Raw genomic sequence first — 125462 nt, forward strand, 5'->3', positions numbered from 1 at the left:
TTGAAAATTAAATAGGTTGTAACAGGAAATATTTTTCTAGTAAAAAGCTGCACAGAGGGCTAGAGAAAAGCAATCACCAAAATTCTTACTAGCTATTCCTATAAAATTCTTCACCCTTAGCCTCTGGTATATCCTGCAGTTAAACAATTTCCCCACCAAGCACTAGGTAAGTGCAGCAGTGTATGACAGCAGCAGAAGGGAAATAAAAGATGTCACAAATAAGGTCACTCAATGGTGTTGCCTACCTAGCTCAGCTAATGGAGTTCATGATTTCATGGGCAAAACATGGGAATCAGCAGCCCCAAGTTCTCCTCTAGCCTGGGACCCTCGGGTTACTAAGTGGCAAAACACATGTGAATTTTCAAATCCAGTGGCCAGTTTTGAGAGCCCAAGCCAATATGTCCAGCCCCATTTTCAGAGATGCTGAGTCTTTGCATTTCCTGCATATCTTCCTAACATGTAGATGCTCAGTTCTTTTGAAAGAAAGTTCCTACATAAGCTAAAAACGGCCACCCAGAAAAATAAAACAAGAAACAACAAAAAAAAACCCAGCACAGCATCATGGATGTCTTTTACTAATTTGAAAAAACGTATTTCATTTTTCCATTCATGTAACCTCACTGGAGCTTGTAAATTGTACAACTTCACATAAATGGAGGAGTTCATTTTATGTTTCCTGATCCGTGCTGCAAGTATATTATATTAATTAATCTCCTTTGTAATAGCCTTTAGAACTATGGATGATGATGAGTCTGAAACTGCTAATCTTCTTCATATGTGTTATGTAAGACACATTTTCCAGTAGCTCTGAACTGGCCGCATACTCAGATGCACAATCATCTTTTTTTCACAAGGACTCTGCCTGAAGCCACCCCACAGAAGCAGAAGGAACTCATTAGCATAAACAAGGTCTAATGATTTTGTTCCAGCAAAATTTCACTGCTGGGATCACTGGTAATTAATTTTTTTAGCAAGTAATTACCATTTTACTCATCAGAATATGGAAGACTAAAGCTGAAATAATGTATTCCTGGCCCAAGAATGCAGTGGTTCAGTGCAAGTTTTAAGGCTTAAATGAAACACATTAAAAAGGAATTCTAACAAGATCAACTGAATATGAAATTCCTCTTCATCAATTATTGTGCACAAGAATTGGCCTTTGGCTTTTACGGCTTATAAGACCATACTGATTATTATTTAACTCGGGATGCAAAACTTCCAACCAGCCACTAGGTGACACTTTAAATGAGAAATTCATATTGTAACATTTCCACAGTTACAAGCATTTCTGTTCTGCTGTTGAACAGCGTTAATATAAGAATGACAATATTTACGGTTTTGTATAAAATTGGTCTTTCTTGAGCAGTTTTTTTAATGAGAAAGAAAATGCAGAGAAATCAAGTACGTTGGCTGAGTCAGAGGTTAGGGATGGAGTGGGCTCTAGAGAAATGAGCCTTTTTAGCTACTCGTTTCGACTTTGCACTTGTGCGTGCAGCCACATCGGGTGACTGGGGGACCAGGGTGAAAGCTCCCAGTATGCTTGACAGCACCATGAAAGGCAGAAAGGTGAAGGACTTCTCCAAATTGCCCCAGAGCTCTCACCACTCCCCAAACACAGCTTCCACATATAGTTGTGGCCAAGAAAAGCAGTTAGTTGGGTACATGAAATAGCAATTTCAAAGAGCAAATCTTTTTGATAAACTACAGGAATTCAAGCAGTGTCCACATCGAGTCTCCTCAGCTACAAGCACTGTGAAACCAAATAAACTTCCAGCAGCAGAAGCGAGCACGGGAAGATGAGGGTACCTCGCTGAAAACACCCTGAGGCTTTTTAGCAAAACTAAAGAAGCACGACATAACAAGAAGAGCCGATTCCTGTCTATAAAGGACTTTATTTTTATGAGACTTTATAGACAAAACTAAATATTTTTGGCACTCAGCCAGTGCAGTGACTGATAAACAAGACAGAGGAGGAAGGGCAGGCAAGTGTGTGAGGGCAAGGGCAGCAAAAGGACAGCAAAGCCAGCCAGGGTCAGCAGTCTGATGACAAAAAGGGAGGAGAGGAGAGTAGGAATCAGTGCAGGAGGGTGATGACCTGCCATGAGCAGTCCCTCAGCTGAGGTCAGCCAAGGATCCAGGCTGCAGCCACCTACAAGAGCCCAGAAACATGACTGCACATCCTGCGTATGCAGGAAAAAACACCCAAGAGCTGCTGAAGGACAAGGGACCTGTATCTGCTCAGCTTGTAAAAGTACCACAGAAGCCCCAAAAACAGGGTCACTGAGAAGTCCTCTTTACCTGATGGAGGCAAAACACTACAGCAAGCAATAGATTTCAAACAGCTGGCAAGCTCGCTTAGAAACAAAAAAATTACAATCTGGTCATAAAGGGTAGGAGAGGACACAGATATTCACATGGATGCGTTCAGGTGGCAGGCAGGATATAGAAGAAGAGAAGTTATTAGCAGAGGCAAGGGTCAGACCATCCCTTCCTTGGGCTTTAGGACACGTTGTGAGAATTGCAGAAGCTTCCACAAGTATATATTTTTTTTCTTACACACATAAAAGCTGAATTTTGTCAAGGAGGTGATTCCCCTGGCAGAGTGCACAGGACTGACTGCTGAGGAGCTGCACCACCATGCCCACTGCTACCCCAATGAGACTGGGAAGACCCACAGACCAGGCTGTGCGCACGACAGTACACCCTCCTCACTGCAGTACCTCAGAGCACCACCTGACAGCACCTTGCACCTTGAGGAAGAGTCAGCAATTATCTGTCTGCCCATCAATGTCCTGAGGGGAAAGGTATGCAAACTATAGTGCCTGGTGCATCAGAGGAGCATGCTGAGGACAACTTTCTCAACCAGAAAGATCCATAAAGGGGTGCCAGAGCCTCAGGGATGATCTTGGACAAAGTAAAGTCTTTAAAATTGCAATTTGCAGCAGCTCAACCCCTAAGGCACCAAGTGCCTTAGGCACCTCTAGGCCATCAACATTTCTAAGCACCCTACATAACACCTGCAGGGTTCACAGTGCTGGGAGCCGAGTGTCTGAATCTGGCTTGAATCACACTGAGTACAGCCAGCAAAGCACGTCGCATTCCTCCTCATCTCACCCTTCTGTAAGTGCCCTCCCAGGACGGCTACCAAACCACGTCCTGCACAAAACATAGGTGTGTTGGGTGCACACCTGTCCAAAACTGAGCCTACGTGCTCTGCCTACCTACAGAAAGAAGAGGAACTGCCGGCCAAGGAAGTACCTGAGTCCCAGTCTCTCTGCTTCACTGATACAAAACGGTTACATACTCACTGGGACAAGGGCTGAAACCCCGCTGGGGATCCTGGTGAAAAAGGAGAGCATAATGCAGTACAGGTATAAATTGTCCCACACCCCACATAAGATATGGCAGCTTTGGTGGCGAAACGAGGGCTGTGGACTCGGCAAGGGCACTGCAGCTCCTGAAGCAGCCTCTGATGCCTGTGGAGGGGCTTAGCTCAAGTGCACCCTACACACACAAACACCGTTTGTGCCCACACACAAACAAAGCAAGGTTTATAAACGAGGTCACGTCTTTTATTAGAGCAGCTAGGTTACCTGAAGAAATAAGGCAAGTTTCCAGTGATCTGAAGGAAGCTTTGTGTACCTGAATGCCTGTGTCTCCCCTCCTAACAGTACTACAGCTAACAGACCAGCCACTCCAAATCAGGGTATTGCACCTCTCCCTGTGAACTGCATAACTGCATGTGTAACAGCATTAACGCTAGTCCAGCATATATACCTTCACCTTCAAATAAACTAACATTTTCTGGACAAAATTATTATTATGAAGCAGCACAAGTACTTCACTAAAATGCACTGAGTTCGGAACTATATTTCTTAAGATAATCATATATAAAAAAATCTAGCATGCTGCAGAATAAAAACTGTTCCATGATGAAAAATCACTTCTTCATGGAGCAGATGAATGAGTGAAACACGGAGCCTAAGGGCCTATATGAGTTTTTAGTGCAGCCTATATGAGGCTAAGTATGTCTTTAGGTCCTCATCCTTGCTTTCCACTGTCTGAGATGGTGACAGGCATCACAGGTGCCCATCAACAGCTTCACACCCATCTTCTTAAAAGAGCTGTAGACTTCAGTGGTGTGAAAATCACCCACCTACTCCCTAAGAGTAGTCTGTCAAGGGGTTTACATGGTACCTTCTGTGCCACACAAAATCACTGTTAATTTATTTGAATTTTACAAGAGATATAATCTATTCTGTCCCAGAGAAAACATAGCCCTTTAGAAACAACGAGTTAAAGAGAAAAAACAACAACAAAAAACACAAACAAAAACAACAGAACAAAGATGGGAAAGCCACTTAAAGATGCAATAAAGCAGGTCTTCTAGACTTCAAATCATGTTCCTAGTTTCTTTGTGTAACTTGTATGTACATCCTTTACCATGGTGGAACATTTGTCTGTAGAATATTAGCTTTGAATTTCCTGGGTCTATAAAACTTCTTGTGGGGACTTCTACAATAATCCTGTAACATATCTCTCATACTTAATCATATTTACCCTCAGCCCTCTCTATTTTGGCACACTTTTCAGGCTCAAGGCTTGGTTCTGATTAAAACATTTCCAAGTGCTAATCTCTTCCCTACAAGTAAAATGTGGATATAATTAATAGTGTTTTGTTTACTTTGAGTTTGTTTTCTTTGCCAAACAAGAATTTCTGTTTGTTTAAAATCTCTTTGTTTTTAATGTTTTTGGATCTTGGATCAAAAACGCATTTTAATTAATATTTTTCTTCACGCTAATCTAAAAAGACCACTGGTATTTTCTAAATAGCAAAACCCTATTTGATTTCAGTTTAAAGAGATATGTCACTAGCAATATTGTTCTCAACTTGCTCTGCAGCACTGATACTTCTGGGGAAAAAGCAAAGTGGGATCAGGCTGGAAGCAGAGGATTTCCCCACAACAAACAGGGACATGCCCTCACATGGGCCCATTTTCCTCCTGTTTCTCTGAGCAAGGAGCCATCTCAAGACTGAAGAATTGGCTGCTGTTATGGGGACCTCTAAGTGTATATACCTATGAAAGCTTTTTTTGGCACAGTAAATGAATGCATGAACATAGGACAGGCTGTGGCAGTGCTGCAGTTAGGACAAAAAAAGGCTGTGAGCCTTCTGGGGCTTGAAACTACTTCACATGAACACAAGTCCAGCACAAGTTTGGAGGACAGCAGAGAAGAGATGATCTCTGAAAAAGCAAAAAAACCCAATTGTTAAAAGCTGGATCAACTCCCTGATCTGATTCATTGAGTAGCCCCATGAACACTTATGTGGAAGAGGATACAACAGTAACTGCACAGGTTTCTGCCCAAAGGAAAATGCAGAAAGTGAGGACACACTTCACAGACTTAGTGTGAAGTCTGTCACACTAAGATGGGGCTAAGTCTGTGACAGACTTAGCCCCATCTGCAACCCCTTTTTGGAGGTACTAATTTATCTCATAGTTGAAAGACACATCTTTATAACTTACACAAGCTTAAGCTACCCCCAGCTGTTGAGAGGGGTTAGGTATTTGATTAACTTGGAAATATCTGGATTTTCTGCCTCTTTCCTACAGAACAGAAATAAAACCAGCAGGTAAAGCCCAGATACCAAGCATCTACCAGCAGCCTTGGCAGAATAGCTAGTCCTTGCCATCACTTCCACCCCCCTCATCCCAAACAGCCCTTCCTAAAGCCACACTGTGAGTCAAAAGAGGTTAATAAATTCCCTTCTTTTGACAGGTTTTGCAGTTGGATGAGTTCCCTGTTCTGGTCCTCAGCCCTGGAAGCTGTGTGCCTGTGAGATACAGTAAGCTGCAAGCTGCTACTGCTTCTGAACCCCAAGCCAGGTACTGTAAATGAGCAGCATCCTGTGGCCTGGGGAGCTGAGGGCAGGGCACAGACAAGCTCTTCTCGTCCCCCCCACTTGCTGCTGCTCCCAGGGGAGCAGTGTCACTGCAGCCTATGTTCAGCTCTCTGCATTACTTAACATGCATCTGCTGCTGCCGGTTGTAATGGCAAAGCACAAAAGCATAAAACAATTGCATATTACTTTTTAGGTAATTTCAGACAGGTGGGCTACTTTCCAAACATCACAAATTTTCCGAAGTTGAACCGTGTCACCACCACTTTAGATGAATGCCAGCTTTTTTTTTTTCTGATTACAGCCGAGTGCAAAGATGACAAATGTAAGTACAAAGGGAAAAACATCCTGTTGGAACAGTACTCCCTGTTTTCTCTGGGTAAGAAAAGTATAAGCGACATTTCAACAACAAAACAATGTGATCCATTGCCGGATTTTTTTTATTCCCATATCATAATGTGTAAGTGATTAAATTTCAAGATCTGCAGGAGCGCAATATAAACAAAAAAAATGAAGGAAAGTGCTAGAAATCAAAATTATGCAACTCTGCCCTAGCGTGGTTTTGCATAACGATTATCAGGGCTTTTTATTGCAAATACTTTTTTCAACTTTTCAGTATAAAACTTTGGAAAGGAATAAAGAATCATTTTGTTAATGGATTAAACAAGTAGACTGTAGGGAAACTCTGTCCATTTAAATATTAATAGGTTTCTTCAATATTTTAAAGCAAATAATCTTACTGAGTTAAGTTTTGTTCAACTCATCCTTTTTTTTCATTGAGCAATACATGATTTTCAGAAAGAATTGGTTCCTCGGTTTAATGGTTGCTGACTGCTGTAAAATAAAAGCAGCTCTGCTTTGCTCAGTTGTCACAGAAGGCTCCCCACCCCAGTAAATCTCTTTTTCACAGCAGACAAGACTAAAGTCAGCTTGAAATTATATTTGTTGAAGTTTCTCAGGGCAGAGACAGATGTTCTTGGGCATCCACAGAAAGCCTACAAAACAGCTGGGACTATTTAATTTAGCATCCTTTTACTGTCCATTGCTACCCCTTCTCCAAGACACAGCAACCAAACAACTTTGAAGGCAACATCTGAGCCAGCCCACGTAAAACAGACTTGAGTAAACAGTGGCTCTGGTGAGGGGAGGGGACACACCTCCTTTTCCAACAATAGTTTTGCCAGTTGAAGGAAAGGCATCCAGTGCCCTTAGTACTGAGCAGGTGTGCGAACTCAACATTTCATCCTTTCCAGTGAGGAGTTGCCCAGCCCGGCTGCTTCTGCCCCACCTCTACACCACACTGACCATGGGTGATCTGATTGGGTGATCTTACTCCAGCCTGGTTCTGAGGAACACTACAATTAAATCACCTAAGAAAAATAAACCAAAATAAAAAACCCAAAACAACACACTTCAGGTAAAGAAGCCAGGATGGATGATGGAATCAGGCAAGGAGCAGCACTATCTTCAGTTGACAGCTGAAGTCAGCAGAGGAGAAGCACCCCTACCCCTGGGGCAAACTGGGTTCACTTTGCACTAAGAGAAAGCAGGAGCACATCTAAGCTTCCTCTGTGGTAGCTTAAGTCGTGACAGCTGTTTTGAAAACGAGTATCGGACTATAACCTCATGTTCATACCCCTGCTTGTAGGCAGCCTGAGCCTGCTGAAACATCTGCTTCATCCCACAGATAATTCAGCATGGTTTTGGAAGGTATCAGATTAAAAATAACAACACTAGGAAAGCTTCTGCTTCCATTGCTTCCTACTCTGACACATTATAAATAAAACAATTAAGCCAACCTCAAAGCCCCATTCTATACGAGCAGGTGGAAATGCAGTCAGACAGCAGCGCTGTGTTAACAAGCCAGGACAGAGGGCACAGGACAGAGGCATGGGAGGCTTTTGGAGAGGCATCAGCTTCAGCAAATAAGTCAGGCCTGACGCTGCCAGCAGGAACTGCCAAAACAGCATGGTAGATGAAGAGGACCCAATATCCTATGACTGTCACATCCATGTTCTGCCATCCATGGGGAAACGCTGGGCTGGCTGGGCAGAGCAATGGAAGGGCAGAAAAAGACATCTTACAGCTGGGGGTGAAAAGAAACAGAATATGTTAGAAGAACAGAGCTTTGGAGATCCAAAAGGGTATCTTTCCTTCTTGCTCCCTCTGTTGTGGGGCTTGGTGGGGAGGAAACTATCCTTGTGGCCTCTGCTCCATTATTAATGCTCTGTTTCAGTCGTACTCTACAGCATGAGTCCAATATATATTAAGGGACATTTAAAAATTAGAACTTATTAAGTGCACTGAATTTATGTGGTCAAGCACAAATGACCTGAGTGATGAATCCTTTTGGTCTTGGCAGCAGCTGAGGTTAGGACCCTTCAGGTTGTTTCCTTTAAGAGAGAACTTAGATTGCGACATCAAGAGATTGGTACAATCCTGTCGTTTACAAAGAACGTACAAAAAAATGCTGTTTCCCTGCACAGAGAAAGGAATCCTATTGTTTTGGATATCCAAGAGGCATTTAAGGGCTTCTTACATTTATCCTGAATGAAGGGCCATCAGCTCCAAGGGCATTTCACCCAATTTTATAGCAGCGATCCCTTCCCTCAGCCTACCCCGAAGGGGTGACCTTGTCTGGGGTTTGCCAGGTGTCTTTGCTGCCACCTTAGCTGTGCAGCCTCAGCATGGAAAGAAAGGAAAGCAAGCATTTACAGGTGATAGAAACTTAATTATTAGAGTGTTGTTTCATCAGGACATTTTCTCCTCACCCTCTAGTAGGGGTCATATTTTCATCCATAGGATGCTTCTGATTGTCTCAGCCAAAATTCCTTTTGGGGGTGCAAAGAGAGCCTTTGAGGAATGCCCAAAATTACTGAGGAAGCCATAACTCTCCTGGGCTGAGCCATGTGCTTCCAATATCACCTGCTGCAGGTACCAGACTGCAGCCACAAACTCATACTCTTCCTCCTCCAAATATGGCTGAACCAACCCATATTTTCCCTTTTAACAGCCTATGAAGTCTTTAAGTATTGCACTCAACATCCTTCACCAATCCTGATACAGATGAGGGCTGGGCCACCTTTAGCGTGTTCCCACCATCCCACTCACATCTGAGGCCAATGCTGACATACCAACCACAGATTGGTGCAGCTGAAGGGGCAGCAATTTGTTACAGTCTCTGCAGTTGCAGTCAGAGTTTCTCTATCCCAGCTTTGGTAGCCTTGACACTGAATTTGGTGCACTGTGGATCCCCCAGTCCCTCTGCTGCTGCCACAAACATGGTTTTCTCACCACCATCCTGTCCCAGCTCCAGTAACCCACACCAGCCCATTCCCCAGTTCTCCTGCCATGGCCAGAAAACGTTTTCAAGCTGTCACATTCATCAACAGCACCAGGGACATACAGCTAATATGACTAAAAAGGTTCTTCTGCAAGGGGAAATACACAGCAATTTATGTGAGCAAATATCCTGTAGATAGTAACTTCTACCTTGATATTCATTCACTTTATTGTCTTTGCCCTTTTTACCGCTCTTTGTCAGGAGTGCTGGTGCATTCTGCTGCACCAAAATCTCCTTGAGGCAGTACTCTAAATACAGCAATTTGGAGCAATTCTGCAGAGCTGAGCTGCTGGAGTCAAGTAATTAAAACACAGGGGTGGGATGGGATGTCCCTAGGCTGTATTCCTCCCCTATGCTTTATGTTATTTGCAAAATACTGAGGGAAGTGTTCAAATCCTGTCCCAGGTTTGCACAGGGCACTCAATAAAACCTGGAGTGATTCCCTGGGGGGCCTGTTTAGAATCGTCCTGTCTGCACTGACTCTGACAGCTTTTGCTACAGCACAGACAGAGCAGTAAAATCATCCTTTCTTCAGGTCCACATGTCTCCCCCTTGCAAATTATCCATGTCTGGCAAAAGAATGACCTGGTGGGTTGGTTTGTGTGTAAACACAAATGTATGGACCTGCCTGGGAACATCTCCTCATAGGTTAGTGCTGGTTAAGCGTGCAGGTGGCCCAACAGCCGAGGAAGCACACCCTGCCATGTCCCTATAGCTACCTGCATTTCGGTATGTGCCAATACAAAGCCAGAAGCTTGAAATTTGGCATTAGATCAAAAAGCCTGTATGAACAACTTGGTATTACCCAGGACAGTTCATATATCCCAAATTCTTTGAGCACTACAGGGATGAGAGGAAGGACCTTGGATGAACATGCTATTTAACACCAAACAGCAAGAAATAAAGAGCTATGAAGAGAATAAAATGGGAAATTGCAGTAATAGGGATGGGATGTAACTGCTGTAGAAGAGAGGGTTTCAGGAGAAGAATATCGGGAACAACTCTGGCCACATTTCACAAATGATGTGCAGGTTTCTACACCAGATCATAGAATCGTAGAATCAAGGTTGGAAAAGACCTCTAGGATCATCAAGTCCAACCATCAGCCCAACACCACCCACCATGCCTGCTAAACCATGCCCTGAAGTGCCATGTCTACATGTTTTTTAACACCTCCAGGGATGGTGACTCCACCACCTCTCTGGGCAGCCTATTCCAGCGCCTGACCACTCTTTCAGTGAAGAAGTTTTCCCTATTATCCAATCTAAACTTCCCCTGGCACAACTTGAGGCCATTTCCTCTTGTTCTATCACTTGTTACTAGGGAGAAGAGACCAACACCCACCTCAATACAACCTCCTTTCAGGTAGCTGTAGAGAGCGATAAGGTCTCCCCTCAGCCTCCTCTTCTCCAGGCTAAACAACCCCAGTTCCCTCAGCCACTCCTCATAAGACTTGTTCTCTAGACCCAACACCAGCTTTGTTGCCCTTCTCTGGAAACGCTCTAGCACCTCAATGTCCTTCTTGTAGTGAGGGGTACAACACTGAACACAGTATTCAGGGTTTGGCCTCACCAGTGCCGAGTACAGGGGCACGATCACTGCCCTGCTCCTGCTGGCCACACTATTGCTGATACAAGCCAGGATGCCATTGGCCTTCTTGGCCACCTGGGCACACTGCTGGCTCATGTTCAGCTGGGTGTCAGCCCACGCCCCCAGGTCCCTCTCTGCCAGGCAGCTCTCCAGCCACTCCTCCCCAAGCCTGTAGTGTTGCATGGGGTTGTTACGACCAAAGTGCAGGACTTGGCACTTGGTCTTTTTGAACCTCACACAGTTGACCTCAGCCCACTGATCCAGCCTGTCCAGGTCCCCCTGCAGAGCCTTCCTTACCATTGAGCAGATTGACACTCCCGCCCAATTTGGTGTCATTTACTTGATCCCCTCATCCAGATGAAATGGGAGGAAAAATAAGGTTATGTTCAAGGATAAGTTCCCAAGAACTCATTTAAAAAAATAAAAAAATAAAAAAGGCCAGCCAAGAGGTGAGTGATAACAAAGCCAGAGATGTCTTCCAAAAGTAAAAGGCTTTCAGGTTAAAATTTTCAAATAGCCAAAAAACACATGGAAACAGATCAGATGTAAACTGTGCATTACTTTGTAGATACGAGGTCAAGATTTAAGGCTTCTGTATTGGGTGTTGGTGCCCAGGCACTGGCAGTGGGGGCTGCAGGGCAGCCCCTGTGAGGAGAGGCCGGGGCTGCCCCATGCCGGACATAGCCAGCTCCAACCAATCCATCACAGGGCATGGCTGAGCCCCTCAGCCAAGATGGTGGTGCCTCTGGGAAAATAGATTGAAGAAAGGGTAGTAAGTAGTGAGGGGGTAAAGTGTGAGAAACAGCCCTGCAGACACCATGGTCATGAAGAAGGAGGAGAGGAGGTGCTCCAGGCGCCAGAGCAGATGTTCCCTGTCAGCCCATGGAAAATACCTCAGTGAAATGGGTTTATCCTGAAGGACTGTGGCCCATGGAAAGGGTCCACAATGGGGCAGGGAGATGCGTGAGGAGAAAGGAGTAGCAGAGAGGAGCTGTTATGGTCTGATCACAGCCCCCCGTGCTGCCTGGGGTGTTGGGGAGGAGGTGGAGGAATCGGGAATAAAGGACTGGAGTTGAGCCTGGGAAAAGGGGAAAGAAAGCTGCTGTGTTAATTTTTGACTTTGCTTCTGACTATTTATATTTATTTTAATTGGCAATAAATTGAATTAATTTTCCCCAAGTCAAGTCTGTTTTGCCCATGATGCTAACTGGTAAGTGATCTCCCTACCTTTATCTCAATCCATGGCTTTTCCATCTTATTTTCTGCCCCTCCCCCATTGAGGAGGGGGAGTGAGAGAGTGGCTGGGTGGGCATCTTGCAGCCAGCCACAGTCAACCCATTATAGCTGTCTATTAAAAACCTCTACAAGATGTCATTAAACTAGATAAGCAAGGAAGAAAGCTTACAGATTAAACTTTTGAGGTACTTCACAAGAAAAAGAGTGGAAAGAGGGCATGAAGTCTCTCACAGAAATTAAAAGAGAGTGGCCGGACAGGAATTGTATTAGGAGAGAAGGCATCTGGAGACACAATTTCTGTCTCCATCACAGATGCAAGGAAGATCCATCTTCAATAGGAGAAAAGTTCTGGTTGGCTCCAACAGGGTGAGGAGACAGGAGCTGAGCATACTTGCTACCATTTTGTATTTTTAATTGATTTTAATCCAAATTTTCATGTACAGCAGTAGAGACTGGAACTTCTAAGCAGTTCCTCACTTCAATACTTTGAAATATGAAGCCTGCTAGGACAAAAGACCACTTACCATTAATCTTTCCCATGGAATTTAAACAGTACATAACAGCAAAATATCTCTCCAACGCCAATAGAGTCCACATGTATTTATTTCTATATTTACATTTCTTTGTGTACTGAAGTAACAGTGACCCTGTTCTCCTTTACTCTAAATGCATGGAGTGCACACAGTTTCATGGGCTTTGAGACAAAGAAAGCCTGTGAGATCATTTGATCTAACACCCTGCAAATATAGTCTTCATTTCACTAGGTGGTGTGCCCACGGGAGGGTGCATCCCAGATGGGCTGGCATGGGCAGCATGGGGAGAGCAGCACTGGAAGGTTCAAAAGACCCCATCCAGCAAGGTGCGGCAGAGGTCAAGGATGCCTCCAGCTTTGCAAGCACATGAAAACCAGTTTGTGTTACTGGTGTGTCAGCAATAGCAGATTTTGCTCTGTTTCTATAAGTGACCGATTAATTTGGTGAAGTGCCATAAATAAGCACTTACAATAGCGCATGGGAATTCAGACAAGGTGGTGCTAGCCCCAGCACTGCCAGGAGCAGTCTCATGCCGCCACCTTTCATTCGTCTCTCAGAAATATTCATTACTTCCACTTCCAGTTCAACTAATGTCAGAGGATTACATTTGGTGTCCCTAAGTAAAGGCAGCTTGCAAGTGCTGTTATTAACAACTACAGCTTTCAGGAAAGAGGCTAATATATCTTTAGCTATACAGCATTCAAATTCAGCTGGCATCCTTTAAGAATAATTGGAAACCTCCCCACTACAGTGACTTAAATTCGTAGTTTAACCATCACATGACATCTTCTAAAATAAGGCAAGATTTTGTAGAATAAATATTGCTATACAAATTGAGCACTTCTTTGTTTTCTTAACATCCTCTGCAGGCCTGCTAGGAGGAAATATTTCTACTGCCTTGGACTTCATGAGGAGCTCTTTCTTAATCTAAAAATGTCCATAGCTGTCTCTGAACAGTTCAGCTGGTCACCTGTGGGCAGCCACTGTTAGGGGCAGAGTCAGCCTCTTCTTTCTTTTAGGTACAGGCATCTCCCCGCTACCTCTCCCTACCCGCCAGGCCCTAGTCTGCCAGCCCCCAGCCCACCTTCCCACAGCACGTCCAGCGGGGAGGGCTGGAGCACTCGTGCAAGGTGCAGACAGAGCCTCGACACTGCTCTGGTGACGCAGTCTTTCAAACAAGGGGAGCAATATCTGCTTTGCAAGAGAAATGTTCTATTTTTGAATCTGAAAAGTCAGCACCCCACTTCGACTTGCAGAGCTCAGCATTTCCATCACGGAGGTGGTGGCAATAGGGAGTGGCCTGCACAGCACTGACGCATGCTGACAGGAAGCTTGCGTAGATCAGTAGAAATTAGAAGAAAATCACAATTAAACGCTAAGGAAATCAGAAGCAAAAGAGGATCAAAAGAGGGACCCGGTGATTAATACTTCAAAATCAGAGTAATCACAGCCATTATAAGCCCAACCATACCGAGGGGGACTACAAGGCGTGCACTGTTTTATTAACTCCTTATCAACTTGCCTCTCTAATCAGCACAGGGAGTTACATATCCTGGAGGTATTACTGCCTGATTAAAGGAATTAATATATTTCCTTTGGAGAAAAAGGCTTAGGTAGAGATGCCTGTAATAGGAACCTTATTTAAACAGATTGACTTTAAGACCAGGATTTTGCCAGTGAAGATCCAGACACTGGAAATTTTAATATAAATCAAAAGCCAAGTGATGTGGGAGTTTTAAACTCATAATTACATATTTGCATAATATTAATATTGTGGGAGGTAAATACAAACAAAAACCAAGATACCTTTCTTCTGTCCGTGCTGGTTGCCAATTTTAATATTGCTATAAGGTAACATATGAAAGGCAGTTTATTTTAAACATGTTAAAAGAGAAGGCATCTTCAGAAGGCAAAACAAGCTATAAGAGATTTACCATTATTTTAAAACTACATTTTCTTCTCTGTGCAGTAAATAATACTTTCTACTTTCATTATGAATCAGAGCACTTCCAATATTACCCCTGAACGCACATTGAAAGGAGTTCCAACTTGCCAAATCCCAATCCAAGTTGCACTTGGCAAAAACACATTCACGCTACTTCATAGCCTGACTTTGCTTGTAATTATATTTATTTAAGGCTACTTCAACAAGCCAGAAAAACACAGGGGATGGAAGGGGAAGGAAGATGCTCCTACCGTACCAGTGGGTCTTTTTTCTCCATGACTGAAGTTTGATGTGGAAACTTTGCTTTGCCCTGGCCCCAGCAGCAGCTCCCAGCAGATGTGCTTGCCCGGGCAGGTCATGGGCTGCCTTGGCCCTAGGCTGGCTCCCGGGGGGCTGCGTGGCCCCCCTGGGCCTGGGATCCCGAAGCTGTGCAACTGAAGTCAGGGTGCCAGCTGCCCTGGCAGGACAATGGCTCCATTGGGAGATAGCTGGGGGACAAAGGCACTGCTTTCAGGAAGGATTTTATATGCACACATGTGACCTTTGCCTGAAATGACTCTATGGAAAGCGTCCCTGTCCTGAAGATCTGCTTTCAAATGCAGCGGTCAGAGGCACATGCTTAATCTTTTTTTTTTCTTTTCTTTTTTATTTTTGGCCATGGATGCCTCAGGAGAGGTCATGTGCAGATAACAAGGTGGTGCCAAGCTCTTTCTGATCTTTTAACAGACCTATTCAGTAATGTATAGGATTATTTTCTTCACTTTTCAAAGTCTTTCACCAGAATCTACTAACTGGAGTGCTTTTATCTGCCTTTAGGAATTTAACTACAAAACCAGAGTACCCTAACATCGAATCCCGTGTCCTGAGACAGCCTGCGAGCCGCTTCCAAGCCCAGGCCACCTTTGCTAGAGTGCATATAGGTTTAAATTTGTGCATCCAGATAACAACAGCAGGGCCTTTGGTTTTTTAATGGATTGGAGTGTCTTATTTATTTATAATTCATTTGTTGTAACTTTGATTTTTAAGGGTTTTGAAGGCTTCCTACTTGGCTGGATATAAAATAGAAGCTGTCAATACATCACATACATGAAATCCAAATATCACTATAGCTAGGCTGGAGGTGGGGGGGGTGAAGGTGGAGTTTATCATCCTTACATTGGGATGTAAGGGGGAATGCTGGTGCTATGGCAGGTCAAAGGAAGGTCCCTCAGAGCAATTCTGTGTTAGGTTATAGGGAGGTGTGCCTCTTTAAGGTTAGCCAACATTTACCTTCGTAAGATCTTGATTTTTGCTGTTTATTGCTCTGATAAACTAACATTTGCACTGACCATTTCTGTGCTGGAAAGCGTGGGGGGTTTTAATCTATTTTTAATTTAAGGCAAAATATGCCAAGCATTTTTGAGATTAAAACAAAGGATGTATACTTTGCTATACTGATGCTAAACAAAATTCTCTGTCCTTTCTATAAACGGATCTCAGGCTTACATACCCTAGAGCAACAGATTGGATTTTCAGGGGCTAGGGAAGAATGGTCCTTGTTAATATGTTCATCCACCCCTACCAAATTTCAGCCAGATTTGGTGAAGTTATAAATCTTAAGAGATCTTTGTGTATGTGCAGCGCTGCGTGCTACTTACTCACACTTAATGGCTGAGCTCTCTGAAGATCATCTTCTCCAGGTGTCTTTGAGCCCCTTACAGACTATGGGTCACACTGTAGCTTTATTTCAAGGGAAAGGAGTTTTAAAAGGTGCTCACAGCCACTATGGGATCCAGGAGTGGGGTCATGTCCATCTGTCCATCATACACACCTCCCGACCCCCCAGCACCGCTGCATGCAAAGCCCACATCTCTCCTGTAAAAAGTGTGTGCTTGTGTGTGCTGGGGAAGGGGATTCCTTGTCCTGAAATAAATCCTGCCCCATCCACCAGACAAAATCAAACCCTACTGTGAAATCTCCCCATGGACCCCCTGTCCATCCTCCCTTCTCCCCACAGCCCCTTCCCTCATCATCAGTCCTTCAAAAGAAGGAATATTGAAAAGGTGGATAAAATCAAAGCTTTGAGGGGCTGCTGAATCCTGGTGGGTCCTGTCTTGTAAATGAAACAGGGATGCTGTTGGAAAGACAACACAGAGTACCTGGAAATGCACAGAGACCGTGGAAGTGGGCAGATTTCAAGAGTTTGATTTAGAAATTTTAAAATATGATGCCAGTACTTTTGTATGTCAGATCAAATAATTTAAATAAAAAATCCAGTTAGAGCTACATAACTGCTAAATGCAAGTAACTTTTTTTTTTTTTGTAAATAAATATTCTGGAATGTCTAGAAGCAAAATATCTGAGCATCTTAACACAAGGGAACAAAAAAATTCCAGAAGAAGAAACAAATTAGCACGCTCACAGAAGATGTCTCCACCTCATAGTAGGCTGTTCCCAGCATTGTGCTCCTGAATACTTGTTTGAATTCCATTTAGAAGATGATGCCTTTTACTCCCCTTAGAAGTTAATGTGCAGCCTGCAGTGCCGCTGACAATTATTTTATCCTTTGATCCCCATCTGACTTCAATATAATTTTTCATTCTCCTAATTTCAGCTTATCACTTCTAAATTGTTTGTTGCCCCAGAAAAATACACCAGTTCTAGACCAGAGGGGCTTAAACTCATCATTACAAGTGCTCTGGTGAATCAAAACATGTTTACGTAACAAACTCAACAATTTCTCCAAATCTACAGAGTTTATGTATTATCAGTGCTTGGAGACAAGCACAAGCTTCCCCACTTATTCTCCTTTCAGCACATTTGGCAGGAACTAGCATGATTTAGTATTTCCCAATATACTAATTGCAATTTAAAAATATTTTTGTAGATACTTACCCCTGTTTAACACCACAGCGTCCTTAGTCATATGGCTATCAACTTCTTTGAGTCACACTCAGTTAAAATAAATCTTGGTAAACTCTCATTCTGTATAAACAAACTCGGGCTATTTGACAAAACAGATGCTGCTGTATCTAGATGTCATGGGGAGTGGTGGTTCTTGCTTTAGATAATGCTTCGTCAGAATTAACGCACACTAACTAGCACAGTTCAAGCAGGGGCTGTGGCCAGGGCAGGGCACAGTCATAAGAGCACACAACACTGCAAGTGGAAGCCAGTGCCCATCCTTAAGGGCCCAAAAGGCACAGGAATGGCTTTAGGAATGGAATTCTACCCATAAACACATCCTTTTTCCTTATATGCATCTGAAGTGGTAGACCCCTAAGAGGGGGTCTGTGCAGTGCCATCACCACTCTTGTATTTTATCAAAAATCCTCTTCCTGTGAAGTATCCCCCGTGAGCTATGGGTCTGCTTTCTGGACTTGGCTTTAGGCAGCAGCAAGGCACAAGCCACTCAGATCAGGGCAGGGCTGGACGTGAAGAGGAATATAGCTGCTGCACTTAGGAAGTTTCCAGGTGTGGCAGGTAGCTACTTCCCGTTCGAAGGAGCAGCTCAGCTGGAGAGACAGTGAGTTGCAAGTCTCAGACAAGGAATTAAAAATCCACCAAAGTCTTACTTTGATCATGCAAAACACCCAGTCTAATGAAAACCAAAACAGCAAGTCTCCAGATACGCTAGGTTCAGAAATTGGTATTCAGGAATTTGATTTTACAACAAATGCACCAAGAAGAAGACTTACTGAGGGGCATGGTTTCATGCTTTCATATGTAGCACAGGCCAGGCTGTACTGGAAGGTTAATGAAAACAATAAAAAATATACTTTCTTTTTTTACAATTTTCAGAATTTAAGATGATAGTGGGTAAGACTGAAGCTCTGCAGCCAGATAGGAGAAAAGGTTATACAGGCTCAGCTTTAAAGCAGCGGTTCTCATCAGAATCAGAAATCTGAACATCTCTTGATCTTGTGCAATCAGAGGGAGTAGCTATATACTTAAAGCAGGCCACACGTTCAGCACCTATATATGGATTTCTGGAGCTAACATTAAGATCCTATTTTTAAAAGCTGTGTTTACAGATGCCTCAGCCTGCTAGAAATAAAGACGTTACTCTTTTTAATCCCTTCATTTTCTGCATTCATTTTTAAAGAGTATTGTTGCAAATAAATTAATCAGAAAATTATACTGGTGGTTAAATATGCTATGGCTAGTACAGCACTAATATCAACCATAAAAAATAGTGCTTAAAAAAAAATCACCCTGTAGATAGTCACGAATAAAAGATGACTGTGACTTACAAGAAATATACAACCCCTCCTCCTGTTAATCTGTTCCATATTTAATGATTAAGCATGAATTACAGTTGAAAAATATCCTGAGGGATTACTTAATATACCGCCTAATTCAACCATCCACCCCCTGCAAAGTACAGCCTCATGCGGTTTTGCTTCATTAGGAGTTTCTCTGCAGCTCCAATGTCCTGGCTCAGTTTCACCTCCTGCAAACAGGTCTGAGCATGAAGAAATGGCTTCTGCGGCCAGAACTGTGCAGAAATATGTAATTCTGTACAAACATAATTGCACGAGCTGAGCTAATGGAAAAAACATACTTTGTCCGGCTACCTTCTAGGCATGGCTGGAGTTACCCCTTCTGCAATCTGAATGGATGATGTGGTCTTGCATCTCTGGCTTTGCTTTGACATAGTTTCCTTTTCTTAACCCTTAGCTTATAGTATTTGGGCTGGATAACAGTTTTGCTCAAACTCCAAAAGTTTTCCACTTCTCCTATTCAATGACATTTTCTCTGCCATGAGAAGTTTTATTTCCAATAGACTTTGACGACCAGCAGGGGCGTTATGGTATCCTTTATCCTGAGTTTATGCAAAAATATATCTTCACTTTGAAAACTCATCAGAAGCAGAACTTTTAAAGAGCCTCTATCAAAGAACTAATCCTCCTCCTCTCTTGAGCTCTGCTAACCACAGCATACCAGGCTAAGAGCAGCTATAAGATAGCACAGCTTTACAAACCTGCACCAGCAGGATCCACCTCCTTGAGGGTATCTGCCACAGGGAGTTTGGGATGGAAGACAAATGGCCATAAATTGGATTTGTGGGTAAACGTGTGCAGGGAAACGAAGTGTGGATAAATGAAGAATCATAAAGATCTTAACTAAAGTTCAATTCTCCCTGACCAGCATGAAGAGGCTCTATATGGGCTCAAGGTTTCCACTGACAGAGCATGAACTTGCTGAGATAGCTTAAAGGTTTATCACTTGGGCCGTCATGCTCCAGGTCCTGGATGAGGGCCGAAAAGGGCCACTGGGGAGAGCAGCCTATTACCAGCATCACACAAGATCCTGTTCCTGGGCCTGAGGGTTGACACCATGACTCCTTCATCTACTTTCCATATCACTAAAACATTGCTTTCTACACCTCCTATACTTGTCTTCTCCTACTGATTTTCTTGCCCTAAGCCAATTCCTATGCCCTATCCCAGACAACATCTCTGTAATCTAACACAGAGAGAGGTCCACCTCATTTTGAAGTTCCTGGTCTTGTACAACACGTACAAGTTACGTCAAATTCAACATTCCGAAAAAGACGTACAAATTTCTTAAGTGAAACAGCCACTCACAAATTGTAACTAGGGACCAAGTTAATAAAATCCTTCAAGAAATTTGACATGCATATGCCCAAGAGGGAACACCACAAATTTCAAGGCTGTTCTTATCTGCTGGAGAAAATCAAGTGTTGAAAGTTAGCTGTAAAGGTTTGAAAAGAGGTATTTCACTAGGAATAAGGGATATGTACATAAAATTTTAAAAATTGATGAACCAATAGCATATCTACAAACTCCCCACAAACTGTACCCTTTTCACCAAAGAGCAACGCACCAGCTAACACCAATCCATAGGTGAGGGTAACCAACAAACACGGCCACACATACAGCCAACATACCCTAGAGAACTGAGAAGTCAGGAAACTCCAGAAAAGGCTCACAGAGGAAGGGGTGATGACTTCCAAGCGTCCCACTGCAGGACAGGGTTTGGACACACAGCTGGATTTGCAGGTCATACAATAAGACAAACCTTTAAAGTTGGGTGAGGAATTCTGACTACCCAGCAGCTGCTGTGCCAGCAAGAAGCTGTTGGTCCAACAGCCATGGCATGACTTGGGTTGTTCATGCAGCATTTGTAGTTCAAGACCAGCACGTTGGCCACCATGACTATAGTGCCTGTGTTTTCATCTTCCTGAAAAGAAAGTTGTAATCTGGAGACAACATAAACATTTCAGTCTTTTGGGAGTTGGGGAAAGTGGTTGATTTTTTTGGAAGGAAATGATAATAATAATTTCTTACTTGTTATCACCTATGGTTGGCGTATAAAAGACACTTTGAGTGAATGAACAACTCATCCTTGCATTTCCAAGCATTTTGAGTGAAGTCCATAGAAAGTCCACTGTGAAAGGAAGCTACAAGCCCAACTGCAACGTGGATTAGGGCCTTCTGAGTGGTAGACTGAGCAGATATCAGTCATGGTGACAGCTGTTCCTGCCTCAAAATGCACTCAGTTGTGGGGAAAAAACTGAAAGCAAACTGGCCTCTTTAGTATTGGATGCTGCAGAGAGGAGCCTTTGTGCAGTGAAGGTTTTGGGGCTACACAAATGATCTCTGACTTGAATTTTACATGTAACCACTTGAAACTTGTAAAACGACTCCAGCTTGTTCGCAAAGCTCAGTTTATATTCCTGCTTATAATTTATCTTCTGCTTTTGATTCCTCACAACATCTGTGTCCTTTTTCCAGACCCCCCTGCATGGTTTTATTCACTAAAGCTTTCAGAGTTTTGTTTTTGTTCTAACGTTTTTGCCTTCTAAGTTGTTTTTATTATGAAGAACACCACACTGAGTGCTCTGGCAGGCTGCAAGGGGTGTTTTCTAAGAAGAATAAATTATGGGCATTAATAAAGCACAGAGCTTTTGAACATTTGGTTTCAACGTGGAAGGATTCTCTTTCATATTAGAATCATGTTGAGGATTTATTTCTAGGGGGACTTTTTCTGTTATTAAGATCTAACAAAGCAGTATTTTACTGAAGGCTTTTTGTTTTTTCCTTGCCCAGTCTGTCATGGTTATTGTGAAGCTCTTCTGCTGTTTCTCATTTCCCTGCAAGGTACCTATGTGCATATGAAAGGTACACTGTGCAGAGTTTGCTTTCAAGTTTTCAGTTAAGTGGGGGGAGGGAGGTTTTGGAGCTTTTGTTTGAGCTTCTTTTGTGGAAGGGGATTAAGGTAAGGATACGGAAACCAGGGGCAAAGTAGTTCTTTAAAATAAGTCCAGATCTCCCCTCTGTAAACACATGGCAACCAAATATACAAATTGTGGCAAATTGGTTGGCTGTGTTCACAACTGGGTTAGTGCTAAAAAACAAGAGCGCTATAAGCATGAGTTACAACATTTATTTGGACCTCCTTGAAAACTCTTCCTTTCAGTAGGCTCAACCCTGCAACATAAGCAATTTACCTCTCATGAGTAGTCCCATTGACTAAAAGCAGGGCCTGGATTTACAGGGTCACCTAAACCAACAGAAGAGTTCTGAATGCAACATTTTCCCATAAGTCACTTCCCATTATACCCTTTTGCCACCTGGACTCCATCTCCTTAAATCTGCTTTATTGGTCCCATATGCCTTTATTCAGCAAAGTGCTCGAGCTTTGATGGAATGGAAGGGACGTAAGTGAGCACAGAACGGCTTTCCTGAACCAGTGCTGCAGCCATGCTCCTGATTAATGCCTCCTTTCATACAGCTTTGTCCCTGCGCTACACGCAGGGAACAGCCTCCCACTTGTAGTTCCCAAACATGTTGGCTTTCTCTTCCAAACCTGCTCGCAAAATCCACTGTGTCCCGTCTGCCTCCAGCTCACAGCTTTGCACTGTTGTCCTTCACACAAAGAAGACACCTTCTGCCAAGTACCGTTGAATGCTCAACACCACCGCGTGTTTAAATGCCCATGGGGTTCGGTACCTGCTGGTTCCCAGGAGCAGGGGTCTTGCCCACAGCCCAACAGGTCTGGGGCTGGCAGCCCTCAGCCGGCAGTGCTGCCCCCTCCTTGTGCCACCTCTGGCCCTCGCTTGGCTCCAGGGGATTTCATTTAGGTCCCCAAAAGGCACAAATCACTTTCCTCCCCCGGTTTTGGTTGGATATGGTTTCTGGCTATTTTGCAAGGTGGCTCATCCCATCAAGGTGAGCCTCTGGGCTGATGCACAGGAATCCCCAGAAGTGGAGCGGGAGGAGCACAGGAGGGCAGGACCACCACGTTCAGCGGTACTGGATTAACTAATTGTAGAATCATACCCCAATTAGGAAAGAGGCAGCAGCAGTTCCACATATCCTTCCCAAAGCATATCTCCATGCACCTTCTCCTTCCTGTCTGCATTTTACAACACAAAAAAGAGAAAATATTTTAGTGTAGATTTCCTGAAAAAAAATGGCAGTTTTTGCACCTGGACAGATTTTTAGCAGAATCTAAACATATTTCAAAGCTGGTATATGTTAGCTATACACCTACTTTTAAGTTAAAGATGCAAACAGTTTGATTACATCATACTCCAGATCAAGAAGGGGGGGGTGGGAACCATAAACTTTGCAATGTTTGACTTGAACTCAAGTGAAAACATCTGAAGGCTTTTATGGGTGTTTTTATTTCTCAGTGACAGGAATCAAGGTAAGTGTCTTGATTGTTTCTTTTTATCACTTTGCAGCCATGGTACAAAACCAGGAATCCATTAATTACTTCGGACGCTGATGGGGTCGGATTGGCAGCAACAGGGAGCTCTGAGCCTTTTCCTTGTAACTGCTTTCATGAAAAACTCCTGTTTCCTCCGTTGCCACATGTCTCACAAAGAGATTTACGGCTGTATTTTAACCACACCTCAATGAGACATTCAAGATTTACAGCAGCAAATTTGGAGACTTATCTGCAACAGAATTTTCCCACTGATAGGCCATAATTTATAATAAGTGCTTGCATATTTATTTAGCTGTATGATGAGGTGAAATATTACAGAACGGTGGCCTAAACGAAGGAGGCAAGTCAATGGTACTGTATCCCTTCCTAGGAGGCTGAAGAGTAAGCAGGACCTGAGGAATGAGATCAGATTTCTTAGTTGCACCACGCTGCTCACAAGCAGCAGCAAATAAGTGTATAGGAATACCAAGAAATGGATGTTTATTTGCATGTCCTGAGGTTTTGCTTTAGTTCTTGCAGGGTCTTTTACCATCAATGCTACTTCTGTCAATTTGTTTTCAACCGGACTCCCAAACTTCCCAGCAGAGACAAGGACATATACAGTGAATTTAAGCTTCTGATTGTGTTGACTTGTTTAGCCACCTTTTACTAAACAAAGGGTTTGACAGACATTTCTCCAGGTGTTTGGTTGCCTTTTTTTTTTTTTTTGCAGTCCATGTGCACAGGACAGGCCTCTCCGAGGCTGGAACGGGGGAGGCAATAGACTTCCAAGGGGATGCCAAGGAAGAAGCCTGGGCCAGGCGAGAGCTGAACACCCGTATTTTCTTTACATGACATCTCTTGTCTCTTGGAATGTGTCTTTTGACAGCTTTTGACCACTTCCATGACATGCATGCCAGGGAATGGGAGAGCACAGCAAGGAGCCCCTGCAGAAGGTCTAAGCAATACGAATTCCTGTTGCCAGAGATGTACTTTTTCCTCAGGTCTTCTCCCAGCTTATTACTGCTCAGCCAAAGAAAGCTCCAATCCGGCTAAGGGGGTGTCAGCTCCTCCCTCTTATTTTTTGGCATGTGCCCGGAGCATAATCTTCCTCCATGTTTCAAATATTAAACCTTTCATTAGGGCTTTGAGCATTTCCAGATGAAGTTGTTGTAACCTCTTCTGCAACATACCCAGGTAGCCAAAAGACCGTATACAACTCAGACACCACAGCAACTTGCCAAGTTGTGTTCAGCTGAGTTTCTCGCTTCCATTTGGAGTTTGTTCTACCAGATCACAATATTGAAATAAGCATAGTCAGACTTCTTTAGTTAAGAGCTGTTGAGCTGACTCAGAAAACTCCAAAAAGCTCTCTATCACAGCCTAATTTCAGGTTAGATTTCTTTGGTTCATCTCTAAGGGTCAGTAACTCCATTCCTCCAGATCCATTATTCTTAGTACCAGGGTTGATATCCTTTTGCCTCAAAGTGAAAACATCTCCTGCTATGCCTTTTATTATCATCCCACCCATAAATTCATTACTTCAAAGAGACAGAAGCATTTAATAGAACAAGCTTAGGGGAGCCTGAATGAAATTAACAGGTGACAGGACTCGTCCTTCTTCCATTTCCATATAATGCTTAGCATATAAACACCTTGGTGCAAAAAACACATTTTACCTTTTACAAAGTGCTCGTAGCACCTTCAGAAAACACGTAATTACTGCTGAAGTAGAATTTTGCTATTTGCGCTATCAGTCCTCACAAATCTTCCAGGGGACAAATATGAATTTCAAAAGTAAAAATACACACAAAATATACTTTAAAAGACAACTTTTTCAAGGTGCCTTCCTACATTTTGAAGGATTTACAGAGCACAGTCCCATCTTTTTTCCTTCTTAAGTTACCTGCAAGACACTCAGGAATTCTTAAAGCACAACAAAAAGCCAACTTATGTATAAACACAACACATGCATAACAGAAATAAAACAAGTAATCCATTTTTAAAACTAATTATTGAAGCATGTCCTCTCCAGCAGAGTTTCACCCCTCTATTAATTCAGCTCATTCTTTACAAATAGGAAAAAACAGCAGGATCAATGTGGAACTGTGAAAATAAATAAGAGAAATAACATAACTTGCAGAGGGTTCCAAGAAGGTGTTGCCTCTCTCTTGCAAAGCAACAGTCTTCTCTCTCTGTTCCCTTATGCTTTTGCCATTCATCTAAGGTTGGAAGACGAAATTGTTAAATCAGAGGCTGGGGAGTATGCCAGGCTTCCAAGTCCAGGCTGTGAAAGGTCCCCTCTGTCCAGTGCAGAGTTTTACAGAGACTGCAGACAGCAGATCTGAGACAGCCTTTCAGGCCTGTCTTTATCAGTCAGATCTCCTCTTGCGCTCTGGAGGAGTCCCCTGGAGAGGCTTCAGCCCCCCAAGCTGTACTGGGGTCGGGGGCTCGGTGGTGTGTACCCCCAGCCAGCCGGACATCCAGGCTGCCAAACTTTCCCTACATGCAGCCAGTTGGCTCTCAAGCAGCACCGGCCTCCCTCTGCTTTGCAGGACTTCTCTTTCTTACACCCTTTTTGATGGAAAAATAAGATATCTGTCAGGAGAAGAAATTATGCCCCTTTCAGTTTTATTACATTCTTTCAATTTAATAGGTAGGATGTTTCTTTCTAGTTTGCTTTGCAAAAGACATTATAATGATAATTAACCAGTGGAAAGAGTTTGCTTTTGATTCCTTTGGATGAATTGCCTTAGAGAGACTGTGTCTGAAGCAGAATAGATTAGTACTATATTTACTAACACACCACAGGCTCAGTGAGAGAAGGGGGAAAAATCCCTCAAAAAAAGGCTGTTTGTTATAAAACCCACCACAAGTAATCAATATACCCCAAAAGAGCAAAGGCAGCAATGGAGCAAAACCTTAATGTGAACCAGACCAAATAACATGAAACAATCAGCTTGATGGGTGAAGGAGTGAGTTGGCAAATGTTCTGACACTCCTTGCCATGGGATTTCCGGACAGTCATGGTGAAAGTAAGTAAACATGCTTCATCAGAAATAACATTAGCAACAGGCACAGCAGTAACGCACAGCTGGGCCGTTCATTCAGAAAAGGGATTCCTTCCTTTACCTGACACTAGATCTCACACTCCCCGCATGGTCCCACAAAGCAACTTGGATATGAACTTCATGTGGGGTTCACTTCCACCCAAATACTTTTGAGCTGGAGGTGCACCAATGTGATGGCAGAGTTTGCACTTCATGACAAAACTGAGAGGTTGCCTGAACGAACCCATATCCGTTATGAATGTTTCAGGAAACAACCCGGGAGCTGGCACTTTCTGGCTCCCAATCTCATGCTCTATCCATTACACAAAGAAATTCGGTGTTTCAGTGACAGGATTACCCAGGCCTTTCTGGAGAGCTTTAAGCCAAATCAATTTCCTCACCTGGAAAACAAGAGGGTTAAAACATGTAAAGGGTTTTAAACATTCCCAGTGAAAATACTAACAGCTATTCTCCATGTAGCAACCGAATCTTGATATTTTTTTTTTTGTTTATATTTCATTGAAGGAACCCCTCCCATCCCTGGGGAGCATGAACTGTACAGAATGGAGAGAAGCAGAAAAGGGATGTCTCATTTTGTCAAGAGAGGGGTTCAGTCCCTCCAGGAAAAGGAATATAATACATAAAATCACTTTATAAATCTTCAGCTCTAGAGCTTCTAATCCAGGGTTCCTTCAATGTTTTCAAACTCAGATGATTTCCTAACGCCCAGCCCTTCTCTCTGATTAGCTGTAAAGAGATGTAAGCTTTTTTGGTGACACCAAACTTGGGGGTAATTTGAGACAACCCCCTAGACTGGAAATCAACGGCAACAATTGTATACAAAGGTTTGGATTTTTGGATAAAACATCAGGGCCCATGGGGAACATTCCTGCATTAAAGTCAGCATTTGATTCCAAAATTTGACATCTCCAAGATGCTACAGAGCTTTCCGGAAAACAAGACCATCACTCAAAGTGTGACAGGGGCTTCTAACTCTTACAACATCATCTCCAACAGGCATTAACACTAGGCTTTAAACACTGAACACTGGGGTTTGATGCAGCTCCAGGAAAGTGCTTTGCTAAGCTTCAGAGAGGATGTGCTAAATTTGGAACTTCGTCCAAAGAGAAAACCAATTATTTTCACCAGAAGTCCATCTAATGTTTTGCAATGACCTTAAAGCAGGCAGATATAACAAGGGATGGCAAATAGCCACTGACATGAATTATATTTCACCCCAGCTCCAAGGTCGCTTGTCAAATACAAATAGTAATCAAATACTGAGAAGACACATGGTGTTCTGCATGCAGCACAAGGCTGAAGGGAGCTTGCAGTATGGCTGAGGGACAGCCTCCTACCTCCTACAGAAGGAGCTCCCAGCTAGTTATGTGTTTCTCTTCTACCGAGGACGCGATCAATACAGTGACCAATTTTGCATTGCAGAAGACACCACTGTAGGCCAACTTTTCTCCTGCACTTTTTAGTATATTCATATATCTGCAATAACCAGCTTTAGGATGCTTTTAGTGGTATCGTGTGGTCACCTAAATACAAAATACATCACCCAAAATGGACTTTGTCACTCAAACTAGGGTAGATTCCCTCTCCCAGTGGGTTCTGTCCTCTGGCAAGACACTGATTTATGGCTCTGCTGCTCCGACTCCAGTGCATCCTGTTTATTCAGGTGCTTTCTGCACAGGTCCCGGAGCTGTAGACCCTTGTTTCAAACTACAACATCCACAGAAACAAGGAGATGGTCTTACAGCACGCTTGCTCCATCTGCTTCCCCACATCAACGTCACATTGCAAACCAAGTCAGGGAGCCGCTTCCTGATCAGAGATTCTGAGCCAGCTTGCTCTCAGTCAGATCCGTGTTGCAATGCTAAATGCTGCCAAGAAGAAAGGGGCACAGTACCGTACCCTTGCTGTACGCTGCATAGCTGCACATTGGGGCTGCAGGACCAGCCCAATCTTCCAGGTGCTGCCAGTGATACCAACAGCAACACAGAGCAGCCCACCATGGTCACTGCATATGAATTCTTGACTTCTTTATTTATGGAGCATCATTCAAAACTGTTCTCTGGACAAGCTGATCAAGAGATGTTCTTGCAGTAGTGTCCAAGCAGTTTCCAAAATATTGTGACAACAGTCCTTTGAGGTAAAGACAGCATTATCGCTATTTTCAGATGATATTAACAAACTATTTCCACTATTTTTAAGAGCGTGCCTTAAGACTTCAAGTATACCAGTTTCTAGAATTCATAGCGCTATATAGCACTACTACTACAGTCTGTAATAGGCACTACCAGACACTTGCTGTACTGGATGTGTGCAGAACAGACCTCCGTTATCTCCAGCTGAAGCCACCTAGCCTCAGCAGCTCTCCTAATCAGAGATGCGTGTCTCAAGCTGAGTGCTGACCAGAGAAGGTAAAAATCACCTTTTCTGAAAATTATAGCTGAAACAGCCTGGCAGCATCCCATAAAAATTCTGGCTATGAAGACACAGGCACAGGATTCACCCCTGCAAAACAAGACTGAGCTGATCTGAGCATGGCCTGACTCCTCCTGCAACCTCATTCCCCACCCAAGGCACTGCTTCAAGATCGTCTCATCACACTTGGATGCCAAGGAGCTGAGTAAAGTTGCCGAGATGGTCTTAAGTCCACTTGAATTGTAACTTTAATCATATTCTCCAAAGATAATATTTTGTGTTATTTTTTCTTTTTCTTTAAAAGATTGAATTCAAAGCAGAGCAATATCTAGTGTTGATGATGTGATGCATGTTGACTCTTCTGAGGTTCAACAGCAGCACTAGAAAACATCAGGCTTGCATAAGGTAAGAGACTGGCAGCTAGGAGCTATTGTAGATTTCCATCCTTTTGGTAATCGATACCTACAGAGGAATAAAGTGTGCACTTCAGCAAATGTCTATGAAACTTGCTGCCCAGGAGCGCTGAGACTCCTGAACCTCTGGTTACAACCTAACTTCTGGAGCGGATTGTGGTTCAAAGGCATTTTGTCTTGTCGTTTCTGCCTGCTGTCTCTCAACACCCAGCTTCTCCTCCTTGTTGCTGTTCCATTTCAGATCTTCCTTTAACTTTATTCTCTGTCACAGGTTCCTTGTTCCCGTTCTTGATCCATTCACTTAGTTCGCTCATTCCCTGAGCTAGCTTAACTTTCTATTTCACGTTTGCCTCACCTTAATCAGAGGTCAGTCTGAACCACCAGACTTCACTCTGGAACGGCTGAGCCTGAAGTGCCCATTCCCTGCTTGCTGCCTTTGCCCTGGGGACAGCAATTTCATGAGCTGGTTTAGCCGTGTATCAAAGCGGTAAGTCTCACAGAAATTCACAGGGCTTCGATTTCGCCATGCTGGAGTGTCTTCTGGAAATCGGGCAAAGACTTTTAGATCACGTGGATGGTTTGGCCAATTCTATCTCTCATGTCTACTGAAAACTGCAAGTCTTTTCATTATTTCAGGCAGATGTTAGTGGATGATTCAGGGAGCAGATATACATAGTTGCCAGCCACTGAGCTGAGGAAGTCCAAGAGAGAGTCCAAGAGATGATAAAGTTGAGCAGAACTGAGAGCTATCCAAAGTTTGTAGCTCACACTCAGCTCCCCTGGGAACACACAACACACACTGAGCAATGGATTCCAAAATATTAAGAAATAAGCTAGCGTGTAAGAAAAATAAGGATCTCCTGTTGAATTAAGGAGTTAGGTCATTAATGCTTGTTCATATTACATTACTCACGCTTGAGAGACAAATAACTATCTGTTGCCTCACTAACCCACATATTTATTTGAACAAATATTTCCCAAGAAGTAGGGAGAGAGAACCATTTCAACAGAAAAGTTCTATATTATGGTCTTATCATAACAAGCCATTTCACAGTACGCTGATGTGTATCGTATACAAGCACCCATTGTAAAAAGCTATTAAGTGTATCTCATTTTACGGTGCTGACATGTTCGTTCATTCAGGGGTCATTAGCTCACAAGGGGGCCTCTCATTTCCATATGCCCTACTAAGGTTTTGCTGTATTTCAGCATCAAACCTTAATATAAGCATTATTAACTCCAAAGGACACGATCGGTGCTATATGAAGTCAATTTATACAAAATTCTGCAATCATCCAAAACAAATTCTATATAAAAAAATTTACAGTCTCTGAATGGAAAGGACATAGTACATGATTAGCTCAGCTTCACATGCTTAGTATGTTTAACAGAAGGCTAGCCTTTTAAAAAGAAAAGGAAAATAAATCCCAATCCGAAACAAAACTACCTTTTTTCCTTTAAGTTGAAAATGCTGCTCAGCTGCCTGTTCGCAGGCTGGCCGGTAAACGCAGTGCTGGATGGGAGCTGTGCGTGGAGGTGAATTGCTGCTTATGTTTTGATCAGACAAGACAGTTATTGCTGCTGGAGTGGCAGCGGGACCCTCAGCCCAGCAAGCAGAGCCGTGCCAGGCAGCAGCGCTGCCCCTCTCCCGACCCGCTCCACTGCACGGGAGCTGTGCCGGGCAGCCGAGGGCAGAATGCTCCATCCAAGCAGCAGAAAACACACAGGAGAAAGTCAAAACCTCTGAAAAAGTAAAGCAATGTGCTATGGGAGCAGGCAGCAGCTGCCTCACCTGCACACATGCACATACAGTTTTAACCATCCCTGTAATTGTCTCAAGGGCAGGAAAGACTATTTGGTGGCACATACTGCTACCTTCTGTATGGATATATTTCTATCTCCTGCTTCTGCTCCTCATCTGAGGTTTGAAAGCTTGACATCTTGAGCAGCTCCTCTCTGAGGCTGAAGAAAAAAAATAGCAGAGGAAAAGAAAATGGGGGGAAGGAAGAGGGGATACACAAGAGCAAGGGGAGGGGGGCATGAAGAAGGAGCCTGAGAACCGACAGGGTGCGAGGTGGCCCTTGTCTGTGCAGTGAATTCAGCTTGTGAGAGCTACACAATGGTTCATCTTCCAGTCTCTCCCTGTTCCACAGCCTGGCAAGGTGCTGGTACAGCATGAGTAGGCACACACAACGTCCCGAACAGTTCACCTACAGGAGACATGGCTGATGAGCAGATTGGTCATCATGCAGGAGGGGTCAGAGAAAAAGTCCTTATGGTTACTGCTGCAGCATGGGTGAGCTCAAGTATTTCTTGTCTATTTTACCCTGCCTCCCTGAAAGGGCAGAAAAGTCATCTGCATGCAAACAGAGACCTTGAGCTGTAATTTGAAGGAAGACAGGGATGTTGCCTTGACAGAGAGGAGCTCTGCAGATGCAGGAAAAAAAACCCAACCAAATCAGCCTGAATGATACTGGGATCCAAAAAGCTGGGATAGCATGTCCCTCCCATGAATGTCAAAGCCCCAAGAATGTTAGGTCCTAGACATGCAACAACTCACCACCTGGAGCTTCTTTGAACAGGATAGGGCATTATAGATGCCTTATACTAATTCATTTTTACTTTAAATAAGAGTTTCAAAAAATGCCACAAGATTTGCAGCTTCCCTGTTTTTCCACAGTAGACAGGTAACTGAAGGAGTTGCTTCAGGAGCCCAGCATGTGGAGCAGAATCATCCCAGGCTGAAAATCTGCCCAGACCAAATCTTCTCGTCATCCTTGGGTGAAGCCTCCATCATATTTAAGTACAAGAAAGGTAGACAAGGGAGAAAAACCAGCACTCAAACTGGGGAAGCTGAAAGGGCTCTCAGTGGCCTGGTAATATCTGCTCCAAGTGGTGACACTGATTACCTAAGATTGGCCCAGACTCTAGGGTCAGGTACGAGCCATTGGCTCAACTCAGAACCACGACCAGCAATACATATTGATAAAAAACATAGCTCCTCTGTGCACAAAGGCTGTCTCCCAACTGTATTTCTGCACAGCCCAAGTACACATTATATATGTAATTATAGAACAGGTAAATCAGGTTCAAAGTATATTTGATTTTTGTAAAATAACTATAAATCACATATTTAGAATCCTTCCCTATTCTTAATAGCATATATCATTAAAGGAAAATTAAAAGAGAAAATCCAAGCTCTTAGTTTCAGGTAGATGACAGGTATGCAGTCACGATAAATTGCTTGACTCTGGAATAAAAATGGAGCTCTTGTTAGGTTCTCTATTAGCACTAAGGAATACAGCACTCAAGGACAACAGTCAAAAGCTAAGCAGCTGTTATATGGTATACACATTTTCAGTGTCTTGTTTTCATTTTATAAACGCATTTTTCTCCCATCAAATTATTGAATTTTTATTGAAAAAATGAGTACCGTATTCAACTGTCCTCTCCATACTGTTTTATTTAGATTTTCATACCTCCCACATTACATCAGTAGTCAACAACCAATTCCTTGAAGTCCTTTACCAATTCTTTTATAACATAATTGCACTTCTCTCTTCCATGAAGAGACACACAAAAAAGCTTTGTTCTCTCTCCTCCTCTGTGTCTTGTCCTAGCTTGTAAGTGCTGAGTGTTTTATTAAGTACCTGGAAGATTTTCAGTGCTGTAAAAACAAATGTCTATTTTGAAAAATCTGAGTCTTAAAATTAAAGCAATTGAAAGCATTCAGTATTTTGAAATTAGTCAAGTACTCAGTAACAAACATATGAATTCCAATAATTTAAAATAACTGCATTCTTTGACAAAAGCATTTGAGATGGAGAAACATTTTCTATACTCCAAACACAAGAAGAAGAAAGAAAGATGCTTGCACAGACTCTGGAACTATAAGATGTTCACACAGGACAAAGAACATCTATGCCTGGAGGAGAAATAAGCTGTAGTAGCCTGCTGGGCACAGAGCTGGGAACAGACCATGAAAAACCAAGACAAGAGACGCAAACTGTCAGCGTAGGGCATCACCCTGCTCCAAAGCAGGTTAAACGCTCTGCTCTGGTGGATGTCTTTGAGTGATCTGCCTTTCTTGAAGCTTAGACACCTCTTGGATGACTATTACACCAGTAAACTGGAATAAGAATTGAAGGTAGAGAAATAATGGAGGAAAATAAGTGAAGATGGCAGCAGCTCCGTGGGTGAGTCCAAAATACCTAAGAGCTGTAGAAACTGCCTCAGGAAGGCAAGTGATACAACTGACACAACACCTTTAATCTCTTCAGGTTTCTCTTCACTGTGGTGACAGTTCATCTCAGTCCCTCCTCTTCCTTCTTCCCTACGTCCAGTTGTTCCTTCTTCTCTACCTCCAGTTTTTCGATGTACAGAAAAATTAGGAAATAAGTGACTAAAACTAACAAAACGATGCAGTCAGTAACTTTCATATCAACTTCAAAAGCTGTACTCAAATTTCCAGAACTCCTAAAAAACCTTCTTCCCACATATAATTCAACTCGACTCCTGGGTGAGAGCTGAGCTACCAAAAGACCAAAGTCTTTTCTATAATGCCAAAGTTTAAGGCATTAAAAAACTTGAAAGATCTGGCAAAATAAGTGACTAGAAGCTCAGCAGAACCAGCAGTGTAAAACACGTCCAGGGCTGCTTCTACATGGGCTGTAGCCGGGCGCTGAAGGAAGGCTGTGGCCACCTTTCCGTTGCCCTCACGGTGTCCCCTTGGGTCCCGCGCTGAAACCCGCCCAGGCAGACACAGCGAGGCTTGGCGCAGGCCGCCCCTGCACCCATGAGAAACAGAGGGTCACTCACAGAATTCAGCTTTTACATCATAAGTGAGTTTGAGTCATCCCTCCTTTTCCTGGAAAGGTGGGGAACTTCCAGAAGAGATTTTTCCCAAAGTAAGTTTTTGAGAAGGAGAAGAGTCAATCAGGTCTTGAAATGTGCTTTCATTTCTAATGTGCTTTCAAACGTTTTCCTTCTTTTTAGGGCATACTTTCATTTAGAAGTTTTATCAGTTACTTCTAGTTTACAGTATAATTTATTTATAAAATATAGGAACATTTAGACAATGAAAAGTGCATTTTCAGAATGAAATGCTTCATATTAACACTCTTCTGAAACTCAATTCTGTGGATGAAAGTAAAATGGAATAGAATAAAATATAATAATAATAAAACATTTTTTTTAAAAAAATACAAATAATTAAAAAAACCCCAACTATTTGACCTGAAATTACCTTTGGAGTAATTTTTGAAGGGAGTTTCTTTCACCCTTTATTGTTGAGGACATTCTTTTTTTATTTTTAACACAGCAAAGAAAAAAAATAACTGCCAGTCACGTAAGCTCATCTCAGTCCAGCCTTCCAAAATCTCCAAAATGAATCTGATTCAAAACATTCACTCAACCAATTCACAACAAAATTAAGACTCCCAAAGAGGCGCAGATGTAAAAACCTGAATTCACCCTATCGTACTGTTTTCTCGGGGTGAAGTCGCAAGGAGCCGCGGAGCCAAACGAACCGGCTGTTGCTGCCAAAGAGGGTTTTGTTCCTGCTCGCGCCTCCCTCCCTCCCTCTCTCCACTCCACCCTCGGCTCCACAAGCCGTGCCTCAGCCTCGCTGCCTCCTCAGCCTCTGCCCAAAACTTTCAGCTCGCTAATGCAGCAAGAATGAGCCCGATTTTGTTCGCAGGTTGGAGGGCTGTGTTTGGCCCCAGAAGAGCCGCCTTAGCACCCAGAAATCCAGCGTGGGACTGCGGGGTCAGGAGCTGGGGGGAGAAATAGCTCCTTGCTGCGGCGGTGGCAAGCTGTTAGATCAGCCCAAAGCATACCAACGCAGTTTCACTTTTACTCAGAAATGAAAAAAATCTAGCTAAATATGCTTTCAATTTTTGTTGTCACTTTATGACGTTCACCACAAAAATATTCATGCTCTCCTTCCTAAGCACCGTACTCGGTGAAGTGTGCTTCGATAAAATATGAAGTCTTTCCAATGAAACCATGAATTGTCTACATTAAGAAAGATAACTAACATAGTAGGTTTAGCTGGACAAAAACAATGAAAAAGAAAACCTTGGAAATGCATTTAGAAAAACTATATTTAACATACCAGGTGACTATGGAATAACACAGACTTTATATGTCAGCTGCCTGTATGCAAACACTCATATATTATTTCCGCCATTTAAATTATAAAAGCAGGAAACATCTATATTTTATGAATAATACATATTTTTATACACGTATATAAATATATGAAAGTAATTAAATCTCATGGAAAACTTTTCTATTTACCATGTATATTTTAAGGGCAATACCAGTGCAATACCAACGCTGCATTAAAGACCAGGTTGCTAATTTTCTGTGATGTAACTGCCTTAAGGAACTAAAAACATTGACATGACTAAAAATTCCTTGTATCAAAATTTACATAAATTATCAGATTTCTGCAAATATGAAATCAACTAAAACTAAACAGTGCTTATATCCTAAAAAGCCAAACGGTGTGAGGATACCTTGTGATCACTGGTACGGACCCCCCAGGCCAGTCGGGGCACATTACGGGACTGCACGATTTTTGATAGAAGGATGGTACCTGCTCACCCAGGAAGTCAAGTTGCATCCTGCTGTCCTTCCTCCAGCACCAGGACAGGCTGACAGGGCCTGGCAGCGAACAGATGAAAGCTGCATCGCATGCTTACTCAGACACCTGAGGAAAGAAGCTATATCCTAAACAGAGACTTGAGCATGTCTACAAATCTAAGAGATGCAGTTACTTTGTGGACATTTGATTCTATAATTATGCTGAGAAATAAAGAAAAAAATCAAGATAAATGAAAAGTCTACATTAAAAATGCACCTACATATTTTAATATTACATATTTTCCCTGTACTTATGAGCACTATGTTTATAATGAACAAAACAAAGGAATTCGTGTTATAAACTGAGCTGTCAAAATAAATTCTCCGGACTTTGACCTCTTTGTGCATTTTCAGGAACATAAGCATTTCTACTTTATATATACAGCGCGTATTCTTCCAGTATTTGGATACTACCCCACCTAAATCAAGTATTTCTCCTTTTGTTTCAAGGAGAGTGCACTATAAACCAGAAATTTTAACTGAAAATCAGAACCCAGACCAAAATCAACTGCACAGGTTGCAGCCAGCCTACGAGGTTTGAAGGTGGCAAGGGTAAAGGGCTTAGTCCACTGTCCAAATACAGAGCTTCAACCTGATGTCCGGTTATAACTTTGAAACAATCATTGATTTTTCAGTAGAAGAAAAGCCCAAGGTGAATGGCAGTCAGTAAGATCTTTGGCCGGCGAGGACCTCTGTGTCCTAAGCCTCCCGCAAGTGCCCATCACGTCCAGGGAGCCACCGCCAGAACTGCACCGACAAAAGCGGAAGATTGAAGAATCCATGAAAATGAACTACAGCAGCAAGATCCTCACACGGTGGCAGGGTGAAGCATCCCATACACATCCCCTGCAGATGTGTGCCTATCTGCTACTCAAAAACCTGCAGGAAATGAGCTTTTATATCATCATTAGGTGCCTGTTAGACTATCTTCCACCTTAACATTCAACAAAAAAAGTATTTTCTTGCAAATAAAGCTAATCCCTTCCTTCCCACAGGAAATACCAGGAACAACCGATAAATATTTTTCATTGTAACAATATTTTAGGTACTGGAAGGAAGAGTTCCTTCCTCAGACTTCTTTTATTCTAGACAGGGAATACTCAGTTCCCTTTATTTTTTTTCTTACAGGCAATGTTATCTATTGTTTCAATTTAAGGGCATTTGCCCACCTACTTCTTCAAATGCGTTGCCCAAAATCACTGGCACTTGATAGAATAACGGCTTTCATATTTTACATAAAAAATTTGTCCTAACCCATAAGCGAGTTTTGCTTTTTGCGATGGTATCAAGTTGCTATCCCTGTGCAACCAGATGCGTTTTTACCTCGCTGCCCCTTGCACGACGAGGGGAGCGGCTTGCTTTCACGCACTTCATTTTTGCTCAAGTTCAGTATTTCATTCATTCCTGCTGAATTTCAGCTTTCTGCTTTTGGATCACCTGCGCAATCTGCCTGATTGATTGACCTCTGAGCACACCTACTGATTTGTGAGCACTGCCTGTCCGCAGAGTAACCCCTGCAGACCCCAAACTTACTTCGTATTCCACCAAACACGTTAATGGTTATTCTGAACCAGGACCATGACATAACCTCAGAAATTGCACTGGAAAAGTCTTTTTAGATATTTCCCCCCCCGATTTTCTAGTAACGATGTCCTCACCTGATTTCCTTAGCATATATTCAGTAATTCACTTAAAGTCATACAGCCACACATGACACTAGAATTACTGTGTTACAGCTCTGCCTCAGTTCTGTGCCCGTATCACTGAACAATACGTTTCCCCTCAGTGTAAGAGTGTAAATCCATGTCTCCAGAAGCAGAAACCACACCAGCCTCAATTATCCATGACCTCATTTTTAAAACATAAATGCATCTGCCTTCGCTCTCCCAAACAATGCCAGCTTTCATTGCTTATTAGCCCACGTCTCCCACAAACACCTTTGGCACTGTTACCTCACTCCTTAGCCAAGGGAAAAACACCTAAAATTATTTCCATCGAGCTATTACTATAGCCCCCCAGCCTCTCCCTGTGATTCAACGTTCACGATGTTAACAAAACAGCTTGCTGGCTCAAAAGAGGTGGCAAGCTGAGCTGCCCGCACGGCTAGCCTACCGAGCAGACGCTCCGTACCTCACCCTACCCACGCTCGGGTGCCTTCCTGTCCCTGTCGCGCCTTTGGCTCATCTGAGCTTGCACGCATTGCTAGGGAGGAGACAAGTCACAGCAAGGCAGGCTTTGCTCGACACCAGGCGCTGCTGGCGTGGCAGCAGACGGCACCACGTCCCACAGGAGGGAGGCTGCAGTGCTGCCCAGGCCCATCACGTCCAAATCCAGCCCAAACATATCTTAACATGTGTTCCAAGCACAACGATTAGCACAACTATTCACGCAGCATTAAAGGGATTTGGTGTCTGAATATCAAAGTAAGTGTATGTGTATTACAAGCTACCTGAGTCCATAATCTTTCCATTCTACAGATAATTTGGAATTAGAAAAACTACAGGATTCAACAGCAGGTATATAATATAAAAGTATTTATTAACTTTCATGAAACAGAATATAGCTTTAAAAAGTCTTAGGTCCCTGATGAACTTTCTCACTTTGCCCTAAGAAGAATCAGTCTCTCAGAGGAATTTGGGAAAATTTTTTTGAAAAATACTTAACCCAGATAGAACCACCTTCTAGAAAGCCAAATGTGATGTGAACTCTGGGCAACAGATGTCAGCCAGTGCATGGCAATAAAGCCCCTGCCTCTACATACAAATAAAGAAAATACATAAAAAGTGGCAGAGATTATTTATCTCTATTATGAAAACTTTTAAAAATGTAAGTTTTTAAATAAAACATTTGCTGGGTGCAAAGAGTACACTGCATAAAACACAGCTAAGGAAATCTAAATGTATCCATCATGTAAAGTCCCAGGCCTAGCTTAATCTACTGATGTATTTCTCCTGTGGATTCTTGAGCTGATCATATAGCATGCTTCCAGAAAAACTACCCTGCAGCAGCAGGAAATATGTATTTTTTTTATTTTTAAGCTTTTCAAAATTACTTTTTTAATTTTAGCAAAGCCATCCTTCAAAATCATCTTCCAATGTCAAGCTTGAAGAAAAAATTCTGCCTCTGTCAAAATAATTTGCAAACTTTATTGGATTTTTAAAAGCCTGATTACAGGACAAAACATGCATTAAGCATTTTGCTAAAATTCCAAAAACATAATTGCAGAACGTCATTATATTCAAAGGGTCATGTCCATAATAAATACCTGCAGCTTAAAAGCAGCTTGGAATTTTTAAAGAGTTTTAGTACCTGAAAAAGGCAAATGTTCTATACACTGTTCTTAAAAGTCTGACATTACATTGCAATGGTTAAAGCAAGAAACAGCTCAACTGAAGACTACAGAAAATCCCTGCCTTCTCAGGAGGTCTACACTTGGTTATACAATACTACGCTGGAAACAGCACTTCACCAAAGGTCTCGCAATTGGCTTCTGCTTAAAACATACTTTGCCTCATAACATTCTTCAAAGGATTAAAACATAATTGGTTCTGGCAGTACACATGGCCAGCATGATGTGCAGGGGGTTGCCAGTGGACATGGGGCCCTTACATAAAGGGCTGTTTTCTTTGTTTAAAATGGAAAAAAGAGTGGGAGGTGTGGAGAACAGTGAAATACAAAAATGACTCAGAATCATAAAACATATTTTTTGAATCAGATTATTTCAAGAACCGCATATGCAAATAGAAGGCTTCAAATGAGGACGGTGGCAGAGCTTCTGAATTGCTAAGGCAATTCACATATTCTTATTTCCATAAAAAAAGATAAAGGCTATAGTTATATACATCCTTCTAAGTATTCAGGGAACATTGCAAGTTGAAATCCAGAGAAGCCATCAATATCAGTCTGAAAGTGACGGGGAACGGATTGATCGTGCACTGGCTGGACTGTTAGAGAAAGCAAAAGGATCCTTTTCCTTTTCTTTATTATCATGTTTATGTTTATGCTTATGCTTATGCTTGTGTTTCTTCTTCTTTTTCTTGTGCTCGTGGTGGTGATGGTGATGGTGATCACTATGCTTTGAGGAGTTTGATTCTTTACTAAACACAGACAGCGGAGCTGCTGAGACAGGGTGCATGTTCATCTCTCCCGAAGACTGTTCTTTACCTAAAAAAATGGATATAGTGGGATTAACAAATGTTGAACTTGCATTGTTTTCAAACATAAGAAATTCTGAAGTATCAGGTCAAACCTACATTATAATTTAAACACGCAAACACAGAATCTGTTACTATACTCGTCCCGTTAGCTTTTAGGTTTTTTCAGAAAAGGTTCTGAACATGCCATTAATGCTCCTGTACTACTACCAATTTTTTACAGAGGAACTCCTTCCGCCCTCAGAAGTACAAATGAATCCAGACAATTAGGAACTGTAAGAAGCTAAGCAAATGCAAGTTATACTAGCTTCCAGAAATTAATTTTTAAACAGAGTAGGAAGGCTACTGCACCATGACTAATGAAAATATAACTGCTTATGAAGACTGGCACACACTGAAGTGCAGTTCTGGGGATATGAACTCCTTTCAGTCAGGAGCAAAAGCTCCCTGCAAGAACATGAAATTTTTTTGATACTGAACAGAAGAATTGCAATTTCTTTACAGAAATTGCATCTTACAACCAATTTAGCCTATTTGAAAGATTACACAAACTTTTGTTCTTCAACAAAAAGCAAATTCCAAGAAGGGCAATTCCACCATTTTTATTAGTATATATCTCACAAATACACTGGAACTACTTATACATCGGGTAAGCCTGGTATCTGAATCTAAGGAGAGAAAATCTGATCCATGACCTCTGAATTCCTGATCCACTTTCTCGTTCTCTCTTTGACTCATTTAATATTTATTTTGCACAAACTGCAACAGTTTCAATAGTAGGGATTAAAAGGCAATAATCTAAGAATACCATTGTTAAGGAGGGGGAACCCTTGGAAGGTAGAAAAGCTCAAATTCCTTTAGGCAGAAGTTGAATCAAATCACTCACACTGCAAGAACATGCTTTAACCACTAGACAAAAGCAGAACAGCACCATCAGGTTTTTGAAGGCAACTACTCCATTAAAATGGATTTTCTTCCCAGCTGCTTTAAATGTTGGGTTCCCCCCTGCCGCGCTTCAGTTTTTGGTGAAAATATCCCTGTTAAATAACAAGGAATTATGTGATATACTTTGTAATTATCTTTTCCTGTATATTTGAAAATGGATTTTTTTCCCCCCAGCATATCTTTTTGTTTGGTTGGTTTGTTTTGTATCTTTCAAGGCCAGACTGATTTGTCTATGGTAACGACACGTGGAAGCCAGAAGAGCCAGCTCCTTGCAGTATAACAAACAAGCGTTAAGAAAGATTTCCGTGCAATCTTGCTAGCCTTATCCAAAAAGATTAAGAACTGATTCAATCAAGCATATATATAGGAAAGTTTCTAGACAGTACAGCTGTTCTGGTTTTTGTTTGTTTTTAAATATGGCTGGAAAAAAACAAAATCTACATCTGTAAGCAGTGTTTAGAAGTCAGAACAGAATTACAAAACATTTTACAGTGTGGATAATCAATGACTTACTATGGGACATGCTGGAATCTCTACTGCTTCGAGTCTTAACAGCAGAAATATGTTTGGGCTCTACCGCAAGATGTGAATATGGTGTAATATAAAATTCTGCTGATGTTATAAGGAGGGTAGACTAGAGTACAATAGTCTCCTATAGATTTAAAATCTCTAATATGCAAGTATTTTAAAAAACTTTATTGTTAGAACTCACAATGACTTATGTATATTATGGCAGAGAGAAGATAGGCACACAAATTCACACTTCCACTTGCTGACTTCAATGCACAGTTACTACAGCTTTTTTACACTGTTACACGGAGCGGCTCTCAACGAAGCAGACAGCATGCAAGTATACTGGATTTGATGCAAAAAGATACAAGATTGCTTCACGGTTTAACTATTTCTAATTATATTTCTCTTACTGAGAGCTCATTCCTCTGAAGCATACAGCTTTTAAACAAATAAGCAAATTTTCCTTAGCAGCTGCATGCATGCAAAACTAGCCATGAAACAGAAGACAGAGCAGCAGAAAAGGGAGCGTATCTGACTCAGGCCATTAGAAAAGGAATGGTTGGAGGCCATACTTCAGAGAACCAAGGCACACAATATTTGACACCATTAAAATAGGCTACAGTAGTCCAAAGTGAACTGTTGCAGTGACACAAACACAGCTTCTAGTAACACAGAAATAAAGGTTGTGGCAAAAAGCCTGAAGACCAATCACTGTTCATCCATAGAGGATGTACAAAAGATTATCCAAGGTACAGAACACATTCTTACAGGTTCTCAAGCTACCAGCACATGATGTGTTCAAATATACAAGGCAAACTGAAGCCAGCTTAAAAAACAAAAAACCCACACACATGACACAAACCCTTAAAAAACTTAACAGCTCCATTAGTTCCAAACTGTGAAGTTATTTTTCTATGGAAACTGAACCTGTAAGTCTAGGCCCTACAATTGTAACAACCTCAAACCAAAGCTAAGCCTCTGAGTTTTCACGGCTCTAACCCATATAAGCAGTATAAGGCCATGGGCTCAAGCCTGCAGGGGTGATGCAGCAGTAGCACCAAGCGCCTGTGAAGACCAGGGATGCAAATCAGACCCTCTGGGCTCTGTTGCACTACCTGCCACTTGCAAATTTCCTGCTGTTTACTGAACTACCAGCTCTGCTAAGGCAATAGTCCCCATTATCACTTCTTTACTTATTTTGGGTAGGTTATTAAAAAAATATATTATTTAAAGCAGTTAAACACCCTTGACTGAAGAACGTTGGAGAGCAAATGCCACAGTAGCTTAAGCCAACAGGACTGAAGGAGTAGGGATGAGCACCTGGAAACTGAAAAAGGCAGGAAGATCTTTAGGAAAGGGAGAAATGGGATCCAGCTGCAACTCATGGGCTACTGACACTGAAGGAGACAGCCAGCGTTGGTAATATGGCAATAAAAGGTCAATTAAAAAAAAAAGAACGTCATCACAAAAATCCACTTTTACAATTTCTTCACAGAGGTCAATGATAGCTATAATCCATTGGGACTCTAAATGCAAAAATACCAACTATCCAGAAAATTTCCTCCTACTGTTAGAGTGCTTTGAAATCAGGAATTAAATATATTGATCCCGGACGATGGCTCAGAAAGGATGTTCGCAGACTACCAAATTCAGCTGTCTGTAAAATGGACAGACCTGTAAAAGCTCTATAAAGTTTTACAGATTTGTGCCTGTAAAATTCACCATTAAAGTTGTAGAACACTTCTTCATTTTAATTTTTTTTAATTAATATCTACTTTAAGCCCATGCCAGGAATCTGCCAAACTAGGAAAGCAAGCTTAAACAGCAATTGCTTTACAGGGCATTAATATCATCCTCATATCAACGGGGGTAGCCGGACTGCTGCAAGGAGGCACGGAGCACTCCTCCCTGCAGGGAACCCGCTTCCTCCTGGCAGAGGGAGGAGGACTGGAACCTGGGTTTCTCAAATCACAGAAACACACAATAAGTGGAGGGGGAGTCCAGAAGCTCACTTCTGAAGTGGTTAGTAGCATTCCTTGGAAGAAAATGCACATACACGTGTCTATCCACTTGGATCTCCTTCTGTTTGGGATGTGGAGGTTCCAACGTAATTACTGGCTTTGCAGAGTTCCAGCTAGCTGGGTAGGTGTTTAAAATTAGACAGGATTACTATCCCTTGGGAGAAAGATCAGAAACTTTGTGCACAGCTTGTCACAGGGACCAATACAAACACTGTAGATATTGCGAGAGAGCATAAAGTATGAAAACACAGATCTCGTAGCTTGATTTTAAAACAAAAGGGGTTTAGATCTTGATTAAGGCCTAAAGTAACATTTTATGTGGTAACACAAATTGCTGTCAGCTGTTCATCAATTATCTAGGGTAAGTGCTTTTCTTTTTAAGAATCATTGGTGCATGAACATCGAACATTGTTGTTGGGTACAGTGTTTTACCTATTTTACTCTTATTTTGTTATTATTGAACCTTTACAATTTGGGAACGTGTAACTTGAGACTTTAAACATGCCAACAAGCTTTCATAAGGTCGTCCATATGGTCTCTCCTATATTCCTTATTTTGTGTGAAGAGGGTGGGACACCACAAACTTACAGTCTTTGTTTCTTTGCATGTACAATCTATTTAAAACAGCTGGCTTATGTAGGACTTTTCCAAACTGACACTTGTTAAAAATTACCCCATTTGCACCCTGATTTATTCAAATGTCAGAGAGGGAGAAACCAACTTCACAAATCACAGCAAAGGGTAAGGCCCGTGGGTCCAGTGTTTCAGCTGAGGACAGGCTGGTGCTCCAGAACCTGACACCGACGACCTCTGGGAAGAAGATGACATCAGCACAAGCACACAAGCACTTAATATCTCTCTCTCAGAACCCAAAGCAACCTTGCTGATGAGAAAAATAATGCACTCTCTTTGCCTAGCAGTTGAACTGCAGCTCTGGCCAGCATTTTCTCTGAAGGGAGAACACTAAAAAAGCTGAAAAGATCTTAAAAACTATTTTGACATTGCCCTATTTTTTCCTTATTTCTACTTTTCTTTTTTAGTATTGCCCTGGAAACATCCAAGACACACTATTTTTAAATTTAATTTTATGCATCTGTTGAACCATGAACAAAGCACATACAGAAAGTTACCAAGCATAAATAATTCCAAGCTTTCAGGATGCAAGAATGTCTTGTCATTTGTCTTAAGAAGCAGAATTTTCAAATTATACATCTCTGAAAATAAGTTATCAATTTTCTGTCTAGTAGAGTGTTCTTTTAAGGACCATATGATAAGATTTAAAGTTTGAGAGTGAGACATAAAGGGCTAGTTACTAAAAACACAAAACACTAAACCAAACCCAACCCAACCAAAAAAAAAAAAGCAAAAACCCCCAAAAGTTTTCTGAGGATGTGCTAAACCAATCAGTGGACTCCAACATAAAAATTCTAACTAGTTCCAATTTACAAATTCATTTGACTTCATATTTTTTAGTGGGATTTATATCCAGACAGATAATTCCTTATACCTATACAAAAGGACAGCCTCTGCTGAAGTAATGCATAGACAAGCTGGTGATTTAACTAAAATATACTTTTAACTGGTAACTAACCATTTTTTAAAATTTCCTCATTTGACTTTCATTTAACAACCATATTGATTTGTCCTTACATTAAAATAATAGCTTAACTGTGGTGTTATTTCTACTATATTTTGTTTAATAGCCTAGAAAATCTAGAGTATTCCCTACTCTAGAGAAAAAAAGTATTTAAATCAGTAAGTCAATTAAGAATACTTTTGTGCCTCTAAGAGTTTAGGTAGCCAACTTAAATATTTAGTAGTTAGCCTTATCCATCTTCTAGGTTTGAGAGTGATCAGTTGTTGTCTCAGAGACAGTCACAGCTATGGTATTATGTCGCTTTTATTAAATCAGGAGGTTGACACACTGCAGCCACACTCATGCAATTCTCATTTACGTTGCCACTTTATCTGCAGGGCTTATGTTTCTATTAAAGCTGCTTTCATGTACTTTAGGATAAAGCACTTGAAAACACCCTTCCTTGTAAAGTGTACAATTAACCACATACTATTCCGGTGAGACAAAATTAGCTACAGAACCTCAAAGCCTGTAAGTTACCAGTTTGAAAACAGTTATGTTTTAGGTAATAAAGTCAACATATGTGTAATGGATACTTTCAAACAGATACTACATTAATATTATATGTTATTAAAGGTAGTCTAACAGAACAGTTGCAACAGCTTTTCCCTCCTTAAAAAGTAAAGCAAAAATCCATCATTGTCAGTGGTGTCCTCATATCCAAAGTGTTCAGTAACCCTTTTTGGCAGGAAGCCACTAATGGCTGAACTTTGAGGTCCTGGTGCTCTTATAGCTAGTTTGGGTAACTGCTGCGCTGCAGAAGACCGGGCTTTTTGTACAGTTCAGACTGAATTTCTGGTAACTAGTGCATCCACACTTGAAATGTGGTAATTTGCTCCACAAGCTCAAATCTACTGTTGTAAATGTACTGTTTAAACGTAATGACTACAGTAGTTTCCCTCTACACTTTACTGCCGTATGTGCTATTTCCAGTTTCAAATCATTCCAGAAACAATTCAATCCAGCTAAATCATTATTTCCTGAAACTGCAGACAGTAACTGTGATAAACAAGACCACAATCCAATCAACACATATGACTGTAGCCTAGACCCTCAAAGTTGCGCGTACGTCTATGTGATAAACAGAGTGACCTACAAGGTCAGCAGTGGAAAGTTCCAGTTTGATTACCCTGGAAAACAGCAAAAGGATTACTAGAATGGGCAAAGGATTTTTCTGATCTGAGTTGGAATGCTCAGGTTGTGTCTTCAAAGCCCACTGCTCCTGAACGCAATCAGAAAAATGACTGCCAACACACAAATAGAACATCGCTGTATTTACTTTTTTTTTTTCTTTTGTAGAAATAAAGAAAAGAGTGAATTGCATACTGCTTTGTATCAACTATCAACCTACCAAAAATAGTTGGGAAAACTCTAATTAAAGTATTTATCAGTGATGACCTGTTGAGCTATAACGACATGTAACTTCACTGGTAGATCATGCAGGCTACAGCCAGGCATTTGTTTTGGAGCAGAAAAGAACAGGCCAATCAATAACCACTGACACATACAGCAGAACTTTTTCAAGGTTAATTTTGAAGTATTGTACTTTCAGATGAGGGAAATATTAAAGTAAATAAAGAAGTGTATCTTAATCTGATTTCACTGAAATCAACAATGCATTACAAGTCACCTTACAGTCTGAAATGAGAGTTTAAATCTACTGCTTACACAAAATCTGATCTTGAAATTCTTTTGATCTTAAGAGAAGAGTAAGGAGCATCACTACTATTCTTGATGAGTTAGTAGCAACTTCATTAGAAACATGACCTTGCACAGCTTTAGAGGCTCAAAGGAGGCTACCATGTTTCTAGTCCTTAGGGCAGATGAATAATCAGCACAACAGCATTCTTCAGATAGTTCACAACTGATGTTTATTTGTTTTAATAACTTCTTGAAAAATGCTCAAAATCCTTTAAAATTACCAGAGTCCACACTTTGTTATGGTAGACAGGATGCTTTAGTAGGATTTAAAACATTTTCTATATGAACAACTAGAAAAGGTGCTGTAATTATAGTACTGAAACCTGTAATCCTGCAAGAGTTGTAGTACCAGACTTCTTTTATTGCCCTTGCAGCGTGTTTTAACCCTAACCTTTCACATCCATGAGCTGAAGCATACAGCATACAGAAGAAAACCAAGCTTTTAAAGGAAAATAACATTTTCCTGGCTTTATGGGGTTACATCAACTTGAATAAATCCAAATTACCATTTGGGGTGGTGTGAGGAGTGTAAAAAAAAAAAAAAAACCAAACCAGAATACCTAGATATGGCAGGATTTAGACCCAACATGAACTTCCTCCTGGCAGCTGCTGCTTGCAGGCTGTGCTTGGCTGATGACCTAACACTTCATGTGACATGTGGGGACATAATCCACAGCTGTGAGAGGAAAACTGAGTATGGACTAAGAGCTTGCTGCCTTCCAAGTAAGAGTCACAGAACTGAGGCAGATACAAGATCTCACAGATTTATTAACAAGATACTGAGAGCATTTCAGAACCTGTTGTCAATCTATTTCACAATAATAACTCACTGAAGAGCACCCATCCTCCGTCATTGCTGCAAAAACTCAAAGGCCCTCAGGAAACATTATCTGCAATTCTTTTGTAAAACAGTACACTCCTATGTGTGAACAATTTCATTTACGTATGCTTTTATTTTTCCCCATCTGTTTGGCATTTCTTCTCAGAAGTATGCCGTTTCCTAAAGATTGAGCTGTCTTTATTTACTCAGTCTGAAATTCATACATCTCTGGTTCTAAGAAAAATGCTATGAATAAGAAACAGGTGAAATTTTAGAAACAAAGAATATCTGCAGTGGAATTGTTTCTAACCGCACAAACCAAAAGAAAATGAAATTAATCTGAAGTGTTTCAAAATAATGCTTTTCAAAGGCTTATTATTTAAAATTAATTCTGGGGCAAAACCCAGCATTTGTTTCATTTATTACCTAGAAAAGAAAATGTATTCCAGTGTGCTGAATGCTTAAGTGGCAGAGGTGAGAAGGTCATTCAGCACACAAGTGAAACTTGAAGTAGCTTTTGTCTGCTGTAGGTCTACAAAAGTAGCAGTCAGCTCGCCATTGCTCCATTCCTGACCAGACCTTACCCTTTCTGAACTCTAGTGCAAACTTAATATGCAACATCCTGCAGCACAGAGCTGGCGTACAGAGGGTCCCGTAAGTCCTATTTGTGAAGTATTTGGCAGAGTTTTGTTTATGACTTTATATTCTGTAGAGTGTGTAAATCTAGTAAAAAAAAAAAACTGTTGCAAAATATCATGTAAGAGTTATAAATACTAATCCTCAGTGGATCAGCTTTGCACTCGTGTGCCCTGGATGCGTCATTCTTTGCCTTAACAGAAAACGTAATGGCTGACCATAACACTGAGGACAAAATTCAAAGCAGCTCTGAGAATCTTAAAGTAAAGATTGTGTAGAATTAGGCTCCTAAGTTCATGAAAGCAACCTATATGCAGCCTTCCCATTTACTCTGCTGAAATGCCTATGATTTAGGCATGAAGTTGTGAGTTTTGCTACTCTGCAAATCCATCCTGGTGGAGCTGGCTGTACAGGCACATGTCATTAACCAAAGGCCATCTGGAATCCAGAAACCAGACCTCCCTGTGTTTTATGTCCCCATATGAACTTAATTTGTTAGCTGAGCAATGACAGCAGTCACCTTTTATAAAAAAAAAAAAAACCAAAACCCCTTAGTGGCTAGAGCATCTGCCAAGGAAGTAAAAACGTAAGTTCTAGGCCCTAAGGGAGTATGAGCCTACAGCTTCCACGCCCCCAGCCAGCACCAAGGCACCAGCCTCAGCAGGATACTCAGAGCAGAAATGTCCACCAGCCCCTCTCTTAAATGAGGCCACTAAATTGCCAGGTCATAGGGAAAGCAGATGAGGTCGCCTGTCAGCGTAGCTCAGGACCTAGGGCACTCGAGATGGAACCAACATTCAAGATCCTGCTGCTAAGGTCTACTTGTGTTTTACATTAGGCAACCACTGGATAAAAACTGGATAACAAGCAAGAGGGTAATTACTCTGAATCTTACTTCTGAGGCCAAATGCTTCTTTTACACACTGCAGCCCTGCAACCCTAAAACCTTCTTTTGGATGTGTACCAAAGATCTCTCAAAATGCTTGTTACATAGTCACACTACCTCAGCTTAGCTCCACTGGCACATTCTGGAACTAAACTTAAGAAATGTGTTTAAAATACTTTGAAAAAATGAGACTAACCACTGAATTTCTTTGCTAGTGACAGATAAGCAAAGAAGATGGAAGTTCATCAGTGAAGTTCAGCCTCCTTTAAGGTTTTTAAGAAAGATTATTGTTTGAAAAGTAATTTTGCCAAATATTTTATAGATACTAAAAGAAGTAAAAGATACTAAGTAAAAGATACTTAGTAAAAGATACTAAGAGAAGTAGTAAAAGAAAACAAGTGCTTGAAATGAAACTATTTTACTCATAGATGCAATCTTTTCAACTTTGAAAAGCCCTTCTAAACATCTTTGAGGCTTGCATGTTTTTTAACCACTGATGTTAAGTTATAAATCGTTAAGATTAGAGATTTTTTTACCTGAATAGTCTTGCCATTTTTTTATAGTTAATCTTCAAAATTATTAATTTTTAAATGACAACTATGGCAAAGTAAGTTTTACTTAATTGCTTATGGGGTTCCATTTCAGCTTTATGTTATTTTTTCCATTCCTCAGCTTTTCACTTTTATAAGCATGACACATACTTGTCTTATTTAGATATGTATGAAAATACAAATATACAGAGTTATCTATAAATACACTGGAAGCTAAGGAGATGTTCTTATGCACTCTTCACATACTTCCTTGAATTAAGTTAAATATTTAACACTTACCAGCACTGTGTTTATGGGAATAAACAGTAGCAAAAATAATAACAAATTCACAACTGAAATAGTTGAAAAATTCATACTACCATTTTGCCAGTAAATGTACTCATACCTGGTGTGGATGGTCTCTCCAACATATTCAAATGATGATAAATAAAGGCTTGACTGTCATGAACTGTGTCCATATCAATTTCCTCCTCTTCTTGAGAGTTTGAGAACTAAGATATCAGGAGAAAAATAAGCAGATGCTAATAATTCATAGGAATATCACTAAATAGAACTTAAAGTATTTTATTTTTGAGGTAAACTGAGGGTGAGAGGGAAAGGAAGTGATATCTACCACTGCAAAGGAATAAAAAAAAAAAAAAAAATCAATAAAATTAAAAAGGGTCAGTGTCTTTTCTTCTTTCTAATTTACCATGAAGCTGTGTGAACAAGAGCATGAACTGTCAACTTTAGTTCTTGCCAGCCAATAAAGAATCTGATGGGAAATGATTTTGCCAAAGTAAGCGTAACAACTACTGTACTCATACACACAACATGTCTTTTGTTTGAACACAGCTTTAAGGGAAGTCAGCAGAAGCCACTGCTGTTATTCTGAATACCCTACATATTGTGCAAGTTGAATTTCCATTTCTTACTCTGATTTTGAGTTTGACTTTACTGTCTTCATTCTTCTCTAGTATTTGCCCTGGCTCCAATGGAGACCCGAGTGGCATATCAGCCTTCCTCTTCACCCCCTGCTGATGACCAGAAATGCTGGATGCTGTTTCCTTAATAAGATGATCATCCTCCTGAAGCAGCATTAAAAGACCAAAATTAGAAGATAGCAAGAGCCATGTTTCAGCCTAAAAGAGACCTGATAGCTGAAAACACTTCTGAATAAAGTGTGTGATCTGAACAAAGTTTTCCCTGTAGTTCTGGCAAAAAGTATTTTCTAAAACCCTGTATGGATTTGTGCCAACCTCTCCTACAAACATAGTTTCTCTTTACTTCTATATCCCTGCTCCCTCTGCATATCTAGCATTGGCATCTTTTCTGTCCCTCCTCACAATCATGGTACTGTTGGTGTGCAACAACATTTGCTGCCTCTGAATAGCCTTTCTATAAATCTGTGCCTTGCAGACTCTCCTCAGTCCAAATCTCAGTTTAAAAACTGATAGCCTCTGATCTATACATGGGGCTTAGCTAAATCTTCTTTTAGTTAGCTTTAAAAGCAAATGCTTACTTTGTTGAATACAAACCATAATTAGCACTTATAACTTGGGGGGTTTTAATTTACAACAATATTTATTAAAAAGAGCTAAACTGTTTTGTAAATTACTGCTTAGATGATAAAAAAACCAGGATCAATGGAATATAAAAATAGCAGGAGAGTCTACTAAGTTACACATATAGTCATTCAAACAGGAGACAGGTGTTCCAACAAGTCCAATGCACAAAATATAGAAGGAAAAATAAAGTACCCACCACATAAGCAAACATAATTATAAGCCCACTAAAACCTAGATAAAAGCTGTATCACAGACTCTCAAGAGCATATGCTGTTCCACTGAACTGCTCTTCCTCTATCCTACACAGGGAACTCCAGCTCCACAAACTCTTGCCTTGAACAACTCAAATTCTGTTTTATGAAGTGGGTAATTTTTACCATCCTCAGCAAATTCAGTGTCGCATGTCTATCGGTACTGAGTTTAACGTGTTTATGCTCTCAGAATATACAGTCTGCTTTAAAGAATCTAGTTAATCTGATTTATTCTACCACCTGTTAGTTCTCCTTTCTGCTCAAATACATAATTCCCTTTTTTCATCCCTATTATTATCCCTGTTATTAAACCCAACAGTGTTGTTGTGAAACACTTTTGGATAAACTTTGGTGGATGTGAGAGGCAGCCTTTGTTTTATATTAGCGGTTTGGTGGGGTTTTTTGTGGTTTTGGGGGGTTTTATTTGTTTTGTTTGGGGTTTTGGGGGTTTTGTTGTTGGTTTGTTTTTGTTTGTTTTTTTTTTAATTACATGGAAAATCAGTTCCCTGAATTTTGGGGGAGTTACAGTGAAAATGGTAACCATATCAAGGCAAGGGGTAGGAGAATGGAGATAAGGCACAGGAAAAGATATGAGGGGATCAAGTGTGATGAGGCTTATACTGATGCTGTATTTTCAAGACTAGTGTATGCCAGTACTGCTGCTAAAAGAAGCAGCCTCTTCCCCTTCCTCACATGCTTCTGTCCTGGGCCGCCACAGCATTTGTAAAACTACATGATGAACTGGACCAGGAAGCTGACCCAGCAGGAAATATCTGCTCATAAAAAAGGTATTTTTCAACCAGATCCTCCCCATATCCAGCTCACTATGCAGCAACAACCACTGTGCTAGCACAAGCGAGAGGACAGAATAGGAAAAAGAAGAGTTAAGAGGAAATTTTTTGATTAAGATCGTCTGGCTGCTAAAAAAGTTTGGATGTTCACTGAAGTGCAGCCTAAAAGTCTGCCAACAAAATGCCTCCTGCTATTTAATTCTGATGTCTGTGCGCAGTAAATTAGGACTTATTATTTGTTCTGTAAATATGTAGGATAGTTCTAATGATATTTGACTCCATCATTATTTTCTCCCCCTACTGGAAACATCCTGCAAGGTACTGTGATAATTTGCACTCTCACTATACTTCTGAACAAAAACAATTTAGAAATTAACGGTGGGACTGATAAAGTTACAGTAAACTATCCCACTCCAAAGGGTGGAAAGAGTTTTAGACATGCTAACCACATGTTCACATTCTCTTTCAGGATGTACTCCTAAGCGGTTTCAATCAAATGTGGTCTTTGAAAATGTTAAGAAAATTACTCATTATTTCCATGTCTGTTAAGCTTCTTCCCCTCATTAATTAAATTTGTCCAACAAAAAGACTTAGTCTTGCAGCAGTGGCAGTTATTCTTAAGGAAAGTATGACTTGAATAGCTTGTAAGATCCATTTTCTAACTACGCAATGGATTATATGTTAGGACTGAAGCCTCCAAAGCCAGAAAGATATCAAACTTAATGTATGCGATTTTTCAGAAGTTGTTACAAATCCTTCAGAGCACAGTACTAAATAGTCAGGTTCGAGTGTTCAATGAAGATGTGTTAAATTTCCAAATTTCACATCTTTAAAAGTTGTTTAAAAAGAGGTATATCTATGTATTTTAAGATGTAATAAATTTACTGATAAAAAGTTTTGTTTTGGAAAATTGCATAACTTGCCTATAAGCAATATTCTTACTCTAATAAAAAAGTTTTCATCACAGCATCAAACATTTCTGTGAATCACTTCATGTCTCATAAGCAATATAGAGGAAGTAAAGTTTTATAAAGAACAGAAATGATGAAAATAGAAAAAAACAAGTAAAAAGCTTGCACACACTATGCAAAACAGTTAAAAAAAAGTTAAAAAGTTATGGTATATACCAGCTTTTCAAGTGGAACAAATAAAGAGTACCAAGGTACAAAGTTAGCTTTAGTAAGCATGAGAAGCTTGAACACAGCACAAAATTAAATCAGCAACCAGCGCCAGGACTCAGAGCCAGCTGAATGGGATGTATGCAGATGGTTTGTGCTTACGGTGTTCTGAAATCCTACTGACTGTCCGTGATTGTTAGTACTATTCACAGGTTCCTGATTATTCACAACTGATTCAGGGATAATCGTTGGATTAAGTACAGCCTTCTTTTCTTTCAGATTAAGAACAAGTCCAAGCTCTGGTAATGGTAAACAAGAAGGTCTGCTGAGGCCAAAAAGTGTGAAATAGAGGTCCACAGCACCACATCGTAATCTCCAGTCATGTGAAGTTCCTAAAATCCAAAAGAGATTCTTGTTAATGCAGAGATACAATCTTCTCCTCCCCCACAAATAAGACAGTTTAAGTGATCTGGATCCACTGGAGTGTGACATTTTCTGTGCTTAAGATACATGTCCCTCGTTATTCCTGACTCTTACTGACTCAAACTCACCTGCCACATCCTGTTTATAAGGAAGGCTTTAAGTCATTTGGTTTGTAAGTTGGATGTGTTTAGCAGAACAAGACTGGGAAACTAAGTGCTATAATAACATAACGAAAAATAAAAGGAAAATAATCACACCCATATGCTTTTATTTTTAAAGTTTCACTTTAGGTTTTACTATTGGACAATTAAGTAGAACACTTTGTTACTAAACTGGCTTCCCCTGTCAGTGGATTTGGTTGAACTGGCCTATGTGTTCCATGAAATGTAGCAGGAGCCGCAAGCATGACAGATCTGTACCCTCTGGAAACCGCACTGATAGAGAACACAAACCGGCAATGCATAAACACACTTTTTGATGTCACTACTATGTCACATACTTCACTGGATACTCAGTACTTTAATCTGTGTTCATACTGGAGATATGTATTCTTACTGCACAAAGCAATGCTTCACTAATTTTATTTTTCACTGCAAACTGTGTACTGCTTTCGTATCTTCATACAGAAATGGTCAAAGCACGTTTGGCACCAATCACAACAAAAAGACATCTAACATCTGGTGCAACTTTGCAAATAGTGATTCTGGTGTTAACTCAGCCCAGCTCTTGACTGATTACAAGTTTATTGAACATATTGTTCCACAGCAGGAATAGAACTATATCTGGTAAACAAGACACAGATGTGCCAGTTGCCATGTTAATGTAGCTGTGCAAGACTTAGCACAAAATAAACTTACAAGCTCTATCCCTGTAAATACTAAGTTTCATGGGGCTAAATAGTGTTTTGAGTAAGCTTAGCTGTACCTACACTTTCCCAGCTACAAGTAACTCTGATGAGTTTCATGAACAGCTGGGTAAGGAGAAAGTGATATGAATATTAATCTGGACATTTCTAACATGAAAATACTCTCCAGAGAATGACACAGTCACAATTATTATTTTTAAAACCATTCTAATATTTTAATGATAAATAATTTACTCAACTTCTTAATCTAGTACATCTTAAAGTGATTTGATGAATTTCCATCCAGTATCTCCTTTTCCGGTGGAACAGCTAAGCCTAAATACAATTGGTTGCTGAATTTCTCTGCAGTCTTTGGAACCGTGAGCATTATCAATTTAATTCAGATTAACATAGAAAAAAAAAAAAAAAAGATTCCATATCTCAGAGTCTGTTTTCTACTGCATGTGCTTACGTTAAAGGAAAGCAACTCATGATCCTACAATCATGCAGCTTTAAACCTGGCTACTAACTTGTCTCACATTAACAAACATTTTTTTCAAGGCACCCTGGAATGCTACAGTTATCCCTTACAGAAAATAAATTGAAACATTATGTCATCTTGATGCATAGAAACGTAAGTACTTAAAGCCCCACGAATCTTAAGAAGAATGTATAACCTATTTGTTACTTGCAAAAAGAGGTAATGGTTATAAGTAACACTGCACACACTCTTCTCTCAAGAAAAAGGAAAAACAAACTCGCTGATGGGAACATCAAAACTGTTTATTTTCTGTGCCTGATACTTGGCAAATCCTACAAAACTGAACTACTGGTAGTCTCCCCACTTCAACCCCTGGAGTGTAGCTGTAAACTTTTAAACACTAAAAATAATGATACACAGAGAGCAGACAGCCTTCAATGACCTAAAAAAGCTGTATAAACGTTTATATGTAATCTATGTAGTAACGTGCCAGATGTTAAAGGGCAGTTTGTCAGGACCGGATAAAACTGCTTCAGTAATGAAAAACAGGTCAATGGTAAAGATGCAAGCCCTTCTCTCATTAGGATCCTTCCTAATCACACAAGGCAAATTGAGTCTTAGGTTTATAGCAGACTCCTAGAAATCTTGTTTGAATTATCTATACAAACGTTATCCTCTCATATTCTCTCCGAGTTTAGTAAAAGAGGACAAAGAGAAACTATCTAATCTAACGCAAACTATAATGAAAAGGTAGCACGGACATCATCATTTGAGGAAAATTTTGCTTTGAATGTCTGGGTCAAAGAATCATTCCATGACAAAGCACAAAGCACATTACAGTAGTAGACAAAATAACGAAAAACAAAGAGGTTTGGTAGCCTGTGCCACTGAGAAAGCTCTGGAGGTACACACGTTACATTGAACTTCTGAGACTGAATTTTCCACTTCTAATTATCAAATCTAGGAGAGCTCTTGCCATTATCTGAAGCAAGTCTTTAACGCTTATTTCAAAAAACCTTAACAATAAAAAAATCAACCAAAAAACAAACAAACCAAAAACCAACCCGAATTCATCAGTTTCCAAAGTTGATCTACCAAAGCTTCGTTACATAAAGGGGACTCCATGTTCTTGGTAAAAGGTGGGTTCTTAGTCAGCATATCCAGAATCTTATGCCTGAAAAAGAAACAGAAAAAAAAAAAAAATCTTTATTAAATCCAAATTAATACACTAAGAATACAAAGTCTGTTGAGTTTGCAATATTCTTAAACTTATTCAAATACAGGATTTCTTCCAAAATTTTAACCAATCTTTTATGCTTTTAGCTCTTCCTTCTGTCCACAATAAGCACAGACACAGATTTACCATCAGCAACATAGCTTAAAGTTAAAAAGTAAGTTGCAAAGCAGCAGGATGTTATTAGACATAATTTTTAACAGTCAGATACATAATTGTAGGCTATATTGCGCTATTCTCTCTAGTAACAATCTTTTTTGCACACTGACTTGATAATTATAAAGAAGGAGCAACATTGGCTTATAAACTCCTTACATACTGACACCAAAGAGTTTTAAAATAACTTTAAATGTTTATGGCAGATACAAAATGACAGGTCCAAGACCAGTGACTCGCACATCCTTCTGGAAAGGAACACTGTCCTGGAAGGGAAGACTGTCACCTCTTAATTACACTGGTGTACAAAAATTCTGCACTTAACCATGTTTCCTTACAATTTACACACTGAGCTGAAAGTAGATACATTTGTCCCCATTTTCTTTCTTTAAACTTGGCCTTGAAAACATTTTATGAATGAGAGTAATTATTTGTTCCATTACTTATTATTTTAACTATTTTCCCTGTACAGCCAGCTTCCCCCTTGCTGTCTTACACATTTGGGACAAGAAAACTCTTACAGGTACTTCTTTTTACCCCCCTTTTCTTTAAGGGGTTTACATATAGCACTCAATTCAAAACTTAAACACCTCTTTAAAAAGATATAAATCAAATGAAATCGCCTTCCTAGACTGAGGCTAAACCTCCTCTAGCGAGTCTAACTGTATCTGCTTTCATTAGCAAGAACGATAGAAATACAATAGAGAATGACCTTGCGCTATGATTTTTGTAAGAAATCACCTACAGAGAAGAAAAGTAATATTATTAATCTTCAAAACTCAGTATATTAATGGTGGCCATAAGAAGAACGTGTTGGGGAAAAACAATGATTACGAACCTCTGTGTTCAAGGATTTATAATGAATGTGCTAAAGTATCCAATCACTCATTGGTGAAAACGAAGTTGCAACAGGCAATACTAAAAATCACACCATTTTTTCACATGTGATCCTTTCACCCCATCTACAGTCTAACAATTGCTTTACACTCCTTGCTGGCAAAACATTGTGTGCACCATATCTCAACCTTTGTCTTTACCAAATATCACAAAGTCTTTTTGCCATATGCAACATCAGATTCATATACTTTATTTATGATCAGGAAACGACCTCTACCTTCAGACTTCCACCACAGGCATAAAACAAAAGACAAAAATATTATAATGGATAATAAGAATATTTTTTTGAGGTGTGAACTGCTAAAACATCAAATCGCATTTCAATTTATATAAAATAACAATAAGAAAAAACAGATTTGTGAAGAAGTATTAAGCAGTTAAGTATTTGATCTATTCTAGCGATTCCAGAATTTACTGGCTCTTTATTAATGCACTAACCTTATGTAGGGTACAGGATCACTCTGAACCATAGTGAGCAGCCACTGTAGTTCTTCATAGCTCCTGTCAACTGCAAAGAAAAAAATAAAATAAAATGCCTACAAATATACATAAACTGGAAGGATTTTGATCAAGATAATCACAAGATCCTGAATTAGCACACAAAGAGCTTGAATCACTGTAACTAAAGAGGAATTATAATTATAGTGCAAATTCAAAGTAAATGGTGGTTTATTTTACACAGAAATAGAAACGTGCACGAAACTCATTCATGCCTCAGTTTTTCAATAACCGCCAATTGATTATTAGCAGGTAACTGTCACTCATGAGTGTTGATTGGGAAGATCACAGAGTAAATGGTCATCTTGATATTATGCGCTTCTTAAAATGAATGCATTCAAATATCCTTTCAACAATCAGAAGTGTAATATTTTCTATAGGGAATAGAGCATATATAACTCTCATACACAGGACTGTGTGAAAGACTGTTATCAGGATAGAAAGAGGAAGACTACAGGGCTTATACAAAACTGCAAGCATACTCCTCTCAGATTTTTAAATCAGTATACTCTGCAATTAAAATGTATTTTGAAACTTATCAGCACATGCTTCTAGATCTAAAATTGATGCCTGACATTGTGGGAAACAAAATCACCCTGTTAGACTAAAATTTAAATTACAATACAAAATTCCTTTAATGGTCAGAGTAACATTGCAAAATAGGAAACAGCACAGGATATCATCATCACCAGTTACACAAAAAAATAATTTTTATGTACTCTTTTCTCAGGTGCGTAATTGTAAGATTTTACAGCAGCATTCTCATTTCCTCACAACAATGAAGAGCTTGCTTAGGCTTTTCTTTACTTCAGAATTTGGGGTGTATTAATCATTCCTGTATAGACAGCTCCAAAAATTGCAAACTTGCAGAGTTCTGGATCATGCCAGAGCAACTTTGTTTCCATACAGACCAGAACTGCAATCTCAGATTTGCCTTAAAAAATCAGAGGAATCTTTGGAAAGCTATGCCTAGGACATACTTTTAAAGGATTAGTGGCTGCCTGTGCTCAACTCCATGCACAGCTGCTTTTCCTGGCAGCTACCTTGCTTGGGATACAAAGCAACTAGAACACTGCATACAAAAGTTGTTTTGCATGGAAGTAATATTGTATTACTGTAATAATGTTGTACGCAGCAAAGACTCACAACATGGCTAACATTAAGTCACAACCATAAGCAAGCTGCAATTACTTTGACTGCTAATAAAAGTGATTTTAAAATGGTTTTTGATTAGAAAATAAGTCTAGAAGATTAATCCTTTAGGCTGATAGTACTGGATAATAGAACCAAGAAACACCATACTTCTGTGGTTAGAAAAAATAATAGTCTTTTTTTGCTTTTTAAACTTATTTGTCCTTGAAATAAGTAAAATTTCCCTGCTATTTGCCTTATAGTGTAAACTAGGCCTGTGAGACTTCCAAAGCTTTGCTACTAATGCATTTAACCTGCTCTTGAAATTTATATAGCAACTATGAAACGTTTTGGGGAGCAATGACAAATTAAGCCTAACCTTGGGTAGAACAAATTTCTTAGCCAGAAGAACCACAGAATCATACAACAGCCCAGTTTGGAAGGGACCTCAGAAGATCATCTCGTCCAACCTTTCATGGAAAAGGCAGCAGAGATGAGATTATCTAGCACACTGTCCAACTGCATCTTGAAAACCTTCAGCGACGGGGACTCCACCACATCCCTGGGGAGGTTGTTCCACTGATTGATGGTTCTCACTGTAAAAAATTTCTTTCTTATATCAAGATGAGATTTCTCCTGGTGCAACTGGTTCCCTTATCCTCTCCGTGTGGCAACCTTGTGGAGAGCCTCCATCTTTTTTGTAGCTGCCCTTTAAGTACTGGAGTATCGCAGTGAGGTCCCCCTAAGCCTTCTCTCCTCCAGGGAGAGAAGACCTAACTCCTTCAGTCTTCCCTCAGGGGACAGGTTCTCCAGCCCTCTGATGATCTTTGTGGCGCTCCTTTGGGCCCTCTCCAGTCTGTCCACATCTTTCTTGAATTGTGGGGGCCAGAATTGGACACAGTGCTCCAGGTGTGGCTTGACAAGTGCTGAGTAGAGCAGGATATCAGTGGGATATCAGTGGGATAACTGCATCTCTATCTCTGCTAGGAATGCCCCTGCAGATGCAGCCCAGGAACCAATTGGTTTTTGTTACTGCAGCAGCACTGCTGCTGACTCATGGTCAGCTTGTTGTCCACTAGGACCCTTTCAGCAATGCTGCTCCCCAGCTACACACACCCTAGCGTGTACTGGGCTCTTTCGTTTTGTCCCTCCAGGTGCAGGACTTTGCATTTGTCTTTGTTGACTTTTACACAGTTTTTGCTAGCCCACTCTTCCAGCCCATCTGGTTATCCCTGTAATATGTTTGTCCCTTCTGACACGTCCATCTCACCACCCAGTTCAGTGTCACCAGCAACGCTGGTGAAGCTTCTTTAAGTGCTGCTGTCCAGATAATATATGAAGATGGTCCCTGCGGGACCCTACTTGTGACAGGCTGCCAGCCTGAGAAAAACTACTGACCACCATCCTCTGAATGCAGCCCATGATCCAATTTCCTACCCATCTCACAGACCACCCATCCTGTCTGTATCTTGCCAGTTTGTCTAGGAGAAGGCTGTGGGAAAAGAAAGATGTGTAGATTTTCATACTTCTGGCAGACACAAAAACAAGTGATTGCTTTCTGAAGGAAAAATCCTCTTGAGACTTTTTTCAATTTACAGAAGATGCTGTATCAGTTCCCCATTACAGCAGAGCATCTCTGAGACCCTAAACTTGAGATTAGACAATCATGGATATTTACTTAGAACGGTTTGTTGTTACCTCTTATAAATACGAAACTGCTTTGTTGTATATGTATACTACTAATAGTCATATAACTATCAGAAATAATTTTTAAAAGTTAATAAACTCTGTTCACTTCAGGCCAGTCTAGATCAATTGGCCAAGTCCTTATATGCTGCCTCGGGCATTTTACAGAGTTACTGTGTATCAAAAAAAGTCTGACTATTAACAGCAAGGAAAACAACTTACTCAGTTCCATGGAGAAATTATTTCTTTTAAAGTAACTTAAAAAAAAGACAGTGCTATACCTACCCTGAGATCTGATAGAAAAACATGGGAGTTCCACACTGCCCCAGAAAATACAGACTTTCCTTTTTATGGAAATTACAAACTCTCTCAGCTTCCTTTACAAGAACTGTTAAAAGCCAGCTTTGGCACAAGTAACAGGCATTTGATAGCTGTTGGTTTACATCCAGTATGAACTGGAAACCAGGTAACCGGGAACAACGAGAATCAGACCTCTTGGCAATAGACAGCCAATCATTCTCCTTCCAAAGCCAGGTTTAGGGCTTTGCAAGACAAGCACTGCAAACTTCTATACGGGCAGCTGAAGAAGTCAAGTTAGCACACTGAGCTTCCGGATCCACCAGATGCATTCACTCAAAGACTCCAATTGCCTTAGAACCTCCCATTGCCTATCTAGTTTGAGAAGTGTTCGGACAGAATGACAGCAGTAAGATTAAAGTAATAAAGCTCATATAAAAAAGAGAAAACAATTATTAATGCAAAAAAAAAAAAATTACCCCGAAGAAAACTCCCCATTACCCTGAAAATGAAACTACGACATTTGAGGGAGAATAATTAGCAGTCTAGAGTCACCAGTCTGCTCACAGAGGAAGAACTGAAGGATTTGGGACTTTGATAGGGACAACCCTTCAAACACAAGAACTGTCACAAATTTGCAGAACCAAGAAAGACTAACCCAAATAAATGAACAGGCCAATGTAATACTAAATTCATTTTATAAAACCATAATCTCTAGCTGCCTCTAGATAATCTGTCAGGATTGAATTTCAACTTCAAATGGCCTTTATAAGGACCTGCAACAGCCAATGAAGATAAAGACAATATTAAAAGAATGGAAACATCTCACAAACATAAGCTATGTATAAGCAATGGCAAAGCAGAATCAACCAGTAACCATTAAAATAATCTAAGTTTCCAAAATTTATAACCGTAAGATGCATGCAAAAAGCAAAATAAAGAGATTAGCAAGAAGATAAAGCAAACCCAACAACGTTGACTAGCAATTACGGCTGAACTCAAGTGAATCAAAGTCGTTGAAGATGAAGCGTGAAAAGAAATTACCAAAACCCCTTACCACTATTCATTGTGCTGTCTACTCATTATTTCAAAACTTAGGGATCTAATTCAGTTTGCAAGACAGTGAGAAACAATGCTCCCACACTTTCATAAACTTGCATTCTCTAGGAGAAAGCATCAATACCAATCTCAGCTTCTTATCGATATATCTGTCATCACACAAGTTCTTCTGTACAGTATTTCAACCTAATATTCATAAGGTAAGAAGTATTACACTTCTCTACCATATCAAAAGTGTTACAAGGTGTCAAGATACTTGAAAACGTACCTTTTGTGTAATCAACAACAGCCTCCAATGCTGCTATTCGGACATCTATGAAGTGCCCATATTCTGCATATGACTTGAAGAGAGCAGGATCACTTGGCACATGACCATTCTTCTGAAGCACTCGAATAGCTTTTAAACAGCTAGATGTGGTAGAAAGAGGAAATTTACATTAGGTTTCTGGAATGGCAGCCAAGAAGAATAAAATTAGTTTTTTCAAGATCAAGTACTGCAATTTTTCTAGAATTATATCCAAATTAACATGTTACAACTACTTTCACAGCATTAACACATAGCTGTCATTAACTCTGACTTACGCAGAAACACACACAAAATTCCCCACCATGTCAAATCCATTGTTTGGTTTCAGTAGAACTGTACTAACTTACAGAGAAAACACAGCTCAGATTATGTTGTGTACTCTACAGATATTGTTACAAGGCTACCTTTTGCAAAACTTTTGTAAATGCTCTTCTTAAAGAGGCACAAGTACAACCAACTTATGCCTGCTATTAAAAGTCTACATTGATAAAAATTAATGTTGAAAAATAAAGCAATCAAGACAAACCTGCACTATCAGCTTTTGAAAACTGGAAGAAATTTAACATTTAAGATTAAGACACGCAAGCTAAAATCTCAAATACTAACTACTGACGGATACATAAAACCCAAAAAAGTAGCATTAATGTGTCTGCTCTCTCCATGTGTACAGCAATTACCAAACCACACCTGACAGTAATGGTATGCCTGTAACTGGGAAGAAGCTTCTCCATGTTTAGGAAACGGGTAATTTCCTCAAGAATAAGTCGAACATCAGGATTTAAGTTATCCAATGTTCGAACTTCATTGTTCACACTGACTGCAGGAGTTACAGAGTTGGCTAGGGCATCAATCAGCTCAGCACGATAGTAGTTGTCTGAAAACTAGATAAAAACAGCATTTAAACACAAGCAAATATAACAATATAAATTCTTTAAAAGCTATGAGAAACAAAAGAAATGCTGAAGCACTGTTACAGACCAAGATCTTAAAACAAAAACCATGTGAGAAACTGCATGAGAAAGCAAAACAGGAATGAATTTGTTCTGAAAATGGATTTGAGAATGACTGAGCAAGCAGACATGCTATCAGTCATTTCTCTTCACTCTGTAATAAGATTATATTAATAGTAATATAAGCATATTAATAGCAATACATTGTTTTATAAAAATGGAAAAATAAGGCATTGAAAATTTTCCAGATATGGAAAATACAAGCTATTATGTCTAAAACCACCTGTCTGTTTCCTTGATAACCAGTACCAAGGTTACCGAGGTTAATGGGTGCTTAGCACCTCAGAAAATCAGACAGTTTATCTAGAGAGCAACTTCACAAGCTTCTGGGGTGAACTAATGGGCTCACTGCTGCTTAGAGAGGAAAATCTTGCTTCTTCATTCACTCCTTTTACATGGGCTCAGAGTTTCACCCACTCTGTTGTGCTGGTTGTTGCATTTGTTGCTCATGTTAATTTAGTAAGCAGCAAAAAGTATAAAAATTAAACTTAAAAAGCAGAAAATATACTGGATTTGAATACTAGTTAATTTTATCTAAACAAACCCAGTATCTGTCAGATCTGGTAGAAGATGTCAAACACATGCGTGGAAGGGACATGTGGAAGAGTGAGGCAGGGTCTCCCCTTTGGTGGTGGGGAGATGTTAGCACAACTCACCACATTCTGTGGCTACTGGTGCTTGCATTCACACGTCTAACACTCTACCTCTCCACTCTCTATCATCCTCTTAGTAATCTTGCAGCAAGTGTTTTGTTTCCTATGTGTTTCTACACATAAGAAAGTGAGGCTTAAGAAGCTTCAGATCCGTTCCACTTAACTTTGGGTACTTAATTGGGAAGATTATGCTAGGCTCCTAGCAGTTGTAGATTCCTCTGTAGCTGAGGAAATGGAATCTTGTATCATCTCAGGATCTTAAAGGTCATCTAATCTTCCTTCAGAGGTGGTCTGTGTGGGAAGGAACTTTAGATGACAACACTTGCAACTCAGATGCTTCAATTTCTTGATGGAACAATATTAACCTGGGTTTCAGCTGTTACTTAACTACATGAAGACAACTGAGTTCTGTGAGCTAGAGCTGACATTCAGAACCTACAATGCCAGAGTCCTGTATATAATTAAAAAAACCCAACTTATTTCCTTTGCTTATTCTTTCAAATGCTCTTCTCAAGGTGAAAAAAATCACAACAAACCAGTGCTTAGCTTCGCATGCTACATGTTAGCCTCATGCACATTTTCTCAGAACACATGGATCTTTTGAACGAAAGAGTAAAGCATGAAAAATGTGCGTGCAAATGAAGGCGGGCAGGTCCTTAGTAAGTCAAGAAGCACAAAGAGCTTTAAAACATCCAAGAAATTCTGCTATAGAAATGTCAGCTACAGAACATTCCGTAACATTTACTGTTCAGTTTAGCGTATCACCTTTTCATCAACTCTCCTAGCCAGATATCTACCGTTAGTGGCATAAAACATCATGCAGTATATTAACTAGGACTTTTTTCAACAAAAAAAGTGAGAGTTTAAAATAAATACATTTCTTACCTTGTTCTTTCTGTTATCGTTATACTTGATCAAATCCAAAATAAACATTAAAACCTCCTTAGGACAGAGGTTATGAACATCTCTCAGAAGGGCCATGGCAACAGGCATAGTCTGTGTAATAAAATTAATACTAAAGTCATTCTTATATCAGTGAAATGATAGTTATACCCTGAAATGTGCTACATCCTGAAAATGAGCAGTTAACAATTTTATAGTAGCAATCTCTGAAAAGTTGTATTTAAATGCTTTTTGAAAGTCACACCACATGCTTTATAATTTTCAGATCAAATAAACTATGTAGGTATTGCTCAATGATTAGTCATAGCGCAGGCATTTGAAAAAAACTATATACAAGAAGAGACTCAAGTCAAGGTACTATCATAAAGGTAACAAAAATAATAAAACACAGAAAATGATGATGGAACTAATTTAATTCTGAGACAGACACTGAATTTGGCTGCTTTCATGTGAACATGATGTCTAATCTTCCACTACCATTGAGAGGTATAGAACCAACACAGTCAGTGAAGCCTAAAAAATTATTAGCCAGACAGGTATTAGCCTGAATAGGTATTTATTTTAGAATGAGCTAAGCAGCTCTCTTAGGCTCCACTCACATAGATTTAGGAATCTTACTCTAGATGTATAAACTTGGGACATGCGATTTAAAGGGAGAAAAGTGTAAAATTTAGTGGGAAAGGATGAACAATGACAAAAAGAGCAAAAAGGTTCAAGAAAAAGACTGGTGGGGACACGGATGAAGCAGGTTTGGTCAGAATAAGAAAACAAAATTTGAGTTCTTCATAATCAGGAATATGAAACCTGTGAAATAAGAACTCAGTCATCCAATAATTATAAAGTGAACCTTGAGAGAAAATAACTGTCATCCATTTTATTATTCACTGTACAACTAGCAACTCTAGGTACCAGTGAAAAAAAACCTGCATTAACTTCAAAATAAGCTGCAGCAATACACGATGTTGGCAACTAATAGAAAGGAGAGGGCAAGAAGGATTACGCAGTGCCTTGAACTAAAAGCCCACCAATTAAAGATAAGATTTATGAGATTTTATTTGCAGTATGATGTCATTGCCATTAATGAATAAAGACAGCTACTGAATTCAACTAAATGATAAAATAAGTAGTTTTGTTACTGTGCAATAAATTCTATTTAAGAATGAGCTTGCAAATATTTACAAATAATTATTACATGTACTCCATCCTTTTGAAGAAACTGCTAATTTAACTTCAACTACTAAAATTTGTTAAATTTGTTGCTAAAATTTTGTTAACCAATTTTTCACTGAGCACGGAACAAACAGAAGCCACATAAGAACGAACTAGTTATTTGGGGATTTTTATGAGGGGGTAAAGCTGGACTGTGCTATCCATGTTTCTGTAGTTGTCAACCGTAGGAATACCTTTGTATTTTGCAATTTCTTTTAAAACATTCAGTGGGAAAAAAAAAACAAAACCAAACAACAACTTACCTTTTGCAGAAAGTAGCTTTGAAAGTTCATGAAGTTGTTGGTCTTCACAATGTTTGGGCAAGTCTTACAACAAAACATTCGGGTAAAGAGTGACTTCATGGCTGGTGGTCCTGTCCACGTACTGACCATGGAATTTGCAATCTGTATAATCAGGGGGGAAGGCAAACTGTATTACATCACCACTGCAAGTTTAGTTTGGCTGTAGAAAAATACACATTTCCCATAATCAAAGAGGATAATTGCCAAGAACATACTAACCTTCAAATAGATACATATTTTCATCGATGTATTATCTTATATTAGCTAAGTTTTCACGGCCAAAAAACTGCTTTTGTGCCTTCCTAACATCTTCGGTTTCATACATTTGCTATATGGAGCAATGAAAGCCTGCAGACAAGAATACCTATGCCTGATGACAGATTAAGCCTGACGACAGACTGCTACGTGTGTGTGTGCGCAAACAAATGGGGCCAGCGCACCCTACAGTGTAGCCAGAGCTTCCACTGTTACGGACCTACCACAAACTAAGGAAAAACCTAGTTTCACACAGAAGAAAATTAATTTGATGATTTACTTCTAAATTATTTAGCTTCTTTCAAAGGGTATGACATATGCAATAAGCAAAAGAAAAGCAAAAGGCTATCTGAAGATGGTACCAATCCATTTCACCACTGCTCTTATGTAAGATGGGTTTTTTATTACTGAAAAATATTTTCCAGCTAAGTCAGGCTTCAAAGGAAAGTCAAATAGAGAAAATACTCCAGTCAGACTAGGTGTTCCCTTTGCAATAACTGAAGTCTTCAACTAAAAGATGCAGGTATAGCTTTTTCTGTAAGCTACATAACAACTGCTCCTGCAAAGAAAGCCTAATCCCACAGACTGCTTAGAAACTGTGATGATGAACTTAAAACCACAAAAGTGCAATTTATTTAACAGTATAAAAGAAAACCCAACCCCACAAATACTAAAGGTTGCTATATTTACAAGATATTCACTATTCCAGTAATACTGGGGTGTCAATTTTTAAATATTTTTAACCTCTACTTAAGCATTTCATTTTGCAAAATCTATAGATGAGTAACAGTATTTTCAGATGAAATCAACAGCAGTTATGTCATCACTTTTTCAGTTTAACGTGCTCTGACTTATTTGAATTTCTCTGTAAATACTGACAGAATACAAGCTTTCTATTTATTCCACTGATACGCTGTACACTCTGAATTAAGTGTGTTTGCACATTCCCCACACCATAATGCAAGTAGCCTGTCTTGCATTATTTCTACTTAAAAAGACAGCAGGTACTCTGTTTCTGCATCCTTCAATTCAGTATAGCATAATAAACTGGCCTAAGATGTAACTGTCATGCACAGCTATGAAAACTCCTCAACGTTTGATGGGGTAGGGAGTTTTTGGTGGTGATGGTGTTGCTTTTTTACACCTTATAGCACATCAGCAACACAGCAATGGATCTGAAGGGAGAAAATAGCCTGCATACTCCGGGGAATTAATATTGTGACATTGTTTTCTCCTTTCTCCATAGGAATATTTGTCATGAACTACTCAAAGTGTGTGCATGTGCGCGCACACACACACCACCCCCACACCACCCCCATTAACTTCTTTGTTAATGAGGATTTAATATTACCTGGATACTTTATGCTTGAGAGACTGAAGTGCTGTTTTACAACGAAGTACACTGTACATTTAGAAAGTGAAGTTAATTCAGTTTTATAATTGCATTACCACCTATCATTTCTCTGTATCAGCTAGAGTATACCAAGAGCGTTTTTCAATAGTCACAACGATCCAGTTAGAAGTTGCAAATTAACAAAAGGAACCCTCCCCTTAATAAACATGAGGGACTTGGCTTTTTTTCAATAAAGAATACAAATCCTGAATATTTACAAGCTGTGAAAATTAAACTGAGTTAATGACAACAGGAAGTGATTCTTACTAACTCCCTGATTTTGGAACTAGTGATAGAATATATTACACTTTCCTTCTAGGTAACTTACATAAACCTATCTACAACTCTGTCCTGCCATTCTCCTTCACCTTGATTCAATGTCACAGCCATACTTCTTGCTTAGCTTTATAATCATTTTTCTGTGAGTCAACAACCTTACCTGTAGACCCAAGATTTTTCACACAATTACAACTGATCAAAACTGGTTATGATTATCTGCAGCCCAATTGCCTGAGAATTCAAAGTAAAGACAGAAAAAACTATTGCATATAAACATTGTAACTGCTCTTTTAATATTTACCTGTGGAATATACACTTGGAATATTCCAAGTGAATTCATAATGAAACGTGCATATACTGTGTCAGATACTGGCAGTACCAATACTAGCACGTATGCTGGCAGTATTACGTCAGTGTTTCATAATATTAAAATACTTTGCCACAAACATTTCTTGGATTTTCATTTTCAAAATACATCCAAAGAATTTATTTCTGTACAGGTACTGAATTATTCTGAACAGGTACACTGCAGAAGGCAAGCTATATGCCAATAATCTGAACTCTACAAATTGCCAATAAGTATGCCTTTATATCCATAAAAATATGTCAATAACATGCATTTTCAGAAATTCTTATTCTTCTGTTTCCACACAGTTGTTTAACAGGGTTCTCTAATTTTCATTCTTAATGCTAATTTTGTGTCCGAACAAAGATGATCTTCCCTTTTCAAGGCAATTCTTTGGGTTTTTAGTATTTAATTGCAGACCAACATGATGTTTATTTTGTGCCCCTATTCAACCTGGAACAGTATGGAGCAGCAATCTGGATTCGCATTAGATGTACAGATGAATTTCAACACTTCAGAGTTCTCAACAGACAGGCCAAGGAACTTCCCAGTAAAATAAAAAAAATACGTTTTGGCTCTGAAAAAAGATTAAACAAAGGTCTTTTATTTCTGCCACTTAATGAAATCTGGAAAAATCCCTTGTGGTTTTCATGTCTGACATCTCTATTTTGACAATTATGAAAGCCTTGTGCAGTCTCCATTTACAGACTAAAATAATACAGCTTTCCTTTCAAATCAGTCATGTTAAGAATACTTGGCAAACTCTCTCATGAGGCTAAATATTAAGCCAGTTTAAGAATTGTGATGAGTTTTGACCCATTTTCAAATGTTTACATCGTCTAGTGAATTTCTTCCCTTCCTCCCATCCACACCACCTCACCTTTGCAAGGCAGAAGCAGGCCATCATTCTCACTCGGTAGAAACATTGCTCTTGTTCTAGTATATCAGTCAGTGCAAGCCTTGACGCTGGAGTAGGGAACTTTTCCAATGCCAGAATGGCTTCTTCCTGGGCAACCACATCTCTCTCGTATCGAAGCTGATACTGCCACATGAAATCAGACTGTTCGAACTCTACTTTCCTCAATACTGACATATCAGGGTCTATTCTTATCCAGAGTAAAGGGGAATCAGCACTAAGACAGACATGAAAACATTAATAGCTTACAACATTTCAAGACTGTAAAAAGAACTCTCATTATGAGTTAGAACATCTTGTAAATTTCTAAATACTTTAGAGTCAAAGAACTATAAAAGAATCTAAGTTAGAGGGGACTTTTGAAAGTCACCTGGTCCAATCTCCTGCTTCTAGTATGGCAATTCTATAGCCTCCCAGGGCAATCTGTCCAAACCTCTAATATGTCAAAGTGAATACAGTGTTGTAGTATTTTTTATCCTACAGACCTGAGTTCATGGTAAATATATTTAATTCCACTTCCTCAGACATCATAACTTTCACAGGTGAGCAGCACTTTATCACCTTCTACAGTTTAAGACTATTAAAAAAAAATCCAAAGAAAATCTGGGGGTAAACACCCAGTTTTTTAATGTATTTTTTTAATCAATAGATACAAAAGTGCTTTACAAACATATGCATGCTATGATGTTGAAAGCTGACAAGGGTAACTGTGCAAATGCACAGAACTGCCAAGCCAAATGACAATAAAACTGAAAGTATCAGTAGTCAGGATTTAAGTTTTAGTCCCACAGACAAAATTACTCAGTTGTATTCCACCCAAAGAAGCATTTTATACTTTAGTATTCACACAGCACCATGACCACAGAAGTCATTTATGGGAGCAACAAGTACAACCTATATAAAGTCTCTTACTCAGTTTTCCACATAAAATTGATAACAGCAAAATACAGACATTTAATTAGGAGAGAGTTTGGAATGATGAAAAGACCATAATTATAAATACGATGTATATTTCTATGTTTGCAGATATGTAGAATTACTGTCAAGATAGTAGCTAGAGAAGAAAGGATAGTGAAAAGAACAGTGCATTCACAGGATTTAAGAGACTAGAAAAGAATGAACATTATCATGTGTGCCTGGAGCAAAGGAGTCCAAACTGGACAAAAGAATGACAGCACTGCAGATTAGAATGTTAGCAAGTTGAACAAAGCCTAAGTGACTTGCATAAAATCATATACGTGTTCAAAGGCAGTTCTAAGATCATTATGGTCTTAGCTCAGTGTAATGCAATAGCTACCTGAACATAACTGATCAGAACTCCACATAAATATTTATGTTAATTGCTCTTAAATACAACTTAAATAAAACTATTCATATGTCAACTATCATACAGAAATTACAATTACTTGCTCAATGAAAATATCCCATAAGAATTATTTCTCATCATATTTTAGATGAGGTTGAATTTATGAGAATCTCTAACACTTTTAAGGTGACAAGTGATCTATTTTTCAAAGAGACACCATCAATTTTCAAGAGCAGATTATTTACTCCCCTCAGACAGCGCAAGGTGCCAACACCTTCAGTATTTCTGAGAGCACTACTGGCTCCAACTCAAGGAGGGTAAAGCAGGTATTTATATTGAGCAATAATTTGATTCCAAAGAGCTAAACAGTTCCAACTGAAATCAATGCCAGTATGAATTTCAGTATGAAGCATTTCATCATTTATTTTCAATCTAAAAGGATTATTTTGGAATTACCCACAGATTTCAGGAATTTGTCTATCTTAGTGCTAGTTAAATGGTCTTCATTGAGGTCCAACAAAAATCGCTCTTACTCTGTTTCAAGCAAATTCTTGTTTACATTTTACCTATAAACTCACCTGAAATGTATCATCAGAAATGGGTAAGAAAAAAAATGGAGTAATTCATTCTATCATCTTATCATGCCTAAGACTTTTTAAAAAACTGATTATAGTAGATAACCCATACATTTCACACTTCAGCATTTTCCCAGCTACAGAAGAAAAGCCTCAAAGAAGGCAAAGAAATGTGGTACAGTCTTGAAATTTGTCAGTCTCATAATGAAGTACAACATTACTATCAAATGCTTCAAAATAGCATGCTTCAGACAAGGGGAAGACGGCTCTGTCTCACACTGAGAAGCTCCAACAAGCTAACTTACTCCATAGCAGAAAGGTCCATGTCCACCTCTTCTCCATTCATCAGTGGAATCTTTTTCTTCTTATTTCTATTAAATAGAGAAAGTAGGAAAAAATAGGTATTAAAAAAATTATTATACTAGCAAAGACATGTTTATAAATGGAGCTTAAGCCTGCAAAAGTACTCTGTGTACTTCACCACACCAAAAAACAATGCTCTCTCCAGCAAAAAAATATTCACAAAGTCACGCTGCACATTGGTTTTGTTCAAATAATAATCACCAATACCTTATATTGGTCTAAACTTGACTCCCACCATTTTGACAATTACACATAAGCATACAGCTTTCAGAAGCAGAGATCAAAGTAGTTATTAAAATGCATTAGGAAACTGAGAGAATCTACTGAGGAAGTATGTTACTTTCCTTGCTCATTAGGTTTAGTGAACAGCCCTGGCACTCTTAACAGAAAAGGAAAACTATGCAAGTGCTTCATTCATAGATCTTCACTTGAGGTAACCCCTCTGGCCTACATTTGTCTTTCCTCTAATTTGTCTTTCCCATTCAAAGGCATTTTGAATAATTTCATGAATTAGAGTCTTCATCCAACTTGTTCTATATAAATAAGCTCTTTATAAAAGTTTTATAAAATCTAAGACCTTTACTTACAATTAAAAACTGCATATAAATGTAAAGTTTCTTTCTGTCCATAAACAGTGGTAAATTCTATTTTCGCCCTTTACATCAGAAGTAAATTTTATTTAATAAGATTAACAAAAGTTAAACACAACATTTAAAAAGCATATATTTATCATCAATGCACTATGTTTTCACATATCAGTACTAAAATACTTGCAGATTGTACTTTAATTCTTACCTTCTGCTTTTAGAATGGCAAGGTATATCATGTTTGAGACTGTTTTCTTCAATCTGCAGTGTATGGTTGAATGATCCATCAAGTTCTTGCACAGTCACTTTAAGAGGACCCTTCAAGTTCACAAGATTTTGTTATTAATATTAACATTATTCTTATTAATGTACACATTGTACTTGTAGGTGCATGTAAAATATGGAAAATTGACCTTACCACATATTTCTGAGTCCCAGGAGATGTGTAGTCCTGTTTTATTTCCAATTCCAATACATTCCGTTTTCTATTGAATGCAAAGCTACCATAAAATTTTACCACTCCGCTCTGATCCCTAATAAGCAGTATAGGAATTCCAGTGCACAGTGTAGTAGGTATAAACAAACATACTTCTCAATGCTTTCACTCTTACACTTGCTTTATGTTTCTTTATTGCTAGAATTTCCTATCCTAAGAAATCAGGAAATGAAAACACTTATGCTTGTTCATGAACTTTTTAAAGACTTTTTTTCTTTAAACAGTTCTTTAATGTACAATCACGTACCTTGCGGAGAAAAACTGAAGTACAATGAAAATTATCTGGTAAGTAAACCTATATCAGACCCCACCACATCCAATGTCCTTGACATACTCTCAGAGAAAGTAATTAAGTAAGACTTCAGTAATTTCAATCTGATTTTGTTTACTATATATTTCAGTTAAATAAAACTTGGGAAAACGTAGACATTAGCTTCTGTTTTCTACCCAAGCTACATTTAACTCAATTATTTTATTGCATATTTTCAAACTGGGTCACTGTGAGCACTCACATGGGGGTTCACATGTACATGAAAGTATACAAAATGACTGATATAAAAGTTATGATCTCACTCTGCATTTTTATCCCACACAACTATTTCAAGTCAACTGTTCCTGTGAATAACTTCATCATTCATTATTTGTATGACTTCATTTCTAGTAAAACTGAAACATTAGAATGAAGCATTTTCATCTAGTGCATGCTCCCAGCAAGTCTCCAACAATATAAGACAAAAGCAGGGAAGCAAAACCTGTTCTTTCATGTCCTGACACTTAAGGGAGGAGCTGCCAGATTCAAAGAGGCTTCTTATCATACACAAATTATTAACTTTTCTCCCAAAATATGGTCATATGGCTAAATACCTCAGACTGGTTCTGTCATGGTAGCTGCCTTCATAAAGTACCTGTGACTTTGTCATCAGGTACAGCTTAAGGCATTCTTAGTGGTTTCTTCAGCACCAGGTTTAAACTGAGCATCAATACAGAACTCATTAATAGAATAAGATAGCGCTAGTTAATAGTAATAAGATATCCTCCCAAACAATACGAAGACCTGCTGCGGTCTTTCAAGGTGGAAAATCTACTATCACAGGTGCAACAGTGTTCGAAGCATGGTAGGGAGGTTGCAACCATAAGAATAAACACAAGTCACAGTCAACAGGATCAGCCTTGGGGCCAAAGACCAGGGAAGCTAAAAAATCTCCAAATCTGAGAGTTACTATTCTTCCTTGCTTACAGAACAGACGTAGTTAAGATTAAGACACAGAACACCTATATTCCTCAAGTGATTGGCACAGCTAAGTATAGAAACTAGAATAATGTGTATTTACACTTTATGAATACTTTTCATGCAGATAAAACACTAACTTCTCATATTACTCTATAAATATTAACTAAACTGTGTTTTTAGTGAGATATTAAGATGCATGAACATTATTAAATCAGCTCAAGTAAATAACATCTAAATATAAATCCCTACTTTTGTTTTCTGTTAGAGCAGTGTGGTATGGTTTTGCTGCAGTCATGTATGATTTTAGTCTGCTGTCATGTTAATTAAAATCACCAATTAAACCTGTTAAATGGAGCAAATTCAAATTTAACCCCATGTCAATCCAAAACAAGAAATCCAATTTCTTGACTAATATCACTGAAATTTGAAGAATCAACATACAGAGGTTTATTTTACCTGAAATTTTAGTATTAAGACAAGCTACCAAACTATTAAATGTTAGTATACTTTAAACTATCAATCTGCACTTTAGGTTACTTATTTCATGGTGATTTACTGGAAATCACATCTTAAAATGCACCAGACTATAGCATTTTCCATGTCAGACTTCAGCATATTTCTATGGGCAGTGTCCTCTGGAATCCCTTTAGTATAATTTGGCCTTAAATTCCAGCAAAGCTCTTGTGCTTCTTTCAAAGTAAAACTTAAAATCACGAAATCCCTTCTAGTAAAGAATACCCCAAAAAGCTAGCATACTCTAAATCACTGTGAAAGGAGTGTGAACCTGTGGCTCACATCTACTTCTAATTTAAAGAATAATGTACTTAACTTTTTTAAGCAAAGATATTTCATACCTTTCTTCACTTTCCTTTAATAGTGCCAATTAAAAAACATATTCATTCTCCATATTAACGATCCAGACCAAGAATAAAAAGGATACACCCACTGCTTTATTAAAGGTTGGATGTCTTTGCCAGAGACATTTGAGATAGATTTCAAAAACCCAGATGTGGAAACCAACATCTGACTCCACATGTGTGACTGGAACTTCTGAGACGAAGCAGTACTGGCCAGACTCAACAACTTGTTGAAAACCTAAAATGATAAAAAGTTATTACTTTCACTAAATACTCAATATATAAAATAAGCTTTTCTGTTTAGTTGCAGCTGAATTTCAAATAAAGGCCAATAAAATCATCCTCTGATAACTGACCTCAAAAAAAGTCTTTCAAAAGAAAGATATTTCAGAAAATTATTTGCTTGTCCATATCAGAAAATGTGCTTTGTAGACACAAATATATTTTTACTTAAGGCAAAACATCCATGATGCTGATAAAAGCTCTGAACCCCCAGCTTCTTAACATGAGAAATATTTAATGGTAACAAAATTCAACTAAAAATCTCTTCTTTTCTCATCACTGCTACAGGTACAACTTATCATGCAGCTTTTTAACAGAGTTGAATTCAAAGCGCAATACAGAAACACTTTTTGGCATCCATTTTCTACTTCTAAGCACCTCTATACTTCAAAACCATTTAATTTATGAGGTTAGTCACTGCAAGCAGGTGTGTGGCCTTTATTTACCAAATTATAATGCTGAGGGTAAGTGGTACATTTTTAATCAATTCTTTCCACCTGAGCTTTTCAAAGAACCAACTTCCTCAGAGTAACATACATTCACAAAATCCATTAAAAGACCATCAGCTTTCAAAAATTATCTACAATAAAACAGATCACTGACTATATCTGCCTTTTAGAAATAAAAGATTCATCAAGTTCTCTACTTTGCTATTTCTTTTTAAGAATTGCAAAGAATAATTAAAATTTATGCAAGGATATTTTCAACCTGACAACTGCTTATAATAGCTCTAGCACACTCACATACATGTTATCCTTCAAAAAACAAACAAAAAACCCAACCAAACAAAAACATCCAAAAACCTGAAGCTGACAGGAAAAGTTATCGCTCAGTTTCTGACTGGGTGTTTGTTTTTACGTCACAAAACATATTTAGTAAAGAAGAAAAACGACAACTCTGCAAAAGTTTAGCATTTCAGAATAAATTGACAATCTTCTATTCAACTGCTTCTTCTAATATAAAAGATTTATGCTCCCTGTAGCACTGAAAATTTTATACAGCGGAGAGAGCAGAAGCTGGATTCTCATTACTTTCATTACTTATAACGTGACCAGGTTAGCTTACAGCGACACCAGTTAGGGTCAGTAAAACAGGTCCTAAGCGTTAACAAATAATCACAATAACCCAAAGCAATGAAATACCTTAACATTAAAAAGTATACACAATATATAAGAAGTATTACAAGCTATGTGTAAGAATAATAGCTAACCTTATCCTAACACAAATGACGTACATTTATGTTTGTTTTATCCTGCTAAAACTGAAAATAGAAATGGAATCCTACAATGACCTGCTTTGTTCTTTCTTAAATGGCATTTATTGAATAGAAATGCAACTAAAGACAAAAAGTTGTCTATATTGCACATAATTATTTTAATACCTACCTGTAACATGAACTCCATGCTAATCCTATTCTCAATCAGTCTCATCACAAGATGTGCTTTACACTGGAACATAGTGTAATATTCCCAGGACAGTGTATGAGGGTGTTTGATAGAAAAATGTAGGTGTGATGCAGGGCTGAAAAAGAAAATAAAAACTCCAGCTCTCTACTTTGCATTTTATGGGATGAAACTTGAAATATACCTTAGCAACCAAGATTACAGCTGCACCAACAATTATTTAGTATGTCTTCCACTGCTTTAATGTTATAAATTATGACATGCTTAAAATGACTGCACACTTGTACAGAAAGGTGACAGGCGTGTACGTACCTGGCAAACAGCAAGTACTGCATAGAGAATAATGGCAGGTAATAGATGCCGTGTATCACTGTAAAGAGAGTGGTAGCAGTAGCAACCAAAGCAAGGAGTCAAGTGCACCTGGGTCTGGAAGTCAGTCTTAAATTGACATTCCCCCTCACTCCCCCTGCTCCACTTCCATTTCAAAGTGACTACACATAGAGAATATTTTATATATAAATTAATAATTGTTGCAATTAAAGAAAATTAAGAGTTTTAAAAGTCACAGCAGACTTTCATGTGAGGAGCCAAAGGAATTGCTTGTTTTAAATTTTAGTTAGCAACTTCATGCTTTCAATACTTTGGCAAACTGATGTCTTCTAAATCAGATAACGTGCCAAGGAAGGCTAGGCACGGCATCACGTTACAGCTGCCACACTGTTTCCATAACTCAAACTATCTGTGGTGCTCCTTCACACATACCCTTCATGTCTATCAGCAAAATATTTTAAATGGTTTAACTTCATTCTATATCAGAAGACAAACAAACGGTGAAGCCCTGAACCTTTTAAAAAACAGAACTGATTTCTGCATAGCTTTTGTGGCTGTACAGCAATAAAACACCAAAAGACTTAATTTTGATGACCTTTAAAATTAATTTTTTCCACCAAGTTTTAAATTCCAGAACACAAACATTCTAACCTATAGCCCGGTTTCAAAGTGGAAAGGTAGCTGCAATACTGTAATTCTTGAGAAAAATAAGACCTTTTTGCCCCCTTGCAATTATTTGAGAAGTGGAGATAACTAGAAGCCTGGCTTTATTTTGTTGATGAACCAAGTCTGTGGCAACTCTATTTTGTTGTGCTATGTTTTTTTCTTTTAGTTCTTTTCACAGGACATGTGAGTTTTCCATGACTGAGTAACAAACATCTTAAGAAAATGAACCCACAGCAGATACAAAAAGAGTATTTCTAAATTTAAACAAGTACTCCCCTTCTTAGGTATACTGAGTATATGAATAAGAAGGTACTTAAGTTATTACTTGCTGTTTCTAGATGATAGGATATTGCTAAACCGCTCCTCATCAAAATTGTTCTGTTACTTTGGATACTCCTCTGTTGTGAGGTAGGGAAGGGTTAGCAACCATGAAAGAATTGAAATGCGAGGAGGAAACTGAGGTTGTGGCTCAGACATTATATAATAATTTGGTCTCAGTATAAAACTATTTATCCAGCTTCAAATTATACAGTTGATTGACTTTGGTAAAATTCTTTTTTTGAAAATTACTACCAAGCCAGGACCCACATTCTTGGCCTTAAATTTACTAAGGGCTAATTGACTTTGGTATGGTTACATTATTTAACTGCAAATCAAAACTGAGACAAGTTTGTGTTTGACATTTATGTTTTGTAGTTCATTCAATATTAATACATTTCTTCCGATTATATCATTCAATCATTATAATTCTAAAATATTTATTGAATTGGCACCAAATGAGAATAAAGTTTAGCAAGACGGACCTAGAACCTTTGTCAAAGTGCAAATTGAACTAACTCCTCCATGGAAATTGTAATTCTCATGCTCTCCAACACACTCCTTTGGTCATTCAACACAAACCTGTCAATATGCTTCTTCCATCTGAAATATATCTATACAAACTTCTTGATGTTTTAAACTTTTACAAGAGGGTGGTACCAACATAATCAAAGTCTAAAGAGAACCAAAATCTGGGAGGGGAGAACACAAAATGAAAACGTAACACACAAAGCTTTCTATTGAAGCCTCATCCATAGAACAGTTAACCTGCAGTTTCCTTTCTCTCATTTTCCCAAGCTCCCGGATTTTTTTCTTTTAAAATAAGTGCCCTAGAGAGCAGTGTTTGTTTCACCAGATATAAACAGAAAGAATCTGAGACACCTGTGTTTTGCACAGAAATTAATTCTTCTGTCTGAAAGAAGTTTTTTCTCCCCCAATTATTTCTTTCCATATCCAACTTCTAATTTAGTTGAAAAATTACATTATTAAATAACCTAATTTTTTCTTCATATTATTGTTAATTGGGACTGCTGTAACACAAATAAGCTTGGCAGGAAACCATATCATAACAACCAGAACAAAGAAATGCAAAAAATATATTGGAGAGAAGTGTTCTAGACATCGTTATGAAAATACCTCCCTAAGTACAAATCATTTTTCAGTCAGGAACATATACTTAACTTACATACAAGGGAACTTTGCAATCTTCAAGAAACAGCAAGTTGTAATTTATAAAACTAATAAAATTAACAGTTATAAAGACACTTTTATTTTAGTGATTTTCCTGTTTTAAAAATGAGCCTTTTTCTCTAGTTTCCTCTGATCCTATTAATCTGAATTTAGTCTCTCTGTATAGGAGAGTACGTTGCCAAATTGTAATGCTGCCAGTTAAAAAGTCTGCCAAGACCTATTTCAGTACCCCAACTTTTCCTTAAAAAAAAAAAAAAAAGACATCATCACAACCAGGATGCCTAAAATGACTGCAGCTAGCTGTAACTTGCTTTTCAGAGGTATATGTAACAAAAGCATCTAGGTACTTGGTCTGCTTCACTACTCGGAAGAACAGGACAGTGAACTAAATCAAAATGCATCATGAGCAGGCAAGCAAAACTGAGTAATGGCTTGGCATGCACACACATATACAAGCTGCGTCTGTGACTGTCAACATCCAGATAACACAGTAGTTGTCGAGGATTCACCTGGCTGGAAAACTAGCCAATATGTCCTATTCCTGATTTCAGAAAACTTCTTTTTTTGTGTCTCAAAAAAAGATCACTCTTCAATCTTTAAATAGGTTATTTCTATCCTTCATTCAGTTCTAAATCCAGAGTTTTAATTTTAACTTAACAAAACCTGGATTTGCATACACTCAGAAAAAGCAAGAGAACCACTGCTGCAGACAGTTTAGGTTGTATTTTCATAATACAGGAGCTTCTGCTGCAGTAAAGACTTCAGAAATTCACATATTCTCCCACTCTACCTGCACACGCTCAACCTCCCAGTTTTGCACATGCTGCTCATGAATTTCCAAAGAGCAACTCTTCGGGAGGCTGCGTCGTATCTCGATTAATTTAGACAACAACAACAACAAAAAAACCAAAACAGCAAAGCAGCAAAGGTTGTCATTGAAACCTGAATCAACTTACTGATCTACTTCTAGTAATATTTTTCTACCTCCAGTGGTTAGCACTACTCAGAGGGTAGTACAGGAGTACCACAAAAGAGATAAAGGGAAAGCTCCTAAGCTAGCAATAGTGAAGCTACAGTTATTGGGAAAAATACAAACCCAGTCAGTTCACAGTTACCAATGGTACTTCACAGATGACTGGTCTAATACTTTTTTTCCCCCAACTGATAAGAAATCTCAGTATAAGATTGCAAGGTGGTAACTAAGAGTAGAAAGAAAAAAATTAAAGTAAAAGAAAACTGATGATATTGTAAAAAGTTTGAAGATTACTAACCACTCCAGAAATAGCTCAGGTCAAAATTCTGGCTCCATATTCTCTCCCATCCTCTTACTAAAAAGTAGTTTCATAACAGCATTAAAAACATTCATTATAATTAATTCCGTCCAAGATTTAAAGTGAAAGAAAAATAAAACAACAGCGATAACACATACTCAAGATATACTTTATGCGACTGGTAATATATGCCTTGGGCAGCTGAAGTTCTTCTTCAGCCTCTGGCCTTGTGCTATACAACACACCCAAGGCATATATTAACAGCCCCATAAAAGCATACCCTGTAATGACTTATGGCTTAAACAAACATACTTGTCTTTCTCTTTTCCTCCTCCGAATATGGGATGCAGTAAAACTCCACCGGTCTTCAGTTCGTATGCCACTATTTGATCTAACTCCTAAAAAGAATAACATATATAAGCAAGCATAACTTTCAGAAGTAGAGAAATTATTTAAAGACAAAAGGAAAGCTTTTCATATAATTGTTCAAGCCATACCTCCTAATTAAACTTGCTTACAAACACAAAAAGCATTTTAAAATCCGGGGTGTTCCTCAGCATAGCAAACAATAATAAAACAGTAGAAATTAGCAGTTAATGTTTACTCTGGGTCTGGATTGTGGGTCAGCTCACAACACTGTAACTACAATATATCTGAAGAGTATTATTGTTCAATAAATAAGTTGTCTCTGACCAAAAGAAAGAAAGGTGATCACCACTTCCTTGCAGTGGAAAGTAATACTGGGTATACCTACCCAGTAGACCGCAGCACATAGTAGCTCACTTTGACCCATGCCCAAGCCAGACAGAAGCCAGCTCTGAACTGGAACATGAGGTGGAATGTGTGTGGTGTTGTGCCCACGTTACAAGCACATTTTAAGACAGGATGTTTGCATGGGCTTACTATCACCCAACAGTCAACGTGGCTTTTGAATTACATCGGGTCAGCTTGAGCAGAGGGAGAGTGAATTGATGTCTATCAGCAACCCAGTGTTAGCCAAGGAATTTCTAAATGTTGGTATCTATTGATATTTATTGATTCATATCAACTTACACACATTGATATATTGATAATACATTCAAAGCAGTAAGGGCAGAACCGGAAGCTAAGACAGCAGTACCTCTTAAGAGTTCTATGTTCTTAACTAGTTCTAGTTCTTAACTAACTCATAGGGAAGAACATGAGCAACTAATACCCCAAAGCAACTTCTGCTGCGCACAGCAGTGAACTCTCAGGTAGGCCTTCATCCAGTTCTGCTGTTCTCTACAGCATCCACACCTTTAGCACAGACAGCACACAGCTGGTGAGCTGGATGTGCATTAGACAGATAAGGATATGGTATTGGGTCCCCATGTGAGTAAGTGATGTAAATGGAGCCCATGGGGTTAGTAATCTAGCTTTTGGAAGAGGAAAGGTAAGAGAATCTGATGAGAGGAAGAGGAAGAAAATACACATCTTTCTGTGGTTGAATGTTACTGGCAAAGAATTAAGAGTCACTGCTGCTAGCACTAGCACCTGCCTGATAGCATTACATTTTGAATTGTAAGGTATAGACAGAAACTTCTTTTCCAAGAAAGCAAACCCCTTCAACAGGGATTTTTTACTGTTTCATTAGTTTCATTATTTCATTTAGTACTTAAATGATACTAAAAGATACCTGACCACTACTGATCCAAGCTAATACTGGAGCCCTTCTGAGCTATATGGATGGCCATCACAGTGTAACAAATTCATCAAACACATCTCCTTACGAATCGCATATTCTATTTTAAGTGTTTAAAAAAAGTACGATCTTTTTTGCCTTTTCTTTCTGTTTTTGTGCAAAAGCCCAAACAAGAAGAGAACTAACTGAGCAGAGAGACAATGAAAATTATTATTCAGAAGGCAGTCACAGAAACGTATTTTGGTTACTGTGTTTAGTGTTCTTCCTTGCAGCAAGCGGTGAAAATATTTTAGCTCTAAGTTTTGTCACTCCTGAACATTTCTTCAGATTCCAGTGCAAAACTATTTTATATTCTGCTTCTATATTGCACGTTCTTCAATGCAAAATGTCTTAAAGATATAGAAAATACTACTATTGTGTTGTTACCTGTTTAATCCAGTGCCGGTACTCATTAACACCAAAGGTTTTTTTCATCCAAAGGCCGTAAATATAACCAGAGATTCCCTTTAGCACCCATTCATCTGACCTATAATAAGAAAGAAGCATGAATTATAGCACTTCAGAAGGTATTTTGTAAGGAGTGGTATTTTTGACCAGCCCAAAATAGCCACAAATTTCAGCAGGTTATATAACTTCTCTAAGTCAATAGGAGTCTGATGAGCTGTGAACCAATTTATGTAACTTGGCACCTGGACGGGACCGATGAAACTGAAAAGCCAGTGAAAACTGAACTTTTACCACAGAAGCCCAGATCAAAATATAAAACCAAACTATTTCAGCTGAAACAGTAACAGTAAAACAGGGGAAATGGACATTAAAGTTAAAACAACTGCTAATCTATATGATCTTAATTTCTTGATAAACACCTCAATGCAATGCAAAAGATTTGGACAGGAAGTACAGAAAACACCTATCTCACAATTTGGTGGACACCCAATTAAATTTCTCTTTTGAGAGTTATGTTCTAAGAGAGAAAAATATGGACAAACTGCAAAATGGTCACGAAACAGAATTCTAAACGTAAGAATGGCATACAGGGTATGACGAAGTGAATAAAGACACAAACGGAATCGTTTTGAGGGAAGAAAAACTTGTCTTCATAATGGAAGCAGACTAGAAATAAGGAAGAGAGCGTACAAACATTGATTTAAAAGCATGCTGTTTCTTTTTTTTTTTTTTTCTAAGCCAAGGATACTCTGGGACTTACACTTTTCCCGTTAAAAACATAATGAGCCCCTTGTCCCTGATATATATAAAGTTTATGCAAAATGCTTTAAAATAAACACTGATCAGAACTGCACAAGCCAGTTGGGTGAGATTTTCTGATAGGCAGCTTACCACCCCAATGAATTTGCCCATTTGAGGCTAATTTCTGCATTGCCCTCCCTGAACTTTGTAATTTATTAGTTCTGAGCTCCACAAGTACTTCCCACGCAGGCTACACTCCTTCATCCAAAATATCTGACAGAAACTTACTGATGATACAAAAGAGTCTCCCCTCTGAGCTTCCAGATTCCAAAGCACACTACAATATTCAGGAGCAAAAAATTTCTGAGAGGAGACATGTTCAACCTCTACAGTCATTGGAGCCTTGTATCTCACATTCCCCTCTCAAACAACAACAACAACAACTTCATGGATTTTCATTTATTGAGCTGGTTTTATTATTCTCCCTTTTATCTTTTTCTGCTTTCTTCTACAGTTACTGTTTCACTTGCTCTTCTGATAAAATGCAACACACAAATTAAAATTTGAGTTTCCAAGATTTTACTCGTTTTCTAGAGAGCACAGCGGTAAAACACTTACCAGGACATTCTGGATATAAAACATCCAAAGAACTGCTGGGCCAGGGCCTGTGCTAGGCACCTCCTTGTCAGTGGAGTTTCATCTATAATCATTGCGCTGTGTAAGAGATTTGTGCTGGACCCCCATAAAAAGAAAATAACACAATATGAGCACAAGCTCCGAAGAAGCAAAATAGAGACCTTGCTTTAAAAGCCAAAATAAATAAAATAATTCCTCACTGGTTGTCCAATGAAATAGTAACATCTTTTTTTTAATACCCTTAATCTAGGCAGATCTCCTGCTATTATCATCTATATACAACTCTCTGTGTAGAGCCAAAGTAGCTTGTTTTAATTGCTGAAACTCTTTTGGATTCCTGGTACCCTATCCCAGCTGAAGAAAAATCAAATGCTATCAAAGTTCTGCACTTAATTTGGTCTTAAATATTTCTGATGTTTCTGATTCAGAAAGAAAACCACTGCCAATTTCTTCTTAAAGATACAATACAAATCCAACATCTTTATAACAGATAAAATTTGAAATGGTGTTAAAAGCCTGTAATGTCAACAAAAGCAGATTTTTCAAACTAGAGAGCCCAAAACTCAGGCTATAAAAACAATGAGAGCTTCACATATTTCCCAATAGTCTTGGATCTAGAGCGTCTAAGCCTGTGGGTTTAGAAGGTGTGATTTTCTCAAATACTAACCTGAAAATACTCATGGATGCATAAGCAGCTACTTCAACATAAGCTTCATCTATAAAAACAGTCTTGAAACAGGAGTATGGATAGCGGCAGGTAAGAATTTCCTCATAAAATTCAAACACCTCATGAAGGTATGACGTAGTATGTTTGAGCAATGGGAGAAGTTGTGGTAAGCAAAAGTGAGTCACCTACAAACAAAGGAAAATTTGGTACAAGACTGACAAATCTATTTAAATCCATAAATGTCAAGTATATTACGTAACAGAAAAAAAAACCACAACACAACAAAAATATAGCTGCTGTAAATTTAACAGAAAAAAACATTTTCAAGCTATGGTAATGACTATCATGGCAGAAAAGTACACCAGGATGTCCATCTTAATTGTGAGAGCAACAACTCACGAAGGAAAATAATTTTTAGCAGCCAATGCACAACAGCAATGGCTACCTAGCGATGTCCATCATTTAAAATACATGACATGTTTCTTTGATTTTGCAATCCAACATCTTTTGGAGATAATATTTTTCTTTTATGCAATAAAGAATTAGCTATTTTCAGATCAGTCAAGCAGTGCTACTGTTTAGAAGACTTGTTACAGCTAAAACGACAAGTAACCTTTGATATTACTGTTCTTCCCACAAACTTGTGATGCAGCCAACAACACTGACTTCAGCAGTGACAAAGGAACCAAGCTGAGAACGATCTATAACTTCAAGTCAGCTTTGTAGAAGTCGAACTCTAGAGAAATGTATCAGTTTGGGTTTTTCAAATATCAACAACTGCTTTTTTTTTTAACAGCTATTATCTTTCACAGGTGAGTACGTCCCACCAGTAAAAGTCAACAGGATACCATTGCTGAGGACTAAAATCTGATGTTTGCCTTTGGACCAAGTAAAACACCTATTTCCCAGTATGTGCCCATCATGCTTTGAAAAGAAGACTACATAGGCCAGTCATTATACTGAACTTGCACCTTAATCTGCCTGTCAAGCCTATCCTTACCCAATCTGAAACTACAGATGTAAATATAAACTGGTGGACTTCAACATTATGGCAACAATCTGCTACGAATGAAAACTCCATGTCGTATTTAGTTCAGAAGATTACTCAATTGTGTAGCAACAATTTTCATCTACTACCAGCAACAGGATGGGTTTAAAGCTATTTTGAGAAACATGCTCTTGCCAACGCCAACTAAATTAGCCCCATAAATTCAGGCATAAATAGAATTATTGCTCATTCAAAGGCTTTACTTTGCAGATAAATTTAAATACAGGCACTACTAGGCAAGTTTTATCATATAACTGCACTAATGGAGGTCATATCTAGACATACCCATATTTGACCAAAATATATACTGGTTGCAACAATAAAAGTAGTCACAGGGTCTCAAAAAAAAAAAAAAAAGGCAGCCTCTGTGAAGATTATTACCTCATGCATGTATGGATCAACAAGGATTTCAAAAGGTCCTATTGCCAATGAGATGTTAGAAGCTGCAGTTGGAATAGTCAGCATGTAATGGAAAGTCTTCTTTCTCATATCATGGGTATATACCGTTTCCACCAAATCTCCGTTTGAAACAGCCACCATTGCAGCATCTACAGTATACTCCAGTTTCCAGGTACACAACTCAGAATATGAGTCAACACAAGGAAACCAAAATCTAGGGAAGTTAGGATTGGGAAAAAAAAGGTTGACAATTACACTTCTTTTTCACAGATGATTCTTCTCTCAAGTTCCAAACTATATTTTTAAATACTTTGCATGTTGACATACCGATTCCTATTACACATTAATTTTATAAAGCACCACAAGTTTCTTTGCAATTTCTTCCTGCTGAGCTATAAAGACTAGAAATCCTAATTACTAATTATTAGATGCTACTTGGCATCGGTAAACTTCTTACAAGCACAAATTAAGTTTTAGAATTTTTCAAAATTACAAGAATTCAAAGAAATTATTTGTATTTCCTACACTTTGAGACTAAATAGGAAATACAGTCTAACATTCAAAGATAGTTGTCTTACCTTGTAGAGTTTTGATAACCACATGAAAAGACATGAGCTCCTCTTTCTGCCATGCTGCCCTCCATGTTGGGTACCACAAAATGAAGGCCTCCTTTTGGCTGGTCCAGCGAAAAGTTTATATGTACCTTCAGGACTTTTAACTCTGCCATACCAAGACCGAAATTAGACTAAATATATACAACTTACAAGAAAGTTATTTCAGAATAAACATTCAGTTTTGGACTCTTGGTCTTTCAAGATCACGTGTTCACTTCACTCTCATGGACCTCCCGGTCCACTTACAAAGCACAGCTCAAAAGCTTACAAAACTGAGACTGCTTAAGCTTAGCTTACAAGATATGAATTTATAAGAAACTTTATTAATTAATAAAAACTGCAACTGGAGTTACATTTCATCTTCCAACTCCCCTATAGTAAAGAATCTTTATACAGTGACTGTACCCTAACCATGATCTCCTTTGTACCTTGCTGAAATAATTTTCTACAAAAATTGCATGTAACAGGCACATTCTTAAAAGACATGTTATTGTCATTTGCAGTTTCTTAAAACCTCTTATTATAGTTAAAGCTTTTCCTGTAACTGAAATGTCTTTGCTTTGGTTTAGTTTCACAGAAATCTCACCTATGAATAGGCTGGCTAAAAAAGAAATTCAGGCATATGGTGAAATTTGTCCAACAAGTCTCACCATATTTTGGCGTTCAAACTTTGAAAAGAAAAATTATACCTGTTTGAATATTTTCCCTTCTAGGCTTGCAAGTAACACAACAGGAACTTAAACAAAAATTAAACAAAAATGTCTTTCCCATTAAGGCATATCTGACAATACTGTGTGAGTCAGTTTCATGATATAGTTGTTTTTCTCTCACAGGTCTCACAAATCCACAGGAAAAACTGATAAAAACGTATAAGAAAACCAATACAAGAAACTAATAAAATCCATGTAAGAAAATAATCAATGTTGGTGGGTAATTTATTAAAAAAATTACTTGTTCCAGGAACTAGTATACCAGTTTATAAAGTAGTCTACTTTTCACTATGAGATCCGTTTGAAACCAACCATTCTTCAAAGTGAGATGGGAAAAAAAAATAATATAGCTTTTTAAACAACATATATATAGGCATATCCTTGTAAATTATTTTCTTTGTTTGCTCATGTATATTGTAAGCAGCTTCAAATAGTTGTAATACAGCAGCCAAAATATTCCATTGCACCCACATCCTCATGTATACTTCTGGGCTCATAATCACCCAAGAGTTTGTTTGTAAAGCTTGTTAAGAAACCTTGCAACCACTTCTCCATATTACCAAGAAGTGTGCAGGTATTTTTCAGACTCCAGCTGGAAAGATATAGGTGAGGAAAAAGGAAACAGTAACCACCATTTCATAATGTAACACTATTTCTATTTTTTAGATCTACTATCTTCCTGTGCAAACTCATAGCTAACAACTCTACGACATCTTAAATTAAGCATGTTCTCTTAAATCTTAAATCAGCATGTTCTCTTTACCGTCAACATGTTTCCATAACTCCGAGGGAACCTTAATGCAGAGTTCTCCATTTCCAGCATCTGGGTCCACAGCACTGACTGCGGCAGCATAGGCATTGGAAAAATAGTTGAGATTCCTCCTGTCAGAAATACCCAGTTAATTCTTAAAGTACATGTTGAACTACAAAACCAGCTTCTGCACTTACAGGATTTCTATACTGAATTTCATGGTGCATGTTCAACCAAGTATTTTGTTGTGTTTTTAAAGGAGTGAAGGAAAAAGGAGGAGTAAAGATTAGATTTCAAAAATCAGAACTTAAAACTAGGCTCTTAAAAAAAGTGATCCATGGTCAAAAACACTTAAGCAGTAATAATCCCCGATAAATCAAATGAGAAATGTTCAGTGCTCTTTACTTCCCAGTAAGAGTAATAGTTACTCTTACTGAAATAGCAATTAAAAATTCTTGATTTGGTGAATTTTGGATTAAGTTTGTATGTTTATTCTAAAGATCTGTCTTGAAGATCTGCCCACTCATATACTGCAGTTTTGCTTTTATGTTGCTTTTCCAAACCTAGTAAGGTTTTAGCTTGGCAGTGGTTTTTTTCCCCCCCTCTTAGTTTGATGGATAGGAATAGTTTTATTTTATGCTTTTTTAAATATCACATAGAACACTAGATGCTAGAGGCTTTAATATACGAAACTGTGGAAATTTGTATTGTACTTTTTAGTCCCTAGAAACATTTTTTTTAAAAAAATGTTACTACCATTAGTTTATTTAGGATACAGACACAAATTTTTGTAATCAGGTTTGAGCTGTTCAGGCTACTGTATATTAGCTGCCGATTGACTGTACATTTTATTCCAAAGTAATACCGTTACTTCACTTATAGCTTCGATTAACTGTTTTCTACTGAACTGAGTAGCAACATGCATGTGTCTGCTATTACAGCAGTTACAAGCAGGATGTTATCTACTTATTATTTAATGTGATTATGTTCAGATACTGGAGGACTGACCAGTCAAGTTCAAAAATAACCTTGGGTTTGCATCTTTACACTACAGCTTTTATACTTTTTCAAAATGGATTTTTAAACTCTGTAAAACATGGAAGCAACATCTTTCTTAATTCTAATCCTCTAGTACAGAGTTCTTCAAAAGCTTGCACAATTCTATACCTGAACAGAAAGTGTTTGAATTACTAAACACCCTTTCTTCCAGAATTTTAAGCATTTAGGTGTGTACCACTTGATGAATCCAACTACTGTGGGGGCAGAGCCGCAATCAAGCATGAAGCTATCTGCAGTGTTACTGCACCACAATGGAGTAAATTAACTTCTGGCTATGGACTCCACGCTTCCATGGAATCTGCAGTCCACACAAAGCAGACATGATCTCATTTCAGGATTTTACTTTCATCTACCCATTCTCCATTCACCACCCACAGAGAAAACTGCACTTAACCCAAATTACAGTACCTTACTTGGAAGAATGAAGGGTAATTAACCATGCCAGAATCATCCCCTAAGTCTAGGTATGTCAAACACCATGCTTATATTCCTAGCCTTCCACATTTGAAAAACTTTGCTAAAACACTGAAATATATTGAGAACATATTTTCATGCAGTTCTTGATCTTTGGCAATAATAGCGCACAAATTCCCTGGCACCACTACCAAGACTGAGAATGTTAGGAGCTGAAAACTCGTCTACTTTGCTTGGAAGCTTCTGAAAATAGGACGTGAATAGTAAATGGGAGCATATGAGCATAGGAACACCCAAATCCCAAGTTTTAATACAAAATCATTTTTTCCTTTTTCATAGCTGAAGTGTACCTAAAGATAGGATATAATGCCAACAAGTTTTAAAAGTACAAGGTTGAATTCGTACACTGGAATATACTGTAACTTCAACTCTGATTCCAGAACAATTCAAACCAACTTAAACTCCAGCTGATGTGCTGTCTCCTAGTCTCAGTCACACATTCCTACTCCCTCACTAAGGATACTACTTGCTCATCTGGCCCTGCGGTGATGTAGCCCAAACTGCCAAAAAAAAAAAAGGCTTTTTTTTTCCCCCCCCACATACAGCTTTCAGTTGGTTTAGCTCCCTGATCTGACATACTGAGGGGTCAAAGAAGTGCTACTACTGAGGCATGGGAGACTGTCAATGGGATCATAACCACCCCATCTGATGTTGCTTTAAGCTGTCTTCAAATGGCATCCTGGGAAGGCAAGCAAATACCATTGGAAAAACTCTCCTTTAAAAAAAAGACTGCATGACTAAAAACAATCTTAGTAATTAAAGAAACTAACAACAGAAAACAACGGTAACATTCTGTTAGATTGTAAAGTCTGAGTGTTTCACTTTGATCTAAACTGGTGCTGAAAATTCACAATTACTGATAGGGGATCCCTTTCCAATCCATCAGTGAGAATTTGTTCCAACTTTGAGGATCGTGATGAGCTTGTGGTTACATTTTAAACATCAATGGGTTCAAAGACAGGAAAAGGTTATGATTTTATTACAAAAAAGGTAGACTCCACAGGGCTTAACATTTTATGGAAAACAGGCTATCCTGATATTTCTGTTTTTGTTAAATGTTCCAAATCAAATGGGTGATTCAATGTAAAAGGAATCCATTAAAGGCTGAGTACCACAGATTAATTTTTTCATCATTTGAACTCATTTTTCTCAATAAACTGGATATGGCCATTTTAACAAAAACAGAGCACATACCAAAAGTTACAGCCCAAGGAACAAAGACAAATTTTCCTGATGCTAAGTGTAGATTAACAATGAAAAAATAATATGCGTTCATGTTTTTTCCTGGTAGACATATATTTTATTATCACAATTCACCCAAAACACCAAATTACAACGCAAGTGCATGCTTGTTGACTGACTAGAAACAAGCGATCCTGCAGAGACTTATTTTTTAAAGCTACACATTGACTCCAAATACCTCCTTGTCAACTTTCCATAGCATGTCTCATTACTAGCTGCAGCGGTGCTACTTAACTGTTACAGCGCCCAAACATGTAGTCTGTAAACCACTTTCTTCCTATATATTTAGCAACAACTTGGCAAAACAAGTTCTTTGATCCACATGTAATTCATTACCTGTAATTCATTTACTATTCTACTTTGCTTCCCAGCTACAATTAGTACTTGATTTTGGAGTCCAACCCTAAAATACATGATATAGCTTATATGCTATATAGCATATTTTACACATATCTATATAAAATATGTACACATATAGGTGATTTATTAATAAGGGAATGATGTGAATCCTTGGAACACTGAAAAACCTACTTTTCATTCTTGCCCAACATTAAGGTCTTTGCCATTTCTTCTCTCAAAAGTTCTCTACATCTTTGTTTATTTCTGACAAAGGCTATAATGAATTTACAACTCGATAAGCATTATACCAGTGGAAATGAAGGCTATTTATTGTAGCAAAACAAGGCATGCTCAATCCACCAGTAATTTTTCTATTCTGTGCATAAGCTGAGGGCTTGATCACTGACTTCTCAGAAGAAAGACTTCTGCAAGACATGCCCTCAAGGCTACCACATTGCGCTCATAACCAGGCAACAGCAGGATCATCACAAGCTTCACTTATCACAGCTCAAACCACTGCATCAAACTCCAAACTTTTGCTGCGGCTATTTTAACAGTTTACAATCTCACCCACAGGAATACGAAAACAGAGATCCCCTTTGCCCATTTTAACATAAAAGGAGCTGATATACAAGCAGTTGTCTCAGTAGTCAGAATACACACTGTGGGATTTCTGCATACTGTAGCCCAGAAAAATAAACCCCACTTCCCCTATGTTGACGGAATTGAGAAAGCAACAATTTACAAAGAAAAGAGGGAAGATGAGGAGGACAGAGGTGGCTGTAACACTCAACAACAGCCCTAAGACAAGAATCAGACGGACATTCTCCAACACTATTCGCAGTCCTTGCAAGATTTGAAACTCTTCCTTAAAAGCATGAGCAAAATGGGATTCTCTGCCACCTTGTGTACATATGGTAAAACGATGTGAATTGTAGTATACCTTACAGCACTGTTCAAATGTTCGCTCAGTCCGGGCAGAAGGGACTGCATTACGTAAATTCATCCATCTATTCCCATAGGAAAAAGCTATGATGTCCTGAAGCGTCAAGAGGAAATTACAAGATGGAATACTGACTGTATTTCTAGACAAAACTTTAATAATCCTTTCAGTTGTTACCTGAAAATATGGTTTGGGACTGATGGATAAACTGGCAATGGCATCGAAGCTGAAAATATATTTAATACACTAACAAAAGGTTTCTAACATTTCCTACAAAACTCATCACTTTCAATTACCTTTTTAGGGAGGGTTGTTTTTTTTTTTTTTTTCATTCGGCAAAAGTGACAATACACAAAAAAAAAATCGTTTCACCTTCCACAACACTGAAAATGTGACGTGACAGGACATGTCAATGGTTTTTCCATCAATAGGTGGTAAAACCCAAAAGTATTACCTGAACTGACAACAAGCTGAATGTCCAAATTCAGAACACAAAGAGCTTATCTGACAGATCTCACTCAAGAAGTAAGAGAGAACACTGGGTGAGACAGAAACAATTCCAGCTGGCGCTGCTTGTATTTCATAGATAAAACTCTTTAATCTTGACTTTCTCAACCCTCTTTTAACTAGGTTTTCTTGCATGCCAAAATTTGCACAACATAAACAAAAAAACAATTAACCATTTCACCTGACCTTCACCTCATATCAGCAGACATAACCTCTAAAGTCACAGATGCTGTAGCAAGTCTTTCCAAAGAAATAATTAAAGTGGCTTTAAATACAGAATCTTCCATTTTTAACTTAATTTTGTTGCTAAGGGAGTAAAAAGTCTTTAAAATATTTTAATTTTGATAAAAAAGGCAAGAAAGAGTCCATTAAATTAATAACTTTTTCTACATATTTTATGTATTATTTTAGAAATCAACACTGAAGAAAACCAAAAGCATTATCAAAAGAAAATGTTTGTACATAAAACCTTAAAACTTGAACTAATTTTTTAGTTACTAAACATCACAGGAAAGAGTGAAGATATAAAACAAATTGTTTTAAATAAACAATTTGTCAAGAACCATCTTAATTTCACCTTTATTAGTTCAATAGACTACTGAAGAAAACTGTGCAAAAGGTAACTACCCCTGTAACACTAGGAACAAAACTTGATGACTACTCCGTGTCCTGTTCAAAATAATGGATACACCTAGTTCAGCTGCAAGGGTACAAAGGATGTTATCACTAAACAAGCCATAACAAACAAGAACTTGGAAGTGACCAGCAGAGCAAGGACTGATTAGATACAAAGACTACCAGAAACCACTGCTGTTTCTAGAAGCAGTTCTTTGTTAAGAAGGGCAGAGGAAACCCACTTACAAAAATTTTTTTGAGGTACTAATTCTAGAGCTTTTAGATTTCTAGCATTTCTGTTTGTAATCCTGCCTTAAGGGCAGAGATGCTGCGTTTAATGAAAATCTGGCTACCATCGTGCTCAATACCCAGTTGTAACCAGGTATTTCAAAGGAAAAAATACACATCTCATGTAATACTTTGTAACACATGTAGCCTTTGACTTCTGAGATAAAAGAGGCATGCTAGCTTTTCATTAAGCATATTTGGTGACCTCTGTCTTTCATAACCATGAATAACACAGGAGTTATGAAATACAGAGACTTTCTATTAAGTTCAAATAGCAATGTGAAAACCTGCAGCAGTGAAAACCACAGGCCACTGTAGCCCTGAGACACAACTTCACTTTGTATGCTTTGTCCTCAAATTTTGTCCACTGCTCTCTAACAGGATAACATGAAAAAAAGGATGAAATCCCACTATACCATTAGGGTGCTAAACAAAGAAACTCATTTTCTCCACAAAATGATAGAGTTCTCTTTCCTGATCCCTTTCTTAATATAATGGGGTGCTTACGTGGATCATTTTAAGTGCTGCTCCTTCCTCATATCTTCCAGAAGTTATTAAGGATTTAGTTATTACAGGTTCACAGAATGGATGAGGTTGAAAGGGACCTCTGGAGCTATCTGGTCCAACCCCCCTCCTAAAGCAGGGACACCTAGAGCCTGTTGCCCAGGACCATGTCCAGAAAGCTTTTGAGTATCTCCAAGGGTGAAGACTCCACAACATTTCTGGGCAAAATGCCCCAGTGCTCAATCACCCTCACAGTAAAAAAATGTTTCCTGATGTTCAGAGGGACTTCCGGAGTATCAGTTTGTGCCCACTGCCTCTGGTCCTGTCAGCGGACACAAGCTAAAATACATGAAATTCCACCTGAATACAAAAAAATTCTGCTGTATGAGTCATCAAACACTGAAGCAGGTTGCTCAGGGAGATTGCAGAGTTTCCATCTTTGGAGATACTCAAAACCCAACTGGACACAGCCCCATGCAACCTGCTCTAACTGACCCTGCTTGAGCAGGGGGGTTGGACCAGGTGATCTCAACAGGTCCTTTCCAACCTAAAGGACTCTGTGATTTCATATCAGCTGCTGTTAAACACATGTAGCACTTTCATTAGAAGTTATGTAACAATTCAGCATACTGTAACTTCAACTAAGCCACCAGAAGAGGGTGTGAAAACATGAACATAAGTTTCAGTAAAATCAAAAGAAAATACTTAGTGAAAGCATTTCCCCACAGTGCTTCTCTTACCAAAAACCAAACAGATATGAAATTTTTACCCAAGTCTCTTCCCATATCACTTCCCCAAAACATGTGGGAAGCTACATGTTTTTAAACTTGCTCTTCAATATCAGATGGTGAATAAATTTGAATCTTTTCCTTTCAAATTTCCAAGTGAGTTTAGATAACATTCTAGGACTTACACCCTAATCTATGATGCTAATAAATAATGAAAGTTTGATTCCTTAGAAAAGACCAAAAGGTTTACTTTCTAGCTCTTCAGAACAGCTAGAATCCCCCCGATGAGGGTTCTGAATTTTTGACTTACCAAGCAATAGCAACAACAACAAAAAAAACAAGTCACAAAACAGACAGCAATTACAGAATTAAGAGACCCAAGTGATTCAGTGTCAGGACTCAAACAAAATTTCAGGACTCTGATATCCAATTCAGTGTCCTGTATAAATGAACATTGTATTTTACAACTGCTTTACTGAAACTCTTGCATAAGTGATGAGTAAAGCAATGTAGAGTGTCTGCCATAAAAAAACCAGTTCAAATCAAATGATGCATAATTTTGGGCAGAAAGTAGCACTTGAATATCAGTAACTGAACAACAGAAGTTCTCTTTATTACTCTAGTTCTCAGACAACAGTCAGAGAAGTTAAGTCAAGTTTAACCTGAAGACAGATGGGTTAAGACACATCTCAAAGGCTCCAGTCATTAAGGCAATGGGTAGACAACGTCTTATAGATTTAGCTACATCATTTGAGAATGCCTCTATTCTCACAAATCTAACTAGCAGGACTGCATGAACTCTGCAGTTTGCTTCAGAGTAGATCTAGCTAGTTCCTTCCTGCTGTCATCACCTATATGAGTTAATCAAGGTGATATCACCTCTGAAGCTACTTACTCAGCCCTCTCCGTCTTCTCAGCTGGCAAATTTCTCAGAGCAATCACTGTCCAAGCGGACACAACAAATAGCTGAAGGACAGTAACAAGCATCTTAATTTAGCAGTCCAATAGTTAACCTGATACAGTCACATGATTTGCCTCATTGCTATTATTTGTTTCAGAGTAATAAGCTAATTACATGTACAGCTATCTAGGCATATTTAATAAAATCAGAAACAATACTTACAAAATCTTATTAGGAAAATGGAAAATATCACCAAGAACTTTGATAATATATGAATATTCCTGGGTTTATAAATAGGAAGGAACAAAAATGGTCATCCAATCTGACATTACACATCATAAAAATCAGGACAATTTTTGCAGGACAAATTATCAGAACATAATAGTTTTGGTCTACACAATATTATACTCATGCAACCAAAGTGATTCAACCAACTATGCTGAAGTAAAAAACAAATCAAAAAGAAACCAGAAAAAAACCCACACAAACCAAAACTAAGGGCAATCCTCTCACCTGGAACTCTCATATGAACGTAGCTGCACCACTGTAAAATGTTCTCTACAAGAATATAAACAAAATGCTATTGCCACAATCGTGTAACCAAATTTTCTTTAAATATATAAGCATAAAACCTGAAGCCCATCAAACATAAAACATTTCAGCCACATGTTTTTTCTTACCATGGAAAAAACACGAGAAGGACAGTTCCCTAAAGCACCGAGCATACTACTGCACTACTGGCAACTATCACCGTTTTCCCCATCAAGTATTTTTGAAATTTTATGATACATTTACAAAATAATATAATGAAACTTTAGTAAAAGAAATACTGGAGAATAACACGAGTCAAAATTATTGCTGCAATACTTTCTCAAAATTAAGTCACCATACCAAAAATTAACTGTTTCTGTGTGAAACTTACGTTACCATTAGGAAATCACCAGGTAAAACTTGACGGTGTAATAAAATGGGTCACGCTTAACAGCAACAGAAGACACTACATCTGCACTTTTAAACACATCACTTACTGCTTTGACTCATGGTGACAAACTTCCAGCGTTGGATCATTATAGATGAAAGCTGCTTCTAAATCGTTGACTCTTACTCTGTAAATCCGGCACTGTTTACTGTTCAGTTTGATTCTATTCAGGTTTGCAACTGTGGGAAATATTGTCAGCTCCACATAGCCCTATGAAAACACAAATCAAAACCTTCTGTAAAATATTTACTGATTCACAAGGAGGAGATATATAAAGAAAAGTCTTATCAATGCCTTTCAAAGGAAAATCATAGGTTAAAAAATGTTAATTTATTTAAAAAGGAAATTGGTTTACCCTTTTAGATGTCTAGAATACATTTTCTTTCATATGATTTAACAGGTAAATTTTCCCAGCTTTGAAACAAAACTTCAAAATTACTATCATGCTTGTTTTACCAGAAATGATCTGCCTCTATTGACCAGATTTCCAGTTAATAGTATCACTGTGTTTTTCATCTTTATGTTTTAAGTTTTGGTATCTGAGCTTGAGACGATTTTTAAAACCTAAGCAGAACCCATTTAGGCATATATCTTAATTCACAAAAAGCCTCAATGACTTCAGGCCTGAAATTGTGCAAGCCCTGGTGACCTCAAATATAAGCTAGAAAACTCTACAGCCCTATCCCTAACATCAGCTAAGACTGTGTGCAAATTGCTTTGTAATATTATTTACAACACAGTGACTTTCTTTTAGAAAGCTTTTTCTTACAGAGATTAAAGTGTTCACAATTAGAAGGTATTTTATTTCACGCATATCAAGGAACTAACTTATGGGAGGTATCAGATTAGAAAGTATAAAACATAAAGAAGCTGAAGAACATAATTAGCTTGTGTGTGCAGCTGTTTCCTCTAAAAGCATAAAGAAACACAGACTTTTAATTTCTACTTCCAAATTTTATTAAAAAATACTTACTACAACCGACTTTCTCTGAAAATTTATGTTGTTGATACAAACTACCTGGTGAGTTGTGCTGGAAAAAAAAAAAAAAGTAAAGTTTTGCACAAATACCAGTATTTAAAATAATATTTTAACCCAGTTCTAAAAACAGAGAGCTCATACAGGATGTATGGATATATAGATAAATACTGCATATAGCATATATTTATGTAAGGAGAATTCATGGGGGTCTAAGTCTCTTACATGGTCCAAAACAAATAATGAATAGAAGTTGCATGCAAGGTCAGCAAAGTTCCAATAAAACAGAAGTGTAGTATCATACCAGTATAAATATTACTAGTAACACAGGAAGACAACAACATCACTTTAGAACATCAAGTAACAGTATGTAAAAATATAGTATTACTAATGGCACAGAATCAACTTCCTACACTTCAGTGATCTGCAGTATTAGAAATGGCATGCAGCTGTAATATTTGCAAGCAGAGACCTGTGGAAAATTTACCTGGTGAGCTGATGCTCATACATAATTTATGTAAACATGTACTATACACATAAATAAAACTCTTATATAAAAAATGGAAGAACAAATAATAATTCCAACTTTAAAAAAAAAATTTGGAAGTTATTTCTATATTTTTTCTGTAGTAGGTGGCATCTTGACCACACTTCACAGTAGCGCTACTCACAACTCAAGATACACAACCCTGAAATAATTCAGCTTTTATGCCACATCACACTTTATATGCACATACTCATGTACCCTGTGCATTAAAAAGTGACTTTGCTTCATTTGAGCAAGTTCAGTAAAAAATTCCTACAAGAGAATAACATCTAGGATCCCATGATGGATTCAGACATCACCTACACATTAAAATGCATACGATAGTAGAGTGATTCTATTTAGAAATACATGTTACAGATTTATCAAAAAATCAAGGAGGTATAAACAGAAATACATAAAGATCCACTGAAATCCACAACCAACTGTTTTACAGCTGGATTACAATCAAACTAATTAATGTGTAAAAATGATTACTTGCTTAACAAAACCGCTTGCTGGAAACACAAGCTTTTTTTACATATAAAAAAAGCCCTTAAATCAAAAGCGTTTGGCACAACAGTACAAATGAAACATGGTAGCATGGTCTGTAGTGTTGATATTGTGTGGAGAGATCTCCAGGGTTTGAAGAGCAATCTATAGGTGAGATTGCATGGTTGATAGACTCCCTGTCCACGCGTGAGTCCATTTACACAATAAAACAAACACCTACAACACACATTTTCTGAGCACAAGCTACACCATAAGCAATAGTTCCAGCCTTCTCAGGAAAATAATTACTGATCACCCTGTGGTCTGTTTCAAACGTGCATTGGTGTCAAGTATAGTAACTTTAAAAAAAATGGATACTTATAATTTATATGGCCTTGGGCTCTCAAATCCTTTGTCTCCTTTTTTCCTATTCATCCTGAACAGCAGCACTAAACACACACTGCTGACTGTCAGACTGGCATCAACATCATCCTCGCTTGACGGGTCCTTCGGTTTTTCCCTGTGTCAGGTCGTACTGGATCACGCATCTCCCCAGTGGATCTGCGACTCCCAACGGTCAGGCATCTTCCGCTCGGATAAGCACCATAGTTACAACGCGACAACACTCAGCCTTGCTGTGTAACTTGTTGTGGGTGCAGCACGCAGCCCCCTCTCCCGCGGGGGTACGATGCCTGTTCGGAGGCGCTGCGTGCTCCCCCTCCGCAGAACCCACGTCAATCCCGGCTCAGGGGAAGCGCAGCCGCGAGGACCGAATCCGGGAGGCCGCGGCCGGGCCGGCGCGGCAAAGGTGTCCCCGCTCCGGGTACAGCCGGCTGGGGCAGCCCCCTCCGCCAGCGGGCGGGAAAGGCGGTGCGGAGCCGGGTGCGGGGTGGGCCGGGAGCGGCGCGGGCGGGAGGCACCGCGGAGCCCCCCGCGGCCCGGCCTTATCGCCGCTGCGGGCTCGGGCGCCGCTCCGGGAGGCGGCTGGGCTGGGGGCTGCCGCGGCTGGCTCTCTTCCGGGGCGGTCGGCAGTGTCCGGCCGGCATGGAGGGCAGGGCGGGGGCCGCCGTGCCGCGCCAGGCGCCCCTCAGCAGCAGCGCGCCCGCCGCGCCCCGCCGGCGCTAGCCTCCGCAGTAGCGGCCGCCATTTTGTCGGTAACCTTTGACCCCCGGCCGTTGGCAGGTCACGGCCCCTTTCAGGGAGCTTTATTTCTTTAAGGATCGAAAACCTTTTGAAATCTTGTTTTTCAGAATGATGATGTACTGGTATCAGAGACAGCCATAGGCGAAAAAAAAAAAACCACAAACCCAAATAATAAGCCGAAAGACGTAGAGGGGCTTGGCTCATTCTCTGGCACGCATGCGCACTCCGGGCCGCCGGCGCAGGAGCAGGCAGGCGCGCGCCGTGCCCCAGGCGGGGGCGGGGTCTCGGGATGGCGGGAAGGCAGCGGCGTGCGCGGGGGTGGTTTTCCTCCAGAGCTACCGGGCCGCGCGTCAGTGTGTAAGTGTGTGAGGGAGTAAGTGTGTAAGGGAGCGTGTGAGGAAGCGTGCGTGTATGCAGGCGCGCTGGCCGCGGGCAGGGCAGCGGCAGCCCTGGCGCGGCGGCTGCTGGCGGCTAGGGCCGCCAGGGGGACGGGGCGGGAAGGGAAGGGACCGCGGCCGCTGCTCGGCCCGCCGGGGCCTGCCTCAGGCCTCCGGCTGCGCCCGCTGATGATGGCCGACACGCGTGTGGGCCTCTCGCTGCCTGCATTTGCAGCGGCAAAGCGCCGGTGACGGGCACGCTGACGTCTGCTTGAACGCACAGACTATACCTGCCCTTACTCGGGGGCCAGGCACGGGGGCGCGCCCAGCGCAGGCTCACGGGAAGGTACGACAGCACGTCGCTCTTCTCTTTCAAATCAGAAAAGGATTTAAGACAGTAACAGCACTGCTGGAAACGTGGCGCAGAGCCACAAAGTAAGATTGGGCCAAGTGACCTTCCAACCCAAGTATGCTGTGGAGTGCCTTTAGCTCCACCATCAGGATGACACAACATGAAGTTTCTTTGTAATCCAGATTTGTTGCATTATAAGCAAGTTTTGATTCATCTATTTAATGTTAAAATAAATGCCTGCATCAAAGCAGCTAGTGGAGTTCGCCCTCAGTATCAGCAGTTCTTGAAATGGAGAAAGTGTCATCCCGTTTTGAGTGCCCAACAAGATGAATCAGGAGCACTGGGAACACATAGAATGATTACACGTGCAAAAATAATTTAGATAACCCTGACTCTACCTCAGTTTTCTGATATGGCTCTGTTTGTGCAATACTTAAATTCTTACTTGTTTCACAAACAAAACCCAATATCAATATATAGTGTTCTGTCACAGACTTTTGTCTTGTGTGTTTCCGCTAAGGAACCTTCTGTGATGCAACAGAAGTTATTTCCAAGGCTTTCACATATTACCGCTGATCCCTCTGAGAGGGAACCTTCTGGTGCTATTAGAAGGAAGGACCACAGCTGTTGGAACCAGTGAGCAAGGCCATTCCTCCCAGCAGAGAGCCAGTATAAGCCAGCTGAGCCCCCACACAGCTAGGTCAAACACCCCCCTGCACGCTTCAGAGACGTGGGGCACAGGGAACTGATCTTGTGTTAGTGGGGAAGAATAAGCAGAGCTCAGGAAGTAGTTTTTATTCAGCTTTTTATCTGTGACAGAATTGCAGAGAGGCACACGTCCCTCTTGAGTTATGTTTCATTTTTAGTTTCTTTCCCGTTTTCATACCTTACATCCAAGGCTGATGCAGCAAATGCTTTTTGTATAAAAACGCCTACAACTGTTAAAAAAAAAATCTGAAAAATGTCTAATATTAAACTCTGGTTCACTGACATGCAAACAATAATTTTTATTGATTACAAAATTTCAGGCACTCTGCTTTATAAAAATATAAAAAAAATGCTGTTTCATTGCTCTGCACAGAATATCCCACCCAAAGTTTTCAAGACACAATTTCTATGTGCAGTTATTTGCCATAACAAAGTTTTAAAAAAATAATTGTATTATGAAATTTTATAAGCTCTCTTTAAAAAGCAAAGGTAGTCTTCTGTAAAAAAATTAGTTTTACCTCGGCTACGTTCTAATGGCAGTTTATAGGAAGTTCATAACACAACATCCAACTACTCTCTCGTATCTTCACCCTTGACTGCAATTTGTTTTTTTGTAATATTTAAAAGGCAATTCCGCCAAGTGTTAAAGCGCTGAGACCTTGTGCCAATGTTGTTCACAGACATGACCACAAAAAGAACCACCTTCCAAAAGTAAGACTAGTACAGCCTCAGTCAGGAATAATTTGTTCATGAGCTTGTCAAGGTCAGCAGTATTCACAATGTCAACACCGCAATAAAAGTATCTAAAGCTATAAATACCTAAAGGGTGGGTGTCAGGATGATGGGACTGGGCTTTTTTCAATAGTGCCCAGTGACAGGACAAGGGGCAACAGGCACAAGGTGGAATACAGGAAGTTTCACCTGAATATGAGAAAAAACTTCTTTCCTATGAGGGTGCCAGAGCCGTGGAACAGGCTGCCCAGGGAGGCTGTGGAGTCCCTTCCCTGGAGACATTTAAACCCACCTGGACGTGGTCCTGTGCCCCTGCTCTGGGTGTCCCTGCTCAAGCAGGGGGGTTGGACGAGGTGATCTCCAGAGGTCCCTTCCAACCCCTGCCATTCTGTGATTCTGTGAAATCTTAAAGAATGCTCACTAATAGCCAAAAGACTGAGCATTCCATTTTTATGTTGAAATCAATTCAGTTAATTCAATTATTATCAAGGAGGTTTTAATATTTAACGTCAAACTTCAGTTTATGGGTTTATGGGACAGATTAAGTTTATTCAAGAAGTATCTTGAGTCCTGGCATAACTACAGACAGAAAGGAAAAGGAAGATGGGCAAAGGAAGGCAGGCAAAGCCTGCTGACACTATAGTTTCTTAGCAGAAGCAAGTGCCCTCAGCTTCTACTTAGCTGAGCAGAAAACAGACCTCATTCAAGAAGCTTAGCTGCTTAAACTCCAGTGTACAATATTGGTTGACAACTCCTTTCCCCAGAAGGCAGCAACAAGCAACATTCACTGTTACTCCACTTGGTGTTCTCAGTTCTTAAAACAACACTTGTTATGAGATGGGTCTTCTAGAATTATAAACTTTAACACCATTCTGCATGGAGGAGCGAGCGTATTTTGTCAGAAGAGCACCAACTGTCTGCTTCTCTGCACATAAGTCTCTACAGAGGAAATAAAGCAGATGACATTGGCATTAGAGATATTCTCATACCAAATTAATCCATTAAATACTTATAAATATAGCAATACACCAGATTAGGGTACTGGGAGAAAAACAACCACTACTGTAACTGACACACAATGCTTTGAATTACTGAAAGTTTAGAACTTGGCTTGACATTTAAGCAGCAGGCAAAACTGCATGATTTACTTCAGAAACAAGATTTTGTTTTTTAGGGGAAGTTGGTTGGGTTTTATTATTACTGTTCTCTAAAGGGTTTTCAATCTAGCAAAACAGTTAGCTTTGAACAACTTAATTACATTACGGTGAATTTGGAGCCACTCCTGAAGGTTTGATGCAGTTGCCTCTGGGTTACCATCTATATCTGCTGCCATGTATCCTGGTTGGGCCTTCCCGATAGCACTGTAGCCTAAATGCTAACCACCAAAAGAGCAAAGGACACAGTATAGGAAGCACTGTTGCTCTGTAGTTCTTTTGTTCTAAATATGGAGTCATTATAAATGTCAGGAGTCATCAGAATCCTTTAAGTGGAGTCTGCCGCAATCAGATAAGAAGAGTTATCCATTTAAATTCAGTAGGATCAGCTTTTTACACAAGTTTAAACCCAATGAATATACCTACAGTTCCCAGATGTGGGGATTCTATTCATATAGAATTCATACTCCTTTCAAATTGAAAGTATAATATTTGAAGCAATTGTAGCTGCTAAGATGTCAGCTATGCTAAAAGGGAAGAATATAACACTAATAATATTTTAATAAAAAGAAATATATCCTTACTGTATATAAGGGGTAATATCCACTTCTGTCCACTTTTCCCGTATGCTGAATAAGCTGTTGAATCTTTCCTGATTGTCTTCAGGTAAGTCTTCTACTTTTAGCAGAAAGATGGTCTCTGGTCTTGAGCTTTTATCCACAAGAGCCACGCCCTGTAGATCAGCATCAGAGAGAAAGTGTTAAATAAAGACAAAACAATTAGAACTTCCTTCTTTCTGGCAGTAACCCATTAAAGTTGCCCTCTGCACCTCCACAGCCTCCTAAAACTGCATGACTAGAGGCAAAGTGAAAAAGTATCACAAAAGTGCTATTTTACAGGCAGTATTTATCTTTTCCTTCGTGACAAGAAGGGAGGGAGAAATCCCTTAAGTCCCAACACCTCTCTGCCTCACTCGAGCAGAAGGATTGCCATAATGCATGCCACTCTACTGGCTGTCACCACGGTCTGCTCAACAACAGCTGCCGCTTCTGTTCTAGTTACAAGTATTAACTGTATGGCTGCAATTCTTCTTCAAACAGTGAAGCATGCTAGACTTACAGAAACCTGAACTGTCATGATTCCAGACTACTGATGCTCACACAGGATGTATGATGAAGTTCTTTAGCTCAAAAACTGATAGAAATAACTCAATCGTTCCCCATTAATCAATAAAATCTACATATGACACACATCATATGCAGATTAACGTCAGTTAACAGCCTACTCACGGAAGAATCCATACTGCTTTATGTTTTTACCTTCAGCTGATCAAGCCTTGTTGTCATCCCTTCAGGGACGCTTTGTTGCCAGACTTCTTGAAACTCTGATAGATTGAACTTAACTGCATTTTGCAGCAGCATTTGTGCTATAGCTCTGCATATTTTATCTTCACGCATTTCAAAGTAAACCTCCCCTGCTGAGAAACAAAAAACAGGTCGTCTCAGGTTCTTGCTTTTTGATAAAAGGACAGAGGACAGCCTTCTATCTCCATTCTGTTCTACAGTCTGCTACAAACCACGTATCCTGTTTTTTCTTTTCCTCAGGGAGTAACCTGACTTAGTATTACTTTGGATAAATGATGGTATCTTCTCATTCTCAAGAACAAATTAAGCAGAGTATTATGTGTTTGTGCAGCACTGTCTGAGCTACAGCATTCATTCATATCAGTAAATGTATTTGCCTCCCATCTTTTCCCCTTTCACAGAAACACGGTTTCTCCTACAGCTCTCATTCCTATTTCTGAATGGCTTGTATTAAAGTGTTTGCTGTCTGTGGTTGAACAATTAAACAAAACTTTCACTTCCTTAATCATCCTATAATATGAGATAATGAAGAGAATAATGGGAATTTATTTTCTTTCATACTGACTTGGCTAAAATTCTCTGAGCAACGTCAGGCATAAACACTTCCTTCTACTTCTGCAGTCATCTGGACCTCCTGCACTTCAAAATTCTCCCTTGTGCAACCTGCCTAAAGATACTAAGATGACAACCTGTGTCACTCCAGCTCCTTTCCTATGTCGTTTAAGGGTGAGTGCAACTTCTACTTCAGCCAAAGGCAAGATGAAAGCAGCTGTAGGGAAGAATTTAGACTGAGATTACAGCACTGAAACATTATGTCTATATGTCAGATGGGCAACAGATATCTAGTGAATACAAGCAATGGATCTTGTGGAGCAGTTCAAGGGACCAAAGGCAGATGTCTATTTCCAGCAAGCTGAATTCAGGGAGATCTACATCCCATTGACTATTCACAATCGCACAATTAATTGCTTAAACGTCCAAGACCTCCTAGGGTCTCTAAAGAGAGATTCCATCTAAATTTTAATAGTGATCTCTCTTTAGTCACAAAATTATAGCTTGTGGACACCTAAAAAACCAGTTCAGCTACCTCTGATAGTTCCTGATTTTTTCCTAGTGTCTTGTACAGTTTAATAATCCTTTTTCCTATGAAACTTTCTCTAACAATTTTACTGATTTCTAGCTCACTGTTTGCTCGCTCCTTTTACCGGCACTGTAGCAAATTCATTTGTTTGGGCCATCCTCATAAAATCCACATTTATTACTCATGAATAACTATTTCCTTTATGCTAAATTAAAATGTGCATGCTTTCCCAAACTTACCATCATCAATGTATTTCCTTCCATAGCTTAAAAGAATATGTTCTATCATCTCTCTGAAAAAAAAAATCAGAAATCAAGATTTAAAGTTGTTCATTAGGACATTACAGAAATAGTTACCAAGAAGATGATGAAGGAACAGGTAAAGTTAAAATCAAGGAGAATGGAAGATGGAGCACATCTTCATGGCTGAAATGAACAGATTGATAAAAACATAGAAGCAAGTTAAAAGAGGGCAAAAAGGGACAAAAATATATATAACTATATGTAACTAGCAAAGACTAAAAGGCCTAAGGAGAATAAGGAAAAGAGGCTCTTGCAACATCACTTCTTTCCAATGAGAAGTGACACAAATCACCAATTTGGCAGTTAATTATCCCTTAGTGAATAGCAGGCATTTTTCTAGACCTCTGGCATAAAATTACAACATAAATGCGGACACCAATACTAAAGCAAGATTTGTGTCTTGAGCCAGTAGCCAAATAAATGGAAAACATTACATCTTGTGAACTTCAGAATTTGTTTTAACCGTAATCTTAAGTTATTTCATGACTCCAAATGACACTACAATAAACTCAACTCTTGAGATCTGAATTTAATATTATACCAGAAAATATACCACTATCTCAGACACTATGCAAGAGGTAAACTGAACATTTCTGGCTGGCTTCAGAACAAGTATTTCAAGATGGTCAGCAATTTACAGCTTAAGTACATGCTGCTTCCATCATTTACAATTCAGCAGTAACATTTCTACTATTGAATCAATGGAAATATTACCAACAGACACTAAAATCAGTTTATTAACCTGTCTGTCTAAACTCCTAATGCCCTTGTCTATATTAGAGCCAAAGAAAATCTATCATTAACACCCTAGTAAGTGGGATCCAGAGTTATAAGACTATAATTCTAATAAATAATTAATAATTATTGCAACTAGTAATAGCTAATAATGACTGTAGACTATTTTAAGTACTAAAAGTAGTTGCTTACGTGGGCTCTAAAGATCCAAGTTCCTCAAGGGAGGTACGTAAAGGAACCTTACTTAAAGACCAGGACTCTGAGTCTATTAGCTGAGTCACATGATTCAAGAGTTTCATCTCATAGTCAAATTCTAGAATTCTCCAGTATCCTGTCAAATAGAAAACCACAAAACAGCGTCAGAAGGAAAACATTAACACCTTAATGCTATTCCCCTGAAGACACATTACAGGAGTTTGCACATTTAGGTCACACCTTCACAAAGTACAGCGACAGCATGCTGTCCTTTTCAGGATTAAACCTGAGAAAAAGAACAGAATAGTAAGAGCAAATGTAAAGGAGAAAGAAATAAAATTATCTCAACTATTCGTAACCATTTACGTGGATTATCTGCCACAGATACAAAGACACTACAAATACCATCCCAAGATAAATCAGACCTGGGAAAACTAATAATTACTTCAGGCACAGAACTGTGGGAGCAGAACTGGCTGCACTAGCCCAGCATGAGTGGCAGCTCGAGTCCAGCCAAGTTCACAGAAATTCAGATATGACAAAGCACAGATTTGGTATGATGGTGCTGTGCAGCTGTAAATGACAAGGGCAGTAATTTCTGAGATGGTCCTCACCTACCTAATGGGCGGTACAGAGAAGGCAGAGCAGGAGTCTTCCCAGTGGTGCGCACTGATAGGACAGAAGGTCACAAGCACAAGTTGCAACAAGGGAAATCCCAGCTGGCAATTTTTTCCCCTTGCAGACAGTCAAACACTGGCACAGCCTGGACAGAGGTTGTGCAATCTCCATCCTTGGAAATGCTCAGAATCCAACCAGCCGAGGCCCTGGGCTGCCAGCTCCAAGCTGGCCCTGTTCTAAAGCAGGGGTTTGGATCTGATAGCCTCCAGAGCTCAGTTCTGCCCTACGTGATTCTGTGACTCTAGGACTGCTGCCCCTGGCATCCAGGTGAGGGTTTGGGCTTGGCTAAGTATGGGATGAGTAGGAGCTGTCCCAAGGTGAGGCACTTGCTCTATATGCCTCACATGGTAGGAAGACTTCTGAGATAAACCCAGTCTGGGAGGAAGAAAAACTATGAAAGGGCTGGGGAGCAGCAGAGCATATTGAAAGATAAGGATGTGGGATGGGCCTTAGAAAAATAAGACACAGATATTCTGGGGGAAAAAAAGCAAGGTTACTTCCTCATAGGCAATAATATTCTTTAGAGACAAATACCTTCAATTTTGCAGGCATCGATAGCCTGTAATTGGTGCAGTATTTCTTCTTCACTTGCTTGAATCAGACTTAACAAATCCTCTGTTGTATACTGCAACAAGGGGAAAAAAGAAGGAAATGAAACAGGTTATCCTTGCTCCTCCTTCGCTTCAGCAAGCATGCTAAATGCATTATAAGATATAATAAAAGAAAGACTTAGAAGATTTCCTATCAAGAAGGAAAAAATTGAATTAAGTACTTGAGATCTATTAGACTATGGGAACACAAATGGCACAACACTGAGTTTGGAACATCCATGTGTTAAAAAAACATTTAATAAATACTAACAGGTCTCTTCTTCCCGCTATGTAATTCCTATTAGACCGTATGTCGAAACATCATGAGGCTAAGCAGCACTGAACTGGCATTAGTATTTCAGCAAGGAATTACCATATTATACAGTACTTCAAAAAACACTGCTAGCAACTGAGAGCAAAAATATCCCCAGATTAGTGTGCAAGTGTGTTTGAGAACTAGATGCTGCCATTCAGATACGACCCTGCACAGGAGTCCTTGCCATTTGTTCCCTCTCTGAGGCCCGGCTGGCACTCCAACAGCTCTTTTAAGGAATCGCTGCTCTCAGCTATGATGCTTTTGTCCACTGCCTCACCCTTGCAAGCATAAAATGGAATGGGTTGACTTGCATCACATCCACACCAGCAACTTCCAGATAAGGATAAGAAACGTATTAAATGCATTAACTTGGATGCATTCAATCATTCGAATATGCTTTGTCATCTCACTGTAAAACCTAGGATTTTAATTTGGTGCATCCTGAGCAAGCTGTGTGCCAGCCTGTTTCTAAGTTTTCCTGCAGTTTCCTAAATCACACCACTATGCACCAGGCTTCCTTACAGTAATTCTTTATAGTGCTATAGTTTCTTAGGGTTCCTTCCCTGTAGTTCTCTGTGTATGACACAGTACAAGCAACTGAAAACCATGAGAAGCTTACAGTAAGCCACCCAAACATAGTAATTCGTTTTCAAACCAGTTAAAGATGGCTCATCTGTTGCCAGCACCCAATAAATATTAAGTGTAAGAAAACAACATATCAAAAAACTTTACTACACACATATTTTTGTGATTCCAGTGAGAATTAGTCCCATAAGAAAGACAGCTTTCAGATTAAAGTTCCACCAGTAGCATAGCTAAGATTTGTCTACATTTATCAAATATATCTAGCTGTTCTTCAGTAAGCAGATACACGAAACATTCTCCTTCAAAACAAATGGAGGAGTTTTCAAACCAGACACTAATGCTTGGGGAGACACTGGCATGTTTTTATAAAATTAATTTAGTATTATCAGTAAATACTATTGCATATGACCTCTTTTTGTGTTGCTAGCCTTTGTCAATGATTATAACTTCTGGACAATTTAAGCCCTTTTCCCTCAACCACCCCTTATTTTGCTGCTACGTCGTCTATGCCAAGACCAAAGTAGGTAGGAAAAATGAAAGGAGGAAACAGCAATGCTGCGGGAAAGATTCTGACACTTGCCAGAAATGGCACTGTTAATCATCCAGAGAGAGGCTGCATTTCTCTCCCAGGGAGAAAAGTAACATCTACGTTGGTACATAGAAGCACACCCAGATGGCGTGTGCCAAGCCTCAGTGTAAAATACTTTGGAGCAACCATTTCTGTTTTTCAAAGTCAAAAGGAAAACCAACCAAACTAACAAAATGCCAGGATTTTTATGAGCCTTTTACATGAGGTCATATGCTGCACAGTCCAGGTCTCTCTATTACTATTTAGATCCTAAATTGGATTTCCTGGAAACATAAAAGGGCAGCAGGACAGGATTTTAGTTGTTTTCCCTTCTCGTAGTGTCAGCCTTATTCTCTGCCTTATATCATCCTTGTCTGCAACTCCCTGCTTCTCCTTGTCATAAGTTACTGATCGGCAAGTGACTTGTACGTGGGTGTCCTGTGACCTTATGCTTAGCTCATACATGGCATGTCACGCATGACAGCCCCAAAGGAGGAGGAAAGGCTGCATTATACCTTAGAAGTCAATTAACTCTCAAGACATTTACAAAAAGGTTCTGAAGACTGTCTTCAAGAAAGTCCCCACACAAAAAGGGAAACCCCCAGTCTCTTTCGCTGTCCTTCCTTTTCCTCCTTTTACTAAAAAAAGGTTGCTTACCTGCTACTCGGTGGACGTGCTAATAATTACCAAATTGTTTAGAATAGTAGGCTTAAAAATTAACTCAAAGCAGCTCTGTGAAACATGGAAGCAAAGGTATTTTTCTAGTTAAGAATGCATCTTCACTTTCGTTTGCCCATTACCAATTACAAGAAAGTAATTTACGTAGCTGATTTACCTTTGAAAATGTCAAAGCCTGATCTTTCCGACTATCTGGCCCTTCATATGGATCTTCCATTAAAAGCTTCCTCAGTTTCTTCAGTTTAGGTCGACATCTCCTTAATTCCCAATAGTTTTTGGAGAAGCCAGCAATCTACCAGAAAAAAACAGCTACTCTTAAAACATTTTAATCTACCATTTGGATTCAAAGAAGCTTACCAAAAATTATCAGCTAAAAGGGTTAGTCTAGTCACTGAGAACAAGAATTTATTGATAGGGTAATTAATTTAAAGATGAAACAATCATTGTAATACTTCCAATAACAAAATTTACTGCAGGCAATGAAAAATTAATATCTGCTGTTGGTTGATAAAAATATGTTCATAGTGCATATGACAAAGGGAACAACTCATCTCTACATGCAAATGATAGAATATCATCATGGGATATATTCCTGCACAGTCCTCATCAACATTTCTCTTCCTTTTAATACTACATTATATTACTGCCACAAAACCCCTACTGTATCATCCTGTTTCCATCTTCCCCACTTCTTCCCATGCTCAGGATCTTCTTCATGGTCTTTTTACACCTTAATGAATCATCATGTCACTAAGCTCAAGTAAAACAGACATTAATGAGACAGTAAGGTACACTTGCACACAACTAACAAGACATCTCTGTTCCTTACTCTCAACACACAGATTTAAAGCATTCAATAGGAAGCTCAAGGATAATCGATTCAACATAAATAAAACTTTACCTTCAGAGTAACCCTGAGGTGTTTCATGGGGTACAGCTTGGACTTCCTAGAAGATTCTTTGAAGAGGACAGAGCATTGGATGCCTTTCAGCATTGTTGCTGTCATTTACCAAATGAACAAGAGTGGGCACAGTACGGCAGAGGCCAAACAGCCTCCACATTTGTGACTTCGGACCCAACCACTAGCCCCTTGTAAAAAAGCCTTCAGATGGTACTTCAAAATACCCTAAATGCTTTACCAGACTACTTTTTAAAAAAAAAAGTCATCCACTTAAAAACAAAAACTTTTAAATAATGTTCCATTTAATCAACTATAATCAAACCACCTATATGTAGAAGTCTTATCCAAATTCTAATAAAAAGCTCCCAGTTTTTAATCTAACTATTCCGTAGCTTGCTTGGCACAAAATTCAGGTAAATGCTAATTTCCTGATATACTTCGAAGCTTTTTTTCCCTTCATGCCAACTAGCATTTACCAAAATGTTAGGTTTTTTTTTCCTGCCAAGTTATTTTCTGAGCAATTTGCTATTGAATAAGATGGTACGCTGCATAGAAAAGAAAAGAAGTAATTCTAATTTACAATCCAAAGCTCATAAGTGGAGCTGGTCTGTGCGAGGTGAATGAAACAGCAGATGCTTGAGCCGTATTAGGCTTGCAAGTGGCACAAAGAGCAGCACCGAGACTGCAGGAGAAGGGGAATGAAGCCCCAAAATACTGGGTAAACACAGTCTCTTTTGCTATGTTTCACAATTTGCAGTGACAATACACCATGTAACACTGTTGAAAGCATTTAGAGAGCTCTTGGAAAGAAAACTCTAAAAATAATTCCTAAGCAAATCACATATTATGCTGACATGTGTGACTTCAGAGGACTAGTGAGATCATTAAAGATAGAAAAAAAAAAGAATATGGAAGAATATTACTTTCTCATTAATCTAGTTTGAATAAACTTTTTCTATTAGCTGAACTGCTGACTTCACAGAAGAAATGATGTTGTTTTGATTATTATGTTCATCTAAGGATATGCAGGATTGCTCCTCAATTATGTCATTATATCCATTACAGCAAATAATGACCTAGTAATAACAATTGCCTAATTTTTTTTAGTAGAATTTTATTAACTATGGTTCAGAAGAGCAGACGACAATGAATTATTTAAACTGAGATCTCTAAAATCATTCACTCCAACAAATCTTTCCAGCTGCTAGCTGAAGGAGAGAAAAAATAATATTCAGGCGTGATGTGGCATAATCTGCCTTTTGGGGAAAGCGCTCCTAAGAAAAAATTTGCAAACAGCTTATTTTTAGAATAGCTGTTAACACTGAGAAATTAGTTTTTCTTTGAAAGCTTTTAATATCTACCACAAGTAACTACTATCCAATGAAAATAAACCAAAGTTTTAACTTCTTAGAAACAGTAATTACCATACATTATGGATACAGTTCAGTTGCCTACAGAAGGGCGCTAGACCCATTTTGGACACCCTAAGGTATATCATGCCCCCTGTGCATAAAGTATTTTTATAAATACACCCTCCTTGGGCTGTTCTATTTACAAAGAACCTATAGGAGGCTCAAGTCCTTCTGGAGCGGCAGCTCATAGCTAGACCAATACCACAAGGCATCTAAAATGGTTTAAAGGACTATGTTTAGACAACTGAATCCCAGCCGTGTTTCACATACACATCTTGGATAAAATATAAGGAATTATACAGAATAAGAAAACAGAAAATTAAAGCAAACAAACAAAAACCCAGAAATACATACCTCTGAATGAATAATATTACAAGATACTTGGTCTGCATTCAGCTCTTCTGGAGTTTTGCAACCAGGAACAAACAGCAGCATATTTGAGGTATCTGCTATCTTCATGTCGTAAGTTTTATCTTTGCTGCACAACACTGCTTGTTCATCCTTTTCACCACGGATTACCAGGCTGAAAAAAAATAGCACAAAAATAAAGATGTATTTTTACCCCTATTTCAGGATGAACATTTGTTAAACTTGTCTGATATTTTTTTACATTTACACATTGGTAAAGAAGTTATAAACTGCAGTTGTATTTGGTAGCAGCAGTCACAGTATACCGAAATATAAAGATGTATTTCTCCATTAATCTAAAATATCTTAACCCTGTGTCTTTCCTCACTTTTTCCCGTTTTCCCACTCTGAAGGACAAGTATTCAAGGGTTTTATGCAGATCACAGTTGAACCTCCTTACCTGCCTTCGCACACAAAATCCCCTGAAACACTGATTAGACAATGCTTAAAGCTGGAATGAGTTCTATAATCTTAGAAATGTGATTACAGCTAGCATTGTTCTTTAATGAAGACTGAAGCCGGCCCACTGTGAAATAAGAAAGAAAACAGAAATTGTGTCTATTTTGCAGCGTCCTTCAGAAAACTCCCTCTCAAAAACATACACATTTTCTTGCAAGTAATTCCAAGCTGGAAACAAAACCTTCTAGAGCATTTCAGCACAAAGAATCAATGCAAACCCCCCTCTTCAGCTCACATCCTCGATTAAATACATTCTTTGTGAGGACATGGTAACACTGAAGCAGGACCACAACAGGGGAACATTGAGTTCCTCCCAGGCGACACTTAATGGACACACACAAGTGGTGTCCTTCAAGGGTCCATACTGGGACCAGTATTGTTTAATATCTTCATCAATTACACAGACAGTGGGATCGAGTGCACCCTCAGCAAGTTTGCAGGTGACACCAAGCTGAGCAGTGCAGTTGACATGCCAGAAGGACAAGATGTCATTCAAAGAGACCTGGACAAGCTGGAGAGGTGGGCCTGTGAGAACCTCAAGAGGTTCAACAAGGCCAAGGGCAAGGCCCCACACCTGGGTTGGGGCAACCCCCAGTATCAGTACAGGCTCAGGGATGCAGGGGTTGAGAGCAGCCCTGTGGAGGACCTGGGGGTACTAGTGGGTGACAAGCTGGACATGAGCCAACAATGTGCGCTCGCAGCCCAGAAGGCCAACCATATCCTGGGCTGCATCAAAAGCAGCGCGGCCAGCAGGGCGAGGGAGGGGATTCTGCCCCTTTACTCTGCTCTGGTGAGGCCCCACCTGCAGGGCTGCATCCAGCTCTGGAGCCCTCAGCACAGGAGAGACATGGACCTGCTGGAGCGGGTCCAGAGGAGGGCCACAGAAATGATCAGAGGGCTGGAGCACCTCTGCTGTGAGGGCAGGCTGAGAGAGTTGGGGTTGTTCAGCCTGGAGAAGCTAAGGCTGCGGGGACACCTTGTTGTGGCCTTCCAGTGCTTAAAGGGGGACTATAGGAAAGATGGGGACAGACTTTTTAGCAGGGCCTGTTCCTATAGGGCATAAGGTGATGGCTTTAAACTAAAAGAAGGTAGATTCAGACTAGACATAAGGAAGAAAGTTTTTACGATGAGGGTGGTGAAATGCTGGCACAGGTTGCCCAGAGAGGTGGTAGATGCCCCATCCCTGAAAACATTCAAGGTCAGGTTGGACGGGGCTCTGAGAAACCTGATCTAGTTGAAGATGTCCCTGCTCACTGCAGGGGGGTTGGACTAGATGACCTCTAAAGGTCCCTTCCCACTCAAACTATTCTATGATTCTAAATTAAGTGCTCAGATTCATTAATCAAAGCCCTCATTGTGCTTCCAAAAGCTTGCTCGCACTAACAGAGTTCCCCCGTGCCCCAGGTGTCCTCAGCGCCGTTCAGGCCTCTAGCCAACAGCAGTTCATCAGTTCTGCGCTGTGGGCAGGCTTAACCACAAACATCTCTGGGGAGTATTTTCTTTAGAGGGAGTTCTAATGTATAATTTTAAACGTTTTTATTATGTCACTGCCATTTCAGCAAAGGAAGAAACTTTAAAACAGTATCAAAAGCTTATCTAGACTCTCTTCTCGGTCCAGATCTAGATGTCACGTAACCATCCCACAAAACACCTACGCTAACGCTGTAGGTCCTTCGCTGTCCGTCTGTCCCGCTTGCAGGCACCCTGCCACGCCCCACCCCAGGAGTTCCAGCAGGAAAATCCCGCAAGCCAGAGGGATTCTTTTAAAAACATACTCTCCTTTCCTAAAGACAGATGCCTATAAGTTTGTGTTTATGTGCCCGGCAAGAAACTCTCCTCAGTCTTGGCTATAAGACTCCTCAGAAGTAATTTTTCCACATGGAAAAAAAAAAATCTTCTTATAGGTGTTAGCAGTTTTCGGTTTCCGATGCACCTGAGCCAGGTTTGAGGGACAGTTACATTCTCACGCAAACCGCATCAGAAGAATAAAAGTCTGGGGAAAGCCACGTTTACGACCCCCAAACGGCGACGGGACGGGACCGGGAGTGCCCCCGCCCGAGGCGAGGCCCGGCCCGGCCCGCGGCGACACCCGCCGCCCGCCAGGGGGCGCCCCGCCCCGCCGGCCCGTACCTGCGTCCCGCCTCCAGCTCGGCGCAGAGGCCCGGCTCCAGCTGCAGCAGGCAGCACCCGCCGGCGGCGGCCTGCGGACCGAAGCTGAGGCAGTGGACGGTCGGTAACAACTCCGCCGGGTTCAGTTTCGCCGTCTGCAGCGTAACGTCCACCTCCGCGCGACTCCGCATGGCGCCCGCTCCGAAAACCGCGCCACGGCGTCCCCCCGCCCCGCCGGAGCACGGGGCGGGGCTGGAGGCGGGGAGGCGGCGTTGATTCTCTGGTTGCCAGCGGTGCGCCTGGGCGGTGGCCGGCGGGGCGGGCGGCAGCGCCTCGGAGTCGAGCCTCGGGGAAGCGCTCACCTCGGGGGTAGCCGATCCCCGCCCGGCGAGGCCTGGCACGGCGCGGCCTGGCGCCGGGACAGACCTCCCCATGTCAGCCCGGCGGCGCTAAGAGCCAGGCTGGGCTGCAATAAAATCACTCTATATGCCAATAAAATGCCATAAAAATCCACAAAATGCCCTATATAAAATACAACAAAACCAGGCCCAATATGGGGTCCCTGCCCAGCTCTGGCTGAGGCAGTGCTCTAGGCATTTCCTCGACACCAGAGCAGGAGTGCAAGGGTGGAGAGAAGGAGGCTGACTGCTTGACCCACCATTTCAGGGCCTGGCTGTGGCTGGGCAGCTGCAGGTGGGCACCCACCGCGTCACCTACCCTTGCTCCTTCTGTCAGGACTGCTGTGGGCATAGTCCAACCCAGGGCAAGTATCTGCAGCTCTTGTGGCCACATGATCCCTTAGGAAAGGGATTGCTCAGCCCCTATGGAGAGGTTTGTCTCCCTGTGACTCAGGGCCCAGCTGGGCTCCATCTGCTTGAGGAAGCTGTGAGGAAGTGCTTGAGCTAAAGCCATGACAGAGATGAGTAAAAACCAAGGCAAGCGTGATTATTGCAATGGAAATAGTCTGCAGCTCAGAGATTCAAGAAGTCTATCAATATCCTTAAACCATAAGAAAAAAACAAAAGCAGAGGCTCAGAAGGCCGTGCCTCAGCACCGCTGGGAGTCGCTCCTCTGCAAGGAGCAGCACAGGACACCTCTTTCCTGCCTTGTCCAGGATGGCCAGCTCCCCAAACGTTCACTGAGCTCTTGCTGCAGGGCATATTAACACTGGGCCTAGTAGCGTGTTAGTCTTAGCTGTCTGCTGTGTGCATTAACTAACAAATAATTACTCTGTGCTCCTAAGTTGTGTATATCCACTTGCAGAATCCCTCTCTGCTTGGTATAAGCCTGCACCAAATGACCCAGACAAGGAGGTTGTACCACATTTGTGTTGGAACCAGAAGCAGGAGCCGGTGGGATGGAGCTGGCTCAGTTCAGTACCCAGCCTGGCAGAGAGCAACTGTTGTTATATGTGACTGACTCAGCCATCTTCTGCCTTCAGAAGGTCCTTTGCCCGAGTGGTGCCAGCTCAGCAATTGGCGTTGGAGAAAACTTCAGCTGAAGTAATGAGGCAGTTACCTCTGTCACATATGCAGCAGCTTGTTCAGAGACTCAGCTATCTATCGTTTTCATATTTTATTTCAGGTGGAAATACAGTTATTCTGTACACAGGAAACCTGAGGCACTCTGACTTTGACTAGTTTCTACTAATGGGTAGATGCGAACTGATATGTGTACAGCCTCATTTGAGACTGTTACATTTCACTTTAATGTAAATCTGTTTCTGCACACCTCTAAGGGAAACCAGAAAATCACTGTTCTACCAAGCAAATGCTCACACAGTTACTAACTCTTTAAATAGCAACCTAATTATGCTGGTTTTAATTTATACATTAATTTGTGCAATTTTCCAAGGACCTTGCATGGCTGCTTTTTCTCCTTTCTCCTTTTCAGTCTGTGGAATAAAAAAAAGAGATTCTGAAATAATGAGGGAACTGAATGCAAGGCATGGATCCATGGAGTTTATATCTTAAGAGTTCTGCTAGGTAACAGAAACCCAATGGGAAGAAAATCACTGAATGTTTTTCAGGAGTTGGCACTGATCTGTGGTCAGGAACATTCTTACTAGTTACTAATTTTTCCAACCAGTTTTGTTTATCCTAGTAATTCTGGTTGTAGATGCTTTTTATCTTGTTTCCTAAGGAGCTGAACCATATAATGCTTGTGCTGTCTGCTGCCTTTCTCTGCCTGTCCCTCACTTACCACTCTGGAAGTTGCTGTACAAATTCAGGCAAATTTGGCAGGTAATGTTTCTAGAAGTTTTGTGGAAATCAGTGGCTGGACAATATATTGGAGCCAGCCCTTAGGGAAAAGCAGGTCTGATCCATTCTGAGAGGCAGCAGCCAACTGGCCTATCAACAAAAAACATGGACATAAATCAATAGGAAACATGTCTCGTTTCTCAGGAAACAACTTGTGTTATGCTTCTGTTTTCACTGGGAGTGCTTTAGAGCAGTGACCTAACTGACAAGAACTGGTTTGTGTAGGAACTCATGAAGTTAGTTGGTCGAAACACAGAGGAATCGTTAATGATTTTGGATTGCAGAGAAAATGAGAAGATGCTGTCAGTATTTAAGGAGGTGCATACTATGGTGAGGGAGCTTGGTAGGATCCTGAAATTATTTTATAATGATGCTGTGGGATTATTTATTTGCTCTGGCAAGAAATTTATTTATTTGCTGTAGCATGAATGAGTACTGTTTGCACTTTGAGCTGGTATGGTGGGCTGAAACTGTCAGCATTCAGGAGCATGTAACGTGACGGTACAAGCAGGGGTGAAACTCTCCAGTAGCAGAATGGAAGAAAGAGTTGAGGAAGCAATTAATTCAGCCATCCCAATTTAAATGATCACCAGCTGAAGTCAGTCCCCCAAGGTGCATGTCTGAGGCTTTAAGTGACTGCTGTGAGTGTACAGCTGAGAGGTACACCTCTTTTAACGGGTCTCAGTATAAGGAAGAAGTAGACCAAACCACTAAATAGCCTGCATCCTTAGCTGGGCTGGGGAGAGGGGGAAGGAATGAAGTCAAGTCTCAGGCAAGATAAGCTTTGGTGTAGTTTTTCAACTGACTAACGTTAATGGAAATTAGTGTTAACGGAATCTGCTTGACTAATGTTGAGTGAAGTTAGCAAAACAGAAAATGGATTGTTGAAGATTGTTACAGTCTTGCCTTTGAAGTTCCTGGCCCTGTATAATGTTTCCCAGGATTCAAACATCAAGGATATGAACAGAAAAATAAATGAAGGGCAGCTGTGGCAAATCAAAGAAAGGAAGTTCAAATAGCTCCAAAGCTCCACAACTAAGATGTAAAACAATGAACCATGAGATAACATAATGTGATAACAGTGCATGTTACCAGTGTCAGGCTCTCGTCATCAGGCAGCACCTGAGGATGACTTCCCAGGTGTGGTTTCCATTCGCGTGCTTGGGAGCTCTACAGTAAAATGTAGTGAGAAAATTGGGCTACATGAAATGGGGTGTTTACATGTCAGAGAAAGATGTACATGCTAGAAGCTTCTGAACGTCTTTCAAAGCGCAAAGTAGGTAGCTGTGAAAATAAAAAGATAATAAAGCCAGCACTGGAAAAACTGCCGCAGTGCCAAACTTGAATACCGTACCGTGTTATCAGCCGGGTTACAATCACACAATTCACAGTTCTTGGACATTATTCCATGAGAGAGGCTCAGTTTAATTAAAGCCTCACAAAACTTAGTTCAGGGATTTCTCTCTTCAGCTGAAATGCTAGCTGCAAGATTTAAAATTAGCAGGTATGTTACATTTTCACCCACTAAATGAAAGTTTCTCATTGTCTAGAAATACCTGTCAGTGGGCGTGCCCATTGTGCTTCAACACAGAAGGTGACTGTGGCAGCTGGACCTGTAGGTGTGACTGAAGTTAGAGCACAAGAGCTCTGACTGTCATTTCAGTGTGTTGCAGACTCCTGTGAGACACTGGGAGGATAACTGTCTGCAATGAGTGCGCTACATTTCCATCCTAATAAAACAAGAAAGAGTAAAAAAACCAAACCAGAAAATACAGTTATGCCATTGTATAAATCCATGGTGTACACATATCTTGAATAATGATTGTCTAGTCTGTCTCAAACGAAAGAACTGGGGAAAACCACTGAAATGAACAGAAAGTAAGTTACGGATAATAGGAGAGAAGACCTTTCTATGCAACACATTGGGGAACTTGTGGTACGTGGCAGAAGTCAAAATGAGTGCAATCTGCAAAAGAGTTAGACGAATTCATAAAGGTTAGACGTGCTTGTCTCTGTTAATCATAATGTTCAGGTTTTAGTCATAGCTCAGGACCCTGAATAAACTCAGACCCCCTAAATCACCAGGAGGTGGTGTTTCTGCTCTCCATTGGAATTGGTTATCGAGTTAGACATATTTTTACTTTTTAAAAATTGTTTTTATATAATAGCTAAAATAGCAAAGCAGTAGTTTGCATATTCTGTGTTCCAGGCTTGACTAATCTGTATTATCATGTCTCTGTAAAACCGTCATACCTGAAGTCAGTCAGCAAAACACCACAAAGCAGGAGATGATGAGTCCAAGACTCAAACAGGGAGAATTCAGCCAATTAGTAGAATAACCAGATAGCCCATTGCTGCCTCAGATAAGTGCTGTCTTGTCGCTGTTAAGAGGCCAACAGGGAATACAAAACAGTTATATTCAAATTAGGAGAAAATAAACAGTTGTAGCCAAACATAAATATTTGTGTAAACTGTACCATAGCTCAGAGTATCTCAGTGACGTAAATAGGTTCTGCGCTGGAAACAGTGGAGAAGAAACACGCAGGCACAAAGCTGGAGAGCACACACCAAAATAGCTGGGGCCCAAACACCATCAACACAGTTAGGAAATGACTTTGAGAATTTCACCGTACACAGCTATGACAAACAAGAGCCCAGATGCCCAATGCTTATGAGACAACTAGTGCTGAGATACCTGTTCTACTGTTACGTCATTTCTCTGTAAGGACAGCATGTGTAATTGCAAACATGGCCAGAGGATCCGTCACGCCTCACTGATGTAATTCATAATAAGGTGGGGTAAACCTGAACAAGCTGGTACCCAGCCTACATTCACAGCTTCTTCCAGTCTCAGCCACTCAGCCGGGACATTCTGAGCTGCAGAGTGTGTCCTCACAGTGTAAACACTGGTGCAATGGGTGGGAACATGCAGTGATTTCTGTTAACATTGGCATGAGAGAGCAGGACATCTTTTTCAAGAATATATTAATTGTAGGGACACAGTCCCTTTTAGATTTAGAATATTTGACAGGTGTGCCTGTCATTTAGTGCATGACTACACCATGAAAATCTTTTGCTCCATCTACATTTTCTGGATAGACCTCCAGAGTGCTTCTACCACAGCAAAAATTGTAGTTCAGACTCAGCTGATTTTGCTAGTTGGCAAAATTAACAGCAATACTCTACCATGGGCCCTAAAATTTAAACATGTAATACACCTGCTGCAAAAATTATTTGAAACAGTGTTTTCATTAGTATCTAGAAGATAAATGTCTATAGACAAATGGAGTTAAATGTATTTTTTTAAAATACTGTGTAGACTACTTTGTGGCTAATTTCAAGACTCCATCTGAAGACCTTATTAATGGTGACATACTAAACATCAGTATGTGTCATCTGGCAAGTTATCACTTCATCTCAATTCTTGATTAACTAGTGTCTGCATAGTAGTAACCTCAGAAAGCTTTTTTCGCAGTTAATGTATTGTTGTTTTTTGAGACATTGCTAGGGCTAAGTATTACAGGTCTATCCTACAGCAAACTACATACCTATAATATCTGTATGGATCTAAAATAGATAACTAGATCAATTCATTAATGTGAAAACTATAGCCATATTATGCAAAATTAAAAAAAAATCAGGAAGATGCATCAAATATTCTCTTTGTAAAGAGTACCCAATGGAGGAGCAGAGTGGTGCAGGAAAATAACAGTGAAAAATGGCAGGATGAAAACTCAAATGAGGACCATGAAGACACCAGTGTAAGAAAAGCTGATATAACAAAAGGAGCAGAAGCCTTACACAGGGAAAAATTAAAACAACAATGCAAATGAGCACATCATAAAAATTCTGTCCAAAAACCCCAATGTTGGCATGATCTATAAACTGCAGAACGAGAACCTGATTCTGTCAAACTCTAGTTGTTTCTCTTGTTTCTGCTTGCAGGGCCTTCTAATCTCACCATCAGTTGTGTTGAGTAATGAGATCTCAGGCTGGAGCCTTCCAAGAATTACCACTTGTCTCAATTTTGTCATTCCCGACTTTCCTCCTGGTATGGAAATGTTAGATGAGCGATCCTCTTCTCATCCTGTTCCCCAGTATACCTAGGAGTCATTCCAGTCCCAGGTCCTATTTAGCCCCAAACCCTCTGCTTGGTGTGAAAGTGCAAAAGTCTCTGCAGACATCCCTGCACTTTGTCCTGAAGATTTCCATTTAGCCCCCTCATCAGGTATTACTTGGGCCTATGCCTATACCATGAATGTTCCTGTATCAATTATAGGGTTTTTTTTTTCTTTTTTTCTGTGGAGATCACAGAATCACAGAATGGCACGGGTTGGAAGGGACCTCTGGAGATCACCTCGTCCAACCCCCCTGCTTGAGCAGGGACACCCAGAGCAGGGGGCACAGGAACGCATCCAGGTGGGTTTGAATGTCTCCAGGGAAGGGACTCCACAACCTCCCTGGGCAGCCTGTGCCACGGCTCTGGCACCCTCACAGGAAAGAAGTTTTTCCTCATATTGAGGTGGAACTTCCTGTATTCCAACTTGTGCCCATTGCCCCTCGTCCTGTCACTGGGCACTATTGAAAAAAGCCCAGTCCCATCATCCTGACACCCACCCTTTAGATATTTATAGGTATTGATGAAATCCCCCCTCAGTCTTCTCTTCTCCAGGCTAAACAAACCCAGGTCTCTCAGCCTTTCCTCATAAGGGAGATGCTCCAGTCCCCTGACCATCTCGGTAGCTCTCCGCTGGACTTGCTCAAGCAGTTCCACATCCTTCTTAAACTGGGGGGCCTGAAACTGGACACAGGACTCCAAATGTGGTCTCACTAGGGGAGAGTAGAGGGGGCGGATAACCTCTCTCAATCTGCTGGCCACATTGCTTTTAATGCAGCCCAGAATATTGTTGGCCTTCTTGGCCACAAGGGCACATTGCTAACCATCCTAACCATCTGTGGGGATTTTTCTCCTGCTGCTGACTACTAAGAGGTCTTCATAAGGCCAAACATTTTTCCATTGTAATCACTGTGTCAATGAGTAGCTGGAATTTTTTTCTTACAGCTCTGTGAGTAATGATGAGTAATGAGTATATCACAAGGAATATCAATGTCTTGAGATGCTGAGCAATTTGACATCATGTGGTAAACTATAACCAGGACAACAGAAGTAACTTTCCATTCATCAGATGTTTTGGCTTCTCAGATCTGCAGTGACTCTCAAGTCGGAAGAGAACTTCATTGCATGTACAGTCAGGAGAGATCCTTGTCCTCTCGTCTTCTCCCCTCTAGGTGTTGGAAGCTGGGTCACCAGTTTTGGCATGGACCTTACCTAACAGAATTGCCTTTGCCCCCTGGAAATAGTTTGGTAAGTGGATGATGAGGCTGCTCTCATCACAAACTGCTAGAGAAGAGATGCTGTGTGAGGCTTGAGGGGAGATACTGCCCTTCAGGCCCTCTTCAGAGAGCTAAATGAGTTTTCCCCTCAGAGGTAACAATTTGAACGAGAGAAATGTCAAGGAAAATTAAGAAACTTAGAAATCTTTAATTAAAAATTCTGTGCAAGTTCCATTCCTGGGGGAGTGGGTGCTGGGGTGTGCCAGATTGGGCTATAGAAAAAGTACAGGTGTGGCCAATCCTGTTCCGTGGTAGGGATGTGCAGTAAGTGGGTCTCCTGAGATGCTTCCACGCCAGTTTTCTACATTGACATCTTGAAGAGCGACAATTTGGAGGGTGCCTCTCCAGAGAGAGGAGTCAGTGCAGACAAGGAGGCAAGGTCTTGTCTCTCTGCTGGTTGCTGTGGAGACAGGCAGCATCCCACTGTGAAGGCAGTGTAACACAGAGGGGAGAAGCTCAAAGGGACGTCACAAAGACAATTTATTCCTTCCACCTCCTACCTCAGCCTGGCTCTGTTACTGCTATCTTCCTTCCAGCTTCTGATTCTCTCCCCCTCTTTTCTTCAGCTCAAGTTCCACTTCTGTTCTTAGTGGGTCTCTCTTCTCCCCATGCCTTTTCTTTTCATAGCTCTTTCCTGTACTTTTTTCTCCTCGTTTCACCCCGCATCCCTGAGCAAAGTAACCTTGGTGAACTTCTTCCCAGACACAACTACAGACTGATTTTCAGATGCTTTTTTTTTTTTTTTCCTGAGACTTTGAGAGCAGGACAGTGTTCCCGGTACAGTTCAGCCTTGGCAATATTATTACCAGGTTCTGTATTTCAAGACACCCAAATTTCATTTTTAAGAGAAAACCCTGCTATGCTCCTGCTTCATCCCTGTTATGTCTGTTGGTGTCTCCTTCCACCAGTTCCTTTGGTACCCAATTTCCCTGATGCAGAGCTGCAGCAGAGAATTCTGCTTCTCTGTAGCACCAAGAATACCTTCTCTTTGCTTCAATAAAGGGACTGCTCATATCCGATCATTTTTATACGTCTCAGTGCAATGTGGTATCTAATTTATTTTAGAAACATGTTCTACTGAGTTTATCTCATTGCTTCGGCGCTCCAAGAGATCTGTAAATATTTTAAGAATCCAGGAGGTCCCAGACAAACAATTCCGTGCAAGGTGCTTTCGTAAAAGAGGATATTGACTTATCTAGTATTTTATTGGCTTTAATGTTTCAATTTTTACTAGATTGGGTAGTTATTTTGGTATTCATTGTGGAGGGAAGTTAATGATGGGGTCGATTATGTTTGTGTTTGTAATCCTGTGCAAAGATTCTGTTGCCTAAAGATTATTCCCTTATAAAATTACCATTAGCTTCATTTAACAGTCTTTTTCTTTGATCGAGCATCAGCTCACGATGTTTTTCTAACAGGCATTTTCATGATTTCCTGAAAGGACCGCAGGGTGGCAGAGTGGTTAAAAACATACTTGCTGGAAACAGTTTATTTCATAGACGAAAACAGACCGGCGCTAGGCGACCCAGGGCAGCTGCTGGTGGTGATTATCTCAGTGGAGCTGAGTGATGCCATCGGCTCGCAGCGATTCTGGCATCTCGCAGCAATGGTGACATAACTGCAATGTGCCGTGCCTGCCGGCTGTGCCCCAGAGAGGTCTGTCAGCCGGAGGAGCCGCTTCGCTGGCGGGTGTTTCTCAGCCACGGGATGTCTCTGTGGGCCGCAGAGCATCACCTAACGACAGGATGTGATGTGGTTAAGGATGGAGACAACACTGAAACCTCTGCTTTGTAGAGTACTGTTTGATAAAGACTGTTTTTCTTTATTAGAAGCCTCATCAATCATAGGGGAGTACGAATCGGTATCTCGTGGCAGCAGCAGTTTGGCATCCTGTCAAACTGTTTGCATCTGTTCCTGCCACCAGAACCGCATATCCACAGACGTGCGCACTGTATGCTTCCACCCACCACCCACCTCAAACCCTAGCTGTGGTGCTTACTCTAGGGCACAGAAGAGCCAGGTCGCCTAAGGCACAGCGTGCTCCATCATGGGCAGTGTGGAAAGAGCAACAGTCAACAGAAACTCGGGCTGAGAAGCAGGAGCAGGTAGCAAAGGACTACTAAGGAGCAGTGTCTTAGACTGAATCTCAGCTCTTAGGTCTTGCCTCCCAAAGGAGAAGAAAAGATCGCCAGGGTGTTCAGGGCTTGTTACAGTGCAGAGTCAAACCGTTGGTTT

General features: G+C 39.8%; 2 protein-coding genes across 7 annotated transcripts; both read right to left on the reverse strand.

Moving 5' to 3' along the window:
- Positions 1-38273: 38273 nt before the first annotated feature.
- TAF2 (TATA-box binding protein associated factor 2) lies at positions 38274-99299 on the reverse strand. 5 transcript variants are annotated; one of them, XM_075085677.1, is made up of 26 exons: positions 99107-99299; positions 97708-97761; positions 96784-96944; positions 88168-88283; positions 86659-86800; positions 86063-86294; positions 84634-84818; positions 83949-84062; positions 82569-82668; positions 80792-80877; positions 76686-76821; positions 75102-75256; positions 72853-72967; positions 72643-72752; positions 71790-71855; positions 69568-69820; positions 66376-66516; positions 64886-64996; positions 63025-63218; positions 62299-62438; positions 57798-57867; positions 56137-56246; positions 53487-53716; positions 50532-50684; positions 50003-50108; positions 38274-39918 (listed from the first exon to the last, which is right to left on the reverse strand). In XM_075085677.1, exons 1-26 carry the CDS (start codon positions 99158-99160, stop codon positions 39653-39655), a joined length of 3600 nt encoding a protein of 1199 aa, XP_074941778.1. In that variant the 5' UTR covers positions 99161-99299; the 3' UTR covers positions 38274-39652. The 5 variants fall into 5 exon arrangements, with proteins under 5 accessions (XP_074941778.1, XP_074941776.1, XP_074941781.1 ...); XM_075085675.1 differs by having other exon boundaries at positions 88168-88286; XM_075085680.1 differs by having other exon boundaries at positions 88168-88286; positions 97708-97765; positions 99194-99268.
- A 3212-nt stretch (positions 99300-102511) lies between these two features.
- Positions 102512-115832, reverse strand: DSCC1 (DNA replication and sister chromatid cohesion 1). Of its 2 annotated transcripts, none has more exons than XM_075085682.1 (9): positions 115594-115832; positions 112951-113119; positions 110441-110575; positions 108081-108171; positions 106866-107004; positions 105876-105928; positions 104511-104665; positions 103776-103924; positions 102512-102976 (listed from the first exon to the last, which is right to left on the reverse strand). In XM_075085682.1, the coding sequence occupies exons 1-9, from the start codon at positions 115761-115763 to the stop codon at positions 102868-102870; spliced, it is 1170 nt and encodes a 389-aa protein (XP_074941783.1). In that variant the 5' UTR covers positions 115764-115832; the 3' UTR covers positions 102512-102867. The 2 variants fall into 2 exon arrangements, with proteins under 2 accessions (XP_074941783.1, XP_074941782.1); XM_075085681.1 differs by having other exon boundaries at positions 104511-104668; positions 115594-115830.
- Positions 115833-125462: the final 9630 nt, after the last annotated feature.

The sequence above is a fragment of the Phalacrocorax aristotelis genome, chromosome 2 (assembly GCF_949628215.1).
Source record: "Phalacrocorax aristotelis chromosome 2, bGulAri2.1, whole genome shotgun sequence".
Lineage (NCBI taxonomy): Eukaryota > Metazoa > Chordata > Aves > Suliformes > Phalacrocoracidae > Phalacrocorax > Phalacrocorax aristotelis.

What these genes read in the sequence shown, in the direction of transcription:
- DSCC1 (XM_075085681.1), bottom strand. Translation starts at nt 115,763, where the DNA reads ATGCGGAGTCGCGCGGAGGTGGACGTTACGCTGCAGACGGCGAAACTG. An exon ending in CTTGGATCTTTAGAGCCCAC is followed by an intron (nt 105,929 to 106,865) that starts GTAAGCAACTAC and finishes TTTTTTTTTCAG; the next exon opens with AGAGATGATAGAACATATTC. An exon ending in GATATTACCCCTTATATACA is followed by an intron (nt 102,977 to 103,775) that starts GTAAGGATATAT and finishes TTTCCTCTGTAG; the next exon opens with AGACTTATGTGCAGAGAAGC.
- TAF2 (XM_075085675.1), bottom strand. Translation starts at nt 99,160, where the DNA reads ATGAATAGGAAAAAAGGAGACAAAGGATTTGAGAGCCCAAGGCCATAT. An exon ending in ACCGGCACTGGATTAAACAG is followed by an intron (nt 80,878 to 82,568) that starts GTAACAACACAA and finishes TATTCTTTTTAG; the next exon opens with GAGTTAGATCAAATAGTGGC. An exon ending in TGTTGTTGATTACACAAAAG is followed by an intron (nt 57,868 to 62,298) that starts GTACGTTTTCAA and finishes TTTTCTTTGCAG; the next exon opens with TTGACAGGAGCTATGAAGAA.